The sequence below is a fragment of the Pyrgilauda ruficollis genome, unplaced genomic scaffold (genome assembly GCF_017590135.1).
Source record: "Pyrgilauda ruficollis isolate IOZ18807 unplaced genomic scaffold, ASM1759013v1 scaffold16, whole genome shotgun sequence".
NCBI classification, from domain to species: Eukaryota; Metazoa; Chordata; class Aves; order Passeriformes; family Passeridae; genus Pyrgilauda; species Pyrgilauda ruficollis.
Genome location: NW_024514764.1, coordinates 14,293,345 through 14,420,319, shown reverse-complemented (window position 1 = coordinate 14,420,319; position 126,975 = coordinate 14,293,345). Strand labels below are relative to the sequence as shown.

At 54.5% G+C, this 126,975-nt stretch overlaps 2 protein-coding genes across 4 annotated transcripts; both read right to left on the bottom strand.

Moving 5' to 3' along the window:
- Window positions 1-31,003: 31,003 nt before the first annotated feature.
- Window positions 31,004-61,976, bottom strand: NTN3 (netrin 3). 3 transcript variants are annotated; one of them, XM_041462824.1, is made up of 8 exons: window positions 61,899-61,976; window positions 61,379-61,490; window positions 51,643-52,638; window positions 44,892-45,080; window positions 39,073-39,222; window positions 38,075-38,128; window positions 31,675-31,749; window positions 31,004-31,432 (listed from the first exon to the last, which is right to left on the bottom strand). In XM_041462824.1, exons 3-8 carry the CDS (start codon window positions 52,607-52,609, stop codon window positions 31,104-31,106), a joined length of 1,764 nt encoding a protein of 587 aa, XP_041318758.1. In that variant the 5' UTR covers window positions 52,610-52,638; window positions 61,379-61,490; window positions 61,899-61,976; the 3' UTR covers window positions 31,004-31,103. The 3 variants fall into 3 exon arrangements, with proteins under 3 accessions (XP_041318758.1, XP_041318757.1, XP_041318756.1); XM_041462823.1 differs by lacking the exon at window positions 61,899-61,976 and having other exon boundaries at window positions 61,379-61,680; XM_041462822.1 differs by lacking the exons at window positions 61,379-61,490; window positions 61,899-61,976 and having other exon boundaries at window positions 51,643-52,747.
- A 19,602-nt stretch (window positions 61,977-81,578) lies between these two features.
- On the bottom strand, window positions 81,579-84,355 carry LOC121350905 (noggin-2-like). The gene has a single exon (XM_041462679.1). It carries the CDS (start codon window positions 83,364-83,366, stop codon window positions 82,734-82,736), a length of 633 nt encoding a protein of 210 aa, XP_041318613.1. The 5' UTR covers window positions 83,367-84,355; the 3' UTR covers window positions 81,579-82,733.
- Between the last annotated feature and the right edge of the window lie 42,620 nt (window positions 84,356-126,975).

The following is a 126,975-nucleotide window of genomic DNA, read 5'->3' as shown; positions in this document are numbered from 1 at the left end:
AGGGGAAAGTTGGGGGGGGGGGGTGGAAGGGGTCTGCCTGAGAGCGCCCGGCTGGGGCTCCAACATGGAGCTGGGCTGGGGAGGCAGTGGGGTGATGGGCTTTGCTGCCTGGGGGCTTGGAAGGACAAGGATCGGGCCCCCTGCCTGTCCCTTGCCTGTGGGGAGACAACCTTGCAGTGCCCACCCCAGCACGTCCAGCGTGGGCTCCATGCATAGGAGGGAAAGGTCTACCTTCCTGTATCACCCACTGGGGATGAAAAGCAGCCCTGGTGGTGGTGGAGCACCCAAAATTTGGGAGAGGCAGAAGGAAGAAGGAGATACTTGTCCAGGCCAGGGCAGATCCACTTTTGGTGGGGATGGGTTTGCTGGCCCCCTGACCTGTTCCCATGCCTGGACAGCCCCAGCAACACTGGCCTTTAGATCCAGAATGAGTGGCTTTTTGGGGACCTTGGACGACAGCATCCCCACTGGGCTTCCAGCACCCCAAACCCACACATGCCACTTGGTCCTGGGGTAAAGGTAGAACCAGAGCAGCAACAGAGAATGGAGGGGCGGGAGCACCAGGACATGGCCAGCAGTTGTGGCTCAGCATTCCAGGAGACCTGCCAGCACCCTGGTGTTTCATCAACCAAGTGCTGAGGTCCTGATGCCATGCACTCCTGGGAAAGCCAGGAGATGTCCATGCCATGCACGGGACAGCTCCAGAGTTTGTGGAACCCACTGAGCTGCTTGCTGTGCTGCTGGGGCTTGGCAGGAGGATGTGTGGATGGGCAGAATCCCCAGTGTCCATCCTGCCCCCAGGGCTCTGCATGCTGGGATGAGCATCACCTGTGACAGTGGGGAGCTGCAGAAACTCCCTCGACAGCTCTGTTGTGTCCCTCTATTGGGAGAAAGCATCTGCCTACCCCTTCCTCACCTCTGGGATCCTCTGCCTGAAGGCCAGGCAAGGAAAAAGGGAGTTTCTACCCAAGGGCTGATAAGAAGCACACTTCAAGTGAGCTGTCACCTGCCAGACCATCTGCCCCTTGGGAACTGGCTGGTAGGAGAGACCAGGGCCATGCTGGCAACAACAGGTGCTGGTGGGGACGGGCGACATCACCAGCTGCAGCTTGGGGGTGGGCAGAGCCTCCATCCAAAGCCTCGGGGGCTCTCTGTGTCTGGGAACTGCAAGTGTGGCTTCCTTAGCTCACAAGAGAACACGGAGGGGGCGTCTCAGCCAGAGCTTAGGGCTGTCACTGTGGATGTGGGTGCTCTCTGCCGGGCACTGCCCAGCGCCACCGCCTGCCAGGGCTGCCTGTCCCTCTGCCCCTCTGCCCCTCTGCCCCTCTGCCCCTCTGCCCCTCTGTCCCGCTGGCCGGCACGGCAGCTGCAGCCCATGGGGGACGGTGCTGGCAGGCTCCGACAGCGGGAGGGCTCCTGCATTACAATCCGGTACAATCTGTCCCCCTTCCTGCTGCCCAGCAGTGTAGGAGACGGTTACTGTTTAATCCCATTTGACAGCTCTTTCATCATCTGCCTGCCTCCCTCCAGCTTCCCGTGGCTCCTCCAAGGCTCCTTTGTGGCCGTAATCAAAGCCTGGTGAGTGATGGCTGCTCAAGGCAGGGAGGGAAGGGACAGTAGAGCGAGGGTGGCTCACCCACGGGGGGAGGGAGCATGGCCTGGCCGCAGCTCCGGGGAGGGGCACGGTGGGATCACAAGGTGTGGGGGCCTTTGCTGTCAGGTCCTGCAGGTGCAGCTGTGGGTGGTGGCACTGGGAGCTGGGCTGGATGGAGAATCCCCAGTGCTGGGAACTGGACCAGATGGAACATTCCTAGTGCTGGGAACTGGTCTGGATGGAGCATCTCCAGTGCTGGAAGCCAGAGTGGGCTGAGCATCCACAGTGATCAGAGCTGGGCTGAACTGAGCATCCCCAGTGCTGGGAGCTGGTCTGGATGGACCATCCCCAGCTCTGGGAGCCAGATGGGACAGAACATCCCCAGTGCTGGGAGCCATGCTGGTTGGATCATTCCCAGCCCACAGTCAGGCTGGGAGGTCCTGGTCAGGGCAGCAGGGCTGGTGTCCGAGCAGGCAGGGCCAGGCAGTGGGTCAGTCTCCCTGAGGGGCAGAGAGGCAGGTCTCCTCCCACAGCCGTCTCCCACACAGCCTGCAAGCACCCTGTGGCACTGGGGACATGCTGGCTCACAACTCCCGTGTGCCTTTCACGCCTGGCATGTGACAGTGGCCCTGGAGGAGCATGACAGCTCTCTCCCCATGACAGGGAAGACACTGTGGGAGAGATTTTGGTGGAAGTCACTTGGGCAGCACAGGCTTCCAGCACAGCATTGCTGGCACGTGGCTCACATGGGGGTGAGCCTTGCTGTGCCATGGCAGCTTCTGCCATCCCCATCGGTAGAGAGCTGAGGACCTGGCTGCTCCCAAGCAGGCTGGCAGCAGTCAGGGCAGGTTGGGACAGGTGAAAGGGCCTCTAAGGGGTCGCTGCTCTCGACATTTCTGTGAAATAGGGGAAATCTGGCCCCAGATCTGGTCTGGAGTCTGTGTGGGTGGCAGGCCCCCTCTGGAGGTTTTTGGCTAGAGAAGAGGAGCCTGCAATCTGCAGGGTCACCCACAGCTTCCTCTTGCTCAGCTCTTTCTGGACTGAGACTCAGTTTCTGTGCCTTGGCTTCCCCCAGTGCTGACCAGTGCCACGCCAGTGCCACAGTGATGGAGCCACATGAGTACTCAGGGACTGGGGGCAGATACCCTCCTGCTTCCATTCGTGCTTCTGGCAGGGATTCAGTACTCACCAGTGCTGCCAGGGAATCCTCCCCATCACCAACAGCCTGGCCCAACCTCACTGTGATTTTTTTTTTTTTGTGGTTTTCAATAACATTAAACTTTTGGCTGAATTGCAAAGCATCTGAAGAGCAGGGTCTCTCTCTACAAGGACTTGGTAGTGCTCTGCACGGCAGGGTTTCCCTGCTCAGCAACAATGAAGTAGAGAAGCAGGAGAGGAGCCCCCAAAAACCACATCACTGTGGCCCAAGGCAACTGCCCCTGAGCCCCCTTGGCTGAGGAGCACCCTGATTCCCTGAGGAGAGAGCCTGCCCAACCTTGGGTTATCACCTGCATTGCAGCTGGGTGACAGCTTTCCCAAGAACACATGTTCCCTCATAAACCCTGGCTCTGCTTATCTCAAAGGGCACATCCGACAATTAGCTTATCTGCTGTGAAAGTGAGGAACGGCTTTGGATATCTGCCTGGCTTCCGCAGGCCTGGGAAAAACACAGGGGAAAGAGCCCCTGGAAGAGTGAGGCACATCCTCGGTGTCCTGTAAATAAAGTGACTGCACTCCGAGTGTGCTGCAGACGGACTCCATGTGCTCAGGGTGGGGAGTGGAGATGCCCCTGACTCTTAAGGATGTTCAGTGCTTCCTGCTGAAAAACCGTGCCTGCAGCTGCTGCCAGCTTTGCCAAACCATCCCAGGGTGGGTGGCAATTTTGTGCAGGGTGGATTGCAGCCTCCAGTTAAATTTTTGGGGGAAATTTCAGCTGGAGACCATGGCTCTTTCCAAGAATGGGGAAAAGGGAAAAAATAAAGGATTTGTTCTCATTTAAAAATTCTGTCTTTGAAGCAATTTGGCAAGTAGAGAGGGAAGAGAGGCTGAGCTTCATCTTGTGTTCCTGGAATATGCTCAAATTTGACCACGCTAGAACACTTTATTTGGGAAAAAATGTGGTTAGCATGAGCTCGGTGCAAACTCCTTCTACAGGAGCAGCTCCCGTCACAGGGCATAGGTTTGCCACCACCCAGCTCCTGGGCAAGTGGGTGCCAAAGCCAAGGGCCCCCTGTGTCCCCACCAGTGTCATGGGGGTCAGAGGAATGGCAGAGGGAGCTGCAGCCCAGTGAGCTCCATCTACTGCAGGCCACGCAGGGCCATGCTCTGCCTGATTGTTTTCAGTGATTTACACCATTTTTCTCCTGTCCTGTAGCAATCCTGTGTGAGGCAGAGAAGAGCAGGCATGTTTAGCCAGCCCTGTGCAGTGTGATCACGCTGTCCCCTGTGCAATGTTCTGCAGACCCAAGGATGTTTCTCCTCCCTGCCTGGCCCAGGACATGTCATCCCTCACTTGGAGAGCATATTAAGAATTGGTTGAATTAATTTGCTGCAGATGATTGTTTGAAGAGCAAATAACCAAAAAAGCTGGTTGAAAGCCCAATTTTCCTCCCTCCTGGAGACTTTCTGGAAGACTTTCTGGAGCTCCTTTCTCCTGGAGGCTTTCTGGATGGTGGCTGGTGCCCCATGCTATGCCCTGAGGAAGGCCTGGGCTGCCTTTGGGGGGGAACTTCAGTTGGCTTCCCTCCCACCCTGCTCCTCCTGCTCTCCCCAAAATTGCACCAAGAAACAAGTATATTGTTTGCAAGCTAAAAACTAGAAATGATTTATATGTTTATAAGCCCAGTTCTGGCTCCATTTATTTTGGCAAAGGAATTGTTTGCATCTTTGCAGAATTCCTTCACCAAAACCACTCATTAGATATGAATTTCAAAACAGCCAGAGGGAGCGGGTGACTCAGGGGAATTAGCAAATGGCTTCTCAAAGACTTTTACGTCAGGGACAGCAGCTTGATTCCAGATCTCAGTGCCAGTGGCCCAGAAGACATTGTCATCTCATGTTGGGTCAGTGACTGTGAGTCAACCAGTGCATTTGAGGACCTTGGTCTTTGGCTCCGAGCTGGCAGGTGTCTTCACCATGAGAAACTTCAGCCAAGGGAGAAGCCAGAAAAGACAGGAGGAGAAGGATTCCATCAATGAACTTTCACTGGACATGACAACATCAGCTACAGGAGCTGACAGAGGAATGATGTTCTAGCATAGCTCTTTCATTCCAGTGTGAAGATCTCGGAGTTTCTGGAAAGGGTGTTTGAGGAGGGTCAGCCTTGAGGTGTGAAGATGGGGCAAGTGTGACCACTTGTGCCTCTGCTGCAGGTTTAAAGACCACCTTGTTTTTCACCTGGAAGTTGTTAAGAAAGTTGTGCACGGACGTGATTCCAGTTATCACTTTCCTCCTTCAGACAAAAATTCACAAAGCAACCAGTGGGTGTGATGATGTCCCATCACCTTGTCCTGGCAGAGCTGCTTGACTTGGGCTGGCACTGGGGATGGGAGCAGCTTCTCAGGCTGGTTTAGCAGAGGAGATGTGTGCAGGGAGGACGTTGCTCTGTGATGGCACTGTGGGGGCTATGGACCGTTTTGGTGCCCTCAGAAACATCTGTTTGGGGCAAGGGTACAGGCATGACTTTTGTGGTAGAAGGTCTGTGAGGAGTGAGAGCGGCTGAGGTCCCCCTGGTCAGAGGGGAGTCTTCCACCCTGGGCCAGGAAGCCTGGGCTACCAGAGGTGTCCTGTCCTCTGAACCTCCATGGGTACCTGGCACTGGTGTCCCCAACCTCCGTGTCACCTGCTTTCTCTGGAGGCACAGCTGGAGCTCTGGCAGGCGGCATGCCCTGCAGCAGCTGGTCCGTATCCATGTGCATCAGGCAGTTCGTGGTGCCACCCCCCACTCTGCCCCAACCTGCCCTGCGCCCCCACCCTGCTGCGCTAACTCGCTCCCGAGCCAACCTTGCTCCTTGTCTCACAAGCAGAGATCAAAATAAACTCAAGTGAAGGGTCCTTTAACTTTCTCTACTCGAGTGAAAATAAATGTGCTTTCCCCACCACCCAGCCCTGTAAATTCCCTGCACTGTGAAATATCTTCCAGATATAGTAAAGAGACGGCTTTCGACTGTTTTTTTTAAACATCTTTAACTGCTGTATATATTTCCAGGGAGACGTAATAAGCGCTACAGCTAATTTATCTGCGTGTACTGTAAATATTTTCAGGAGATAGCAGAAAGGATTTCAAACACATGGCTGGGAGTATTGGCACACAGCATAGGCTGGGTGGGAAGGACACCTTTAACTATTTGCGTGCCATGTCCTTTCCCTGTGCTCCTCTCTGTGCCCCCAGCGCAGCATCTCCTTGCCAGCCCAGGGCTGTCATTCCAGCTGATGTCCAGCCAGATGTTTGGTTTGAACAGGATGTTGAGGCTTGTTCTTCCATTTGACGTTGTAGTCCTTGCTCTGGGGGCACTGGGAGCTCATCTGGGAGTCGCTGGAAGTTTCCCTCCTGACCTACTGCCCACAGCCATGCCTCAATCCCTATACCCCTGCCCATGTGCGACCTGCTGCTACAAGCACAGGACAGGATTTGGGAAGAAAAAATCCTGCTTGGGCATCTGAGTGTCTTGCAGCCTCAACAACCTTTGGATTTCAGCAGAGGTTGCAAACCCATGGTGGGGGAAAACCAGAGTGCCCAGTTACTTCCAAGCGCTGGGACTGGGAAAGGAGGCTGAACACGGCAGGGACAGAGGTGCTGGCCTCTGTGCTTTTGTCCCCTTGGCCCTTGGGAGATGTGAGTTCTGCAGAAGAAGGAGGCTTGGTCCACCAAGAGCCCATTCTCAGGGTTCTTAGGTGTGATGGGAGAGACCCAGGTGATGGAGAGCTGGGGGAGCAGAGGGTGGCAGGGTGCAGGCACGTGTGGCTCTTGGGGGAGCAGCTGCCAGCAGATGCAGAGGTTCCTGTCCATCCCCCACCCAGCCTGGCCACAGGGGATGCAGCAGCAGGCATCTGCTGGAACACAGCCCACCAAGCACCCACAGCCCAACTCCTGGCATGGTGACTCCTGGCTACACATCCCACTCATGACCACATCCATAGTGCTGGGATCCTCTGGGGACCATGACCCTGTTTTGGGAGAGCTCTTGAAGGGATGGGTGAGATGGGGGTCCAACAGCCATCTTCACTCTTCCTGTGCCCTGATACTCCCCAGCAACTTCTGTGGGAGACAATAACTTTTCCAGAGGAAGGTCTGGAGAAGGAAGTCCTGGGGTGCTGGCCTGGGGGAGCAGAGGTCTTTCATCACACAGCCAATGTTTGGTGTCAGCAGGGAACCATGCTAAAAGCACATTCAATTCAAAGGCTGTTATTAAGCAAAGCCAGCTCTGGAGCACGAACAGCCTGTCCTGAAGCTGTGGGTCACCGCAGCCAGGCCAGTCACCCTGCTGAGGGGTCTGCTTGCCAGAAGCTGGGAAGGCTGTGCACCCTCTCCATCACAGCCCTCCCCTCTGCTGCAAGCTCACCACGAGCTCCTGCCTCTTGGCTGGTGGGGATGTTTTGGCCAAGGCAGCATTTTCCCTGGGATTCTCCTGCAAGAAGTCTACTCCTTCACCCTGGCAGCGTGCCCTGTCCTGACCATACCGTGGTTAGGAGTCCTGGGAGTATTTGGGGCTCCCAGCCCATCAGCTGGGTGCCTCTGGCTCACTGCAGGCTTGGGGTGTCTGTTGGCAGTGGGAGCAGGAAGGAAGCACTGTCTTTTAGGAAAAAAGATGGGATTTCCCCAACAGTTTGCACAAACCCTTAAGATTTTGGGACTTCTCTCCATCATCTGAGCACTGCGATCCAGGCATTTGGTGGGTACGGGTCTAATCCAGATTAATTCCAGACAGGCTGCAGTCCCTTTGGCTGGTTCCAAAGCATCGCCTAAATTGTGGATAGAGCAGTTCCTCCCACCAGCTGAGGCTGGACAACAGGCTAAGACTGTCAGGGCAGGAGAACTGCCACAGCCACTGGGAGGAGAGCCCAGGCAAGATGAGTCTTCCTGGCAGCAGGCATGGATGCATTGGATGCATCATCCAGGCAATCTGCTCCCTGGGCTCCTGTCCCCGTGGTGTAATTTAATGCAGAATAAGGACAAGTCATACCTATTGGCTTAGAGCCCAACTGAAAAGCCACAAGAAGGAGATAAAAGCCTTTAAATGCTAAGCCTGTCCAAAGAGACAATAAAAGGCAAATGTCTTCCCAGCTTTATGTCCATGTCTTTTTACTTGATTTATGGACTTTTTGCTATAATCCTTCATGCTTTCTGACTCTTCAAGTTGTTCAGCTCTTGTAAAAGGCCTGTGGAAGCAAACTGCATCAGCCAGGGGACTCCATATCCATCCCTTAGCCTGGGCTGATCCTGTTGTGGGGTCCAGTTTAGGATCTGCAATGGTCTTTGCCTGATGTCCCACAGGGTAGAGAAGCCCAGGGTGAGCTCTGATGCCATAGCACAAGGCACAGAGGGGGTTTTGTGGCCACAAAGAGGAAAAGGCAAGCAAAGAGAAAGGACCCAAATGTTTCCATTCAGCCTCTGGGTGAGCAGTAAGATGTTTGGGAGCTGGATCTGCAAAGAGGATCCAGATGCGGGGAACCGCAGCTGCTCCCTGCGAGTGGAGCCTGAATGCTTTTGGGAATGTGGGGTGGAAGGCTGGCAGGGGGCAGCCCCGGGGCTGGGCGGCTGCGGGAGCGGGGAGCGGGAGGAAGCCATCCCCACACACCCAGCGTGTGTGGATCTGGAGCTAATCAGCCTGACACAGGATGCTTGGGTGTCTGCTGGGGCCGGGCTATGAAAGCAATTGCTCTCATTAAACGTTTCCCTCCTCTGTGGCATTCGGAAGTGAAGCTGTGAGCCCAAATGTCCTCAGCTGACTCTCCTGGTCCTTCTGCCCCCTCTGAGGGGAGGAATTGACTGAGATGTGGGGACTGGTGCAGCTGAGCAAGAGCACATGTGCTTTCACATCACACACTGCAGGTGCCCTCAGGCCAAGTCGCACGGCTCAGGGCACCAACTGCGGCTCTGGGCAGCTGAGCAGCTCTAAAACTGGGTACTCTCAGGTGCAATGATCCCTCTGAAGCTGTGGAGACATCCCTTCCCTTTGTTCTTTCCAGAGCAGCTCCTGTTGCAAGAGGAGCAGCTGTAGGGCTGTATGGTGGTGAGGGAAAAGGGATGGAATGGCACTGGGAATGGTGGGAAGCAGCTCTGGGCTGGGGACAGTTGTGGAGCACAGTTCTACTCAGCACCTGCTCCTCTGCTGCAGGTAGAAATTGTCCCAGATGGCTGGGAAAGTGCTGAGTACCGGGTAGAGGAGCAGCTGATTGTGGTTCTCCTGGGGCACCTCGGGGCACCCCTGACACCTCCCAGTAGCTGGTGGCCCTGCTGTCCCCCACCCTTGCTCCTGGTGAGCACAGCAACCCTGAGAGCGGCATGAGATTGCTGTTTGGGCACAGCCTGGCTTTGCTGTGCAGCACCCTGGGAAGGCCAGGCGTGTCCTGTAATTTCCCCTGCCCACAGCCCAGACCACAACCAGCGATGCTCAGTGATGCCCTCCTCACTCCACCAGACACATTTCATTTTCACTTCTGTGCAGGCAGCAGCAATTCTGTTTGGCGTCCATTCCCAAAATCTCCAGGTACCAGGTGGGAGTTCCGGTGCTCCAGATGGTGACTTTGTGTCTCTGCCCTGCACTCCCGCTCCAGGCCAGGCTGCCCCAGCACCCCCGACTCACACAGCCTTCCATCACCTCTCACACTTAGTGAGAATTTGCAACAAACCTGGTGAGGGGGAAGATTTGGGAGATCCTGGGGAGAGGGAGATGTGGGGAAACTGAATTTGGCCTGTTCTTAAAGGTCTCAAAAAAAAAAAAAAAAATCTTGCCTGTAAAAAAATTAGTAATTTTAAACCGCAGGCAAATGCTTCACATTCCTGAGCAATGCTGCCCTCTGTTTACTGCCCTTATTGTTCTCAATGAGCTGGAACCGTGGAAATGAATATTCGCTCTGACCCCATCCTTCGCCCTGAGAAAGGAAGCAAGAAAGGAGGAAAAAGAAGCAAAACTGCCGAAGGAAAACAGAGTCATTCTCCCCATGATTGAGTGAAAAAATAACATGGGAGCGTGGAAACAGGGCTGCCAGGGCGCAGCAATTGATTTACAGCGGGATCTGAATGCCGTCCCCGCCGGGAGGCCGCCGGGCTGCCCGGCCCCTCGGCGGGCACAGCGGAGGTGTGGGCCGCGGGACAGGGCCGGCACTCGGCGGTGGCTGCCAAAGGACGGCCGGGTCCGAACGCAGCCCGGGGCTCCCTCCGCGTGGGTTATCTCCGGCCGGGGCGTGCTGCAGACACACGGGCACATGCCGGGGTGAAGGCCACGGCTCCGCAGTACAGCGGGCAGCGCCCGGGGGCCGGCGGCGCTGGCAGGAGGCCTCGGCTCGCCCTGGGGCCGCTGGGGACACGCAGTGAGGGGACACGCGCGGGGGGACGTGCTGAGGGACACGCCGCGGGCTGCGAGAGGCGTTCACGGGGCTGCAGGGAGAATGCGCCTTAGGAGTGACTGCACTGGTTGTGGGAGGATCTGCTTCACCTGCCTGAGGACTCCAGGCTGCCGGAGGCCAGGGAGCAGAGACCCTGCCCAGAAGAGGACTCCGAGCCCCATTCCTTGGGTTTCTCTCCCCTAGTCACCCACCAGGCTGGGAAGAGCAGAGATGCCGGCCCAGTTTCGGGCTCTGTGCCAAACATCCCTATGCCCACAGCAACCAGTTCCTGAGATGGGGAGGAGACAGTTACTCTGAGTCCGAGGTCCCCCCAGCACCCGTCATCAGCAGATGTCTCCAGAGGCAGCAGTGGATGCTGGGCTGCCCAGAGTGGGGGACCCACCTGCCCCCACCACGGGTGAAGGCAGTGGCAGCTGGTAGGGGGATGTCCCCGTCCCTCCTGTGCTGCCTCAGTTAATCATCACGTTGGGTAATTGCACGAGTGGCCGAGAGGGCAGCCCGCGAGGATCTGACTGCAGGTGTGGGGCCGTGGACGGGCACAGAAAGCTTTTAACTGGAATAGGGTTACAGTCAGGCAGCCCAGCAATGCCAGGGATGCGAGGAATCCTCCACCTGCTTCAAAAGGACGCTTTCTTTATCGTCTAATTAAAAAAAGGGCAGTGGTGGGGGGACCGGAGTGCACCTGTGCTGGCAAACACCCGGCCAAGAAAGGGGGGAGTGAGGGCCTGAGCAGGGAGAGGGAGCAAGGAGGGCGTGAAGGGACTGCACTGGAGGGCAGTGGCAGAAGGACAAGGACTGGGATGGGTCAGCACCTCCGGGACTCCATGGAACCTCTGCTGCCAGTCAGTTGTGCCAGGTAGCCCCTGCTTGGTTCCACTGCAGCAGTGCAGGGCACACAGCCTTTCCAGCTGCAGTCAGGTTGCCTTCATCCCCATGCAATGCCATCCCTCTGTCTGACAGGTCTAGAAAGCACCCCACAGCTGATTTATTGGCAAGGTTTAATATTAATCTGTAGGGATTAATGCTAGCTGGGTAAGATGGTGTGAGCTCTATGCCCTGACACAGCTTCTGGGCAGTGCCCTGGACACGTTTCACACTGCTCAGCTCTTCCTTTCCTTTTCCTCAGCTGGTGTTATTGGAGCTATGTCAGGGAAGCTTATGTGGAGATCAGGAAAAGGTTCTTCCCCCAGAGGGTGCTGGGCACTGCCCAGGTTCCCCAGGGAATGGGCACAGCTCTGAGGCTGCCAGAGCTCCAGGAGTGTTTGGACAGTGCTCTCAGGGATGCCCAGGGTGGGATTGTTGGGTTTGTTCTGTGCAGGGCCAGGAGTTGGACTGGATGGTCCTGATGGAGCTCTTCCCACTCAGGAGATCCTGTGATTATTAGATGAGAAGAGTGTTTTAAAACTGATGTTTCAGTCAAAATGCCTCCTGCAGTGAATCAGCCTAGGCAGCATCAAGGCAAAATTTCCAGTAGGAAGGAGCAAATTATTCTTAGGTTTAATGGCAGTGAACCCTGGCTTTAGGATTTGTATCTCAAAAGCTCCTGCTCTGTCTGGCTCTCTGTGGCTCCTGCTGTGTCCACTGAAAACAGGGCTGGGGGTGTTAGCGTTCAGGAACACATAATCACAGAATGACTATGTGCAGGTGCTTCTATTGAAGAGCTCTGAGTGTCAGGGGTACACACCCAAATCTGACTCTGCCATGGGTTCGGGATGAACATGTTTTTATATTCTATCGTTATATAACTTACATATTAATTATTAAACTTACATTGTTCTATTGTACACATTGATTTCATCCAAGCATAGGTTTCTCGTGATCCCCCCCAAACCCTTGAACATAGTTTCTCATGATTCTTCTTACAATTAAACAATAATTATATCTAAACAATCATCACATCTAACAATTATATCATTTATCATATGCTGATTACAGAGGTGCAATTTCACATGATCTGGCAAACACAAAGCCTAATGTTTCCCAGGGCCTACTTTTAACATTTTCCCAGGGCCTACTAAGATTAGCTTTCTTTGTAACTCCCCGAATTTTTTATGATTTTAAAATCTTTTACTATCAGGGGTGCAGAATCTCCCACCCTTACTAGAGAGTGTGTGGGGATGGAGCAACCCTGAACTCTCCATCCTTCCACTGACTCCAGCTGAAATTGGCTGGTGACAGTTGCAGAGCTGGACACAGAGACATACCTGCACATACCATGAGTGCAGGGACTTTGAGTGCTTTGGAAACCAAGCCAAAAAAGTAAGGAAAAAATGAAAAAGAAAAGGATGAAGCAGAGTGGAATCAAGCCGTTCATGTGCTGTGGGAGCAGTTTGGACTAAGAGCCCAGCACTGGTTTAATGAGATCATTTCACACCTCTAATTAAATAGGTGCAAGTCTCTGCAAGGAGAAGGCTTTGGGCCCTGGGACATCCCAGGGGTTTGCAGGATGGAGAAGTCAGGGATGGGGGAGAGAGGCTGTTTGCCCTGGATGCATTTGCTGGCTTTGGCTCTGGGGAATGGAGTCATCAGTGAGTGCATGCAAGTAACCCCAGAGGGGTTGCTTGTGTGTAGAGAGCTGTCACATCCCGCTTGCACGCCAGCATGCCAGAGGGATGGACACCCCCAGATGCTCAGGGGTATGCTGGCAGCACCTTGCTGAGGCCAGGCTGGGGGAGGTTTCCCCAGCTGTGATGTGCAGGCAGGACCCTCGAGATGCACTGTGAGGAGCTGTAATCCAGCTGTGTGGGGGAGCTGGCTCTTCTTACAGCCTGTGCCTCCCTGGCCCCCCCTACCTGGGACATGGGTTTCCCAGGTCTCCCTAAAGGTTCTGCTTCCCCACCTCACAAGTGGGAATTGGGTGCCATCCCGCTGACACCTGCAGCAGTGATGGATATTTCCTGTGGTCACAGCAGCCAGCACAGAGCCCAGGACGGGCACAGGGATCTCACCCCTAGGAATGATGTCCTGCACCAGGGCACAGCCCCAGCCTGTGCCCACCCCTTGCAGGGCTGGATCTGGATGAGGACACAGCTGGATGTTGAGGCAGCAGCATGCTGGGGGGTGCCTGGGTTTGGGAAGGCTCCTGGAGCCTCCAGCAGCCCTCCCTTTGTCTCCAGAGCAGAGGGGCTTTGCTGTAGCTCCTGAGCCTGCAGCTGCTGCAGGTGAGCACATCCACTGCTTCGCTCTGGCCCTGCTCATGGCACAGGGGGAAGGCAGAGCCCTCTAGGGACAGGGGTGGGAGGAGAAGAACGGGAAAAGGACAGCTAAGCCTTGAGCTTCACACGCTGATTCTACAGCTTTTGGCTTCACCTCACCTTCCCTCCCTGCCTGGCAGCTGGGATCTGCATGGATCAATGCCAGAAGAAAACAAACGCCCTTCCAGCCTGTCATGGGGGGCAGTGAGGCAGGAGGGTGGGGAGCAGAGCTCAGGGGTTGTGCTGGAGAGGAGCAGCCCTGAAGTCCCCACCGTGGTGCAGGAGAGGAGCAGGTCTCTGGGTCATGAAGGGAGATAAAGTTCCCCCTTTCCACTCACTGCACCCTAATGATGTGCACACTGGGCCCCTCTTCCTCCATCCCCCTTTTGCAGGAGCAGGAGTAGCAGGAAGTGATGTTCTGCCTTGGCAGCAGCATTGTGGTGGCATTGCAAGGTGGCATTGCGCAGTCCCATCCATGCTGTGGTCTCACGGGAGCTGTGGCACAGCCGGGGTGCAGCCCTGCCACAGAGCTGTACTGTGCCGTGCCGTTCCACCCCAGGACGTAGTGAAGGGACAAGCAGCCTCATCATCCCCCACAGCACTCCCCGAGGGGGATGACCAGGCTGTGTAAGGCAGCCTGGGTTGGTGCCGCCTCCAGACACTCCCCGTGCTCTTCAGATGTCCAAGGCAGAGCTTGCAAGGACTGTCCTCATGGTGTGATGGATGTGTGCCAGTAAGAGCTGCAGGCAGCTGGACATCTGCCTTCATCGCCTCCCGCCAGGCAAGGTCTGGGATGTGCTTCCAGCCTGGAATTTATTTTAGTACCCAAGTCTCTTTCTGAGGCAGTGCATCTCCTGGATTTTCAGTACATCCCCCTGGCCAGGGGCCTGGCATGTTCCTGACCCCTGCCCCTTGTCCCCACAGAGGGAAGAGAGCCAGTTCCCTGAACCCTGCCAGTCCTCCCCTGGGACAACACACTGCTGCTGCCCTGTGCCAGGAGTGACAGTGCCTCCACAGCCCCCACCTCACTTGGGCAAACACATGGAAATCTGTCCCCAAAGCCGATGTGCCAGCTCCATCCTGGAAACACCTGCTCAGATCCTGTGAGCGTGGCACATGTGCGAGCTGGCCCCTTCGGGCCCCTCGCGACCTGGCTGGCAGCTCCTGGCAGGCAGAGCCTGTGGCAAAGCTGACACTGCCCTTCCTAAAGCTGTCCCTTTCTGTCCCTCTGTCTCCAGTGATAAAGGAAAGTTCTGGGGAGAGGCTATGGAGCCTAGCAGCTGCTGCAGCAGTCTGAAGCTGAGTTCAAAATTTGACTGATTTTCCACTGTGTGTGATGGTTCCTCAGCAGTTCATATGTCCCTGCTCTGCAGCGAGGCCCTGTGGCTCAGCACGATGGAGTCTGGGGTGAAAACAACAGATTTGATTAAAACATCCCTCCTCTGAAACCTCAGCACTGCTAACAGCCTGGCATAGCCCCTCATGGTGTCACCAGCTGCTCTGCACAGCTCCTGCCCAGCTCCCATGTGATGAGTTGTGCGCTTCCCTCTGGTTATTGCTTTGGCATGCTGCACCCACCCTTGCTCCAACGATCTCAGTATCGGCCACCATGGGCTTCCTCCACACCATCCTGCTGCTGCTGCTGCCTGCATCCTGCCTGCATCCTGCCTGGACCCTGCCTGTGGGCTGGCACAATGTTCTTCCTCTCAGGCCCCTCTGATGACACTGTGCTGGCACAGCATGGGGAGGTGCTCCCGGCTGGACATGCAGCTCCGTGATGTCCTCTGCTTGTCCAGAAGAGCTGTGAGAAGCTTGAGCCCAGAGGAGAACCCAGGGGTAGGGGGAGCAGGAGAAGGGAGGAGGGGGACTTTTCCCTCCTAATTTCAATAAACTAAATGAAAAGGGTGGAAAATTGGTATTTCATGCAAAACTTGGTGAGGGTTAAACCACTTCCAGATGCTGTCTAAGAAGGTTTTGCTCCAGCCTGATCTGTTGCAGATAAAGCCATAGACACTCCTGCCAGATATTTATTACAGAGCAGTGGAGGTTCCAAGCAGTGGCGTGATCCAGGTTGCATTTTGTGCCATGCTGTCCCTTAAAGGGAGCAGAGACCACTCAGACATGTCTCTCCCAAGGACAGCACTGAGCAGCCCTTGGTGCGGACAAGCTGGGGCAGGTGGCAGGTGGTGACAGTCCCGTGGGGGACTGGGAAGTGGCAGATACTAACATGAGGGACCCCTTGTCCCTAGACACCACTCTGGCTTTACCCCTTGCACCATCCCTTTTCAGCAGGACCATCCCTGGCTTTTCCCTCTGCTCCCAGTCTGACCTGCTCCAACCCCTGTGGGCTCTGCTCACCTCGGTGGTACCCAGTGGGCAGGTTGAGGGCAATCAGAGGTGACAGAGGGCTTTCCTTCCCATAACATGGGAGAGCAGGAGCTCCCTTGGTCATGGCCCTGAGTGAGGTTCAGGGCTGGCTCAGCAAAACCCTGCAGCTCCCAGCAACCCCACAGACACCTTGTGCCCACCCCAGCAACCCCAGGATGGATCTTGCCACTGCCTGTGACTGATGCACGGGGTAATTTTAAAGTTGGAGAAATTGAGGCACAGCCAGGCCAAGCATAGAAGATGAGCTGACTGCACTTCTGGGGCTGCTGCTCTGCTCCACGCCTGCCCATGCAGAAGAAATGAGGGTCCCACGGCCGAAGTGCAGCTTTGGCAGGGCCGGCAGTGGGTCCGGCAGCAGGTCCAGCAGTGGGTGCAGCACACCTGCCCAGAGCGGGAGCATAGCCGGCATTCCTGCCCCCGGAGCCCCTTCCTGCCCCCCCGCCGCCGCTGCGCCCCCGCTGCCTTTCGGCCTCCGCTTGTTTTCTTAGCAGGCGGGTCCCGCGCTTTCCGAGCCCAACAATTTCCTGCCCGGGCGAACGCATTCCTCTATTCCCTCATCACAGGTCCCTCCTGCCATCTCCCCACCTTGCTGCTGGATGCTGCCGCTCTCCACTGCTCGCACCACATTACCGCTCTCCCCTCCCACCCTCCTGCCTCAGTTTCCTCATCTGGAACCCCCCACGCTCCTTCTGGGAAGCAGAGCAAAGCCTGGGGACGCAGGATGCTGAAGTTGGCATCCTTCCGCAGTTTTGGAGTGCTAAAAGAGGTGGTTTGCCCCCTTTTGCCATGTCGGGGGGCTGGACAAGCACCAGCGGGAAGGTGGTGATTTGGAATGCAATCTGAGGGGACCCATTCCAGCCCCAGCCTCACCATCAGCTCCAAAGCACTGCTGGCAGTGCTGAGGGCAGTGGGAATGTCCCCAGGCTCATTGCTGACAGCTGATCCTTGAGTCCTCCCTGTCCCCCAGGAGCAGGATGTGCAGAGCAAGGCGATGCCAGGCACTCTGCTGTCACCGGGGGAACATCACACAGATGCGCTTCTCAACTCTGCAAGATGGGAAAACCAAAAAGACAGCAGAGCAGTGGTGGGACAGTGACCTGGGATAAACAGTGACTGCCAGGGACATCCAGGTTGACACTGGGGCGATGGGGACATCACCTCAGAGCGCAGAGTCCATGACTGATGGAGCTGCTGAGGGCAATAGGGGAGTGAAGCACTGGGCAGAACTGGGCAGAACCCAGCAGGTCCACTTTGGAGACTAACTCCACATCACCTGGGGGACCACTGAGTATAAGGTGGTGGTCTGAGCCAGAGGGACCCTGTTGCTGGGGTTTGTACTGCTGGCAGAGGGTCCAGGAGGTGGGTGGGCAGGGGCAGTAAGCGCAGATGTGCCCTTGCCAGCTGCCCCCAGCGCGCTGCCAGCACTCCAACGTACCCGTGGCCCGAAAAGAAAGAAAAAACCCCGTCCCACCCATCAGGAAACCTCAAATCAGGGCCAATGTTTTTGTAAGGTTTTTTTCTTCTCTCTCCTTTAACACATCTGCCAATATAATCTGACCTTTTCCATATAAATAAAGCACGCGCGCTTGGGCTTTGATCCCGTGCTCTAAATTTTCTATTTACTTAATTGGCCCATCCAAGGGCTGAGCGACTCGCGGGCCGGCAGCTGCCGCCGCCGCCGCATTCCTGGGGGCTTATCGCCACCCGCTCACCTGGTTGTCATTACCACGGTCCCGGCCCACGCCCCCGCTGCGGCCACCTGAGCCGGGCTGCCCGGGCACTGCGCTGCCCTGCCCTGCCAGCCGGTACCCAGCCCTGCTGCCGTGGGCTGGGGCGCGGGAGTGGGGACACCCCGTGGGGGTTTCACGGGGGATCTTGCTTGTTTGGTTCTCTGTCACCCCACTCCACATCGCCTTCACCTCTGGAGGGCAGCTTGCTCCAAGGGAGAGGGAACCCCATGTAACACGGGGCTGGATCCCCTAATCCCATCCCTGTGGGGGGATAGAGGGTCAGAGGCTTTCCCAGGAAGTCTGGGGGAGGGTGGTCCTCCAGAAAGGGGACCAGGGCTTGATTTACTCCCCAGAGTGGCTTCTGTTTCCCTACAGATCATATCCTGGTTACCCTTCCATGGATTAAGTACCGTAAATGTCCCCACACACAGCAGGAAGAAGCACAAAGCTTTGCTCTCACAGGGGGCTGAAGGCTCTGGGCACCTGGAGAAGGTGACCCCTGAGCAGTGACCATCTGTTTTCCCCCAGACTTTCCCTGCTGGTGCACCAGGCCATGGCAAGGACCAAGCCCTTCTGCTGCAGGCCTGTACTGACCAGCTGGGAGAGCTGACACCTCCTCAGCAGATCCCCACTGTCCTGACCATGTGTAGCCCAGCCCAGGACCTGCAGGGCTGGGACCAGCAGAGATGGGAGGACTGTGTGTCTCACTGCAATGCTGCCTGTGCAGGGTAGTGGGGGCTATGGGCCGTGGGGAAAGGACAGGTCCCAAAAGTGGACTGTGACTGTGCTCTCAACCTTTCAGCTATTACTTTTTGGTCTAGGAAAAATAACAAGTTCAGGGAAGGCTGTAGGCAGACCCAGACATGTGCCTTGGTCTGCTGGCTAAGGTGGTGCCTGTCCCTGCCCTGAAGAGCAGAAGATGATCCTTCTGCCCATGGTTACTCAGTTTCTTCAAGCATTAAGAAGGGCCTGAGTGAGCTTTGGTACTCTCCAGCTAGCAGGAAGTTGGGGAGAGCAGCACCCAAAACGACCCCTCTCCAAGCAGGAGTTTTTGCCTGCCCATGGGCACTGCAGATGTGACTTGGAGCCTCTTGTGGGAAGACCCCAACAATCACTGTTCAATGCCTGCTGAGGTGACACATGGAGGCAGAGTTTGGTGATGGGAGGGTTGGATCATCTGTCCTTAACTTCTCCATTCTCCTTTTCTCACTCTCACTGGAAAGGGAGGCAGGTCTCTTCTTAACCTGGTTCAGCTCAGTAGGAAGACATTGGTGGTTGTCCTGCATCAAGTGTAATCTCTGATGTGTGGGAGGCCTTCTATGAGCCCTGGAGAGCTCCTGATGGTACCTGGACAGTGCTGAGGCATGAGGATAGATTCCAGCTCCCAAAACCTCCATACAGCTGTCATAAACCCTGGGTTCCTGATACCCACCATAATGAGCAGAAAGCCAACTACAAGACCCTAGACAGCATCAGGGCTGGACTGACAGCAGAATCATAAAATAGTTTAAGTTAAAGGGATCCTAAAGATCATGTAGTTCCACCCCTGTGATGGGCAAGGGACACTTTTCACTAAATCAGATTGCTCAGAGCCTTGTCCAGCCCAGGCTGAATACTTCCAGGGATGGGGCAGCCACAGCTTCTCTTTCCTTATTAATTCTTATGACCATATGAATGAGGGAGGAGGATGGTCCTGTGGTTCTGGCCATCGTGACTGCCCTGGACCAGCAGAGCCCTGGGTTGTAGGATGCTGAAGAGCAGCAGGTTAGATGAAGCCGTGGGTTGGCCGTGAAGTAACAGCACTGGGAGCTGAGACCAGAGGCTGGGTCAGGCACAGCTGGATGGACCTCAGCCTCTGCAGGACACCCAGCATGGAGAAGGAACTGGCCTGGCATGGCAGGTGCCACCCAGCACTGCTCTTGTCCTGAGGTGCCAGTCCTCCTTCTGAGCAGCCAGTGGGGATTTTCCTCTGACCAAATCCCCATTCTGATTTTTCACATTGTGGCTCATAATTTATACACCAGTGGTGGGCAGAAGGAATATTTAACTCCCAAGTACCTCTGTGTGGGGCTGCTGGATGTGCCAGCTCAAGTGATGGATGGGCACCACAGGGTGGGAGCGATGGACCACATCCATGGTGCTGCAGAGGGGCACCCCCAGGAGCTGAGTGCTCAGACAGCTGTGCCAGCTCCAGCCAGGAGGGGTGACAGCTCCAGCTGTGTTGTGGGACATGGGGCATGTCCGGCTCAGGATGGATGTCACCCCCTCGGCTACACCGGCTCTTGTTAACCCGCACTCCCTGCTCCCCCAGGCAGCCCTGAAGCTGGTATAAATCCCCACACTCATTTGCACTGATGCTGGTGAGTCAGAATGACTGGTGTGTCTGGGACCTCCGTTCTCCAGGGAAGCAGCTCCACGGACCCCAGCGTGCTGGTGCCCTCCCCACCTCGCTGGCAGCTGTCTGCTCAGCTGTGCTCACCAAAGGATTGAAAGTCTTTCTTTGCTTCTCCAGCAAAGCTTTGCTGCCAGAGATCCCAGATGGCTTTGTCTGCTGAAGCCCTGTTCCCAGCTCCTTGGAACCTCTTGAAGGTGCCTCCTCCACTGCCTGGCTCTGCTTCACCCAGTGCAAGCAGCATGCCTGTAAGCTCACCAAGCCTCTCCACAGTCCTCTGCTTGGTGAACCAGTGGTTTTCAAAGTGACAAGCTTGGTCCATTGGTGCCTCACAGTGACACCCATCAAGGTCCCCGACAAACTATCCCTTCCTCTTGGTGCCATCCCAGCGGGATGATGTGGGCAGCACAAGCAAAGCAGGACAAAGAAGAGGGGAAGGAAGCTAAGGAAGAGGGTGTTGGGTGGGATTTCAATATCTGACATGTTGACGTTTCCCAAGTAGAAGCCAGTCATTCAACATCTGGCCAAGAATATTGCGTCTTGCTTAAGAGCAACTCCAGATGTTCCCAAGACCTTTTTCTCATTATTTTATTTATTTCATTCTTTTCTTCTCTCCGCTCCCTCCTAGGCACTCTTGACTCACTAAATCAAGGGAGACAGGCTTTTAACTCTCTGGAAAGAAATAAACGACTCAATGGTGATATGAAACAAATTTTCTGGAACTATGTGAGCAGATGTGTGTTGGGGGAAGGGAAAGGGGGGAACAAGGTAAGGGAGATCAAGAGAAAGAGAGGGGTATGTCTACATGGGCATCTCTTCATCATGAGGTGCCCCAGCTGGATGCACAGCATGATGGTCAGAGGGACGTGCAGTCTTCACTACACATGTAGGACTGGCAAGGACAGGATTTGTGACTGGAGGAATAAAGGGAAATGGACCAGTTCCTGCTTCAATGAGTTGACTGGTTATCCCATCTCCAGTGTAATTTGGTCCAGCTCTTACCACCTGGAAGTGACTCAGAGCTGAGGAGGTCAAAAGAAGGATGGGTCTGGTATGTTCATGATGCTCATCTGTAGAGGTGATTTATCATCTCTGACAGGAGTGGGAGAATGAGCAGCCAAGCGGCAAGAAACTTGGGAAAAGAGAAAGTTTGGTGGGAGGAGGGGAGAGGTCAAAGGCGAGAGAGATTAATGAGAGAAAGATGAAGGAGGGCAATGAGAATGTGAAAGGATGACCCAGATATATGGAAACGTGGTTTCTCGATCAAGCTCCCTGGCTCTTGCTAATGTGCTAGTCAGGCCTGTCGCGTCAGTGCCCGTGTGCCACAGAGGCAAAGGCTTCATGGGCCTCTGATGGACTAGAGCTGCCACCTCTGCAATCTCTTCAGACAGAATTGCTAGCGCTGTGCTTATCTCCCATTATCCATACTATCCCCTCCTGAGCCATCACCTCCAGCTTCATTTTGTCAGAGCTGCTTTGTCTGCTCCCAGCCTCTTACAATCCTACCCATCCTGCGGTAGAAGGGTGGTTTGTAGACTCTTTAGGTAAAGCCATGGGACTGAAACCATTTGCTTTCTCCTCTTCCTGCCAAGAAAAGCTCATATTGTTCCCTTCTTGTTCCCTTTTGAGTTGAAGAGCCAAAATACTGGATGACCACTGCCATCAGCCTAGAGAAGGACCTGATCACAACCTGTGTATGGCCACAACAGGCCTGAAGGAGCTCACCTCAGAGAAATGTGCCATTAAGAGGCAGTGAGGGTGGTAGAATGCAGCTCTACATCATTTAACCCACTTGAGAGACCTGCCACTGGCTCCAGAGCACCCAAGGAGCCAAACACCTCTGCCAGCTCTCAGCACAAAGTCCTTTGCAGGACACATCCCATTATTAGCAGAAAGCCAAAAATTCAGCGAGTGAGGTTGATGCTTTGGCCTGGTGAGATCCAAGCTCCCCAGCCTGGGAAGTTCCAGGTGCCTCCCTTGTGGCAATGATGGAAAGCCTGCCAGCTTTCATGCTCAACATCCTCTGAGATATCTGGGTCTCCAAGAGGTCTGGGGGCTGGGGGTGCACACACACAACCTTGCTGAGCAGTTTCTGCTGTGCTGTACACACTTGAAACTCACGAGAAACCCTCAGAGACCTTCTGTCTGGCAGTAAGAGTCCTTCAGAACATGATAGAGGAGATCTTGAGAAACCACAAGTACTGTCCCGCTAATGGCTGCTCACATGCTTCTGCAGAGCAGTTCAGCTCATTCATGAGCAGGAATTCTGTCTGCAGCTTTGGAGCAGGAAAAGATCCCATGGGATGACAGCTCAGGGGCTGCTGAGGAGCAGTAGCCTGGTTTCCACACCAGCATGTAAGCATACACCAGTCCCGTGTTTGATCCATGCCCAGCTCCATGGGTGTCAAGAGATGGTTAGGAAATCCCCAATCCAACTGGTTTTACCCTCTGAAAAAGCCAGTTTGCTTGAGCTGAGCCAGATGACTGTCACTCTCCTCAGCATCTGGCCCAGTTTCCTGAAGCTGAATCCCTGCATTTGGAAAGCCCTGGGGAGGCTCCAGGTGGGCTCATGTGGTCCCAGTCCTGTCTGGGCTGCAGGTGGCCTGCAGTTCCTTCGGGCTCCAGCCTGAGCCATGGCTATGAGAGCATCCAGGCTTCCTGCCCTGGAGAAGGGTCTTGGCTCCTGGTTCCTCGCTCTGCAGAGCAAGGCCAAGAGACCGTTCTGGCTCTCAGGAGGACCCGCACTTCAAAATTTTCCAAACAAATCACTTGGATTATTTCTGACATTTTTTGGAGGGGTTTTCCTCCCGCCGGAAAGGAAGGACTTGATTTATTAATTTTTCATAAGTTTTTCATCCAAACTTTCTGAATGCTCAAATGGGGGTGGAGAGAGGGACGAGTTTGGGCAGACCAGATGCACCAGCCCTGCCTGAAGCTGGCAGGCACAGGGGACTCTGTGCTGAGGCTCCTGGCTCCTCCTCGCTGTCCTCAGCTTGCAGATGAGTTCCCTAGGACCGCTTTGAGTGCCCACAGCCACCCCAGTGCCCTGCAGCACCCTGGCATGCTTGGGCTGGTGGTCAGGCCACCAGTGGCACTAGCTAGGATGGAGACACCAGCTCATCTATGAGTAAAATTCAAATGTTTATGCTTTGGTGTCTTTTAGCTTTCCCTTTTTTGACTTTCCCTTTGACTGGAGGAACTGAGGGGGATTTCCAGGCCATAAGGTACCCTGTCCCTCGGACAGGGCCCATAACCATGTCCCTGCCCTAACCACAGGACACCATATTCCTATGCCAAGGTGCAGACTCCAGTCTGTGTTAGTGGGTCTCTTCCAGCTGGGTCAGCATCAAGGAGCAGCAGGCAGAGTGAGGTGTCTGCAGCCCCTTAGCAATCCCCACCTCCCCAAAATTCCCAACATCGCCAAGTACCATGGGGGTCAGAGAAGGGAGAGAGCAGGACCTTGCTGGGAGGAGCCTTGCTGTGCCCATCTGCCCCCCTGTCCTGGGCTGGGTGGCAGAGGGGTACTTGCACTGGTGATGGGGGCAGCTTGGGTGGTCCCTATCATCCTCCCATCATCCCATCATCCTCCCATCATCCTCCCACTGCCTGCTTGTGGGGTAGTTCCCACCTCTTGCCCTGATACTGCCATCACTGGTGGGAGGTGGAGGCACCTGAAAGGCTTCACCACAGCTTTTTTTGGGGACCTGATGGTGACACCTCTTTCACTGGCTGCTCTCTCCTGTATCAGCTCCTGCCTGTGCCCCTGCCAGCAGCCCCTGGAGCTCCAGGAGCTCTTTCCAGCAGTGGAGAGCAGTGTTTGAGGCTGACCACCCTCTCCTGCTCCAGGGAATCATAGAATGGTTTGAGTTGGAAGAGATCTTAAAGGATGTCTCTTTCCAACCCCTGCCATGGACAGGGATACTTTCCACAGGACCATGATGGTCGGAGACTGATCCAGTCTGGCCTTGGACACTGGCTATGGGTAGCAGGTTTTCATCCCCACCCCACACCATGGAGTCTCTGAAGTCCTCACTCCCACCATCAAAACCATGCAGTGGGAAGAGGTGGTGACAGTGTGCTTCCCAGGAATAGGAGCCATCTGGGCTGGGGGACAAGGGAAACAAAGCCCTGAGACACCTGCATCCCTAGGAATCACACTCTTTACAGGGAACAGGGTGGATCTCTCCTTTCCAGAGAGGCTCTGAAATTCAGATGGAAAAAAATATATTTTCCAACCATTATATTTTGTGAAAAGAACTGTTCATCCACTTAAAATATAGGTGACAAGTACAAAAGGTATTTGTCATTCTATAGCAGGCCAAATCTTCAGGAGATCCAAGATATATGGTACGCACCCATGGCCCAGCTTCAATCTGCTCTTACACTGTAAATTCCAATTACATCATGCTGCCTTGTTTAAATACCGTGAAACCTGGCTCATGCCCTAAGTATGTTTTATATATTGCCACATCCATTTGAAATAGATGGGCAATGTGTTTTACAGCACATGTGCAAATATCTCCATATTTTTCCATCTGGGGGTTTATGGGGTCTTTCAGAAAATTAATAATGGGGCTCGGAGGAAATGTTCGACTTGGAGGCAGTAGCGGAGATTTATGGCCATCCCACTGGATGCCAGGGAAAAGTCTGAAAGCACCCGGAGCAGACGAAGGCCCCACAATTTCACCAGGCGTTCCCTGAGAGCTAATTTTGCATAACAGTCAGGACCAGGAATTTCCCCCTACAGCCAGCAGGTTGACAGGAAGGGATTGCTCAGGAAGTGAGGAGCAAGGGATAGGGATGGGGATGGAAGTGGAGGCGGGGATCAGCATCCTGGGGGCTGCTGCTAGTAGCTCAGATTTACGCAGGGCATGGGAATGACTGAGCCTTGCTGCTGTGGGGGCAGCACTGGCTGGCCACTCCAAGGACCCACTTTGGCCACCCTGCCTCACTCCCAGCTCCAGGGAGTGAGTGCCATCTGGTTTTTCTGGAAAAGGGACAGTCTGTATGTGTGTGCTGGCCAAAGCCAACTCATTTCTGGCTCAAGAGGCCAGCTAGAGCCTGTTGTGGTCTGCTGGGTTTCCTGATGGATGAGCTGCCCCAGCTGCCCCAGCACAGGGAGCACCCAGGGCTCCCAGGACAGTGACCTGAGTAGCGCCAGCCCTGTCCCGGGGCCACAGGGATCACAGCATGGGTGGCCAGCAGGGCTGGGAAGGGACACTCAAGAGTCACCACATACCAAAAGCCGCAAATGGCCCTGAGGTCAGGTTAGTGACCCATAGCACAGTCCTGGAGCTTTAAACATTGGCGATTACTTGCTCCCACTGTCATCTGTCTGGCAGGACACAGGCAGGGGACAGGAGGGGACAGACAGGATGCAGCACCTGGCTTCAACCACTGCTGCTGCAGAAGTCTCTGTGGGGATGTCAGTGCCAGGGAGAGACGCAACCCAGGCACCTTTAGACTCCTTGAATGTGCTGAGCTGGGTTTGCTCTGCCCGTCTTCATCTCCTCACTCCCTGTGCTGTGAACAGGACCATGATCTCCACTGTGGCCAACCCAGGGGTCAGCTGGTGACTGTGTGTGTCTGAGCTAGCTGCTGCCCGCTCTCAGACGGGGAATCCTCCAGGATCAGCCATCTTCTGGGACTGCCACCTCTCTCTGCTCCTTCACAGCTGATGGTTTCCCATTGTGTGGGGGTGTGGGAGGGAAGCAGTGTGTGGTGTTTATTTTGACAGCGGAGAGGTTGATTCTCCAAGATTTTGGGGTAGAGGATCTTGTCCAAGATGAAAACATTGTCTGTTTGTCGAGTCTCACAGTGGCAGTGTAAATAGAGGATCAGCTTTGATGGATGCTGAGGGTCTGATCCTGTCCCATGCAGAGAAATCACTGATTTCTGCAGAAGGACGCAGAGCCCAAGGCACGGGGGTACCAGCATGGCTCTGATGGCAGCCGCACCCCTGGGTGGATGCTCCCTTTGTGCCATGACTCCTGTGCCACTGGTAACAACACCACAGCGATGCCTCCGGGCCAGCTGGGGGCACGTGCAGGGCCGGGGCTGCGGCAGGGTGCTGCTGGGGACCCCTCTTCCCTCCTGCCTCATCCTCTCCGTTGCCACTGAGGTGGGAAAAGCCCAGCAGGAGGGAGCTGATGGGTTTCTCCAGATGGTGCCCCGCTGACCCCAGCTGTTCCCCGTCTTCAGCTCTTCCTTAGAAAAACACGGCTCGGGCCAGCCCATCGATTAATGATTTCCTCATGTTCCCCCTGCACAGCCGAGGGGGGAAGACGTCTCCCTGCTCCTCAGGCCCTGCTGAACTGAGCCCCCTGCCTCCCTATGCCCCCAGACCCCACACAGGTGCTGCATATCCTGTGCACACAGGGAGCATGTGTTTAACCAGTGAATTGTGCCCTTGTAAAGATGAACAAGGAGATAGGTTGGATGAAGGACTATATGAACAAATGAATGAATGACAGGTAATTAATGCTGATGTAATAAGTGCCCCTAAGGCTGGTAGAAATACACTAGGCATATTGAAGAACAGCACATTTCTCACAGCTTTGCAAGGACAAGAGGAGCTTGGAGCAGCTAAATTCCCCAAACTCTTGTTTGACATAGTCATGAGTGGGAAAAGTGTGCCCTGCTCTGGTCCTACAGCCTCTCTGGAAGGAGCCTGAGTGAGTGAAAGAGCCCTGGTTGAGATTGGGAGGACAGGAGGAGGGCTGGGAATTGCAGAGGCTGTGCTTTGCTTAGGAAGCAAAATTTAGGATGTTAACGAGACTTGTGAGGGTTGTAAAGTGCCAAGTAAAACACCATGCTTGGGTAAGGGGTGATGGACAGAGTGCTGCAGTACCAAGGGCATGGGACAGAGGATGTGGCACTGGTTGGATGGACAAGATGTGGTTGGTTGGACAGGTCACCACACGTGAGGAGTAGCAGCAGGCTGTAGTTGCCTCATACCATGTCCACAGGTGGCAAAGTACATCTTGTCCATATTATTAACCATAGAAGCCTGAAGAGCATGGGCTGGCAGAGCCACCATCACTGCTCTCTGACAGCTGAAGCCACTACTAAGATCCACTTGGATCTGCATGGTAGCATGGACAGAAGTTGTTCTGTGTACCAGAGAGCATCAGGAGAACAAGGACAGCAAGACCAGGTCAGACTGTGACAGGGGTCACTCTAAGTAGGTCTTGCCTCTTCTTAGAGGCTCAGCTCCTCAGCAGGAAGAATATTCCCACACCCCAGCAGTGAGCTGTGCCCTGTTGACCAAGCAAAATGCTCTTTGCTTGATCCTATTTCACCTAAGGAACGTGTTTTCCTGTCTGATGCAGTCAATTTTTTTTATGTGGACTTTGGTTACCAAGAGCAAAATGATGTAAAATACTCTACACATGTGGACATTTGTCTGTCCACTCAGGCTGGGGTTCAGCTGTTCAAACTCCTGTGCTCTCTCATGAGTGGAGCTGGCTGGACAACACAGAAAAAGAGCATTGGGTTTTCTGTAGTATTCTCACATTTTGTGTCTTTCCTTGGCCAAATTCCGGGTTTTCATGGAAGATGTCCACTGGTGTTTTGAAATGAGAAAAATTTCAACCAGCTGCAAAATTCAGTCCCAAAGCAGGGGGGGAATTGCAAACTCACCTCTCTTTCCGCTGCCTTTCTGTCTCAAATGCTTTGCCCCAGCTGAATACTGGGAAAAGACCTGTTAAATAAAAAAAAAATCACAGATGGAAATGTGCGTTTTGGCCCTTCCCACATGGGCCAGCATCCGCCGCCTGCAGCAGCCGGTCCCAGCACGGGGCTTCTCGGCACAGTCAGCTCGGCCAGCTGCTGCATGGGGCGGGGGATCCGTGCTCGAGGAACTGGGAGTGCACCAGAGTGCACCAAAGGCTTTTCAGATGCTTTGCTGAATTAATACTTTTTCCCTTGAAGAGTTATTTTGGAAAACATATGGCTTTGTAGTGCTAAGCAGAGCTTGCACTGTCTCTCTCTCTTGCCCTTGCAAAGCCCATAGCTGTTGGCTGCAGCCACCAGGACTGTGTGACATATCCTGCCCCCTGCCCTGTGTCACCCACAGCCTCTGGCTGCTTCCAGTGGTGTAAAGCACTCCCCACCACCAAAGAGGTGGACAGGGCTGGGTGGGTGCTGGTGGGTGTGGAACTGCCCCTGGATTTGCAGCCCTCTGCCAAATGATGCCTTTGCTGGTGTGTGCTCCAAGCCCTGCCCGATCTATAGGGCAGGATGAACAGCACCTCTGAGCAAATCCACAGTGCCTCCTTCACTGCCCTTTGTGTCCTGGCACCAGCTCAGGGTGATCCAGCTACAGTGTCCCAGGTGCAGCCAAACCCATGTGCAGTCCTCAGTTCCCAGCTGATCGTGCCAAGCAGAGGGAGAGGAATAAGAAAGGTGAATTCTTGCTTTGGACATGGAGGTGACATAAGCAAGAGAAGTCAGGAAAAGTCCTTCAGGGATCAGATTCAGTGAAGAGTGTCTTCCTCAGTCTAGACTCAGTGCAGAGTGGCTTCCTCCAGTCCTTCAACCAGGATTTTAGGACATTCCCCAGCCAAAGGGAAAGAGGGAGAGAGGGAGAGAGGGAGAGAGGGAGAGAGGGAGAGATCTCCTCTCCTCAGCACAGACCATGGGGTGGTGGTTCTGCTCTGGCATCTCTGATCTGCCCCAGCAGGACACTGAGATGCCATCTGGGAGCCATCCTTCCTCAACAGTCCCAGATGGCAGAGGTGAAAGAAGAGGAAAGAGCTGCTGAGAGGACAAATGAAAAACTCCAATCACCAAAATCCTCAAAGAGTTTTAGGTGCCCCACTTCAGTGGAGGAGAAATCAGGTCCCAAAGGAAACCCTGGAGTTCCCTGCCTGAGAAGGCTGTGCCCAGTGTTTTTGGGGAACACAAACACATTGTGCCTCTCCTTGCTTCGAGAAACCACATGCTGCGGAAGCCCTGTCCTGAGAAGTATCCATGCCCATGGAACAGTGGTGCTGCCCTGCTCTTTCTGGGCTGTGGCTGCTGAGAAGAGGGGTCAGAGAACCCCCACACCCCATGGAGTGGTGTTGAGGGATGATCCTGATGAAAGTCCTGCCCCTACACACTCAAAGGGTGTTCCACCACTGATCTCTGTGTGAGGACTCCTGCATTTGTCCAGAGAAGCTGTGGCTGTCCCATCCCTGGCAGTGTCCAAGACCAGGTTGGATGTGGCTTGGAACAACCTGGTCTAGTGGAAGGGGTCCCTGCCCATGGCAGGGCTTGGAAGAAGGTGACCTTTCAGGTCCTTTCCAACCCAAACCATTCTGTGCATGGGGTTGGAGTGAGCCTGAGCCAAGGGCAAGTCTGGTGAAAGCAGTCATGGGAGGAAGAGGAGAACTGCGTGGCCCAACTACATCAAGAGCCATCTCAAGTCAGAGGCCAATAGTCTGTGACAATCCAACAAGAGGAGCCAGACATGGGAGGGTCCCCTCAGCTCAGACAGAGCAGGGAAGAGGGTCTGTGTTGGGAGGGGGATAATATCAGCTCATCCAAACCCAAGTGGTCCCACCTACCCATTACGCCTCAGCTTCTAGCCTCCCCACACCTCTGCCCATGCCATTTGTAGGCACACATAGGACCTGAACAATGGCACTGCAGGCCCTCCACAGCTCTGAAATGTCACTTCCAGCATCTTCAGCAGCTTCACCAATGCACCTGCATGTCCACACAGACATCCCGAAGGCCTAGATCCTCACTCCCCAAATTCCCTTGTCCTGAAACCCAACAGTGCTCCACTAGTCTCTTCAGCTGGAAGCTCCAGCACCACCCTGGGTTGCTGAAGCCCAGAAGCACCACCCTGGAATGGGGAGTCCACACAAGCTGCCGTGGGCTAGAAAGGGTAAAGTTTCATGGAAGACCATTAGGCTACAACCCCTCACTGAAGCCATTCCATAAGCAAGGCAAGGTTTGTGTGGAAAGGAATATCTATTGTCAGAGCACCTATTATTTCTATTTGTATTTATTAAGCCAAGACCGCTACAATCTCAACATGGGAAGATACTGGTGTCTGTTTAACCAGAGACTAATACATAGTGAAGAAGATATAAAAGCCTAGAGGTGGATCAATGAAAACTCTTCTCTCTTCCTGTCACCTCTGCCTTGTGCATCTCCCTTGGACAACCTTGGCCACAGCAATTCTTCCCAGGAGAGCACATAGTTTGGTCAGTTATGAAGATGCACACCAAGGCAGATGGTCACTTGGTGTCATCTCAACAGAAACAGGTGGAATTATGTCAGTTGGTACCAGAGAATACAGGCACACAGACCTGGCTGGATGGATGATTATATACACAATGGCTCCGGCCAGCCTGGCCAGTCCAGCTCAGGTTCAGATGGAGCAGGTGGACATGGGAGGGGAAAATGGTGTGTCCAGGTCCTTCTCACTGAGCTGTCTGGACTAGGCACCAGGACAGTGGCAACCAGGGGTTGCCAGGTCTGTCCCTTTCTCCCCGGTGGACACAGTCCTGCCTGGTAGTGGCCACCAGCACACTGCCAGGGCATGGCTTCTCCCTATGGCACTGCAATACTGCACAGGTCCTGCCCCAGCCAGCAGCACTGGTCCATGTGAGCCCAAGGTCTCCGGGGAATCAGGCCTTGTAAAAGTTCATTTGTCCTTCCTGGTGGAGGTCCTGGGGCTGGACACTCTGCAGCACTGGACAGTTTCCACTCAGCCTGCCCACACTTCGGAATGAGGGACAGAAGACTCTGACCTCCTGTTCCTCCTGGTCATGGAGAAAGGCAGAGAGAGGTCTGGCAGCAGCACATTTTCAGAGTGAGGAAGAATCATACCCTGGATGCTGGAGAAGGGAGAGCTGTCAGCTGAGATGTCAGCACTGGGCAAAAGACAACTGTGTTAAAGGGAATATAAAAGCCTTGAAAATGAGCTCCAGAATGCCCGGAGCAGGACACCAATCCCCTTCAAGCTCCTTCAGGTGACAGGCACCCACAGGACCTTGCTCCACTTTGCTCCTCATTAAAGGTTTGTCATTACTGCATAATTTTTAATACACACTTAGAGAAAAGGACTGACACGCACACCCACCCGTGCACACGCACACAACAGGAAACCATTGCCAAAATATACACTATAGACAAAGAGTCCATTCACACTATGTATATGTACAGAGTCTGTGGGCGCAGTCTGGCAGCACCCAGCTGGGCTGGGGCTGGGCATGGGGGACAGGGTGGGTGCAAACCCCTCAGGGCTTCACACACTTGCCCTTCTTCTCCCTCCGCTGCAGTTTCCGAAGGCGGCGTGTCCACGCATCCCGCCACTGGATGACCAGGCTGTTCTTGTCGGCCATCAGTCCGGGCCGGTCAGTGGAGTTTTCGCTGATCCCCATGACCAAGTACTTCTTGCTGATCTGGATCTTGGGGCACTTGCAGGACAGGTCTTTCAGGTGGATCCACAAAAAGTTGTCACCGCGCTTGACCCGCTCATCACGGCACTTGTAGACAGAGAGGATGTTGATGGTGAACTTTGCCCAGTTGGCCACTGTCTCCATCTCAAGGATGTTTACCTGGACCACTGAGGGTAAAAAGGGAGAGGCACAGTCATGGGGGATGCTTTGCTTTGCTCCCCAAAGGAGCCCTTTCCAGCAGCCCCACCTGCCTCATCCATTGCAACTTTGGGAGGGCTGATATGTGGACCTCTCTCTGTATAGAGTGTCTCCCAACCCCTGGATGCTTTCATCTGCCCCACCCACAGCCAGCCCTCATCTGCCTCTGGGCCAAAGCCCAGGGTAGCTCAGGGAGGTTGGAAGTCCTTACCATAGTCCTTCTTGCAGTATTTCTTCATGTTAATCTTGTAGTTGCCCTTGGCTGGTTTGCAGTAGGAGTCACAGTCTGCGGCAGAAGAACATGGGTTGAGCACTGAGGGGCTTGAAGAAAGTGGGGACTCATCCCACCACAGGGGAAGAGGGAGTGGGGTGGAGGGGACAGCAGCAAGACCCAGCCTGGCAGAAGGTGGTGGGTACTTGACTCCTCCTGAGCCAGGGCCTGAGCACTGCTGGGGACAGGGTTCTGTTGAGTCCAGCTGCTCCCCTGGCACCTCACAGGGGCTGGGGGCTCAAAGACCAGCACAAATGGCTGATACCACATCAGCTGGGAAAAGTAACCAAGTGGCTTTGGGTGCATTGAGCAGACTCTGTCACTTGTGCTGATGGTGTCCTGCAGGATAAGTCAGTACAGGGGTATTGGAGGAAGCCTGGGGACTCCTTCCAGACACAGAAAGGGATAGATGGGAGGAATGCAGGTGAGGTGCTAGTGGCCTCCATGGAGGGCTGGCAGGGGCTATGGCCAAGGAGAGTCAACAGAACAGCTGTGACCCTGAAGTCCTGGGGGATGTGGGAAAAGAGGATTTGGCACCAGTCCCAAAATCAGCCGCACAGGGGCCACATCCAAAGGCAGGTGTGACACCAGACCAAGGGTGTCACAATCCTCAGAGTGATTCAGCTCTCAGGGGCCAGAGTGGTGGGAAGCACCCTCAGGGGGCAGCCCCTCCAGGGACCTGTGCCTCCTAAGTTCCCACAAGTGAGGAAGGGGACTCAGGTTGTGGGAAGGAGACAGGTGAGGGAAGTAGCTCTGCTCTACCACATCACTCCTGTTGCCCAGGCATCCCCTGCTCAGGCTGCTCCAGAGGGGCTGGGGAGGCCACCAGGCTGTCCTCCACCACCCTGCTGTCCCCCAAGGCTCCTGTCCTCCAGGCAGCTTTTTTCTGTGCATTTCTAAAGCCCCCAGATTTGCATCTCAAGCAGAGGGAGGGCAGGGAATGCCTCTTTCCTTCTCCCCAAAGCCTTTGATCCCAACAATTGCCCGAAGCAGCCCTGCTCTCCTTCTTTCTTTACCCTGCCATCTTCCTTTGAACATCTCAATTTGTCTCTTTCCAAATGGCATGTTTTTTTCTGAGCCCATCTTTCTTCTTTTCTCTGCCTTTTGCAGGTTCTCCCTCTGGTTTGGCCCCGCATCCCAGGACAGAGCCAGCAGCCTCTAAAGTTTTCTTTGTTTGCGGGTTGCCACAGTGATCACTGGGGATGGAGACAAAGCTCTGGGGGAAGATGGGGAATAACAGAACCCTGTGCCAAGGGGAGGAGGAGAAATGAGGAAAGAAAGAAGCCCAAGAGCACAAACTCACCCTGGGCTCTGCTGTTCTCCTCTCTGCCCAGCTCCTTTTTATCTGGGACTTCATGCCACCTGTTCCAAATTTGTCAGTGATAGAAGCTGTGCAGCGTGAAGCTAATTCTTGGCAGAGGGGGATGAGCTCTGATTCGCAGTTCAGCCCTCCCATGCTGCCACACCGCCCCTGTGCCTGGGCTGGCAGAGCCGCCTTGGCCCCGCTGCCTGCCCTGGAACAGCCGAGGTGGCTACAGAGGGGGCCCAGGGCCTCTCCGTATGGGGGGTGGCTGCTGGGTGTGCTGGAGTGCTTGGCCTGGCACTGAAGGTGCCCTCACCCACTGCATCCCTGGGATGTGCTACAGCCTCGGCCTCGCCTGCTGTGCTCTCTGGGAGCTCTCTGTGCTCTCTGTGCCCCATGCCAGGGCCCACAGCAGCCCTGCAGACAGGCCGCAGGCCCAGCCCCACGCACCGCTCCGCCCGCTCCTGCTCCATGCAAGGGGCTCTAGGGAGAGCCTCCCACTTTATTTTGGGGAGCGCCCGTCAGGACAGGAGCCCCTTTCCTCCCCAGGCAAAGGGGCACAGAAACCATCCTGCCCCTGGCAGCAGTTGCCACAGGCCTGCCCATGGACACGGGCACGGTGGGGAGGAGGGTGGCATGGCCTGGGGGCTCACTGCAGCGTGGCCGGGGCTGGGTGATGAGTGCTGGGCCGGTGGAGTGTGGGGTGATGTGTGGTGGGAAGAGGCTGTGGGGAGCCTCAGCCAACCTGCCACCCCCTTCCCTTGGCAATGGGGATGAAAGAAAAGCAGAATGAAATCCTGTAGCTGCCCTGGGCTCCTGCTCATGATTAACCACATAACACTGTGATTCAAAGGAGCCAGAAAATGGTGTTGGGAATTAACAATTTAGGATTAGTTTAGGGATTTTTTTAAACCAGCTTTGTGCTGTGGAGGAACATTCCTCAAATGTAAAATCAATTCCTGCTCCACTTACCTAAGAAATTTGGGAATAAAAAAAAAAGTCAAAATAAGTGGAAACATTTCCATTCCTTGGCCCTGAGCACATGGCCACCCCCATCACTGGGTGTGGGGCAGACATGGGTGCTGTGGTTGGAAAGTGGCAAGGGATGTCAGGGCAGAAGGATTCTGCCTGCACCTCCCCAGACTGCCTCTCCCTGAGCATCCTGTCCTGTTCCTGCAGGGTTTTGCCATGGGAGGGCTCTAACACTGCTGCATCCCTGGGAGATGCCACAGGTGCAGAGCGGGAGGAGGCAGCTGAGAACCAGAGCCACTGGCCTGGTGTGGGCATTCCCCATCCCTGTGGGGAGTGCGTGTGAGGGAGGTGGCAGGTTTGCACATCTGGTTTACTTCTCCTCTCCTTGAAAAAAAGGAATATTTTGTTTTAAGAGAGATGTAACTTAATCAGGTGCTATGACTGCAAATCTTTTACTGCTTACTTTGAATTCCCTTAAATCCCTGTTTTGCGCTCCACGAGTTTTGTTAATTCTGCTAATGGGGAACGTGGATTTTATTTTTTTTTCCACTAAGTGGAAAATATTTTAAGATAATAATAATAAAAATTATGAGAAGTGGACCCAGGACGTTTCATCACCAAGCCAGTCAGTTGCTCAGGCACAGACATCAAAGCTGGACCTCAAAGGCTTTGGAAGATTGGAAAGGCAGGAAAAAGCTGGGAAAAGTGATGCAGAAGATGGCAATGTCAGTGAAAAGCCTGGACACACCCAGACTGAACCCAGCATGGAGGAGGATGGGGAGAGGGCGGGAAGCCCAGCACCTGAGCATGGCAGCCCTGAACAATGTCCCCCTGTTCCTGCAGCCAGCACCTGCTGCCAGAGGCAGGGTGGGAGGTAGGGAAATGGGGGGAGAAGGGGCTTGGAGGCTGCCTGAGGTGCTGAGGGCCCTTTGGGGAGTGCCCTGCTCAGGGACAGCTGGGGGCTCCTGGGGGCAGAGGGATGTAGGTGGAGGGGCATCAGGGAGCAGGCAGGGTGTGGGTAGAACTGGCAGCCCTGCTTGCAGGACAAGTACACCAGGTGCAGGTAACCCTGGCAGTGCAGCCAGGGCAGCACCAGTCCCCACCTCTGATCCCCCCAGTGAAGGGAGCAGCAGGACCCCCACTGGGTCCCCTGATCCTCCAGTGGCACTGGCTCTGGGCAGAGGCGGCTACATTGCATTAAGAATTTTTGAGCTAGAAGCCAGAAATCTTAAACCAACAAACCCACAGATAAACTGGAGGCAGTTTGAGGCACACCCGCTCCGCTAAAACAGAGCAAACAACCCAGCTCTCTGCCAGTGCTGTTTATTTTTGTGCAGCTGAACAGCTCAGACATCATTGTGAGACTGTTCCTATTTATAAAGCACTGGAGGGGAGTCACCTTGATTAAGTGCTCCACACTGTACTCTCTGCTGGCAATAAAACCGGCCAAATCTCTCATTCCATCCCCCCATTTTTTTCCTTTTCCCAAAGGCTGATGTTCTCAGCTCTCTCCACAGTTGGCAGGGTGGGCAGGGCAGGCAGGAGCAGAGGTGGTGGTGCTTTGTCCTGTCCCACACAGCTTCCCCCAGCAGTGGTACCATCACTTCAGCTCAGCATCTTCCCATCGGGCAGGATGTGGACTCCAGGTCTCATCACTCCCCCTCTGCCACAGTGAGGAGTGAAACCTCTGCCAGATCCAGGCAGGGCTGCTCCTCACTGTCCTGAAAACACCCTCTCTTTTCCAGAGCTTCTGGGGCAGGGCTGTGAGGGCTCAGCAGTGCCCATAGGTGCTGGGTGGGGTGCCAGGCTGTGCAGAGCTCCCAGGCTCTGCACTACTCCTTGGGATCCACGTGTGCTAAGCCAGCACTGCCCTGTAAGGAGCTACAGGTTCCTCCTTGTGCATCTCCCCCCTCCACCGCCATCCACACACTTTACTCCTGCCAGAGGAACACAGAATCATTAAGGTTGGAAAAGGCCTCCAAGACCATGAAGTCCAACCTTGAACCAAATACCACCATGCCCACTAAACCACATTGCAAATGGACACATCTACTTGCTCTTTGAACACTTTCAGGGATGGTGACTCCACCACTGCCCTGGGCAGCCTGGTTCACTGCCTGACAACCCTTGCAGGGAAGATGTCCAACCTGAATCCCCCCGGCACAACTTGAGGCTGTTTCCTCTTGTTCTATGACTTGTTCCCTGGGAGCAGAGCCTGACCTCCCCCTGGCTGCCCCCTCCTGTCAGAGAGTTGTAGAGACAGAAGAGGTCCCCCCGAGCCTCCTTTCTCCAACCTGTGCCCCTCCATCTCCTTCAGCTATTCCTCATCAGACTTGTGCTCCAGACTCTTCTCAAGCTCCTTTCCCTCCTCTAGACATGCTCCAGCCCCTCAGTGTCTGCCTTGTTGTGAGGGGCCAAAAATTCCATCTCTTCAACACAGCTCATCCCTGGCTCTCTGCTGCAGCCAGCAAGATCACGCACAGGGCTGCAGCAGCCATCCTGGAAAATGTTCCCAGAGGGCTGGAGAGCACATCCCAGGCACACACCAGCCTGGGAAGAGGCTGTTGGCATTTTCCACTGCCAAGGCAAGGTGGTCATGGTAAGGAGAGCTGGGGAGATGGATACAAACAGAGCACTGCCTCTCCAAGAAAGGAGTAGGCTTCCTTGGGATAGGTGTACCCCAAACAGGGCATAGGGAAGTTGCTCATTAAATATGGGTGTGGGGAGCTGGAGGGGCCGCTGCTGTCTTCACAGGAGCATGTGCCATGGGATGGAGAGGAGGATTGTTTGGGACGTCTATTCCAATACAGTGGAATGCAGGGGAAGACCAGGCTCTTGGGGACAGCAGGAGGAGGGGTGGCCCAAGGAGGGAAGGGGCTGCTTCTTTCCCAGCTTTTCCCCCTCCACCTGGCTTGAAATCCCTCCAGGTGATAGACCTGGTATGACTGGGAACAGCCACACTGCAGTGCTGAAGGGACTGCACAAGGAAGAGGAGGGGAGGGAGGAGAGCCTTGCTACAGCCCTCTCTACCCTGCTGGGTGCATCCTGCAGCACTGGAGGGCTCAGCATGGTGGCACTGGATCCAGGGGCTGGCACAGCACTGCCTGGTGCCACTGGGACCTGCCATGACAAAGTGGGAGCTCAGGGCACTTGGGTGGGACCTTGGTCCCTGGACAGGCTGGAAGAAGGACCCTAATCCATCAGCACAGGGAGCATCCATATACCCAGCAGTGCCCAGCCCTAGCCAAGCCTCTGCAGGAGAAGTGAACCTGCAGCTTGTACTGAGATGCCAACCTTCCCACTCCAGACTGGGGAACCAGGGCAGCTCTTGAGGAGCTCTGAGGACCACGGCAGCAATGCCTCCCTACGCTGTGCAAGGCCTGCAGTCTGTCAATGGATCTGTCACCTCCTCTGGGTGACCACAGCAGTGACACTGTCCAATTAACCATGATCCCATCACCCTGTGCAGCCAGGACAAGCAGCTCATACCCAGACCCTTCTCTGCTCCAGACCTGGATGATGTGAGCACCGTGTCACCCACGTCCCAGGGGAGACCTGGCAGCCTTTGCCCCAGCACAGGGGCCCTGGAGCCTGCCTGAGACCAACGAGATCCCCCATGCCCCAGCACCTCCCAGAGAGCTGGGGTCTTGCAGAGGCCAAGGACACTCAGGAGAAACTTCTTGCACTGGCGCTGATAAAAGGAGGTTAAGCAAAGCCAGCCCCCATGCACCCACTGGTGCCATATGCCACAATCCCTGCCTTAACCTGCCAAGGGATGGCAAGGCCCCAGTGGGCTGCATCCTGCTCTTCTCCTTGGAGGTGATGGAGGAAGCCTTGCCTGAAAAAGTCCATCAATCTTAGTCAGCTCCTCTCCAGAAATACACAAGATTTTAAATCTCAGTCACATCTTTCACCAAAATTTTTTACCATTAATTTTTTGCCAAATGGTTTGGTAGAACTCAGCCCTCCCCTGTGCTGTGCCAGGCAGAGGGAAGGTGGGATCTGCACCCCGGTCTCTCAGTAGGGCTGAGGCCATGGACGTGGCCAGGGACATGCAGCACTTACCTGCAGGTGCCTCTGTGCTGGTGACTAGGGAGGTGGGGTTGATGGCAGGAATCTCTGGAAAAGAAATGAAGAGGTATCTTAAGGTTGAGATCCCCAGCCCTGGGGGTGACAACTGGGCAAAAGCCCTCTGAAAATGGGCCACAAGGAGATTTTGTTGGTCACAAATGAGAGATGATGGGAGGAATTTGAGCTGACCATTGCAGACCATTGAATAGACCTGGAGATGCACAAACTGAGCTCAGTAAATTGGGTCAGGCTGAAATTCTGCAATCCCCAAGGGCCTGAAGCAGCTGTGGGGGGATGTGTGCTCCAGGGATGGATGCTTCCCGGGTGCTCAGCTCATCTGAACTGAGTTTGGACATCAGATGGGTGTTTGGCTGATCTCAGCACACTTCAGGCTGCCCAGCACAGGGATAAAAGTGGGAAAAGATAACACTTTCTCAGGACTCTTGGCAGAAAAACCTGGGCGAATTTCTTTCCTAAACTCAAATCTGGGGAGGAACAGAGAGAGAGGAGACAGCTACACCAGTCACCTACACTGCCACTGCTCCAGCAGCCCAGCAAAAGCTGCAGGGTGGGAAGTTGTTCCTCTGCCACTTGGGTCAAATTCAAACCCACTGTGACAATAAACACAGTTTCATGCTGACCACAGGCTCTGGCCTTGCCCCAGAAGAGACCGTACTCAGGGCTCAGCTGGGTGAGAGGGCACGTGCTGTACCAAGGATGGGACCCAGAAGAGCTGTTTCAGCCACCTGGAAGCACTGACCCAAGGGGTCATCCAGAGCTTCCTGTGCTGGGGCAGGTGAAGCCCAGGTCACCCCAGAAAGTGATCAGAGAGTCCTACTTGACCACTTCCTGGAGAACATCCATAAGGACAGACAGCCTCTTGTCTGAGCCTCCCACCCACCACAAATCATCCAAGGTGAGTGGGGGACCAGGGGGCATCCCCTAGTGCCTGTGGGGATCCCTGAGTGCAGGGCAAGGCGTGGGGCACTCACTGATGCAGGGGGCCACTGGCGAGCGGCTCTGCTGGTAGCCCTTGGCACAGCGGTTGCAGGTGAGGCCGGTGACGCCGTCCTTGCACGGGCACTGCCCCGTGGTCTGGTTGCAGGTCTTGCCGGCCGCACCGACTGGGTGGCAGTCGCATGCTGGGTGGGAGAGAGAGAAATGGTTATGTGAGAGGGGAGGCACAACACAAACCCCAAACTAGACCCAAGGTGCAGTCCCAGAGCGGTGGGGGACCCTTCCAGAGCACCACTGGAAATCAGCTTCTGGGGCTGGCACAGCACAGACCCAGCTGGACCCATAGGTCTGGACCAACCGTGGCCCCACATGTGCTGTGAGGAGCACGGGCAGGAGGGTGAGTGAATAAAGCGGTTGGCCAGGGCAGGCCTTAATGACAGGGATGCTCAGGAGGAACACCTGGAGCTTCTGCAATTCCCACAGGTGCCTGCAGCCACCAGCTGTCATTTAAAATCTTCCCCCACCTCAACTCCAGGGAGATGTTCCTGTTGCAGCAGTAAAAACCATTTTCTCCGCTCCCTCTCCTACCTCTGAGCTTTTCAGTCCATGGAGCTAAACCAACACTGGGTTTTTACACAAACCACAAACCTTGTCTTGGTTTTAGAATGCAGCAGGTTTTCTCAATGTTTCCCAAGCTCATAAGCCTCGATGCCCCTCCTGACTCCTGGAGACCCTGCGCAAAGGATGATGCCACACCTTTCTACCACAGTCTCTCTAGGGACAAACCACACCTGAGGTGGGTGAAAGTTGTCTTTGTTCTCAGAAGAATGCTCCACCACATCACACTGGATGATGGACCCACTGAGGGTTGTCTACATGGAGGGATGTGGGAAGGAGATGCTTGCTCAGAGGAGGACCTTCCCATCTGCTTGCCTGGAGCTGTGCTGGCAATGAGCTGGAGGAGGTTATCTTGGCCTCCATCAGTGTAAGAGTCGAACGTGATTTCAAAGCAAAACAAAAACATCTCCCCCACCCGCCCCCACAGCCCCCTGATGTTACCGTTTCCCTAATTTTCACCAGATGGGACTGGTGGGAGCACCATGGCACTTGAGCCCCCCTCCTGCACAGCCAGAAACCAGAGTGAGCAGCCTCTAATGGGGACCAGATGCTCCATCCTTATCAGATCTTGGCTGGGACTAGAAGCGGACATCTTTCTGACAGGGATATTTTGGGGGCTCAGCTGTGATAACAAATGGCAGCGAGCAAGGGAGTCTTGGCATGACACGGGGCTGTTGGAAACACAGGGCCTTTCTTGGGCCCCAGTGGTCTGTTCCTGGTGTAAAGTTTATGGACAGACATAAATCTCAGCCCAATCAGGATCCAGTTCATCTAAGCTGATCTCTCTGCATGTGGTGGAAGGCGGATTTCAGTGACTCCGGATGTTTTACCCAGATTGGTAAGTGCTCATCTTAAGTGCACAACCAATCAGTGTTATCGGGGTATCAGCTTGGTCTCTTCCAGACCAATCTCTGCCCACTTGCCCTACCATAGTGGGATTTCCCACAGTCCCACAAAAATACACTGTTCCCTCCCGTTCCCATGGGATGAGCATCCCAGGCAAGAGTGCTTCCCCGGATGGGTCCTGCATTGCAGCACGGTCCATCCAGGCACTGCGGCTTTAGCGTCTCCGTCCTTCCTCATCCCAAAATAACCTGTGGAGGGGGCTGGCTCAGGGAGCCTCTCCCAGCCCCAGAGAAGGCAGGCCTGAGGGCACGGTGCAGCTCTGCACTGCTGCCCACACACCGAGCCCTGCTGCTCCCAGCCTCTGGCTGCCAGGATCTGGCCCATGGAGCTTGAATGGTGGATTAAGTCACTAGCTTGGAGCTTAACTCATCAAGCTGTGCTTGCCAGAAAGCATGTCTTGCACCTCATTTTGAGGGTATTTTTGCATATTGAGGCTTAGCTGCTACTGCTTCACCAGTTTTCATTGGAGAAAGACTCACGGTTTACAGCTTTGTTTAAATTACTAGGATTAATGCACAGCCATCCTTTATTTGACTTTTCAATTAGCACCATTGAATTAATCCTGAAGGTTGCTCTGCCTTTTCCATCCTCCCAGCTTTTCCATCCCACAGGGTCCAGCAGTGATGCTGGCAGTGGAGGGAAGCACTCCTTGCTCACTGGCCAGCAGCTGAGGGCTCTGCTCAGTTCGACACAACCTGTATCTGGTATTTCTGTGCCTGTTTCAAGGATGCTACATCCCAGCAGAGGCAAACCATGGTTGAAGAATTATTTAGTAACACATGCTGGGGTTTCTTTAAATAAGATGTAGTAGTTCCTGGCCTCTGGGTTAGTAATTTGCCTCCTGAATATTAACTGAGCCATCTGCAGCCTGGTCTAGTGGAAGGTGTCCCTGCCCATGGCAGAGGATTGGAACCAGATGATCTACAAGGTCCCTTCCAACCCAAACCAGTCTGTGATTCTATGAGCATCTGCCTTCATTGTGATGCTCAGCCTCTACCCTGGGCCAGCGCTGTGGTAGGTGCAAAAGCCTTTGCTCAAATCCACAGCACACTGTTCCCATCCACCTGCTCCATGCCTGCTCTAAACATCCACTGAGAGGATCCTTGCTTTGCCTTTTTCCTGAGTGTAGATACCTGAGCTGCAGGTATGCGACACATCTTTGGAAAAAACAAGTCCAAATTGTCTTGTCACACCTCTGTGTATTTGTATGCCTCTCTGGGAGCACCAGCTCTCCATTGCCAGCACCTGGGACCTTGCTCCTCCTCAAAGGAGCTCCCAATCCCAGCAGATCCACCTCTATATAAGGGAGGGGTGGAAATACTTTCTGCTTTACTGAAGGAGGAGCAGCCAAAGAAGCAGAAGCATCAGGGATTTTATTATTAACTCTGATCTCCAAGGGAGAACCAGGAACTGGCTCCCCAGACCCAGGGTACCACCTTTGCTGCCAGATCCTCCTCAACATATGCACCATGGCAGGGGTCGGCCCTGTGCACATGTTCATCTGGCTCGGCTGAGCTTTGCAGCACTTCCAAACCACAGGCAAACCCTGCCAGCCCTCCGGAAGCAGCATCCCCCACCCAACCTGGCAGAGCCCTGCCCGTGGCTTGGCACAGGGACAGAGGTTTGTCTGCAAGGGGGCACCTGTCCCACTCCTCTGCTCCTCTGCAGCCCAGGCACTGCTGGCTGCCATTTCTCCTGTGCTGTAGCATCTGCACTCAACATATCCCATCAAATCCTAGGCATCCTCGGATTCTTTGCCCACCCTGTCCCCTCCAGAGGAGCCACCTTGGATCAGAGATACTTTCCATCACTGTAATGCTGCACAATTACTGCCCTGTGAGGGTGGTGGAGCAAGACTCACACTGACAAATGGTGGGCATATGCAGGTGAGAGCAGCCAGGCCCCCTCTGCCTCCCCCATTCCCTGCAAGGAGAAGGACTTGAGCCATAGCCAGGTAGGAAACATTGCAACCTGCAGCTGCCCTGCTCCCACAAACCGTGCTATATTCAGTAATCCTCCCTGGTCCCAGCCAAATCCAGCTTGATTTTTTAGGTTTTGGCATTTTTCTATTACTGCTCTTTGGTAAGTACTCTCTTTCCCATCTGGAGCAGAAATGGAGCCCCTCAATGCCCAGGGAAGTGGTGCTGGGGGCCCTGGAGAGGTGAATGCCTGCATGGCGTTCTCTTTGCTTGGTATTGTAACAGTTTTGGAGCAAAAGTAGAAGGAGCTGGTCAGAGAATTACAGAATATCCCAAGCTAGAATGAACCAAATATGATCATTGAATCCAACTCCTGGCCTTGCACAGACACCCCAACAATCCCACCCTGGGCATCCCTGGTAGTGCTGTCCAAAGGTCCTGGGGAGCCTGGGCAGTGCCCAGCACCCTCTGGGGGAAGAACCTTTCCTGATATCCAACCTGACCCTCCCTAATCCAAAGAAAAGCAGAAACCATTCCTTGGAAAGGGCTGGGAGGTGAGGTGCTGCCTGCAGGAGAGGAAGGCTGAGGTGAAGGCAGCACAGCCACCCCGGTGCCCCTCAAGTATTGGGGGAGAGCTGGGGCTGCCTGCCAGCCCTCAACACGTGACAGAATCCTTATGGAAAAGAGAATTTTGCTGCAGCTGCCCCAGTTTGGTGGTGCTACAGCAGGAGCTGTGGCTGCTGCCATCCATCCCTGGCCTCAGCAGAGCCAGGACCCCTCCTGGGAATGGGACACAATCTGGGATACTGTGCATAGACCATCAGGATGCATGCCTTGTCCTGCCTCCTCTTCCTCTCTACCAGTGTCTCCCCTGTGCCACCCTGAGGATGCTGGTCCCTGGCACAGCTTGGGACCTGGCTGACACCTGACACAATCTTCATCAGTGGTGTGGTGCCAGGGGCTGCCATAGCTGTGGCATGGCTTGGCCAAGGCCACGGGATAGAAACAGCTTGTGGTCCCTGGGAACACGAGCTGTGAGGGGGACATGTCAAGTCAGCTGCTTGGGTTGTTGAAAATGATTAGCTCAGTTTGCTAATGAGCTGGCTGCAGGTAGGGCTCCTCCTGCCAGTGCCCTCTCTGCCCTGCTCCCTGTGACACTGCACAAACATGGGAAGTTTCTCCCTTCACTCCATCCTCTCAAGCATTCCTGGCAGTAGCAAGGATGAGAAGAGGCACTGGCACAGACCAGGCAATGGAGGGATTTCCTTTATTATATCCCAGCCTGAATGAGCCAGACCTCCAACAGCACTAATGCACCTGACAGAGGAACCCCAAAAGTCAAATCCTTCAATTTGGGTCCATGCCCACAATGTTAGTGGTCCAAAACCAGCTCCAGTAATTCCTGAAGGCCCTACATAAACACACGAGCATTGTGTTCTTGCAGCAGTGAAGGGGCCCAGTGCCCACATGGCTGCAGAATGCATTGGAGAGAGATCTGAGAGGGACACTGTGCTCCCTTCCAGGAGGGACTCACAACCAAAGAGAGAAAAACAGGGATCAGGGATGAATTCTCAGCCTCTGAACAGCCATGGCTGACTTCCTGCCCATCTGATGTTCCATTCTGGATCTCAACAGTCCTTGGGGACAGGCAGGGTGTTTTCTTATCTCAAATTCTTTGGTGAAACTATTGTTTTGAAAAGGCTTCATAGACAGGCTGAGTAGGGAGAGGGAAGAGGAACCAGACAGGCTTGGCCAGGAGTTAAGAGGAGGGAGAGGAGAGGTACAGGTCCCATGACGTTTGGCACAGGCTAGGGACCTTGAGAGGTCAAGCTGCAGTTTGATGGCTTGGAGCCAGTGTGGCTCCTGGCCAGCTCAAAGCCAGTTACCAGGAGCCACGGTGTTCAGCATCTCCCCAAAAACAGACCCCAAGAGCCATCCCACAGCTGAAAAATACAATGTGGGGTCCAGCCCCACAGCCCACCTGGGAGATGTGACTTTCACCATCATCCCCAGCCCTCCAGAGCAGGGTACCCATGCTCCAAACATGTCCCAGACAACATCCATTTCAGAGGCAGGTTTCCAGCACATTTAGCCATGTCTACTGCAGCACCTCCCCAGCATCTCTCCAAACACTGACCAGTGGAGATAGTAACAGCAAACACACCAGAACCCTCCCAGGCAATCTGCTTTCTCCCTTCCTGTAATCCTCCTCCACCCTGAGTTGATGCTGGACTGAAAGTGCTATCCCTGCCCGGTGCCCTTGGGGTAGTAGAGGAGATCACAGTGGTGGCGGCTGGAGCTGACCTGCAGCTGCCAAGGATAGCAGAAGAAGATCCCAAGGATGGGAAGGGAGAGAAAGGAGACCGAGAGAGATTCTGTCACCCGTCTGCCCCCACGGAGCCCCAGCTTACCCTTGCAGGCTTTGCGGTCGGTGATGGCCTTGCTGAGGTCGCGGTAGAAGCCCTCCTTGCAGTAGTGGCAGTGCCTGCCCGCCGTGTTATGCCGGCAGTTGAGGCACACGCCGCCGCTCTTGCGCCCCGACAGCTTGAACAGCTCCATGTTGAAGCGGCAGCGCCGCGCGTGCAGGTTGCAGTTGCAGGCTGTGAGGGAAGGGGAGAGCATGAGGGCTGAAGGCGAAATTCAGGACCCTCTGGGTGGGCTGGAGCTGCCCTGGTGTCCCCCACTGCAGTGGGAGGTTGTGCTGGGACTGGGATGGACACAGCACAGTGCAGGTTGTCCCAGCGTGCCATCCAGATGTGCAGCACCCACCACCCTGTGGGGCCGGTGCCACGAGGTCCGGGCAGAGGAGGAACGTCACGTGTAGGAACTGGCACCACTCGGCTGAAGGCAAGCAAGTGTGGTATGGTGGGCTGCAGCTAGGGGGTTTGGCAGTGCCAGCTGGGCACTTGCAGCCCCATGGTCCTCTCTGCCCCTTCCCTGGCAGCTGGCTCTAGTCACATAGCCCACCTGGCCTTCCAGCAGGACCACCCACCTCCTGCCAGGCTGTGTGACAGCCCTCCCCTGCAACCGAGCCCTCAACTCTTTATATTTATGGCTCTATCTTGTGTGCACGAGCCACACACACAGAGAAACCCACACAGCAGCCCCTGTGTGCTCACATCCCTGTGTGTGCACGCACAAACATGCACGAGCACACGTGCTCACAAACATACCCATGAACATATGTGCACACAGATATGCACCAAAATACCCTCAGAGCTGTACACGTGCCCACGGGCAGGCACGCACAGATGTGCACAGAAACATCTGCACACCCTTACATGTGCACACAGAAATTAGCCCCGGGAAGCACACAGCCCTCCTGGCCGATTCCATGTGTGTGAGATAAAAAGGCAAAGCACTGCCTATTCCAACTTAACACTCTAGCAAAAAGATAATGGGAACAGCATTTCCTTTGGCAAAACGTGGCGCCCTGCTCCCCCAGCCCTGGCCCCCTCCCCGTGCTGGTAAATTGAGGTTGGGTGAGAGCTTTTCCAGGCGTACTGTGAAATTCATTAACGTGTTGGCCCAGCTTTAACTGCCTGGGCCTGGCCTGTGTGAAGTTGCCTCCCCGCAGCCGGCGGAGCTTCACCCGCACAGATCAAACACCGCCTTGCCTGCCCCGGCGCTCTCGCCATGGGCACGCTGCAGGGAGAAAGAGCAAACCCCAGCCATAAAATAGAGTTTTTTGGAGGCTTGAGTTGAGCAGAAGGTTAGTGCCAGCACACTCAAACCTCGGCTGCCCCCAGAGCTCCCCTGAGTTATGAGATTAGTGAGAAATCACATGGCAGGCATCAAAATAACACCCAGTGTGGCTGTAGTGCTTGTTCCTTTGGAGCTATTTTCTTTTTCCCTGGTGACAGTGAAAAATAGGGATTTTTAAGGCAAATTCTGGGTTGTGGTGTGTGGAGGGAAAGCAGCAAATACTGCCCAAGGCCCCAGGTAGCACAGGATGCTGTTGAACTGGGGATGTTGACATTCAAATAGGTTTTGCCAGGGCTGGAAGAGACAGTGAATTATCCTGACAGCCAGGGTGCTCTTGCAGTCTCCAGATAATGTGACAGGGACAAGACAAGATGGTGTTTGCTACAGAACTGTGGCAAAGGAGCAATTTTTGGGAGGAGAGGGGCCTTGTTTTCCCCTTGCAGCACTGAAAGGCAAGTTATGTGTCCCTCTTGGAATGCCCCCAGCACCTTCTAGGGAAGGAGAAAGGCTGGCAGCCCAGAGGGGAGGCGATGGGCAGTGGAGGAGAACTGTTGGGTAAATGATTCGCTGCCCTCGGCGCAGGTCCCTCTCTGCCTCCAGTTTAATTGGTGACAGAGTAACTGGCGGGGCCTTCTCCTGGCATCACTGACCCTGGCACGTCCTGATCTACCCCAGGGCCACCTCTCCCTCGGAACATGCTGCAGACCCTCTGATCATCCCAGGAGCTGGGTTTGGGGTAGAAACCTGCCCTGGTAGACCAGCATTATCCCCTCTCCTTCAGGCAGTGGTGCTGCCTGCTCTGGGCCAGTGTTAGTAGCTGCCAAGCCAGGATTCCAGAGCCAACTGGGGAACCTGGCTGGGCTTGGCCACCCCGGGTTGGGTGGCTGTCTCCACTCAGGAACAGGTCACACCAGCACGTATGGCAATCCCCTCACCCCTGGCGCAGCCATCCGGAGCTAATCGGGGCAGACAGGTCCCCCTCTTACCCAGCTAAATACTCTCACTGTTCCTCAGTACTGAGGCAGTTGTAAGCTCTGTCTGTCTCCCGTTAATCACTAATTAAAGGCTTGAATGTTCCCTGCTGTTTGGGGTATTAATAAGAATTTAATTGCACAGTTTGGGGCTAATTACCTGGTAGCTTGCTTCCGCCCTTGTACAGTATGCCCAATTAAACAATCATATGATCAATTAAACAATCACAAGATCTAATAATTTGCAATAATAGACTAATTAAACGTTGACACCTTGCAATGGAGCAATCTTTTGTCTCCCTTTTAATGGTGTTTGAACCCCTTCCCAGGCCCTGGCCACCCCAAAAGCTCTCCTCCTCCTCCTCCTCCAGGCTGCTGCAGACGTAGGAGCCTGGAATGACAGCACAAGGGGCTTTGGTACACAGACCCTGGCACGGGACAGGCAGCGCCATGCACCGAGGCACACGTGGGGCAGGCAGCGGAGCCCGCAGGGCAGGAGCAAGGCTCACCGCCCCTACAAGTTCCCTGGGAATAATTAGGGAAGGCAGCCGGATCAGCGAAACCCTAGACCGGCTGCTGCTGCCAACCCGCAGCAGATTTGAGCTACGCCCCTGCTTTGGCTGGAGGAGAGCCTGGCTGGGACGCAGGGCAGGACGAGGCTGCTCCTCTCGGTTCCACGGCAGCCGAGACCTGAACAGCCCCTTTCCTCTCATCCACACTGGCCCTCCATCCTGAAGAAGGTGTTGCGGGAGAAGGACTCACTCTGCTCCTGCCAAGAAGCAGCAGGAGAGGCCCCCAAGGAGCTGTGAGGGACAAGGCTGAGGCACTCCAGCCCCATCCCAGGAGGAGCAGGACTCAGGATGGTCAGACAAGTGTAAATCTCCTCTGCCGGGGTGGCTGCCTTCCCCTGCACTCCAGATCCGCTGCGACTCGGGGCGGGGGCTGGGGGGGACACTGTGCCTGGTGCTGCTGGGAACTCACTGGTTTCCAGCACGTCTGCTGGGGAGCAGGTGCCGAGAACCCTGTCAGGGGAACTCCCAGTGGAAGGGAAAATGCACAGGAAGTCTCGTCTTGGAACCCCTGACCCCCATGTACAGAATCCCAAACCTCCCTGTACAAGGTTCAAACCCCCCCTGTACAGTGCTCCAAAATTTTTCCCTTCACCCTGTGATTGCTACTACTATGCTACTTAAACTTTTGTGACCTGTAATCCTTCATATAAGGTTGGTAATTTGCTCCATGAGTTTAGATCAAATTTCCAGGTGTCTTTGGCTTCCTGCCAGGGTCTCCGAGCCCCTGCCAGGGCTTTGAGACATCCAGAGAGATGTCCTGGGTTCGACAAGGAAGGGGCACAGGGCACAAGGGAATTACATGTGATCCTCCAAATCCCACCACCGCTCCGGGGATTGGTGTTTTCAGGCACCGACATCCCGGGTGGAACACCACATCCCCCCCGAGCAGCCTGCGAGGTTTTCCCAGGAGAGCGCCGCCCCTTCCCCGCCGAGGCCCCGGATCAAAGCAAGCCCCGGGCATTATCCTGGTGCTCCGGGTGTGCTCCTGCCGCGGCGGCCACAAAGGGAACAAGGGCTCCCGCATCACCAGCGAGTGCATCAATTACTTCCAGTGACTGCCTCGTGCTAATCCGCTTCTCCTCCTTCCCCGGGCCGGGTGTCGGGGGGCCGGGCTGCCCCCAGCAGCTCGTGGGTGCAGGCTGAAACCGGCAGCGGTGGTGGGGAGGCGGAGGTGCAGAGATAAAGATGGGGGGTCCCCAAGATTCTGGCAATCCTGCTCCTGCCAGCCCCTCTGCTGGGATTATCCTTCACACAGCCTGTCCCAGGCTAAAAGCTGGGGGGATGCATTGGTGGGGACACGTCCCTCTTCCCTGCCCTGGCCACACAGAGCACCCCGGTACTGGCAGGGCAAGCTCCCTGTGGGACATGCAGCCCCTGTGGGGTGTCAGGAGAGCCCCCTGTGCCTGCGGGCCGATGATCTCCAACCACCAGGCACGAGGCTGTGCACTGTGGGGCACAAAGCTGGCACGGTGCCCTCTTGCCAAGCCAGCAGCTTGGCAAATCCACTGTCACTGTCCTGGCTGTGACAACCCCAAATGTCCCTGCTTGCCAAACTGATGCTGACCCCCTCAACACTGCAGCGCAGTGATGTCCCCACAAACACTACAGTCACCCTACGGCAGCCGTGCTGAGGCTGTGCCCTGTGCCAGTGCACAGAGCTCAGGTAGTACTTGCCTGTTTCACCTGTTCATTTCCCAGAGACACAAATGCCAGTGAAACAACAAATGTTTGTCCTCACCTCCAGCTGAATGGATGCATGTCCCAGCATCATGCCATGCTGTAGGACACCAGTTTATCCCTGTCTGGAGCAGACTCCCATGCACTGGACTGAGAAAAACCCCCATGCAGAGTGCTGGGGAGCACAGAGCCAAGAGCTGACACATCCCAACATGACCTGAAGCTGTACCAGGCCCATGGATCCATTCTTAGCCCCTCTCAGGGCGCTGCGATCCCCCACCCTGCCCCTGTCACTGAGCTGCCAAGCCCCAGCATCCACCCACTCTCCTCCTCTTCCTCCCCGCTCCCCAGCCACGTCTGACATCCACCACCACTCCCCGGCATCAGCGCTGTCTGACCACAGGACAGAGTCCGAAAGCCGGCAGCCCCCAGGCTGAGCAAAGGGAACTTCCCGGGCAGCCTCTCCTTTTAATTGGTGCTAATTGCTGCGTCTGTTCGTGCTGGCTGGGGAGATGTCATTGTTGAAAGGCACAGAGGGGAAGGCTCGGGAAGCTAATCCAGCTTTCAGCCGCTAAGCCCTTCGAAGGCGGGTGATGGAGAAGCTCTTTCAGGTCCCTTCAGAGAGGGCACAAAGCCCGAGAGAGGGAAGGGAGAAAGAAGGGGAGCGAATCAACAGGAAAAAACTACTTTCACACGCAGCTCGAGGAAGGGTCTTTGTGTGCGGGGCTTTTGGGGGGGGGGGGGGGGGGGGGGGGGGGGGGCCGCGGGGGGAAAATGAAAATGAGGGGCTGCCGGGGGGGGGGGGGGGGGGGGGGGGGGGTTGAAGGGATGGCGCTGCGGCCCCGCCTCCTCTTCCCTCTCTCGTTTATCTTTTCAGCTTCATCAGCCAAAAGGGTGATGCAGCTGGGGGCTGGATGCTCAGAGCAAGGGACCGTCATCCCACCCCTGAACGAGGTGGACAGAAAACCTGCAGATGCTACTCAAAAATGAGTCCTCTCTGGTTTAACCCCTTTTGTGCTAGCAGAGCCACCTCCACTGCTATTGTGCTGCTATACTGGAGAATGTGGCAGTGAGGCAGGTGCAGAGTGGGGGGCACAAGGGGGCAGCCAGTGGCGTGAGGTCCTCCTTGTGTCCTGGGTGTTTCCATGGGCTCACACACCTGCTGAAGGCCTCCCCTGCCTGACCTGCAGCAGCCCTTACAGGGTGCAAAGTTGACGGGTTTTTCTGAGCTCCAAAACTCACCTTTCTGAAACAAGTGGAAAAACTCAAGGGCTGACACATTCCCACAGGGCATGAGGTGGCTTAAAGCATCAGCTCCAGCACTTGCTTTGAATCCACTGCCTTTTTAGCCATTCTTAGAAGAAATCTGCTGTAACATGTATATATTGAAGCGGACAGCTGGGTTCTCAACAAGACATTGATCACAAATACTAACAAGTCCTTCTGACCTCTGGCACATCCACTGAGCCTTTCAGAGGCTGATTAATGGTACAGCTCTCCCTTGTCTCCATCTTTCCGCCACCCCCTGAGACCTGGGCTCCTGTCCAGGAGGAGCAAAAGGCTGTTCCTCCCTCTCCCAGACGTTCACAGGGCTCTGGCATCCCCCAGCTCCATCCCAAAGCAGGACAAAAAGTAAAAGTCTCCACCAAAATCCCATAAAGATTAATGAGCAGAAAACCCAACTAATACCAGTTTGATGCTTTGGAAATGTTTCATTCTGTGACAATATTTTTAACTTATGGAAAGCTTTGCAAGGACAGACAAGCTAAAACCACCACACAGACTGAACATGAAGGATGAAATTTCAAACTGGAAACTTCAACCTCTGCCAGGTTTTTCTGCCTGCTCCCTGTCCCGAAGCACATCTCACAGGGAACTGCTGCGATTGCCCCTCCAGCCCATGGACAGCTAGTTTGCTGCCCAAGGGAAAAAATCCCAGAGGGGCATCCCACACTGAGGTCGGCTGACTGGCTGGAAGACACCAGTGATTTTTGAGAGGGTTTTGGAGCTTTGGCTCATGGTGGAATCACTGCATCTCTTACAGGACAACTGCAGCAGAGACAAGGTAGATAGCTGAGCCTTTCCCAATCCTCCAGCACAGGTGATACTCCCCAGCACCTCTGGACAACCACACTCCATTGTTTTGGCTCTTTGGCTCAGCACCCATCACTTCCTACCCTGATGACCTGTTTTAGCATTTCAGCCCCAGAGAGCAAAAACATTTAAAAATGCCTTACCCAGACACTCATTGGCCTCACGGGCACTAGCCCGCTGCCAGGGCCGGTCGTAGTGGAAGGGCTTGCAGCGGTCGCACTCGGGTCCCTCTGTGTTGTGCTTGCAGTCGCACACCAGTTTCTGCTCCTTATCCTTAATGCAGCGTGCCGCGTGCCCATTGCACTTGCAGCGCCCGCCGACCTGCAGCTCCCCCACCGCATAGTAGTAGGGGGTGGAGCCCGTGGCCCCCTCCTCCTCGCCAGCGTCCCGGCTGCCCAGGTCACGGATCAGATGCGGGCGGCTGAAGATCACGCGGATGTCGGTGGCCGTCACCCAGTCCTGGAGCACGGGGCTGCTGTCGAAGTCCTGGGCCGAGGGTCGCCCGTCGAGGGTGCTGAAGGCGATGAGCCCCCCGGTGAGCGGGTAGAGGTCAGTGAGGCCATCGGTGCACAGGGCCTCCTGCTCGTTCTGCTTGGTGACTGTGGCTTTGCTGGGCTTGCCGTAGATCTTACGGCACTGGGAGGAGTAGTACTGGTAGGGCACCCAGGTCTTGCCGTAGTCCATGGACTTGAGGATGGCGGTGGACTCGGGCCGGGGTGAGCAGAACTGGAGGCTGACGTAGACCACCTCAAACTTCTTGCCAAGGGAGAGGGTGAGGGTGACGTTCTGGGGTGAGTGGTGGAGGGTTTCCGAGCGCCAACAGGTCATGTTGGAGGCGGTGTTGAGGTCAGTCAGGTAGGCGGGTGGATGGGCTCGGCGGGGGTCCGAGGCATTGCAGTGCCGTGTTGGGGGCTTCCCGCACGTGCTGGAAGCTTGAACCTCCTTCCCAAAGGCAGCGTTGACAAATTCAGGGATGCAGCGTCGAGGAGCACCGCTCTCATCATAGCAAGGGTCTGGGGGGGTCTGCTGGGCCACGAAGGGGTTCACTGTCTGGGACAGGCCCAGCATGGCGGTGGTAAGGAGCAGGCGCAGGAGCTGCAGGACCTCCATCCTTCTGGGGAGAGGGAAGTGGCTCCTCCCTGCAGGAAGAAGAACAAGAGTGAGCGGTACCAGCAGTGTCATGGCCACAGCACCACCCATATTGGGAGGGCTGGTAAGGGATGGAAAACTCCCCCATGTCTGGTCCATCACCTGTACCCATCTTCCCACCCTGTATCCACTAATGCAGTATCCTGGAAGCAGGGCAGGGAGGCAATTACTTCGTGTTGTCTCATCCACACCAATCCCTCACTGCTCATCAGCGGGACTGAAATACCATGGAAATAGGAAAAGGGCCTGAGCTTTGAGTGCAAGGGGTTGAAATTGGGGTACAGCCCTTCCCTGGCCTCTTACAAACTTCCTGTGGTGACAGGAATGTTCCTGTCTGCCAGCAGCCCTGGCTGTCACACAGTTCAGAGACACTGTTACTGCATGGCTGACAAGGGCTGGTGGTGGGGAAGAGTTAGGGGAGATCTTTCAGATGCAACAGGAGCTACAAACCCCAAGTTATCCACCTGTGGCACAAAATAGCTCCTGACGGAGCAGGAGAAACAGACAGCAGCAAAAACACCTTGAAGGCACAGTGTGCAAGAGGCAGGGGCTCGTTGGCTTTCTTTGCTGGCCATGGGCACAGTGGCTTCTCCAAGCCAGGGGCTGGATCCCCTCCATATTCCTCTGCCACACTGCCCAGCAGCAAAGGAAGTTATTCTGGCCTCACCCCCAAGAAATCCAGGTCTGGGTCTGGTATGTTTGTTGACTGGGGGAAAGGCCAGGACCAAATCCAGGACCTGGCTGGGCCCTCTCTCAGCAGCTGCTGCACAGGGCTAGGAAGCTTAGTGGCTCCCAGGGGATGTGGCCCATCTTCTGAGTTATTGGCTTGAAGAGTGGAAAAGCTGTGGAGGTCACATTCCCTCCTGCTGGTTCTGAATGCATGAAGGACTTCCACACAATGCAGATTGGCCATGTCCCATTCTTGCCATAGCAGACCCCTGAGCCTCCCGGATGGGTGGGTGCCATCAGCCCTACCATCCCATGGGTTGTGCTGAGCCAAAGCCAAGTTGTCCAGCCTCGACCAGCCCAATGCCATGACCAGGCAGGAGAAGGGGTCCCCTGATTGTCCCCTCTCCCACTAGTAAATCTTTACAGGATGACTTGTGCTTCTGTCTGAGGAACAAAGCTCTGCATGACCTAGCCCAGTATCCCCAGCTCCAGCCTCCACCTACAGCCCCAGTGCCACTCCTGCCTGTCCAGCTGCCCACTCTGGCCAAAGGAGGCTCCAAGGAACAGCCCATTTCAATGACCCAGAACCTTTTCTTTGGTTTGTTATCCCATTTTGCAAAGAAAAAGGAGCCATGACTGTGGAAGAAAACAGCCTCTCCAGGCTGCCAAACCACTAATGAGGGGAAGCTCCTCCCTGCCCAACCACGGTCAGCCCAGCAGCCACAGCCTGTGCCTACCAAGGGAGCAATGGAGACAGGGGTCTCAGCCCATCCTAGGATATCTCTCCCAAGGCAAAACCTGCCCCTGCCACTTCCGTGCTGTTTCCTCATTGCTTAATCCTCTGCTGATGGAAAAAGAGATGTTAAAAATTGGCAGCTCCCTTGGTGGTCCCTGCATCACCCCAGCAGCACAGTTCCAGCTTTACCACAATGCTGCAGAGCCTTTTGGGGACATGTCAGCCCATGGTTTGGTGACTTGGCTGCCAGCAAGACAAAGGATACTGTCCCTGGAGTGCCCAGAGCATTGAGAACCCAGTACTTGAGGAGTGTGGCTGCAAGATTAGAGACTGCAGGGATGTAGCAGTCACCACAGCAGAGGAGGTGCCATGCCATGAGCACCAGGCAGTGAAGAACATTCCCCCTTGTAGACTGCAGGCAGCCTAAAGGGCCCTGTTGGGACTCCTGGCCCCACTGCAGGCAGCCGCCTCCTGGGCAGGAGATGAAGCTATGGCTGCTGCCAGATCCCTGCATCTGCTTGTTGAGCAGAGGGTGCAGCTGGTGAGACCCCCAACACAATCCTGACAGGACGACCCCCAACCCCTGCCTGGTGCTGAGCGGCGCACTGTGGGCACAAGAGCCTGCCAGCCCATTGGTAGAGCTCTGCTCCTGTATTCTCGCCCAGCAAGGTGCTGATGGACCCCCCTCAATGCCCGGCAAGACCCGGCCATGCACGTACTTGCAGAAACCAGCACAGCACCTTTGGCCCTGCCAGCCCTCTGCCCCTCCAGCTACACATCCCACAGAGGGCACACAGTCAGGTGCTGCAGCCATCGCCTCCCATTCCACCACCCGCAGGGCAGCACTAGCAGGGACACAACCCTGTGCACCAGGAGGAGAGAGGAGAAACCCCCAGGGGTCCACAGCAACTGCATCCATCCACTCCAGGGAGAATCAGGTTATATGGAACAAGGCATCTACTAAACCCTGCCAACAAAGAGTCTCCTCCACCTCCTCTCTGCTATGCGGCAGCAAGATGACAGGAGTAGGGACGTGCTCAAGCAAAGGCCTTTTAATTTCCTCTCTGGTAGGACACAAAGGTGTGGGGAAACCCTTGCCCAGGGGAAAGCGACAGCAGCAGCATCTCTGGTAGCCAGGGGAGAGGCCACAGAAGACCTGGAGCAGCAGGTCTAGGACCCAGGACTAGGTTACTACTGGTTTTAGGCACGCATGGGGTCATAAGCATTGCTTGCTCATTCTCCCTGCCCCAGTGGGGAGCTTTGTCCCTCCTGCCAGTCTAACCAAAGCACAAGTCCCTGAGGTTCAGTGTTAAAGTTTTGGTGGCTCTGCTGTGGGGAGCAGCCACAGGGGAGCCAACAGTCGCTCAGCAGCACATCAGCACTGCGGAGGCAGGGCAGGAGTGGAAATCATTATCATCCGCAGGACCACACACAGGCACTCCGTGCTCAGCTCACCCCATTATCCCACTGAAAGAGAGCTGGGACCAGTAGTCTCTGTGGGCCTCACCTCCGTATTGGAGAGGAGGGCAAGATGCAATCTGCTCCCTTTCATGCATATTCAGCGTGACCCTGGGACTGCCGGCAAGCTGCCAGAGAGGCCTGGGAGTGGGTATTTCTCTCCTTGGTCCCCATCTGCCCCCCCCTTCCACTTCCCATTTTTGCTGCCCCGGGCTCAGATCAAATGGAGACACTGCTGACTAAGCAGAAAGAACTGGGATGACCCCTGGGTGCCGAATCCAGCCCAGCATGTTCCTGGATCCGGCATGAAGAGGGGCATGAGCAATGGAGCCCCTTTCCCAGGGACAGCATCCCGAAAGTGTCCCCAGCAAGGGTCTCTGGTGGCTGCCAGCTCCCTGCCACCAGCAGCAGCCGTGGCCCGGGGAAATGCGGCAGCGGGGCTCACCCTTCCCGAGGAAGCGGCCACCCTCCAGCTCCTCCCCAGAAACGGCTGCATTTTTGAGGTGGGCGATTTCCTCACTCCTCCACCCCGGGAATGCTAACAGCCGTGCGGCTTGGAAGGAAGTCATGCTGCCAGAGTTCTTCAGAAGTGCTTTAAAAAAAAAAATTAGCTTCCACATCCAACACCTCCACACCCCTTCTCTCTACAACCACACACTTCCCAGAGCAACCAGCAGTGTTTCCCTGTCTTGTGGGAGACTTGTCAGGGCGATGCTCCAGCCCACCGTGGGCTTCTTTTCCATCATCTTTGCAGGAGGCAGTGCCACCGAGGGTGATGCTGGGTGCAGATGCATGCCTTGAGCTCCAGGTCTCCTGATACTGAGCTATGGGGTAGGTGCTTGGTTCCCAAAATAGAATGGATGAGGCAAGTGCAGCAGGTGAGGCAGGGCAAGGAGAGCAAACTTCCCACAACGTGGATGCTGGTCCCTACAGCAGGCCCAGGATCACCACCTGGCAGACTGGGGCCACAGCAACTTTGCTGAAGTAATTACAGGATTAGGTGGAACAACACAAGGCAGGGAGGGAAACAGGTTATTAACCAGATTTGATCCCAGGACCTTTGCAGCACAGGAGCAGCCTTCTCTAATTAAAGTGGAGGGGAAGGCATGAGTGGTGCTCTGCTGTCAGAAACATGTGGGCTTAGAGGGCAGGTGATGGCTAAAGCTGAGCAGCCAGCACTGCCCTGGAAGGGGATGGGAGAACCCCAAGGAATGACAGGGGAATGGAACTGCACTCCTGCCAGGGACCTGTGCTGCTCTCCCAGGCTGATGACCCCACACTGATGCTGCTGCCATGCTGCAGCCCACTGCGTTTCTCCTCCAGGCCAGGACAGCATAGTGTGTGGGGGAATTGCATCACTTGAGGAAAATACATGGCCTCACTTGGAACTGGTTGAGATGGGAATGACTGGTCCCCATGAGGTGCTGCAGCGGCCTGTGCACAGAGATAAGGTCCTGGGTGCCAGCAGGGATAGAGCCACCCACCCCCATGAGGCACAAACATGTGCTGCAAAAGCCATGGATCAGGAGGCAGAGATTCCTGGGCAAGGACCAAAAGACCTGAGTACTTCAGGGAGTCCAACAACTAAGACTCTTAGGTAAGACTGATTCAGGAGGACTGCTGGTTCCTGAACTGTGTCATCCCCAGTAAAGCCCACCAGCACCTCAGATGTCCTCTGTGAAGGAAGCCACTGGGAGGATGGGACAGGACCCAAAGCAGAACATAAATGATGTGCTCAAAGAAGCTGTAACCAGGCACAAATGACCAGAGCATGTCCCTTAACCAGGGTGTATCTGCTGCTACAACCTGCACATTTCTACCTTGTTACAGACCCTTTGTAATGAGGGCATCTGCACCCCCTTGCCACATGTGCTGTAGGAGCCACCCCGTGCAGCTCTGCCCCAGCCCATGAACAAGATCCATCCTGGGGCACTACCAGGGTCCCGGATACCCAGGTCCCTCTTCCACCATGCCGATGCCAGCTCAGGGAAGCTTAATTCCTCCAGCCAACAAACAGAATAAGGCCCAAACTTTGCTCTGGCTGTGGATAAATCATTCCATGTGTTACTGGGATATAAAAACACAACTGAGAAGTATTTAAAGTGAAAGGAAAAAAGGAAAAACTCCATGGAGCCAAGGTACTGGTCCGGCTCACTTTTCCAGGGGGAGGGAGTGTGCGCTGGGAGAAGCTGGAGGGATGCAGTGTGGCTGGGAGTGCTAATCGCCTTCCCAGCTGCTAATGGAGCAACTGGTGCCCACTTGGGACTTGGCTAATGGCACAAAGGAGATGCCTCACTTTCCTTTACAAGCTCCCTCATCTCTCCTGATATTTAAGTATCAGAAGCTTCTGAGTGCTTATGGCCCCACATCTGCAGGGCTGCCTACTCCACACAGCCCCTCGGGCTCAGCCTCCTGCACGCACAGCTCAGGGGGGCAATTACACAGCAGCATCTTCCTGCAGCAGGCACTGCAGGTGATGGATATTGCAATGCACTCTTGGCAGGTCGGAGCCAGAATTACACAAGCCATACGATACCCCAGCGGTGCCAGGAGACACGTACAAATTACACTGCACACAGGAAAGGATGGGCCAGATTCTGACCTCAGTGCTTTGGCATCAGCCCGAAGTAACTCCATTCACATCGGGCCAAACCAAGACGTAAGCAACTCCATTCAAATTTACACTGGCATACCTGTGGTCAGGATCTGGCCTGGCTTGAATTAGTTGCAGCCTGATTTGTTACAAAAGGCAGCAACAGAGCCCAGATTTCCAAGGTTATCGAAAACAATCAAAAAAAAAAAAAAGAAATCCACCATAAAACAAACAGTTCCCAGGCTACTCAGTTATGTGCATGGAGCTGTCATATGCAGGATGCTCGGACACATCCCTGCTCACCAGTTTCAGTAACTCATAAACTATGCTGACCACAGGAAGGAGGGACCAACACCCAGCATGGGTGTCCTGCTGGGTCTCCCATGCCTACTCTGCTCACCATTGGCTGTAGGTAGAGGAGACTTCAGCATAGTATCACCCATATGATGTGGACCTGAATCCATTTTGCTGCAAAGCTCTTGCATCCCCCAGCTAGTGCAAGCTGGAGGTCTCCTCCTAATGTTCCCAATGCAACAGCAGCTCAAGGAGACATTTGGAGCCCTTGACCTTGCAGGACAAGCAAGCACTGCCTGGATGCATCTGGACAACTCAGGGTATTCTACGGGTTTTTTTTCTACCCCATTTATTAACCTCTACTACATCTTGACCAGTTAGTTTTTTTTTACCCAACTCTAACCCCACTCCAATCTCCCAAACCCCTTTGCACATTCCTACCACAGTGCTTGGCTCTACTGAGTGGTCTCAGCAGCATCCCTCAAGGTGCAGAGGGTTTTCCTCCCACTACTCCCAGTGGATGCAAGGGACTCAGAGTTCCAGTCCAGAAGTCCTCATTGCCTCCACTCCTTTCCACTCTATATGAGAATAAAGTGATCTGGTTTCCATAACATCCCTCACTGCATTTTCACAACATGCCGGGCACAGATGTTGAAAATAGTCTGGATGAATATTTAAAATGGTATTCAGAAATGACAGCATTTGGCCAGTTTTGAAAGATCTCTCATATCGGGCAGAGGATGGCTCACAACAACAGGCTGGAAACACACTGCACTTTGACATCTCCTTTTTTTTTTTTACCCCCTCTCTGGCTATTGGTACAATATTTCATGCCCCTGGTGTCCCACAGTCTGTTATTGCTTGAGTGTCAGCCAAGCCTGCAGCATTAGGAAGAAGCTGTCGTGTACGTTTTTAAACATCATGGGGCAAAGCGGAATATGGAAAATCTGTCGCGTTTCCACACCGAGTGCAAGTGTCCTGCGCAGGCTCAGGGAGGGGCTCGAAGGGGCACAAAATAATGGCTTCCTTATGGGGCAGGGCCTGACTAACCAGAATGGGGGAACAGGAGGCAGAGGTGCTGCCTCAACACCCTCGACATGCTGGGCTGCTTCCCTGCTGAAGACGTCTCAGCACATCCCCCAAGGTGCGCACTGATGCTCACCTCCTTCTTCAGGGCTGGGGAAACCTCCTCTCAGAGTCACACCTCTGCCAGCAGCCAGCCAAGGTGGGACCTCCATTCCAGTCCAACCCAGACTGAACACACCATTGTTCTGGTGCTCAGAGAGCGGTGGAAATGCTCCTCAGCCTGGATGCCTAGCAGCTTGCATTTCTGGTGAGCATCTTGAGCTCGCTCAGCTGCATCCCTAGGCCAGGCTTCTCTCTTCCACAGCCTACAGTCACACATCAGCTCCTGCCCAGCCTGGCATTACATCTTCCCTCTTCTCTGCAGGGACCTACCTTCCTTCCACACACAGGTAGAAGAGGAAGGGGTGTTGGGACCCTTTCAGCCCACCCTGCTCTTGGACTGCTGGATCTCCTGTCCCCTCATCAGCCCACTCCGAACAGGTGTCAGAGCAGCACAGCAGCTCCCTCTGTTTTGTGAATGGGATATTGCAGAAAAAGAGAAAAAAAGTTGCCCTCCATCCATCCAAACACAGTGGAGGATGTTTCCAGCACACAGCCGAAAACCACATTCCTCTCTACTGGTTACAGAGAGCTCTAGCCTCTCCTGGCTCTGAGAGACAGGCAACAGCAAATTTGGCCAGGGAAGATGGATCTGTGGCATTTTCAGCCATGCAGGGTGTGCACATCCATGTCTGCACTCACTATTGCCTCAGCCTGGCTACTGGTCCAACACAAATGGCACGGATGGAGGTGGGGATCCTCAGCCTGGCTTACATCCCATATGTTCATGGGATGAGCTCCCTGAGAGAGGAGTGCTGCCTAGATGAGCATCAATCCAGCAGGACCCAGTGCTTCCAGAGCAGCTCGTGCTCCTGCCCACGGGGCCTTCCTCACCCACCCTGCTTGGTGACATAGCAGACTGCCAAGCACCATGTCCCCATCACACCAGTTAGTCCTCATCCAAGAAAGGTATTTCCACCCACCCACTCTCCAGTGGGCTAGGGAAGTTGCAGGATGGCGTTTTGAGGAAATGAGGTTTCAGCAGCTCCAAGAGAAGAAAGCAAAAGCAAACCCACCAAATGCAGCCCAGCTTCCCTTCCTGTGAAGCTGCTCACTCGCACGTTCACTGGCCAGAACTCTCACCCCAGATGTGGCTCAAGGGCCAGGTGCTCGGGGTGCCGAGGGTCTCACCCAGTCTGGCTCCAGAACTGCAACGGAGCAGAGCACATCCCACGGGAGCCGTTTCCAAAGGGAGCCGACTGACCCCACAGGGGAGTCTCTCAGGGCAGCCGTGCTGCGAAGGGACCAGCGATGGACCCCAGCCTGTGATGGTGACAAGAGCGATGCCGCCCGCCCAGATGGCTTTGTGCCGGCGGAGCCCTCACGGAGAAGGGCCTGCGGTGGGAGCGGCGGGCAGGGGACCACGTGCATGCCTCGTGCCCGGTCAGCCGGGGCTGGCACCGCAGGCTCGGCCTGGCAGGGCTCCCGCCGCTGCCCGCACCGCAGCCGCACGGAGCGGGGCCGGGGCTCCGCCGGGCTGCGACACTGCGGGGCTCCCTGCAGCGCCGAGAACCCCCGAGCCGGCTCTGCGGGCGGCGGCAGCGAGCCGGGCCGAGCCGAGCCGGGCCAGAGTGCGGAGCGGCGGCCGGAGCTGCCCGGGGACGACAGCGGGGCTCAGCGGCGGGCGGGCGGCCCCGCTGCGGGGAAGTCCCGTTCTCGGCGGTGAAAGGATGGAAAGGGAAATAAAGGGAGGGTGAGTGCGGGGGGAGAAGGAGGAATAAAAGGCAACGAGGGAGGGAGCGGTGGGGAGGAGAGCGGGAGCCCGGAGCGCCGGGAAGTTGGGAGCGCAGCTTACCGCGGCCGGGCAGGTAGCGGAGCCGGTCTGGGCGACAGGTCCGGGAGCGGCGGCGAGAGGAGCCGGGGCCGCGGCGGGGCGGACGGCGGGCAGGGGTAGCTCCTTCCCGGTGCTGGCCGCAGCACGAAGAAAGCAAAAAAAGTGAAGAAAAGGGTGTGTGTGGGGGGAAAGCAATGATAACAAATTTCCAGGGAATCGTGCGTGAGGGACGAAATAAAGCGAAATAGTGGAAAGCGGGAGCGCTGCTCCCGGCGGTGCGGGCGGGTCCCAGCGCCGTGCCCACAGCCGGCCGCGCTCCCGCCCGCTCCACCGTACCGCCCGCGGCTGCTTCGGCTGCGGGAGGGAGGGGGGAGGCGGCAAGGGAGGGCGAAAAAGGAGAGGAAAGGGAAAACAAAAAACACCCCTTAAAAAAAAAAAAAAAAGAAAAGCAAGAATTGGAGAAACTGAGCCCCGACCACCGCCTGGACGTGGAATAAAAAGACTCCAATAAATCCCGGGTTGAAAAGAAGGGAAAAGTCACCTCCCCGAGGAAATCAGAAGCAGATTTCGAGCCATTTAATCACATGCAGGGAGGTGTGTGCGTGTGCGCCGCCCGCCGCCGCTGCCAGCCCTGCCTCCGCCCTCCGCCCCGCCGGCAGCCCAGCGGGCAGGGCTGGAGCCGGGCGGGAAGCGGGGCCGCCCCACCGGCGGGCAGCTCTCCCCGCGGGGTCCCGGGTGCCGCCGGTCAGCGCCGCGGGGGTCCCGGTGGCCGCGGTCCCACCTGCTTCCTGGCCAGTCCCGCTGCACCCCGGGAGTTCGCTCAGCCCACAGCGGGTCCATCCCCGCGGAATGCGGGTGGCTGCCGGCCGTAGCCCACCACGCCGAGGGCTCAGCGGTGCCGCAGCCAAGGCAGCCGATTATTCTCCCTCTGCTTCCCAAAGCAAATGAGGCATTTACCAGGCGGAAGCAGCTCCTCTTATGGAGAAAGCTGGAGTCTCCGCTCCATCCCGTGGTGCAGGGGCTTTTTACGCGCTGCTGCACCAGAGTCGCCCTTGGTCTCTGATTTTTGGGTAAGGAAGGAGAGAAGCGGGGCATTTACGTACCCAGCACAGCTGCCTCCAGGCTGCCCCCGGGGGCTGCTCCGCTATCCCCAGACCACCTGCGAGCGGGCCACGAAAAGGTGAAACTAATTTAACCAGTTTGTGCGAGGCGGTGGAGGAGAGCAGGAAACTCGGACCTGGATTCTCTCTCTCACTGGGGCCGTGTTCACAGCCCTGTGGCCCCCACATCTGCCAGTTTGGCCTGGGGAACATCCTCTTGCAATTGCCCTTGCAATGGATGTGAGGACTGAAGCACCGGAGGTGGGAAGAAGGGCAAGGTGCCAGCACAGTGCCCATCCGTTATGTTCAAAGCCCGCACCCACCATCACCCTGCTCCCGGGGGACCCCTGGTTACCCACATCCTGTTGCTCTGGGGCAGCAGGTTGCAGGAGCAGCTCTCCCAGCCGGCTGGCAGATGCTCATTGAAGGAGCAGACCCCAGCTGGCTGCGAGCCCCAGGGGAATTGCTGTTTGCTGCTCTCTGCCTTGTTGCACTAAAGACGTTTCCCCTCCTATTCCAGCAGCAGGGACGTGGATAAGCAAGAGTGAAGTCACCAGGATGGAGGAGACCTTGGCCATGAGCAGGGAAACATCCAGGCTCTAAGTCCAGTGCTATGGGTGTCTTGTAGCCCTTGTCTCTCTCACATTTGGAGAGCTGGGCAGTCAAGCCAGAGGCCATGAAAGCAGCTCCAATGCAGCTGCTAGATGGGACACTAGTGCAGGGCCAATGTTTGCTTTGTGTGTGATCACATTAGACTGCGGGACTGAGCAAGGCCCAGCGTTGCCAGGACAGTGTGGCACCATGGAGAGGCTGGGATGGTGAAGGCAATAGGGCAAAATGGGGCATGGCTAGAAGATCATGAAGTGACATGAAGCAGGAATTGTCCAAGGGATGGACCTGAAGGCATTTTCCTCACCTGGAAACAGAAGGACAACCATGAACAGGAGCTGTGATACTGACCCAGCCTGACCTGGCCACTCCAGGGTGGTGCTGAGCTGGGGGCCTGCATCACCACAACCTCAGTGCTGCTGTTTGCACACCCATTGGACCCCCACCCTCCTGTGACTCAAACATGGTGTTGGAAGTGCTGGCCACCATATGGAAAAGTTTTGGGGCTGCTCTCCACAGGCATTACATCAGTGAAAGCCCAGTTGAGATGGGCAGAAGCTGTTTCCTGAATCCCTGTTTCCCCTATTCCCTCTTCATAGGATGGAGAGCCTGAGAGAAAGGTGTAAATCTGGGTTTGGCAAATGGGAGTGCTACAGACATCAGCAGGGATGGAACACTCACTGAGGTAGGAATCAGACTGAGACTCTGTTGGTGTTCCTCAGCATGCTGACATTACCCAGTGTTCGCTGCCTTCCTGGGCAGATCTGGACTGGCAGGACGAGAGGGCAAACACGCTGTTTGTCACCCTGCAGTCTGCAGGAAGCTCTGCCCATTGCAAGCTCCCGTTCTGCATCCATTCCTGCTCCTTGTGCCTCATGAAAGCACAGCATCTGGTGCCAGCCAGCCCTCCCAGTCAACAAAGGATTGCTGAAAGGACACACACATCCACAAACTGTTGGAGCAAAAGCACCAGCACCAAGTCAGCTGGGGCAGATACAGAATTGTCGAATGGGTTGGAGGGACCTTAAAAGATCATCCAGTCCAATTGCACAGCAGGGATATCTTTCACTAGACCAAATTGCTCATTCAAACCTATCCTTGAGCACTTTCAGGTATAGGGCAGACATAGCTTCTCTGGGCACCCTGTGCCAGGCCCTCATGACCCTCCCAGGGAAGAATTTCTTCCCAGTATCCCATCCATCCCTGCCCTCTGCCAGTGGGAAGCCATTCCCTATGTCCTATCACTGCAGAGGCCCTCTCCAGCTCTGTTGGAGCCACTTTAGGAATTGGAAGGGGCTCTAAAGTCCCCCTGGAGCCATCTGGCCCCCAGGCTGATGCCCTCTTTTACCCTCTGTACCTCGCCCCCCCACCATCCCCACTTCCCCTGCAGCACACGCTCAAAGCCGGTCCAGCCCTGCAGAGGACTCCCCTGGCCATTGCCTTGTGCTCACAGAGCGGCTCGGACACAGCACCGGACAGCGGAGAGTGGACAGCGGGCAGCGGAGAGCGGGGAGCAGAGAGCGGGCAGCGGGGAGCGGAGAGCGGGCAGCAGAGAGCGGGCAGCAGAGAAGCGGAGAGCAGAGCGCGGGCAGCCGAGTGCGGGCAGCGGGCACTCGAGCCCCCCTTGCCCCGCGGTCGGTGCGCGGCGCTCTTGCGCCCCCTGCCGGTCCCGCCGCAGCGAGGAGCCGCGGCCGCGCAGGGCAGCGGGGTGCCCCGGTGCGCGGTGACGCCGGGGCCCGGAACCCCCTGGCTGGCTCACTTGCTGATGAGCCCAGCTGTAATCCAGTCCACAGCCCCGCCCCATCACGGCGTGTTGGAACGGCTCCTTGAGGTGAAGGCTCATGTTTCCAGACAAGCAGGGAAGAGACCCTACATACTGCCTTGCCACGTCCTTCTTCAACCTCTTCACTGGAGAAGGAAGAGGTTTACTGCCAGAAGGGAGGACTCTTTCTTTTGACTGGTCCCAGAGGCCCTTCTCCCAGTGCACTAAGAGAGGAGGATCCTGTTTCAGCCACTGGGTCATCCTCAGGATGACTCCATAATTCTCATGTTTCTCTTCTTTCTGTGCTATTTACTCTTCCAAGGGCACCTTATCTGCCTCCCTTTTGGGACTATCAGTCTCCCGACAGACACATCTGCCTTCCCACCCTGTGCTCAGAATCTGTTCCCACACGTGGTTTCTTCTGGAGGGCAGATCACAGCAGCTGCTGCCAGGAACTGATATGTGACCTTGCAGGGAGGTACAGGCGCTCTCCTCGTGGGGTGTGATTTGCCCAAGGCATCCTGCCATGCTCTGTCACACCAGTGGCTTGGGACCCACCTGAGCCTTAGCAGCTCCTTGGAGTCTGTTCCCTCCACCCTGACTCTCCTGCTCGCCACCAGCCTTCCCGCAGGCCCAGTGCATCCATGATGCATTTGGGTCCTTCCTCTTGCTCTGCACAGCTGGGGAACACAGATGTCCTGGGCTGCCTGCCCAGCCTGGGGTCCACGTGCTGGCAGCACCCAGGGTTTGAGCACTGTGGGAATATGGTGGCAGCCCAAATAGGCACTCCCTGGGGACCTGTAGCCCTGCTCTGGGCCGCAACAGCTCTTCTCTGCCACCCAGAAAGGCCAGTAGGGGCAGTTCACCCTGGTGGAGACAAGGTTTGTTGAAAGGTTTGCAGTGAGTGTGGCTTGGGGAAATGGAATCCAGTGTGACATCACCAACAAACCCAGCATATAATTCTATATAACCCATATAACCACTGCAGTGTCATTACATGGACTATGCCCTACCCTGCCCCTGTTCACCCCAGCATAAACATTGCACAGGCCTGGCACAGTGCTGGAGCTTCAGCGTACAGCCCCAGGCTAAGGTGGGGCAGCGCAAGGGACCACAGTCTGCTAGCAAGGCTGGAGAGATGCTGAACCTGCAGCAGTGTGTGCTGAGGCTATGTTCTGGTGACATTGCCATTCCCGGTCTTGGACTGGAAAGATGCTGCACAGGTTGGGGACAATGTGCAACACAACCCTCAAACACACTCCATGCCCCAGGAGGTGGCAGTTCTGCCAGCACTCCAGGTCCTGCTCTTCTAGCACATCTTCAGCTCAGTGTTATCCCCTGTGACAACTTTTAGCCCATGGCAAAGGGATTTGCATGGTGCTGCTTACAGTGAAAACTTTCCTGGACAGTGCTGAATGTGATGAGTATGTCCCAGGTCACCCTATTCAGCAAGCAGCTGGGGTCAGGAATTCATTTTGTACCTCTTTCTCTCTCATCAGCTTCCTGAGCTGCAAGACTAAGCCAGGCCCTTTTACTGAACATGCTTTGGTTCATCTTTATCTAATTCCATCCCCTCATCACTGCCATGGCTGTGTGTGCAGACCACTCAAGAATGTTACCCCCACACCTTATGCTTCTGTCTGCGCCACCCTGCTCTGCAGCGACTGCTATGGCACCGATACGTTCCTTCCCCACGGCAGGCAAAGGGACACACGTGTCCCCAAGGGCGCGATCGCAGCAACCCGGGGGGAGCGGCGGGTGCGCCCCGGCCCGGCTCGGCCCGGCGGCCGCGAGATGGAGCCGTTCCCCCGCGGCTGCGGCCGCCGACCTCGGTCTGTGCCGGGGAGAGGCTCCGGCAGCCGCGAGCGAGTGGATGGGAACGCCGGATACGCCGGTCCCACGGGGCACTGACAGCTGAGTGTGTGTTTCCATTGGCGGGGGGATGCTGCGCCTGTCCTTTTGCCATCAGGGGAAAGATGCTGTGCTTGTCACAAGAGGGAGGACGCTGAGCGGCTTGCACGCCTTGTGCCGCGGCAGGAGCCTCGGCATGCTCTCGGGGCGACGGGGGCCTCTAAGGATGCACAGCGGCCCGCCAGCGGCATCTCTGCTGAGCGGGATTATGTGGCTGCAGAGTGAGGGTTTCTCCTGGGAAACAGCTCTCCTGAATTTTAAGAGCTGTTTTCCAGGGGCCCAAATGCTGTTCACGGGCCTGAAGTCAGAAGCAAAACTTAGCTTTAGTACAAGGGGCTCTTTTAATAAACCTCATCAGCTACCTCAGCATCTTCATGTGCTGGGGACCCCGCTTCATCTGCTCTCGTTTCCCTGCTCCAAGCCTTGTGCAGGGATCAGAAGGAGTCGGGCGGTGCTCCCTCGAACCGGAGGAATGTGAGCCCTGCCGGCTGGCAGATAACACCTTGTCTGCAGCGTTGGAGCAGCAGGCAGCCACCGCAGAGCGATGTGGCAATCGGAGCACAGTGTGTGCCTGGTGCTTCAGGGGTGTTCCCAGCGAGACACCAAGCGAGGAGGTCCACAAACCTGCCTGGCAGATGGAGACGGTCCTGTGTGAGCCGGGAGCAGCTTGCTTGCTAGCTGGCTCTGGCACGGCTGGGGTTGAGGTTTGGCTTGTGTCTTGTTTGCTCCAAACCAATTCAGTGTTTGGGTAGATTTGGATTGGGATTTCAGAGAGCCTCAGCAGCCTGGGCCATGCCTCTGCTGCTTAGTTTGGCACAGCACAGGGGCCCTTGGTTGCCCAAGGGTTGGGGGCCCCAGCCTGCTGTGGGGACCGTGAGCTGCAGCACAGAGATGCCAGCCCAGGTCTCCAAGGCAGCAGGGCCTGTTGCTGCTCAAACTTGCCTTGAGCAGCTCCTATGGTTCCAGAGCCTGCTCAGTTGCAAGCAGCAGCAGCCACTGTGATATAAACAAATCCCTGTTTTCTGAAGTGGTTGTGGGATTGAAGTGCCTGCTTCCTTGTCCTCCTTGGGAGTGCTGGTACATGAGCAGGCCTCTAGGGATGAAGGCATTTCACAGCCCCACTTGCCAGAGTTCCAGAAGTGTTTGGACAACGCTCTCAGCCACATGGGGGGGGGGGGAATGTTGGGGTGTCCTGTGCAAGGCCAGGAGCTGGGCTTGATGTTTGGGGGCCACTTCCAGCCCAGGAGATTCTGTGATTCTGTGAATTCCTGTGAGGCAGCAGAAGTGTGAGCATATGGTCAAATGCATGCAGCCACACTTCTCCAGTCCTCCAGACTGTCTGGGGAGGTCATCCCTCTATTGCCTCTGCTGATGATCTGGGGCTGAGCTCCCAGCGAGGCAGGAGCCCAGGGGCTCCCTTGGTGTAACCATGTCAGAGTGAGCAGGTGGCACGGGCCTTGCTGAATCAACTAAAGACTTTTGTCTGAAGCTGTCCTGAAAATGAGTCTTTCTGAAAGATGGTGGTGGGTGTAAGTGGCTGGCAGCCAGATGGTTGGGGGAAGAAGGAATATTGAGAGGAAGGGCTGGGACAAAGGGCTGAGAAAGAGTGACAAGGATGAACAGTGAGAGAATGAAGGCAGGAGAGGAGAGGTGAGAGGGAGGGAAGGGAAAGAAGCTCATAGGAAAACATGGTGTGAAGAGGGAGAGAAGAAAGATGGTTTAGGGGGTTGGGGGGAAGAGAAACACACAGAGAGTTTTGTAACAACTTAAATTCATTCCAGACAATGTCCAAGGAGCCCTGGCAGCACGGGTTGAAACTAACCCTCCCTTTGATTTTATGAGTTCATTATACGTTGTTTGGGACTGTGATTCATGCATCTTGGCTGCTTCACATTTTCCCTTGTGTCACAAATGAAGAGGGGACCATGAGACGGATTCTTTGGATGGAAAGTATTCCCTCATTTGTTAGGTAGATGTCTCTGTGCCATGCAGAGATCCCAGGAGAGTGGTCTCCTGGGCTGCCCCAGCTCCCTGCACAGCACACAAAACCTCTGTGCCTCCCTCTTAAAGGGAAAGTACTGGGTATGGCTGGGCAGAAGGATGCCCAGTGGTGGCCACGTGTGTTCTGTGCCTGCCCTTTGCTGCAAAGCCCAGATGGGCCAGAGGAAGGGCAACTGGGAGAGCTCAGACCTGTGTGGGGAGCATATCCAGCCACCAAGGATGGTCCTGTGACCAGTGTCCCAGAGCCCATCTCTGTAGATGGTGAGGGAAGGTGACCCCAGGGCCACAATCCCAGCTTGGGGACCATGCTGAGATCATACTGCAGCACTGCTCTGGGTGCTCCTCACCTTCATCCCCACCCCAAGAGCATCACTGCACTTACAGGTTGTCACTGCTCAAAGGTGTGAAACACTGGATGAACTACAGGAAAAACCATTCAGGAACAAGTTGGTGGCTTCCAGATCATTTTGGTTGGGAATATTTACAACCCTAATAATAGGCCCTGGTCAGAAAAGTAATAAAACCTGCCCAAGACACCATCAAAGTTTGCATTAGAGCTTACTGAAAACCCCCAATGACTTGGCTGGGTATTGTTACTATTTTTAGCTTTCTGTATCATTTCAGGCTTTCCAGTGAAAGAAAGAAAAAAGTCTCACAGATTTTTAAAACACATTGGTAGAGAAAATACAGGCCTCCAAAACTGAACACCAAAGGCTCTTTCGCTGGCATTTTCTGGTTTTGATTTAAAATTACTCTACCAAATGAGACAAAGTTCTGCAAACTGTTATATTTTGACCAAGAAGGCATTTTTCGGTGTGGTTGGTCCTAGCCTGACCCCTACAAATGATAGTGCTTCTACACTGGCAAGCTGTGACCAGCCTGCAGAGCTTCCCATGCTGCCGTACCTTACACTGACCAGTGGGAAAGTGCCTCAAAGATCTGCACTTACTGGGACATGGAAACCTCTGCAGAGGCCTGAAGTAGCTCAAAAGGAGAGCTGAGGCTTCCTTACAAGCTTACTCTAGTGCCAGATGAGCTTCATGTGGACTCCCAGGTAAAAGAACCATGCAGAAACCCATCTTGAGATGTGCTGTGGTGAAGAAGACAAGAAGCACTGAAGTGGGGTGTCTGAAAGCTCGGAGTCTGGCAAGGGGGGGACCAACAGTCCAGCCTTGCAAGTCCCAGTCTGCCCTGCTCCAAGTGAGTTCCAGAGACCAGGTAGCCCACACTCCCTCCTTCCTTCAGGCCTGGGCTCAAGTGCTGCTGTTCCTGCAGGAAGCCTCTTCTGAGGATACAGCCTACTCATTCTGCTGGGATTGCAGGCCAGCATCTTTCCTCAGAAAAAGCTTCACTTCAGGAAAATGAGGAGGGTTTTTGTTTTTTTTTTTTTGTTTTTTTTGTTTTTTTTTTTTTTTTTTTTTTATTGTTGTTGTTTTTAAAGAGAATTCTTAGGAAAAACACTCACTGAGAGGGATCAGTTCATGTTCGAAGTTATCCTGAGGCAAAAGGCAGAGGGTGTGGGCTGTGATACACACCCACATCTGTACAATGAGGAGGACAACAGCGCAAAGCAAAAACAATTGCATGAAAAGCTTTCCAACAACAAAGTTTGCAAACCCGCAGAGCCCAGGCTATTTCTTGTGGTCGATGGGTAAGAGTTCCCAGATAATAGGGCCTGACAATGGAACAATGGGGGCCGAAAGACTCGGTTCATGATTAGGAGTTATATAACAGTGGCTGGCATTTATTAATAACACTCGTGTTGAGCTTCATTTTCTTAGTTAGCACTTTTCAGGTTCAGAGCACTTTACAACCCCTGGCTGCTCCATATTGGATGCTCACCATGAGGTGACCTGGAGCAGTAGGAACAACCTTCATGCCTGCTTCTCTTGCAGACCTTAAAGGGGAGAAAGGAAAATGCCAAGCAATGAGCTTTCACTGGCTATTTGGGACCTTTCCTGTACCCCACAGTCATGGCGTGTTGTAAGATCACAAAGGAACATCATTTGGGAAAACTGAGTTTTCTGAGATGTGTTACTGAACCTTAATGTTTACAAAGTTCTCATTTTCATGGAGAACAACAAAATCTGGGACTTTCACCAGGACTCAGGAATAAGTTTGGGTGTGCTCCCAAATGGGAACCAGCCCCGGAGGAACAGTCCCACAGCCAGCCCGCAGTGATGGCATCTGCCTTCCGGCACAGTTCTGGGAGCAGGAGTGAGACATCCCACACAGACAGCCCTAATGGCTGCCTACCCTGTCCCGGGACATGCTGGTTGGAGCAGTAGGCACCACTGCTCCTGGAGGATGCACTGGGGCTGGGTTGGGCCAGGACAGTGGCTCTCTGTGCTGGCTCTCATGAGACCCTGACGCAGAGCAGTAGTCCTCCCGCCGGCACAGGGGATGAGCGGTCCAGTCTGAACAGGTTGTCTCCTTCTGCTCTGGCTATTTATTGCTGCTCTGACTGTTGCTCATGGTATGTGCTGACCGCTCAGCCTGCTCGTGAAAAACAAGAGAATTCCCGTCCAAGCTCTGGTGCCAAGCAGGCAGCGATGCTTTTCTTCTGAGCAGGCCTGAGAACCTCTCCTCAGCCCTGGGAGGCAGATGTCTCAAAAGTGGCTCAGACCTGGGAAAGTTGTGGTCCAGGATCAGGCTTTGGCCTCTAACACCCAAACAGCTCATCAGACAGTCCCCAGTCTGCTCCAGAGGCAGAACCAGCACAGGCAGGAGAAAAACCTGCCTGTGTTCATGGAGGCAAAAGCAAAGGGCCTCATGGCCCCACAGCTTTACTCCTAACCAGGGGGCATGGGAGAGCTGCAGATTCCCACAGGAGAACACTACAAGGAGAAGGAGGCAGGGTTTGCACCTACAAGGGATAGGACCTTGTGCCCTTTTCCACTGTTTCTAGAAGTACATGTGCTCCAGTGCTCAGCCATCCTGAGGTATGGAAATTCACACTTCCAGCAGTTCCTCTTACAGGAAAGGCCAGGAGATGCTAAGGAAAGCCAAGGGCAAAGAGCCACGCCAGGGACGGGCCTATGACAAGCCCCAGGAGTCCTGGGCAGGTGCCTGCACCAGACTGGAGGCACAGGGCTGTGATGCTGAACTGATTCCCAGAGCCCACTGAGCAGTAGCAAAGCTGATGCACCCTGAAGGAGGAAATACCTTTTTTTTTGTAAGATTGAAATCATTCACATCTGTCCAGATGTGCCCACCTGCACAGGAGAGATCTTGAGATAACAGATATCTGCTTTTTTTTTCACCTGGTCTTTCAGAGATGCTGGCAGCATCAGGAGCAATTTTAGCACTTGTAAACCATCCTCCCACATGGGAAAAAACTTCCCACACCATCAGCTAATGCTGTCTGGTGGACAGCAGATTGCACTCCAAATGCCAGAAGCATTGATGGTTCAGGTTCTCTGCTCACTAGCAACCATCTGCCAGTCAATGGCTGATCAGCTCTTCCTCCTCAGAAGTGTTTGGGGGCTCACCCTGCAGACTGGTCCCTGCACATCTTCCCTGCCTGCATGCCAAATGGTGTGTAGGGCAGGGACAGCACGATGCCAGTGGCTCAGCATCCTCTGCGGTGCAGCCAAGTACAGGCAGGGCTGCTAGCAGGGGGTCACTGGTGACACAGAGGTGGGGCTGGGTTGCCCTCAGGTCTTTGGCTGCAGAATGTATTGCTGGTGGTGTCAGGGGAAACCAGGGTGTTTCCTGGGGTTCATGTCTCCTCATGGGTCTGCCTTAGGCTTGGGAAAGTCAGTTCTGCAGCTTCTTCCTGCTCCTCCTGTTTGCCTTCCTGCACAGCTGGGGTGAATGACAACCAGGCTGGATCAGGGGGACCTCACACAGCATGGCCATAGTCATGCTATGTGACATGGGTACTACGAGGGGAATAGCGCCCCTCAAGCCCCTAGCCCAGGACATCTGGCCCTGATGAGCCCTGGTGGACTGCCCAGGGCAGCCCAGCATATGGGATCCAGCTGCATGTGCCTGACTCCAGGTGAGGTGGGATGAGGTGAGACTGGCTGGATGAGACGAGCAGCCAGGCGAGATGATGAGAGTCATTTCAGACCTTTTAAATCAAGACTTGGATGTGCCCTTTGCTGCTGAAATTGAAATCAGGACCCTCCTAGCTTCAAAGATGGTAAGCATAAAAGGTCAGATTTCTTTACAGTATGTCCCAGGTGAGAGCTACAGCCAGAACTGTCTAAAAAGCACAGAGTTCCAGGCAGGAAAATCCTTTCATTATGTGCCCTGAAGTGCTGAACAGAAAAGGCTTAAATACAAATTAGTTTTTTTGCAGGGAGAAATACATACTGACCCGGGCAAGCTGATGAGGATTAAAACATTCTCCTCACACTTACTGGGAAAGGATAACATTCACCATCTGGCCTGAAAGGAACTTCTGGTTCTTTTTTGGCACCCTAATCTGAATGCACAGAGTTTATGGGTTCAAGCTGGGTCAAAAGGCTCTGGTGCTGTCTGGGGGAAACCTGTAAAATCCCCATCATGACTTTTTCCCTATTTAATTTAATAGGGAACAACAATTTAATTTGTTGGGAAATTGCACAGGCAGAAAAATAATACAGTTTCAAGGTAAGTTTGGTCTAAAAAAGTTTCCTGCCAATGCCAAATGCAGTTCCTGAGGCTGTTTCCTTCTGGCACTTGTCTCTGCTCCCATTTTCATGCATTCCCACCTCCAGACGAGGTGCATTTAACAGTATGGCACTGGCTTAATGACAGACGGTGCCAAAGCTGGTATCTCTGGATCCTTGTGGCAGCTACTCAATGGCTCATCTTTGTGTGCTTCTCCATCTGCTCTGCCTTGTTTGAGATTTTACCCTGTTGGAGGTTGGGATTTTTTTGGACTTGTCCTTCTGATCATGGCCTGCACCTCGGAGATTAAATTGAAGAGCTTTTAAGAGAGATGAAGGAACTCCATGTTCTCTGAATCCTTGCCCTGGGCATTTCCTGGCCGTGCTCCAACAGCTCTCAGGGCACGGCAGAGCCATCCTCCCCCCTCAGAGCTCAGTGTCACAGAGGAGGAAAGGAAGAAGCAGGGCAGCCATGATTGGAACTGTAAGTCCACAGGATTCGTTAGCAGGAATTAGTGCTTTATTTACCAGTGCACTCCTCTATGCCCAGCATTAAGTCCTCACATCCCATGTTTTAGCAGGCTTGCCCAGAACATGCGAACAAGAGCTCTTATTCTCCTGTGTAGGCATCCAGAGTCGCCTCCTGTCCGTGCTGCACAGGAGGGAGGTTTGCAAATGGTCTTTTTAGGCAGATGTGCCACATAGTCCTTGACAGCAGTTTTTAATGAAAAATGACATAAAAATATAAAATTTTTATGAAGAACAGGGGGAAAAAACCTGACTGAATTTTCACAATTCCCTTCCCGATTCCTGTCCCACTACAGTTGGTTGAATGTTTCTAAATTCAGCTATGCTTCAAAAAATTCTGACCAAAAAACATAAGGATGTTTTTAGAAAAACATTTCTCAGTTTTTCCCTTCTGGTTTGGCCATGTGTTTGACTCACTGAGAGGAGACTCCAGTTGGTTTTTCTGACTAGAACCACACTTTAAAGAGAACAGCCATTCCCTTAATTGCGGCTGATAAATCTCGTGGGCACAGATGAAGATAAATCACATTTTGAACCCAGAGTACAAATTCTCAGGGTTTAAACATTTGTGTGGTATTTGTTAAGCAATTTGAAGTCTTATTGAAGTAACTAAGCTGGACAACAGGGTTGGACCTGGCCCAGGACAACAACTGTGCCCAGACACTAGGCCTATATGGAATAGGGATAGAGGGGTCTGGATGAATCCCACTTCACTCGGAGCACTCATGGAGGACATATCCTTTCTTCTATGCAGGATATCTTTGGTTGTGCTTCTTCCACTGCTCCTTTGGGAGGATAGAGGGATGCTCTGTCAGCCCCTGTGGGCAGCCTTTATATTCCAGGCATGCTAAAACTCCTCACGAAGACAAATTTGCTTCAGCCCAGAGGAGAGTCATGGAGAACTTTGGACTTCTTGTGTCCGCCGCTGCTGCAGCCTCCAGAGGAAAAAGAGGCTCCTGCCACCCTGGGGTGGCCTGAACGGGACCCCAGAGTCAGCAGTGGCTGCTGTGAAACTGGAATTCCTGGAAAGCTGTGTCCAGCACGTACCATCCCCGGGTGCACAAACCCCCGGCACTGCTCCACAGCACGGCGCAGCTCCCTAGGAGGGGCGGAACCCTGCGGGCACACCGCACTGCGCCCGCCGCAGGGCACTCGGCGGAGGCTCTTCCGTGTCCCACGGCCGGGTGCTTGAGGTGGTGCATTCCCCTGCCTCCTATGGAGGCACCTCGAGGTGCTCCGAGCCGTGCGGCCGTACCGGGCCCGAGGTGCTCCGAGCCGCGCGGCGGTACCGGGCCCGAGGTGCTCCGAGCCGTGCGGCCGTACCGGGCCCGAGGTGCTCCGAGCCGTGCGGCCGTACCGGGCCCGAGGTGCTCCGAGCCGTGCGGCAGTACCGGGAATGCACTGGACCCAGCGGGTCCCGCCTGCCCCGCACGGCCGCCAGGTGGCGCCACCCTCCCGGGTCAGCGCACCGTGCGGCCGTACCGGGCCCGAGGTGCTCCGAGCCGCGCGGCGGTACCGGGCCCGAGGTGCTCCGAGCCGTGCGGCAGTACCGGGAATGCACTGGACCCAGCGGGTCCCGCCTGCCCCGCACGGCCGCCAGGTGGCGCCACCCTCCCGGGTCAGCGCAGGGCCGGGGCAGCGCTCACGGCAGGGCCGGGGCCGGGGCCGGGCCGGGGCCGGGGCAGCGCGGACAGCATCCCCGTGGGGCTCCGTGAGGACACTGCCATGCCCCGTCTGGCCAATGGTCCCTTCACCAGCCTCCGCTGGGACCCCCAGAGCAGTGTCCAGAGCAGGCAAAGCCCGCGTGTTCCCGCTGGGAAGCCACGTCCCAGCCCGCTCCAGCAGCCTGGGCAGAGGGCACCTCCCGGTGCAGTTCAGCCCAGGGCCCTGTTGGCTACCACAACGTCACAAACACCATCACCATGTCCTTCATTAGTGTCCTTCTTTATCCAGCTTCATGGCCACGCATTGACCCGCACGCTGCCTTTGCTGGCTCAAAGAGGTGTCCAAGACGATTGCTGGCTGCAGCTCCCGGGTGGGAAGGGGGGAGACAAATGTAGGCTCTTTCCTAAAATATGGTCAAAGATCAGAACACCAAGTGCAGCCCAGTGCTTAATCTCAGCTCCAGGATGAAATACAGTCTCTGTCTCAATAAAGCAGATAAACTGAGCCAAGGCTGGAGGCCCAGTCCTTTGTTAGTACCATCTCCTGGAGAGAAAGTGTCTTTTGGCAGCAAATGTGATGGAAACAGACTGGACAATGCTTGAGGACACAGCCAGCCTCAGAGGGGATCTGATGGCTCTTGCAGAACCCTCCAAGAAGCTTATGGACTCAAGTACCTGTACATGATCTAGCATCCATGACAAGGAACTTTTTTCTCTGGCACAGCTGTTCTGTTTCCCACCCCAGACTCAGAGCTGGCTCTCCAAAGGCTGTCCTGCCACAGCATCCAGGGATGCAGCCTTTACCTCCCTTCTCAGCCTTCGAACCTCTGCTCCACTCTGCCTCCTGCTACCTCCCCAAAGGCTGCCTCCAAAGCCCCCAATGCTGAAACAGAGGAGCTACAAGGAGCACTGGACATGCTGCTCCTCAGTGGGTGGAATCAGCATCCTGGAAACTCCAGGGTTCCTGCTGTGGACACCCAGCAGCTCTGGCAGCACTGGCTCCAAAGCCTCAGCTTCTCTTAGTGGCATGCAAGACTCCCCCTCGGGAAAGGCCGAGATCTTACCTACAATGGGGGAGTCAGTGAGCCTGGCTGGGGACCTTGCTCTCATTCTCCAGCACGAGGAGATCACTGGTTTCCATGGACCATATTCCCAGGTGACAGAGCACAAGACATGGCTGACCTAGTCAGGTTGTCTATGAGCAACCATGTCCCATATCTAGATACCCTTCACTCCCAGCTTCCAGATACAAGAAGGAACCTTTCCAATCACATGCTCTGTCACATTCCTGGGACCATGGGCTTTTCTGAGGACTCCTTTCCCTTTTTAGGACATCAGTGTGATGCTGGAGAGCAGGGTCTCCTACCATATCCCAGCAGTGGTCCATGGGCCCTTGGTGGTCTGTGTCCCACTCCAGGGTGCCCAGTAGGAGGTCACGGTTCTTTGGGCAGGTCATTGAAACTGTTTGGAAGGAATGGTGCAGCCTACAAAAAGATGGGCAGAATCAGTTCACTGAAATTCACTGATGGGCTTGGACATGGCTGCAAGAGCCACATCCCACACATCTGTTTCAGGGTTTGGGTCAGACTCATCCAGATGAAAAAAGTAAAATATGTAGACTGTTTTGCTGTTTGCATTTATGTTCTGGGTTTTTGGGTTTTTTGGTTTTTTTTGTTGTTGTTTTGTTTGTTTGTTGGTTTTTTGTTTGTTTGTTTGTTTTTGGGTTTGGGTGGGTTTTTTTTTGGGTTTTTTTTTTTTTTTTTTTTTTTGTTTGTTTGTTTTTTTTGTGAATGGATTCATTCACCATCCTCCTGAAAGGGCAATTTTATCCAATGGTGGGTTCGCAAGTGCTGCCTTCCAGCTCCTCGTGATTTGCTCTTCGTGGCTCTGCCTCTCTGATTGGGCTCCCAGTGCCACATGACGCTGTCCCTTCTCCTTGACCGGGTGTGGGACGCTTTTAGGCAGAATACCAAACAGCTAACACCGAAGAGCAGCCATGTCCCTGGGATGCTCCTGCTGTTAATGTTTGGTTTTAATCACTGAGGTGGAGGGGAGGCTCGTGCACGGCTTTTGCAGATGAGCCAGCAGCCCTTCTGACACCTCTGGAGTGTCAGTGAGTAAAGCCTTACACTCTGTCATGGAGAGGGGTCAGGGTCCTGCTCTGCCGAGCAGCAACTGAGCAAGTGGTTGAATTTGCTGTACATGGACACAGCAAAGGAGAACTGCACAGGAGCAGAAAGGAATCCTGAGTCTTGCACAGAGAGAGCAGAACGCCCACACTTGTACCCAGTAGCCGTGAGGAGATGGTGAGATGAGCCCAACTCTGCCCAACCTGCAGGGCACACATGTGGTCAGCACAGGATCACTGAGGTTGGAAAAGACCTCTGAGATCACTGAGCACAGTGCACCCTGGCACTATTAACCTCAGCAGTGTGGCTTGATTTTCATTGAGGTGATGAACGAGGAGCTGGGGGTGCCTGAGGAAGTGAGTGCCAGAAGCTCAGCTGGAGCTCCTGACCAGCAGCACTCAGCAGGATGAGCTCACCAGGGACCTGCTGCTAGACCAAGCAGGGTGTGCAGAGAGACTGGCTTTCCCTGATAGCTCCTGGTGGCCATGACAGGCTGCGAAGGTGATTGACAACAAAGTCTTGGCCTGGAGGAGGAGATGAACACAATTTTGCATATTAAGAAAAGGTTTAGCATGGGCTTTAAAGGTTGAGGAAGGCAATTACTGCCTCCAGTCCATTCGTCTGCCTTTCTAGGAATGATGAGTGATGGGCCTAGGTCATCACCTGGGCCTGAGTCAGATATCTCAAGAGCTGGCACTCTGTGAGCTCTGTGAGCTCTGGCCCCATGAATCTGAGTTACCCTGGCAGAGCCAGCGTGCTGACAGAAACTGCATTCCTGCACACTGGCCTTAGTTGAGCTAAACGGGGAGAAGCAGGGCAGAAAATCGGGATGAAATAACTTTGCCAATGAGACAAAGAGTTAACCTGCTGCTGGTGTCAAAACCAAACGAGGATGTGAAAGAGGAACGGAAAGGTGACTTGATCCCATCGAGTCAAATGTCAGGAGCCATCCTGAACTCATTCTCTCTCCCAAGAGAATCAGGATAATCTAAATCTGGGGTTCATGAAAACTAAAGCAATTCACCAAGTGGCAGAAGGGCCTTGACATGCAGAAGGAAGAGATGGAGACCTCTGCAAACCTGAGAGAGGGGCTCTTTCCTTCAGTCAGGCTTTGTAGGGCTACAAGGAAGAGATCCAGCTGTGATCCAGCCAAGGGAGCTGCCCCTGAACAGCACATGGTGTTGTAGCAGGTGAGCTCTGGCCAGTGCTGGCTGTGGAGAAGAAAGGTGCCTTTGCTTTCCCGCAGTGCTGGGGCACATGTGCCTGCAGGGCACGGAACATCCATTGGGTCCTGTGGAACTTCCTTCATCACGTGTGCTCTGCCCTGCCCAAAGGAAGAAGTGGTTAAAGGGCTGATCCTCCAGATAACCACCTTCTGCTTAAGCGTGGAGACTCAGTGTGGAGAAGGGACACTGCAAAGCATGGGACTCACTGCAGCTCCACAGGGCATGGGCATGGTTCCCCTGCCAGCACCAGGTAAGTGGAGGAACAGCTGGGTGCCCAGGAATGGAGGTGCACAGCCCTATCAGTGAGTGCCTGTGGCCATGCATCGCTTTTGACAGTGTAATGACAGGAGGGACCTGAGTTAGAGGATGGCACCCACCCTCAGTGCTCCAGCCCTTTTCCCAGGCCATGACCCCAGAACGCACTGGGAAAGCCTGTGTCTTCAGAAGCTGGCACCCACCACATCTCGGTGTTCTGCCGGTTCTGCCTGTTCTGCCCCTTTCCCCCTGCAGCTCATTCCTTAATCACAAGCAGCTTGGGGAGACAATGCAATAACCACACCAAAGAATCAGGCTTGTTCCCCTTTGTCTTACTCCCCTTTGAGGCTCGGCAGTTGAGGCGAGCCATCACGCCCACGGCCCGGCCGTCACACGTCCGACTCACTGTCTCCCAAGGCAGCCCAGCTCCTTGGCACAAGGGCACTGCACCACCAGCACCAGGTGACCATGGTCCAGCGCTGTGGAAGGCTGGCAAAGCAGAGCTGGGTGGGCTGGCACACAGCTGCCCTCTGCTCCCCAGTTCTGGCCCTCACCAAGCACCTTGGCTCTCAGCTCTCATGCTTTCACCTCCAGACAAGTCATCATCTCAAGCGGGACTACTGGTTCTCCCCAGAGATGGAGGCAGACCCCTCCTCCCTCCAGCACATGGCATGGAGGCTTTTAGGCTGGTTTTCACTGAGTTCACACAAATCTCGCCTTCCCCTTTCCCAGCCCCCCTTCCCCACGCAACTGAACTCAGCCATTGAGCCCAGCGAATGGTTTATTTCCCAGGTTAGCACAAAGCAGGGGTCTCTGTGTGCCCCTGGAACCAGCAGAACAAAACGCACAAAGACGTTAGAGGGCCATTTGTAACCAAATCCCAACACACCAGATACTGTTGGGATTATGTCAGAAATATTTTCCCAGAATGCCTTCCCCCCATGCTCCCTCCTACAGATGTTCGGCCCCCACACCACAGATGTTGTTCCTCTTGCAAAATGAGCTTTCCCCTTTCTCTCTGAAATGCCCCTGATGTTTTGCACATTGTCTTTGCCAAAGTCTCGTTTTCACCCTGCTCTCTGCATCTCCCCCTTCCCCGATCCGTCACTGACAAATGTGTGGAAAGGCCAACCTGCCTCCTCAAACAGGGATGAGGGGATGGCTGCAGGGCGCTGCAGGGCTCTGGGCTATGAGATGTTGCTGTCCATCTTGCCTTGTCCCCATCAGGCCCATCTCAACTCTCTCCCTGTTTCAGCTTCAATCTATGATCTCCAGGCTCTGCAAGCCTGCTTCACGGGACTTGTTGGACCTCAGTTCCCTCTGATGATGATGGAGGGATACAAGCCAGACCCCTTGGAGGGTCCTGGTGCCTTCCCATAGGCTTGGTGTAATTCTGCTCTCCTGTGCCGCATGCTAAGCTGCAGGGGGGGAGGGTCTCCTTGCTGCTCCACAGCTGCCTTGGGGGAGAACATCTCCTCACTGGCCAGGGCCTTTGGCAGCAGGGATTTGTTCCTCAGGGATACCGGGCACGTTTCAGGCACGTTTCAGACAGGTTTCCTTCACCAGTGGGAACGGCCAGACCTTCCCCTCCAGCACCAGCAGCCCAAGCAGAACACACAGGAGAATGGCCTGGCAGCCCGTCAGGGCTGTGCTCCAAGCCCTGTGACCGACCGACAGACAGACAGATCTCCGTCGGCAGCGGGCTCACACTGCCAGTGCCCTCGCTCTCCTGTGCCGGGTCCTCCACAGCCCGGCTGTCGGAGCCCCCCGGGTGGAGCCGTCCCGTTTCTGCCTTGCCCTGGCTCCGTGAGCTCCGGTGGGGGTGCGGGGATCGGCCTGGCACCAGCGCACGAGCTGCGGGCACTGCAGGCCACCGCAGGCTCTGCCGAGCCCCGCACACACCCAGCGACGCTGCGGGCAGGGATGCCGGGCCCGGGGCTCCGTCACGGCAGCAGGTCGGGGCGCAGAGCTCCTCTCCATCTTCCCCTCCTCTGCTAGTAGCGGCAGCCGAGAAAAAACATTTGTTCCGACACACGCGGGGCTGCCAAGTTGTGTCAGGCGCTTTGATGGCCGGGGCAGTAACCTCGACCGCTTCCTCTGCCAGCGGGAGAGCCGAATCCAAGAGCCGCAGAGCGCGGAATCTCCCAAGGACTTCAGGTGACACCTCCAGTCCGGGACATCTCAGCTCTTTTGTGCGTTACGAGACATTTCTCTCCCGTCGGTGTTTTTCTCTCTCCCCAACAGGTTATAGTTATACACGCAAAGAAATCCCAGAGCGGAATCCCGGAGAGACAGAAACCAGAGGAGCTGTCCCGACTTTTGGGGCATCTCGTGATTTACACCAGCGTGGCCCAGGCAAAGCCCTTTACTCAGCACCTGCTCTGAGTAAGAATCCAAATTTCTGCTGGTCTCCCAGAGAGCTGGAGTGCAGCATGGGGTTTTTCTTCAAAGATAGAGTTTATTGCTAAAAATGTTTGATCAGTGATAGCTCATATTTACATTGATATGTTTTTAAAGGAATATTCAAGTAAACATTTCCAATAGTTTCTGGCATAATCTCTAGCTTTTTTTTTTTTTTCCTATACACAAACGTTAAAAATAAATAAACTGTACACAGAAAATTTCCTTTTAACATTTCTACACGACTATATGTATTCCCACACAAAAAAGCAATTCCACTCTTTCATAGATTTGTACTTTTCTTTAAAATTTCCTTCTTAATTAATTGTTATACACTTTAAAAAAAAACACTAGAGAGCTTGGCAAATTAGTTCAAACATCAGTGACAAGGTCTGAAGAAGATAAAAAAAAATACAGCACAGAGAAACAACCATTTGGGGATGCTGCGGTTCGTGTTTTTCTTTTTTTGCACCCTCCGCCCCTTTTCTCTTTGTGATAAAAACATTATTACAAGAAATTTCTGCCCTTCCCTTGGGCAGGGAAATGCTTGGGTTCTGTGGGGATGGGTTTAAAATGTGGTCCTATGTCTTTAAAATAATAATAACAATAATAATTATAATAATAATAAAAAAACAGCTGCGATTTCCCCTCCTTTTCCTTTAAAATCTCTCTATTTACACGGCTGGTAGGTTTTTTTTTTTTCCTTTTTTTAAGGGTTTTTTTTTTTTTGTTTTTTTTTTTTTTTTTTAATTTTCCTTTTGTTAGAAGGCTATATACGTATAAAAATAGACATCTGATTGTAGTGCTTTACTGTGCCTTTGGCCTGCCCTGCAGTTCCTGGGTTTACTTTCCCCCCTTTTGAATAAAATAATATTAAAAGAAGTCCAAGTGAAAAAAAAATTAACAACAAAAAATCAAACAACAACAACAACAAAAACGAACAAGCTCCCCCTCCCCCCAAATTAACAAAGAAATCCAAAAAAACAAAACCAAAAAACCTCCAAAGCGGTTCACCTTCTCCCACTTCGCTCTGGGGGGTGGGGAAAAAAACCCCACCTCCCAAAAAAACTATGCCAAAAAAACCCCACAAAACCCCACCCCCCCAAAAAAAACCCACCCGAAAAACCTCCCCCCACCCCCCCCGCTAAAGTGATCCGGAGGAGGAGGGCGGCAGTGCAAGGGGCCGGGGAGGCTTAGCAGGAGCACTTGCACTCGGAGATGAGCGGGTACTGCACGGGGATCCAGGTGCAGTACTTCTGACTGGACCAGCCCTGGCAATGCCAGCGCAGGAAGGTCTTGGTGACCGACTTGACGGGCTTGCAGAACATGCCCTCGGGCAGCGAGCAGGACTTCTCGGCCAGGCAGTTGCCCTCCTTGATGTAGCGCGGCCAGAAGCGCACCCCCAGGTCCTTCCAGGCGTAGAAGACGGGGCAGTGGGTGTGCGCCCACAGCCACTGCAGCACCTTCCGCCGCGCCTTCTTGCCCAGCCGCAGGCGCGGGCCCCGGGGCGGCCCCAGCTCCAGCCGCCGCAGTTCGGCCGGCAGCGCCGCCCGCCCCCGCCCCGCCGCCGCCGCGGCGCCCGAGGCGTTGGCCGGCCCCGGCACGGCCACGGCCATGAAGCCGGGGTCGAAATGGCTGCCCAGCTTCTTCCTCAGCGTCCTCTCGTCCAGGTCCTGCTCCTTGGGGTCGTACTCGGGGTCCGGGTGCTCCACGATGTCCTTGACGGGCAGGTTGTCGCTGGGCGAGGGTCGCAGGCGCAGGAAGGGCTGCCCGCCCGCCGGCAACCCCAGGCAGAGGCAGAGCAGCAGCGCCCGGATCGCCGTCATGCTCCGGGCGGGCCCCGGCGCTGCTCCCGGCGGCCTCGGCTCCTAGCGCTGCCCGGCGGCGCCCGGCGGCTCCCGGGGGCTCATAAATAGGCAGAGACACCAGTGTCCGACGGGGCCCGTTACTTTAAATAGCCCGGCCGGGGTTGTGTGACAGCCGCATCTGAGGCTCGCCCCGCGGCCGCGGCCGCTGGCTCCCGGGGCTCCCCGCCGGGCCGGCTCCAGCCGCGGTCGGCAGCGCCGGGGGGTCCGAGCCTCCCCCGCGGGGGAGGGCAGGGCACGGCGGCGGCCGAGCCTTCCTCCTCCTCCTCCTCTGCCGCCGCCGCCGCTCTCGCTCTCTCGCTCCCCCCCAAAATTCACAGCGGACTCGTCTCCATCGCCATGGTGACAGCTGGGCCGAGCCCCACGACAGCTCGTCTAGACGGTGTGACAGGGTTTGGCGTGAGACCGGAGCCCGAGAATAAAACCCTCCTTTATAGCCGGGCGCGCCGGGCGAGGGGGCGGGAGGAGGGTCACGGCGCCGGGGCGCTCGGGCGGCCCCTGCGCGGGCACGGCCGGGGCACGGCCGGGGCACGGGGCTCAGGCGGCGGCGGGCGGCGGCGGCAGCGCCCGCGGCCCGGCCGGGTTCCTCCTCATGGCGAGCGGTGGGGGCGGCCCGCGGGCCCCCGGGGCATCCTCGGCGTGGTGGGGCTGGAGGGCAGGAGGGTGTCCCCGGCACCGGCGAGGCGGCGCGTCCCGATTCCCTGACGGTTCCTCGGCGGGGACGGGCAGGGGCGTGCTCGGCCGTAGCTCAGCAGCCCCGGCGACCCATACTGCTGCCGCTGCTGCTGCCGCTGCTCTGGGGACCCGGTCGTCCCCACCGCGCTCAGCGCATCCAGTCGCGGCGCCGTTCCGTGCCCAGTGCTGCCTGCTCGGCTCGGTGCGGTGCGGTGCAGCCCGGCGCGGCTCGGCGCGGCTCGGTGTCGCCCGGTGTCACGGCCTCCCGCCCGCCGCGCTCTGCCGCGCCGCCGCTGCCGCCCAAGTTAAATACGCGCCCGGCGCGGGGCCGCCCCGCCCCCCTGTCACTTTCGCCGCGCGCTGAATGACAGCCGGGTCCTGCCGCCCCCCCCGGAGCCGCCCACCTCCCTCCCGAGCCGCGTCCCACCTGCGGTCCCGGCCCCGGGCCGGCCGGGAGCTGTCACCCCAGCAGCGGGCACGGCACGGGGCTGGAGGCGATGCCCCGGAGCTGTCACCCCAGCAGCGGGCACTGCACCAGCCCGGGCACCGCAGGGACCCCGGGTAGCGGGACCCTCACTCTGCCTCTGCCTTCCACAGCTGCTTTGCTGCCCCACGTCTGCTTCTCTGCAAGAGCCCAGCCGCCATCAAACCACCTTCCAGCTTTATGCAGAGCTTTAGTAGAATAGAGTGCCATGTCCTTAGAGGCCTTCTGGGGCAACACACCAGGGTGGGAGCGCTCCGGCATCAGCATCTCAGCTGGAGAGATGCTCCTGCAAGGGAGTGTGCAGCCTTTCAGGAGCATTACTCTCACTCAAGAAAGCATCCCTGCATCCCTCAGTCCAACATGGCGTGATAACCAGCCAGGTTAAAGCACTGGCTCTTCCTTCACCTCCTTCTCAGCTGTGTGGGGCTACATCTTTTTTTTGGAGAAGAGCTGGACCCACAGCCTTTGAGGCACAGAGACTGTCAGCCTGGTGTGTGTCAACAGTGCGAAACCCCAAACCCTCCTCACCTCCTTTACCTCCACATTGCTGAGCACTGAGCTCACACTTGAACCATATCCAGAAATTGGACACACAGCTGGTTCCTCCAGGCTGACAGTGTGTAAGAGCATTCCTGCCCATGCCAGTCACTCTCTCCCAAAGCCATGAGATAACCAGTTACCCACTGGAGCCAAGGAGGGGTGCAGAGGGACTGAGGTGCATCATGGGGCCAGTTTCTCACCACAGAGTGCTTCTGACCTAGCAAAGTGAGGGGCTGCAGCAATAGGTCATCCCAGAACACCCCTCTGGCACACGCTTGGTGTTGTACAGAGCTGGCTCCACTTACTAGACTAAGTAACAGAGCATCTCCCCTGGCTTCTATCTCTTCATCATCCCAGAAATGCCAAATGTTGCATTCAGACAGGAAACATAAACAAATCCCCCTAAAACAGAGAGGCTGAACATCCAGCCCTGAGTCTGAATAGAGTCAGAGCATCTGCTGGACATTGGGGAGACAGACTGCTGTGCCAGTGTGGGAGCTGATCTCAGTGCACCCCAGTAATTTACTGTGTGCAGGAGTTTAAATGTATCTGGCCTTTCTTCCCTCACTCTGTGTTTCTGCTTTCATGATCCCAGCTTGGTTTGCTGAACTTGGAGCTTTTCTTCACTCATTTGGCTCACACGTACTCTGCAATTAGACCCATGAAACTGTATCATTTCCCAGCTTTTTCAGCATTAACTCTCAACAATTTGCAAAAGAGATGGGTATTGCTATCCCCTGAAGATGAATATTATCCGTGAAATGTTCTCATTATCTATTTTCTGACCCCGATGCACATGCAGTGCTGGAAGTGAAGAAAACCTGAATGTGCAAGACGTGCTCTGCCATCTCTCGCTGCTGGGTGGGAAAATGCAGCTCTCTCAGCAGTGTCAGAACTAAAGCAAACACAGAAATGAGAAGCAGCTCAGGGCAGAGACACCCAAGAGTCAGGAAGGGGGCAATTACTCAGCAAGATGTACTGCTGTTGGCATTGCTGCCTGAGTAAATCCTGGTGGGGTGATTAACATCTGACTGTAATTGTAATAATAAAATCCAACATGTATAGAGCATTTTTCATCCTGAAGGACCCCAAAGCACTCAAGTAACTTAACTCCTTCAGCTGTCCCCTGGACTTTATGAACATGCTTCTTAATCATCCAGCCCCAGGCAAAGATGTCTTTGCTCTGGCCACCCTCACCTTGCTTCAACAGGTCCCCCATTGGAGGGGAGAGCCTCTCCAGGGTGGGCTAGAGAAGATTTCCCCTTCTGTAAGCAAGATTCCTGGAAAATGGTGCTTGGCATGTTCCAGAGGCGGAAAGCATCAATATCTCCAGGGGGCTTCGAAGACTGCAGTGGGCTAACTACTCTGCTCCTGTGCTAGCCACTGTGAAGCATTTCATTGGTATTCTTCTGAGTTTCCCAAGGGGGAAAGGGGAAATGAAGACAAGCTCCTAGGAAGGAGATTTAAGGCTTCATTCTGTCTGCCAGGTCCACCAGGAGAGCCAAAGGCTCCTTCTTCCCTTCCCTTCCCTTCCCTTCCCTTCCCTTCCCTTCCCTTCCCTTCCCTTCCCTTCCCTTCCCTGGCTCACAGCCCAGCTCCCAGTCTAGCCCTTAATTAAAGGATTTCAAGTTGGAAAGGGTACATATCCCATATCAAAATAATTCTGTATAAGAAGAAATATGAGATGTTAAAGGCACTTTCTGAAAGGCTAAAGTGGTTATCAGCTGCTTATTTTTGCTTCTTTTCCTTATCTGGCATCCCTTTGCCAGTTATGGAAGACCTGGAAGATTTTGTAACAAAGTAAAAGGGTGGTTTTAGTTCATGTTTGATACTGTTTTCACTGGAAGGCAGTCAGCAGGTAAACTCCAAGTACCAGCAAAGCATCAGTGATGCTCTCTTACCAACAAAGTTTTTCATCTGACAAAGTGTTTTATCTTTTAGCTTGTGTCAGGCAAAACTAATTGAACTCGAAGCCAGATGTAAAGATACTGAGCAAAACTCTGTTACAAAGTCGTTCCTATTCCTTCAGCTGTAGGCACAGAAGCTTCATATCCACCTGAAACCTTGGAAAAGTCTCCTGCCAGGTGTGGCACAGGAAGCCCACACTTGGGAAGGTGAGACTGAGAGGAGAGAATTGAAGAGAGGGAGGGGAGAAGAGAAAAAGAGAAGAAGAAAAGAGAAGAGGAAAATAGAAGAGGAGAACACAACTCCCAGCCAAGTGTATTTTGTCTCTTTTGGTTGTATTTTTCATGCTGCTTTCTGTGTGTTTAAGTTTTCCAGGATCTCTTTATGCTTGAGAAATAATGGTGATGGGCTGGCATGGCAAATATGAGGAAAGGCTTGGGTCTGACAAGACAAAAGCTCTAATTTTCACTTAAAGAACCAAAAAAAACCCCAGTGGTGCATCAGGTTTTCATTAGAGATATGTTTATTTTCCAGTAGAAATACATTATCCTGCTCTAGTCAGTGAGTCTAAAGGAGCAGTTCTCAAAGTCTGCCACGGCAAGTGGCTGGCAGGGCTCCATGGGCAGCCTCGGCAGCAGCTCAGGGGCTGGCTGGCTCCTGCTGTCTGCTGCAAGCAGGACACATTCAGGGCCTGAGAGCAGCTGGCTGGCCCAAATCCTGGTGAAGGTGACAGGGACAGGAAAGGCCACACAGCCACCAGGGCCGGCAGTCACTTGGCACCTCTGTGCAATGTGTCTTTAACTGGCCAAATTCTCCTGGGGAAAATATGTCACCGTAAGGGTCAGATGAATGGGACATGGACACACAGACACAAGAGTGTCCCTCATGTTCATCTCAGAGCTACTGAAGTTTAATTTATGTAAATAGCTCAATAATCCTGGTTTGAATAAGGTTACTCACCAGTTCATGTGTTTCTCTTCAGGAGAATGGGATAGGATGAGATAGGGATGGCAAGAAGGTGGCCCCAGTCACCTTCTGCTAAAATCTATGTAGATCTTGGACCTGGCCTGTTCACCCCCATTGTCTGCTCCTGAACCTTGGGCCACCAGCCCCAGCAACCCCTCCCCGGCTGCCCAGTGCTGCCCTTCCTCAGTGGGACCAGGAAGGAGCATCTGGCAAAAGTGTCCTCTGAAAGTCAAGCCAACAGTGTCCCAGTGGAACCCTCCAGCTGTGCCTGGGAGGTCAACACTCACCCTGCGCTGAGCTCCAAAAAGTTGATGGGGAAAAAAATCACCCCTGAAGCTGCAAGGAGGAGATTACTTGGAGGAGATTACTTGGAGCTTAGGGGATTAACCCTAATGCTAACCCTCAGAAATAAATTTTCTCTATCTCTGGTAGGGTGGTTTTTCTATTCTGAGCTTCTTGGCATCCTTCTTTTGCCCTTATCATGACACATTTTTCTGTTTTTCAAGGTCCTTTTCCCTCTTGGCATCATGATATTGTGCCCCATTCCTCTCTGTCTCACCCCTTTCCAGTGGTCACTATCCCTGGAAATGTTCAAAGGACATGGATATGGCACCTGGGGACATGGTTTAGTGGTGACCCTAGCAGTGCTGGGGTAATGGTTGGTCTTGATTATCTTAGGGGGGTTTTCCAACATAATGGAATCTATTATTCTATCACTTGTGTTCAAACTTATTTCTTGCCATACAGCAGGCCCAGTATCTCCCTGTTTTCTGTGGAGCTGTACCTTCCATTTCCCTTCAACTGCCTTGAGCTGGTCCTTCAGCATTCACACTGTGATTCCTGCTCTCTGCACTGGCTGTAGCACCTGCATCTACCATACCTGACACCACTCACTTCAGTGCCACATTTCCCTGTTGTCCCTGAGACTTCTAAAATTACTCTACCAGTTCCAGTTAACAGTTTGCCCAATTTCTGGCACATTTTTAGTAGTGCCTGATGTTATAAATGCTTTTAAGAAACCTACCCTATCACCATTGCATGGGAAGAAGTCCCAGTGGTGTTTTCCTCCCTCCTCTCTTAGAGCTTGGAATTGGTTACATCCAATTTACTACAGCCTGGACAACTAGGAGAGGTGATGCCCAAGGTGGTGGAGAAGGCTGCTCTGAGCTAAAGGTTGGGTTGCTCTCAATTCATTCCTAGTGATTACAGTGCTCATCAGCTGCTGGGCCATATTGACCAGGCTGGAGCCTGCACACAGCAGGCAGGCAAGAAGCAGGAAGCTGTTTCCCTGCAGCCATCAGCAGGTTTGCTGCCATTCGCACTGGGAATGTTCACACACATCAATCGTTGTGGTCCAGCGTATGTGGGAAGGAGATCTCACCCTCCAACAAGGGAATCTGCAGAAGCAAAGTCTCTGGTGCAGCAGTTTGATCTTCCTACCCTCCCTCAGCCCAAAGCATCCATCACATATCCTGGGGGCTTGGAAAAAGTTGGGATCTCAGGATGGATCCCTCTAAAACTCCACAGGGTGAGCTCTCCTCTCCCAGGGGACCTGGAGGAACACTGTGCACTGCAGAGATCTGGAATGATCCCTGGACATCAGCCAACCTTAAAAAACAACACCATGGAGCTCTGAGGTTTCTACCCCCTTGGCATACATCTGTCACCACATGTGTTGACACAGAGCAATGCTGCCACGTCACGTTGTACGTGGCAGTTGCTGTCAACACCAGTTCAGGGCAGAGAGAACTCCTCAGGGCAGCTATTTTTTGAAAATGTCCTGAATAAAGGGCTGGACCAAGCCTTGGGGACACAGCCTGCCACTAAAGGTGGCCATGCTGGGGAGCACTCTGGCTTGAGGACTCCTGAGACACGGCCCAGGGAGAAAGTGTGTAAACCAAAGACAAATGACAAGCCCCAGTCCAGCCTGGTGACACCAGGCTTTGAAAATTTGTGACCCTTTCGTTTCTGCTTGGACAAGCCTTTTGCCACTCTGGAACACAGGAAGACCTGGTGGCCAGTGTTGGGAACTCTTGCCAGGCAGATGAACAGAATCACAGAATCATTAAGGTTGAAAAAAACCTCTAAGATCATTGAGTTCAACCATTAACCTGGCACTTTCAGGTCAACTGACAAGCCATAGCCCTGCACAGCACATCCAGCCATTGCCCAACTCAAGTGGGAATCTACAAGGACTCTCCTCCAATGGCAGCTGGACCAAAGATCCAGCTACAGCCCATCCCCAGCCCACTTCCCATCCAAACAGCCATCCCCCAGCACTTTCTGCTGCCTCTTCTCACCTGTTCTCAGTGCTGGCTGAAGCTCTCCCTCCTGCAGGACTCTGGCAGGTTGGTCCCTTGCCCAAACCACTGCTCCAGGCTCCCTTCTGGGTGCAGGCCATGTCCCTTCACAGGGATCTCATCCCAGCCAGCTTGAGGCCAAAGGAGCACCATCAATGATGCTCCCAAGGACACCAGGCTGTGGCTGTGACCAGCGAGGGCAGGGCTGTCACTGATGTGTATTGGAGGGACCTCAAGGTGCTCCAGCTCAGCTGACAGCAAGGACAGGACACACCGAGAACATCCAGAGGTACAGTCACCTGCACTCCACCCTACTGCCCTTCCACCACTCTGCTTCCTGGACACCTCGTGCTGAGGTTTCATGGCACCTGGGTGACCTGCCATGCTTCATCTGCCTCTGCAACTGCAGCTGCCTCTGCTCCCCAGTCTGGTACCTCGAGCACAGCCCATCTTCCCCTGGCAAAAGGGCTTTGTCTTGGCAGTTGCACTGAAGGCAAATGTGCATGGGTGAATTTTTTACATCTTTTTTTCTCCCGCTTCAAGTTTTTTTTTTTACCTTTAAGGAATTTTTTATCTCTTTTGATTTTTTTATTCAAATATTGCCCTGGTGGGTAGCCTCAAGAGGCAGAGAGGTGCTCCTGTGACCATGCTGGGGTGCTGCCTGTGGACTGCCTTGCCAGCTGACACAGGGGGTGATTTGTGTCCCTTGCTCCAGGACACTGTGGGGTCTCACAGCACCTTGCTCCCAGCTCACACACATGGACAACCTTTGCTGGGTCTTTCCTACAGTGCTACTCCAACCTACTCGCTAGCTTTGGGAAGCTACATCCTGGAGATTCTCCCAAGGAGAGGTGTCTCCTCCTTCCAGCACTGCTCTCCTCCATCATCAAAGCATCAGAGAGGGAAGGGCTAGGAGGGTCTGACAGCTTAAATCACCAGGAGTCAGGGAATCTCAGTGACTTTGTGGAGCTGTGCCCAGTGCCCACTAACCAAAGTCTGTGGAGGCCAGAGCAATCTGAGGAGAGTGTGTTCAGGGTCAGTACTGCAAATCCTGGTGCCTCTCCTGTGCAAGGGACAAAGGTCAGTTCTGGGGTACCTGAGTTTGCTTCCTTCTGTTTCATGTAGCTCCAGCAGGGACATTTCTCACTGCAGTGACATGGGTCCCTGCCCAGGAGAAGCTAATGGAAAGCAGCAGGAGGCATGAGCTGACACAGGATGGAAAACAGGATCCTGTGTCAGCATGTGGCCTCATGCTGTCCCTGAGGAGGTCAATTTTCATAGAATCACAGAATCTTCCCACAGAATGGGAAGAGACCCACAGGGATCACTGAGTCCAACTCCTGGCCTGCACAAACACCCCAACAATCCCACCCTGGACATCCTTGGCAGAGCTGTCCAAACACTCCTGGAGCTCTGGCAGCCTCGGGGCTGTGCCCATTCCCTGGGGAGCCTGGGCACCCTCTGGGGGAAGAACCTTTCCCTAATATCCAGTCACGTCTCCCTCTGGTCCATTCCTTCTTCTCCACAATGCCGGCAGAGCCGACTCCATGCTAGAAGCCGGAGGGAAAATTCCTTTTATGTTTAAATTCTAGGGAAGTTGGCTGTGCCCCTGAGAGTGATTAGCACTGAGGCACCTCGTCCCTCACCAAAGCCCATCCCAAAGCCAGGAGGGGCAGAGCAGGGCTGCTGGTGTTCAGGAGATTCTCCTCATGGAAGAGATTTATTTTCACTCTTTTCACAGTCTAAGGAAGGAAACTGGTACCAGCTCGGAGCACCCTCTGCAGCCCAGTGCTAGGGGTCACACCAGCTCTGAGTAGCCTCCTACCTTTTGTTTTCTCCCACAGCCTTGTTCCTAGACAAGGAACAGGAATCTTGCCTGTTGCGGATGGTTCATCTGGAATTTTTTCCTTCAGTCTGAAAATTCAGTTTATTTCAGCTACAGGAGACAAGGTTATACATTTGACAAAGATCATTCTAACTCAAGACACAGAGCAGCATCCCAGTTTTCCTGTGTGCAGGCTGGAAGTCCTGCTACCTGCCTCAAAATCTGTGGGACCAACAGCTTTCCATCTTTCTTTGGGCTTTGGTCAAATCCATGGGGGAGTTTATATTGCACCCATGCAGCCTCCTCTCAGCTGTGTTCTGCCACTCTATTTGTTTTCTCTTGATTCAGCTCCAGCTTTACTTGTTGTCATGGATTAACCAGCACACTTGTCTGTGAGATGCTGTGGAGATGTAGGGAGATAAACACGGAGTCAGGTGACTCAGGGACCTGGCAGGAAGGGAGCTGGCACAGCCAGGGGGTGGCTGCCAAATCCTCCCTAAATTTCTGTTTGAGAAATTCTGCCTGTGAATAACAATTCAATGTAATAACGTCATCTCTGCCTGGTTCTAGCTGTCCCTCGGAGCCCGAGGAGTGCGGCGCCCGGAGGAGAGCAGCTGTTGTGGAGCATCCCCGAGCATGGCCAGAGCAGGCAGCAAGGGCTTGCAGCACCAGCAGCCAAGCCCACTGCTCACCAAGTGCTCCTCATCCCGACTTCTCCAGACAAGGTGGCTTGGATGGGAGCTCCCGCTGCGCATTCAGGACCTTCTGACATGACAGTGGTCAGGGCTTGGGCTGTGCCTTGGGTGCTGCTGCCTGAGCTGGGCTTTGTCGGCCTCCTCTGGGACAGCCGGCACGGCTCTCAAGGCCAGAACCTGAGAAGGCATTTGCATTTTAGCCCTGATTTTCCCAGTTAATCGGGACCCTTCAGTCTAGTCACTTGCTTATTTTTTTAAAGCAATGAAAGAGATTTCCCAAATCCAGGCAGCTCTAAGATTACACACAGGCAGAGACACCATCAGTCTCTGTCAGTCATTCGCTCTGGCCGGAAAGTTGGCGGCAAAGAAGTTCAATTGCAGGAGCAGTGGAGCTGAGCCTGGGCCCAGCCCTTGGTGGGTGCCTGGAGCTGCTGCTCTGCCCTGTGACATCTCAATCCCCCTCAGCCCATGCAAATGGTTGCAAAAGATGATGATTTCCATGCAGAAGCTCGTGAGTCCTTGACATGGTCTTTGTCCTGATGGACATTTCAGAGGGCATCAGCAAAGAAGGAGCAGAGGGAGGGGATAACATGAGAAGGAACAACATCGAGCTGGGGAAAGCTGTGAAATGCCTGCTTCAATGTGAGAATGGGCTCTTCAGTGCCTTCCCACTCAGGAGAGAAATCCCTTCTGTTCATACCACCCTGAATGGGCCCTCTGTGGGCTGTGGGGTCTCCCAGGAGAAACAGTGAGCATTTCACAAAACACTGCATCATCTCCCTCAGAGCCCTCTGAGGCAGGGGTCTCACCTGGGGCAGACACTGTCAGGCAGAGAGGACAGTGCCTGCCTGTGGGGTGGCCAGAGGAGGGAAGTCCCAGCACTGACTGGTTCCTGGTGAGCTCCTTGGCAGGCAGGGGTTCCTCTGCACCCCCAGTTTCAGCAAGCAGTGGGAGTGACTCTTGTGCAGCCCCTGCACATGGACCCAGCCACTGCGGGATGCTATGGGGGCCAGGACAGGGGAGAGGGGACAAAAGCACTGGTTGCAAGAGGCTGGAAGTGAATGAGGGAGGGACAACTGCACCTGAAGCTTTGAAAATGGGCTTTCCCTTGGCATCTGCATGGAGTCCCCAGCTCTGCTTCCCCAGTTGGTCAGGAACAGAGGAAACTCTTTCCTTAATTTGATCTAAATCCAGTATGAGTCTTGATTGCCTGAACCTGTATTTAACAACAACAACAACAACAACAACAACAACAACAAAAGTGATATAATATTCCTGTAAAAAATTTGATTCAGCTCTGTCTAGACTTTCCTGCTCCAGCATCTGGCCCTCTGCAGGGAATATGATTTGAATAGTGGAGCTGAGGAAGGGGTATGAAAGGTGACCCCTTGCAGCATGTGGCATCCAAGGGCTTGGAAGGCAGGGTGATGCAGACAGAGAGGATGTGAGTTCCTTGCTGGGGAAGAGTGAGGAAGGCAGCACTTACTGCAGGAGCACATCCTGCCCTTCCCTTCATGCTGATACACAGCCCAGACGTGAAGCTGCTCCAGGTCACAGCAGGGGGTTGGCAGTTTTATTCCAGTGAGGAGTCATTTATTGACGTTCCGCACCAAAAGACATTCCTTGTTATTCAAGCCAACTTCCATTAACCAAGTCATACTTACAGTCCTTCTTCTCAGTGCTTTCAGACATCCACAGTCCTCATCCCATCCTCTCCTGGTCACCACCGGGGCTCCTGCTGTGTTCTTGCACTCTTGACTCCTGCACCAAGCCAGAAGCAATAGTAGTGCAAGCAGGAGACAACATAAACCTGACGCTTGTTCCAATGCCAGGAGCACTGACTGGACCTGGCTGGGGAGTGCTGGAGCTGGCTGGAGCCAGGCTTTGTGGGTGTGTTGAATTGGATAATCTACTAAAATCAAGTATCTTATTCTGTAGCTCATCACCTTGTCTGTCTCGTTTTGTAACTCTCCAGCTTAGCTGGAAAGGTTTGGACCTTGCTTATTCAAGCAGCACTGTCTGATGTTGGCATGTCCCTTTGGCTCACGAGAGAGCACAGTGAGACACACCACAGTGATGTCAGAGAGGGGCGCTAACATCTGTGGTAATCACAGAATCACTTCCAACCCAGACCGGCTTGGGTTGGAAGGAACCTTAAAACTCCTCTTGTCCCATCCCCTGTCATGAACATGGACACCTTCCACTATCCCAGGTTGCTCCAAGCCTGCATCCAGCCTGATGAACATTTCCAGGGATGGGGCAGCTGATTCTCAGCTATCAACAGTCGATCTCATATGAACACATGCACTGTCTGGCCGTCTCAAAGCAACCACCTGGACCAGACTGTCAGCAATGGCAGAACAAACCCTGAGGGTACACATTTCTACCCTCTTCCAGGCAGCCCTGCTCCAGGGAAATATGGCAGCTGGTTCTCCAGGTTTTGCTGCTCCAGCTGTGCTCAGCTCCAGCCCAGTCACAGCCCACCTGCCTATCTTCTTCCAGTGATCCTGCTTTGCCTCAAGGCCTTGCTCCTGTGTCACACACCCACTGAGTCCTTGCCCCAAGCTTCTCATCTCCAGCTGGTAACACAAGCTGCCCCAGGAACCTCAGTGCCCACAAACCTCTTGATTTCACACTCCTAGGCCCCATACAGGTCTCCCAGATCCACTCCCCGCTATAGCAGGCTGGCAAGGAGTGTCACCCAGCCCAGACCCTCCAAGACCCTCCATTCACATTCGGCACAAGCATCCCGTTTGCTTTCAACTGGAGGGAAGCTTCGTGCCACTCCCAAGGGATTGGCATGAAGCTGTGCCAGGGCAGATTTAGGTTGGTTATCAGGAAAGGTTCTTCCCCCAGAGGTGCTGGGCACTGCCCAGGCTCCCCAGGGAATGGGCACGGCCCCGAGGCTGCCAGAGCTCCAGGAGTGTGAGGACATTGATCTCAGGAGTGCCCAGGGTGGGATTGTTGGGGGTCTGTGCAGGACCAGGAGTTGGACTCAGTGATCCCTGTGGGTCCCTTTGGACTCTGGAGATTCTGTGATTCTGTAACTCCCCATGTGTTCCACTGAGGGCAGCCTGGGCTGCCTGCCTCCAAAGACTCCTCCAGCTAAAAGGGTGCCAGTCACAGGACTCACAGCATTTTGCTGACTCATTTCCAGCGGAATCAGGAAGCTGGGCTTACAGGGAGAAGTTATGAATGAAAGGAGCTGGCGCTGGGTTCCACGCAGACCCAAGGGCATTACTACCCTACGTGACGTGTAATTAAATTGTGGAGCTCATGGCCACAGGATGCCATGTGGGCTAAAAATACACACAGCTTTGAAATGAGATTAGACAAATTCACCGAGGGCAGGCTTGTAGTGGCTGTTACACGCATACCACTCCTGGCTCAGGAAATCACTAAGGCATCAGTTGCTGGAAAATGAAAGGGTATCACAAGGACAGATCTCCTGCTCTATCTGCCTGCAATTTGTCACCGTCGCTGGCTGCGACTGAGCTACCTTGGCCGACCCAGCCCAGACTGCTGCTCTCCCTATGCAAAGGATGGCAGTAGTCATTTTGGGGGTCCTGGCACTCTGCCTGGTCTCATCTGTGCGTTCTCCTCCATTGTCTCAGAGCTGCCTCACCCAAACCTCTGAAACCAGAGCTCAAATCCCTCCTGTTGCACACAACCACCCAGAGCTGCTGCTGCTGCTGCTGCAAGAGGAACAGTTCCTGGCCCTCTGTGCCCTAATAAATTCATAAGCCCATGAGCCCTTTGGGCTTGTCCTGTCTTTATACTCTGGGGAACTCTTGGGATGGATAAGCACCAAGTCAAATCCCTGCCTGCCCCACTGAAACTGGAACTGCTGGGTGTGTGCTCTTCCCAAATCCCAGAAACAAAATCTCTGTCTCTGCAGTTGTTTTACCAGCAACCTTAGGGTGCTGCTGGTGCAGAACCAATCCTCGTGCTTTATCAAGGCCTAGCTGAGACCATATTCCATTCTGGAAGGCTCCCAGGGCAGGTGATCCAGCTGTGCTGTGGGCTGACAGCAGGGTTCTGTTCCCAGCAGCTGGAAGCCACCTCACATCACACCATGTGCCCCTGCTCACGCCACTTCCCCTCTCCATCCCCACTGGGCTCAGTCTTTGCACACCCCAGGGATTTCTCCAGGCTCTCTCACCTCTCTTCCTCTGTCCTCTTTCCTACAATGCCAAGGTCTTTCAGGTCCTCTGGCCTGCAGTTGGTCAGTTTCAGGAATCTTGCTCTGCTGTCAGTTCTTTTGGCTGGAGTCTCCACTCTTGATGCCTTCTTCTCTGTGTCCCTACAGCATCCCTTGGCCTGGATGAACAGACACACTGGAGTGTGTCCAGGGAAGGGAGCTGAGGAAGGGGCTGGAGCACCAGGAGGGGCTGAGGGAGCTGGGAAAGGGGCTCAGCCTGGAGAAAAGGAGGCTCAGGGGGGACCTTGTGGGTCTGCACAGCTCTTGACAGGAGGGGACAGCCGGGGCGGGGGGTCGAGCTCTGCTCCCAGGAAACAAGGGATAGGAGAAGAAGAAATGGCTTTAAGTTATGCCAGGGTATATTTAGATTGAATTATAGGAAAAATTTCCTCACTGGTGGTGGGCTCACCATTCCCAGAAGTGTTAAAAAAAATTATGTGGGTATGGGACTTAGGGACAGGGCCAGGGGTGGCCTTGGCAGTGGCGTGGTTAAGGGTTGGACTCAGTGGTCTTAGAGGGCTTTTCCAGGCTTAGTGATTCTGCAATTCTATGAAGGAGTCCACAATTGAGGCCCATCATTGACAAAGCCTATCATGCCTTGTCAATGTATCCATCCTTCCATGATCCAGATCTGCTCTGGTGCCTTGGTCTCTTTTGCTTGTCTGGTTGTACCCTGCAGCCTGAGCCCTGGGATTGTGCCTGTGGTCTGGTTTAGGATGCTGGGCAGGGAGCATGAAATGCTGGGCTGGCCGTGGTGCCATGCATGTGGACAGGCTGGTGCAGGATTGGGCACAGTGTGCAGCCTCCTCTCCCAGGAATTTCCTTCACCCTCCCTGGCGCAGGCATGAAGTGCTGGATTCTCTATGGAAACCAAAGGAATACAATTCTGATAAAGACTTTGACTCTGGGATTTGTTGTTGGTTTTTGATAGATCATCAGGAAAAAAAAAAAAAAGATAAAAAATTAGTAAGACACTCTCTTGAGGAATTAGGACCAAAGCTTGGAGCAGCTGAGGAAGATACCACGGGGAAAATACTTTTTCTTTATAAAACAGGAGAGGGGCCATGATCATGCCAAATCTGAATTTTTGTGGGTTATTTTGTAGGCATGAAATGTTGTCAACTGAAAGAGAGGGTGGTTAGAGAGGGGTGGTTTGAGAGTATTTGTGAAACATCCAGTACCAAAGAAACTGAGAAAAGACACAAGTGACTGGATGGCCTCATGTGCTCACAGGCTTGTGCTCCAGTGCTGCCTCGACGACTCTGCCTGAAAATAGTCAGCCTGAACACTGGGAGGACACAGCAGCTGAGTGAAGGTGTTTGAAGCAGGAAGGGAGCAGTGGTGTAAACCCAGGAGCAGCACTGGCAACTTGCAGTGAATCTGGGACTGGTCCCTGCTCCACAAACCTGGCTTTTACACGCCAGGCAGGTGGCCAAGCCCTAGGGACCGAGCTGAACACAGCTCAGCACATCGGCTGGCACCTCCCCTGCCCATCCCCTGCCCAGAGGCAGTACAGCAGCCCAGACCCTGGGAAACCTTTAGCTGGAGGGAAGCAGCAGCACAGCATCTGGAGCAGCCCGACACAGAGCAATGGCAGAGGATGCACAGCCATTCCTGGGTTCCCTGCTCTTCTCTTTGCAGCAAGGCTCACCCACGTTGTTTTGAGGTGGGAGAGGTAAGTCTGCAGCGCACAAGGGACAAGAGAGCAGTGCCAAAGCCGTGGTAAGAAAGCAGCTGCTGGGATGGGAGCAGGGCCATGCAGATACACCCAGGGCTCAGGGACATCTCTGACTCTGGATGTTGCCGGGACAGGTGAGGATTACAAGGGCCTTGGTTGCAGTCAGACCAGATGGAGATCAGGAAAAGTGACTAACACTTTTTGCGCTTTTGCTTTTTCCCTTTCATTCTTTAGTTTCTCACTTTTTATTTTTCCCTTTTCAAAGGAGTAACTTTTAAATCACTTCTTAAACACCTAAATTTTCTGTCTGCTCACCTCCTCTACAAACGTTTCTGCCACTCTGCTCACTCCTCTTCTGCCTCATCTCCATCCTGCCTTTCCCCATTCCATGCTTCCCCCTCGTCCCCCCTCCTACCTCTCCATCCCTCTTCCCTCACCCAGGCCCGGCCCTGCCCCCTTCCCAGGCCCGGAGGTACAAATGATTAGATTTTCAGCCCAATTAAGGCAGGCTGTCTCCTGGCTGGGGCAGAAAAGGTTGGCTCTGGAAGGTGGGAAACAAGCTTTGACAGGTGCTGGCGTCCCCAGCGCCCTCCGATGGCTCTGCCCGCTGGGCCCCTTTGTGCTGCTCCAGGAGCGGGCCCAGCGCTCAGCTGGGGGCCGGGGGTCTCCGCCGCCCCTCCTCTTCCCCAGCCCCGCAAAAAGAATAGCTAATTAAGAGGTCTAAACGCAGGCAAAGCTAATTCCCTATTCAGAGCTCCGAGGGGCAGCGGGGAGGGAGGGGAAGGCGGCAGGCGGTGAGCTGGGGAGCGTGGCAGCATCTTCTGTAAGAGCGAGGAGCCGGAGCAGGGTTAACCCTCTCCTCTCTGCCCTCTGGGGCCATCAGCCGGGCCAGACCCATGGTCCCACGTCCCCCATGTCCCCTGCAGCAGGGATGCCCAGCCAGGAGTGCTGCTGCTGCTGCCTTGACCAGGGTTTGGCTCCATCCCAGACAGGCTCTGTGAGGTCTGCCACAGCTTTTCCACTCGTTTCCCTTCCTTACCACACACAGGCAGCATCAAAGGCCTCACTGGTGCCCAGCAGCACCGTGTCCCCCTCTGCTTCCCTGCACAGCTGCTCTGTCCCTGTCCCAGAGCTGTGTCTGTGAGCCCCCTGCTACCTGTCACAGTCCAAGCCTTGAGCCACAAGCCACCCCCCAAGGCCGCTGGGGACAGGCCTGAAGAGCTCAGCCACCTGCGTGTCACTGCATCCTGGGATGCAGGGTTAGCCCTGTGGGATCCTGCAATGGCCTGGGGAGGCTACTCCTCACCTGCCCAGCACAGGGGGCTCAGCCAGGCATGCTGCCCTCCCCTGCTTCTCACAGCCATGCCTGAACCTGGCACGAGAGGTTCTCTTACCTGGAGGCGAAGGGTTGAAGATTTCCTGGAAGAGGAGACAGGAAGAGGAAGACAGGCCAGCCCAAAGGGATGTTTCTGGGATTTAATTTGCTTTGGATAAATGGAGCCATGTCTACCCAGGTGACATAAAGGTGCCTGAGGTGAAATGCAGCACTCCTGAGAACCTGTGCAGGGAATTCCATGAGTGTTCCTGCCAGCAGGATGCACAAACCATCCTGTCTCTCCAAAGCCAACTTCCCACCCAGCCCCAAGGCTGGACTGCTGAGCCATGACCCAGGCACAGCACTAGGCAAAGCTGGACACTGCTCTTGGGTCCCCATGCGAAGGCATGGGGCATGGAGAGGAGCAGGATTTCTCCTAATGTTTAAAAAACTCTTCCAGAAGTCTGTCCCTTTGGGGTTCTTGTGGGAGCTGAGCTTCCTGGAGACTCAGGTCCTCATTGCACTAAGAGTGTTCCCAAGGTGAGAGAGGAAATAGTGTAGTGCTATTCCTGCCTGCAGTGCCAGCCTCCTTCCCTCCCTCCCTCTGGAGGATTCACATACCCTGGGTATGAACATGTCTGGGCTCACATTTGAGTGAGGACATCCCCATTCCTCAGCCACCTGACCTCCCGCTCCAGAGGCAGGACGCTCACCGGCTGTGGACCAGCACAACCTTGCTCTGTTCAGGACAGAGCAATTCATGCCAAGACGCTGGTTAGGTATTCCCAAACTCCACTCCCTTTTCCCATCTGTGCCATGCATGGCACACTCAGAAGCCCCTGGCTCTCCCTGGGCATGGTGCAGGACCGAGTGCTGCCCACCGAGCTGCTGCTTCCCAGGTACTGCCTGGAGCCAGGACTGGGGACAGGCTCCTCCGTGCCACCACTGCTGCAGGACACTGATGCCACCGCTTTGGATTGAGTCCTGTGGGAGATGGCAAGTGATGAATGGGCAGCCCCAGTCCATCCCAGAGGTTTTCTGTGGAGGGATGGGGGTATCCAACAAAAATGAGCCTCCCAGAAAGAAATCACTGCCGTGTTGGGAGGGATGAATGATACCAGACAGCAATCCAAAAGCTTTTTGCTGCCAGAGAGCTGGGAACATTCAGGCCAAACTGTGGTTAGGAGGAGAGTGGAATCTCCACATCTTCTCAGCCCTGCTTGAAAGCAGCCATGCTCCATCTCCCTGGCTGTGGGTGTCCAGAGGAGCTGGAAGCAGCCACAGGCTTGTGCAGAAGGCACGAAGATTTGTTTCTAATGCTCTTCACTATCCCAAGACATGGTGGGAACAGGACTCTGCTCTGAGCAGCAGGCAGGGCTCCAGCAGCTGTTTCCATCACAAGCCTCTTCATGCTTCCCAGCACCTTGAGGCTGCTGCAGACTTTGCTTTTGCCGAGCTTTACTCTGCTCTAGGAAGGGTTTTCCCCATGAGTTTCCAGTAAATTCCTGGGGTATTCTATTAAAAAAAGCTCAGCGCGGTCTTGCCCTGTCTTCAAGTGAAGCATGGATTGCAATTTCACTTCTCCTTTCTGAAAGAAGGAAGTGTCCAAGGCCTGGTTGGAAAGGGCTTGGAGCAACCTGGGACAGTGAAGGTGTCCTGCCCATGGCAGAGGGCTGGAAAGACATGGTCTCTAAGGTCCCTTCCAGCACAAACCATTCCAGGACTCTGCGATGACTCTCTCATTCCATGGCCTGGGCAGGGTGGAGCCGTCAGCTCTCACAGCACTGTCCATCTCAGTTTTCTGTGCCATGGGTTGGATTCACTGGCACCACCCAAGACAATGCCCACACTGGGCCCCACACACTCACTGATGGCAAATCTCCTTCAGCCAAAGGGTTGAGACAGAGAAAGGGTTGGGGGGGGGGCGCGGAACGGGGGACAACACAGGTCTCCTCCTCTCAATTTTTCATTAAAACTGAATTATTCTTTAGAAGAAGATCGAGGGAAAGCGTCAAGAAAAATCTGGAGAATTTCCATGAGGTTTTACAATGTCATGTCTTTCAAAGGGATTCCATGGAAAATATTAGCCAAGTGCCTCCGTACTGTGGAGAGTTGGGGGAGATGGTCCTGGGTGATGTTAGGTCTTGAAATCTTTGGGTGACTTGACCTAAAGCAGGGAGAGGAATTTAGAGAAGAAGCAGAAATGCCAACCAACATCTTCAGCCCAAATTTCCCCAGTCCAACCAGGGTGTCCAGGTGGCCAAGGCGAGCTGGGTAGTCCCATTCCTGGCCAAAGGTGCATCTGCCAAAGGGGATTGTGCAAGCTGGGGCAGTGGGAGGGGATGCTCAGGGCCCCTCAGGAGAACCAGCCCTCTTCCTGCTCAGGCTCTGTGGTGTGGCCATTTCCTTGGTCTGGGCCCCAATTAAAAGAGCCAAATGGAAATTGCCGGAGAGAAAGAGTGAAAGAAACAACATTTCCTGCCTGAGGAGATTAACTCTCCAAATTACATGCGAACAGAGGGGGAGGTGAGAGGGGAAAAGGAAACCCAGTTTCCACCCCAATAAAAGCCAGTTCATTTAATAAAGGAGGAGCAAGGAGGGGGAAGGTGGCTGAAAGAAAATGAGGCTGGGGGGTGTGGAATTAGCCTTGTCAAACAAGGGGCTTTGCTGTCCCAGAACTACTTCTTTATTGTTCCAATTTTTCATGCTTACTTAGCTCTCAATGCTGCACAAGACAACAGCTCATTATTGGGGGGGGACAGGACGGGACGGACATGGCTGTGGCGGTACTGAGAAATGGAAGGAAAATAAAATTTTTTAAAAAGGAGCCTTTTCCCTGGGGCTTCAGCCTCTCCCCCCTGTGTGGAGATGCAGACATTGTGGCTGGGAGGAGTAGGGCATTGCCAAGATGGCAAAAATGGTTTTCCACAACCTTTGGCACCAGCACTGGGACAGAAACAGCTGACCCTGAAATGCCATCTTATGGCCCGGTGAGGGGCAAGGAGGGGTGACTGAGGGTGACACAGGGGGCTCCTCCATCTTCTTAATACTCCTGAAGCCTGTCCCAGTGGCTACTGAGGGAAGAGGGCCTGAAACAGGGCCAGGGCAGGCAGGACTGTGGGGACAAAGCCCCCTCTGCCCTGTGGCCAGGCTGCTGAGCCCTGGCCGATCAGCCAGCCAAAGCACATCTGTGGCATCACTGTCTACTAAACAACATCTGCTCTGACTCTGGAAAGCGACTTCCAGCCTCCTCCCCAGGCTCCTTGTTTGTTTTCTCCCCAGGATTTTCCTGATCAGATTGGCTTGGCTTACAAAGCCAAACTCACACCAGAAAGGCTATCAGGATGTTTGTGGGTAGGGAGGTTATGCTCCATATTAGTGATGCTGCCTTATAAAGCCCTGTTTGCACAGGCTCATAACTCTCCGAAAAATGCTCCCTTTTAGGATCAGAGGCAGGGACAGCTCTAGGAGGCAGGCAGCACTGTGCAGCTGATGTTTCCCACCAAGTCACCCCCCACTCCCCATGAGACCAGCACTGGGGACAGGGCGAGCTGGAGGGGACACAGGAGCGAGCACAGATCAGGGACAAGAGCAGTTGTTGCCAGGCTGGACGGTTTTCTGTGGTCCTTGGTAGAAGCCCAGTAAACAAGGGTGCAGACTGACCTTCCAGGTAACAACCACTTGGAGATGCCAGCCCCCAGAGGTGACAGTCACAGGGGATCAGTTAGGGACACTCCTGGCCCACGAGGAGCACTGATAGCTCCAGTCAGGACTTGCTTGGCACCTGCAGTGGACAGAGGGATTACATTTTATTTTCAAATGTTTTTTGATATTTGTTATCCACAGCTTAATCCATCATGGGATACCCAAGTACTCCTATGCTGAAGCTGTTTACGAGCACCAAGACCCAGCTGTGCTGTTGCTCCCAGTAAAATTTGTGGAAGGCTTCCCCAGATGAATACATTGGACTTGGAGATGACTTGTACCCACATTCACATGCTACAGGTTGAGTTACCATTTCTAATGGAAGATGGTAAACCCTTCCAAAGCAGAAGCCTCTGCAAGTGGATGTTCTCCAAGAGTGGAGCCAAAACATTCACCCATTCTCCCAATCTGATCAAGTTTTCCAGTTACGAGATGCAGCTCCCATTTGGGAAGCTGGAAGGCCAGTGGGGTCTGTTCTGGAGGGAGGATAAGTGATGGTTCCTCAGGACACCCTTAAGCTTCAGGGCATTTCCCCTTCACCAGGCACAGTCTGCTCAGGTGCACAGCGCCACCAGCCAGAGAGAAGTCACAGAGGGGGCACACTGCTTTTGGTGCCCAGGGAGCCCTTGTAGCCCAAGAAGCTCCTGATGCACTGGACCCAAATTCACTCTGGGTATGGCAGAGAGTGCACCCAAGCTGTGGCCATCCCTGTGTCCCTTTGCTCTGTGACAAGGGCTAGCGCTGGCTGCCTGGTCCAGAGCGAGCCCTGCTCTCACAGCACTGTGATATAAATGCTGGAAACTTCTCAACTATTCAGAAACGGCTCCTTTTCTCCAAAAAATTTGAGGCATGCCTCACTTAAGAGAGCTGCATTCCATCCCTCCCACCATGGGAGTGGCCACATGGGGCAGCTTGGACTCAAGCCTGGGGAAAGCCCACCTGAGGGGGAGGCTGCGGCCCGTGGATTATAGCCCTGCTGTCACTGCTCTTCTGGAAGTGTCCCAGGTCTTTTCATGCTTGGGAACACATCCCAGCAGCCTCCCAAACCTCTGCAGCTGCAAAACCTTTTTTGAGACAGGAGATGGAGGATAAACTGGACAACAAATGCCACAGTGCCATGTGCTGGAGTACCCTGGTGGCCTTTTGCATTGATCCCTGATGCAAACATCCCTGATGTCTGGCTTGTGGCAGCAGCTGTGGGCAGGTTGACAGTCCATGGGATGGACAAAAAGCAGTTAATGTTGGAGCTGGAGTTTGAACTGGCAGAGATTAGTTTGGCCTCTCTCACCTGCCTGCAGCAAGGCACAGCAGCAGTGATGGGGGCAAGCTGGGCCCCTCTCAGCCCTCGCTGCCACTGCAGGGCAAGGCCTTTCGTGGGCAGCTGTGCTGCCCCTGCCTGCCCTGCCTGCAGCCTGCACAGCCTGCAGGATGTCCCAGCTCCCGGAGGGCACCGCTGCGCTGATGCTCAGCTGCTCCCAGCAGCAGGTGCTCAGTGGGACCAGAGCCCAACCCCTCCTCAGGTGCTTATCGAGGCAGGATGGACAGACAGACAGCAGGAACCTAAAGCCAGGCTGACACCTTGCATCACTCTCAAAACCTTGCAGGATGGTAATCCCAGCCTCTTCATGAAAAACTGCTTCCCTGAGAATTTTCCCATCCCTGCTCAAGTGTGAGCTCCAGAGATGCACATCCACCTGGGGCACAGTTTGTGTTGGTGCCCATTTTCCTTGGAGACTGGCACCTTCTCTTCTCCCCCCGTCTCTTCTCTGCACTCTCCTCCCTCATCTCAGCCTTCAAACAGTAAGGAACAAATTCCAGGGATTTTGCCTGGGGGCCCACGGAGCGGGGATGCGAGCTGGTCTCCATCTGACTGTGACTGAGTCTCTCCCCCTCACTGGAAATTGAAAGCAGAAGTCGTGGAGCGGTGACAAAAATCTGCATTACGTTATGGCAACTGGATTTTTTTTTTTTTAAGATTTTATAATACATAGTTTTGAAACTCTGCCAGTGATCATCATCAAAGCGAGAGGAGTGCCTTGGAAAGAACAATGGTGGCGGAGGGTGGGGAGCAGGGTGCCTGGGTATTGATGTGTAATCCTCTTTAAAGCTGGTTCTAGAGACAGCATGGAAAAGTTTTTTTGTATTTTCCTGAAGTGCAGATACAATTTAGTCTCATAAGGGCAGGCAGTAATGGCAGAGCTCTAGATTAGGGTGCTGGACTGCATTAGGGCTGCAGAGCAGTCAAGCCCCCACACTGCTGCCGGCCCCAGGAGGGCAGAGAGTGGGCAGGGAGGGCGGGAAACACAGAAAGGTCCAAAACAGAAGCTCAGGGGAGGGGAGGGGAGGAGAGGAGAGGAGAGGAGAGGAGAGGAGAGGAGAGGAGAGGAGAGGAGAGGAGAGGAGAGGACTACTGCTGGAAGGGCCAGGGCTCTGGATCCTCCTGGGAATCATAACACAGAGACATCATCACTTCTAGGGCAGCAGCTTGTGTTCTGCCAGCAGAGTCTCCTGGGCTGTGCCAGTGCCCCTGGCCACCCATCTACCCCTCCATCAAAGCCCAGCCAAGCTGGGGGAAGACTCCCACAGCCCCCAGTGCCTTGACATCAGCTCCTTGACCTGTGTGCCACCTTCTCTGCTCAAGCAGTCATTCCACTGCCCTCATTTCCCTCGCTACAAGGTCTCCTTCTTCAAGCCAAGCAAATCAAGGGACTTTTCCCAATCCCTGCCTGCTGAACTCCTCCTGCTGCATAGAATGAGGGGAATGACACAGCACAGCACATATCCCAGTGCCAGCAAATGCTGAGAAACGCCACTGGCTCAGAGAGACAGTGTGCAGGGGTGCCCAGGTGCTCCCCAGAGCCTGAGTCTCACTTATGTTCTTCTGGCTTGAAAAAAAAAAGAAAGGCAAATCCACAGAAATCATTCACGGTAATTTTCTCACAGAAGCCCTATCAGAAGCAGCTATCACACAGTACAAACTCATGAGGATAAAGCTCATTATTTTAGCATCTTTGGAACATCAGATCACCAGCCATGCCAATCGCCCAGGTGTGGGACCTCGTGGGAGATTGCTGACCAGGTGGGAAGAGCCCACAGTGCCATTGGACCATTTTGCATCACCTGCTGCTGCTCTGGAGTCCAGCGACCTACAAAGCCCTGGCCTCGCTCATGCTGACCCAGACACACTCATCCGGGCTGCTAGGCCTGGCTCATGCTTGGCCTATTGCAGGCTGGATCTTCAGAGCTCTTCCTTGCTGCTGCCATGGTAAATCAGGCTGGAAGTTCTCCTCTGTGCCTTTACCAGCAGGGTCCAGCCCTAAGACATCTCACTCAGGCTCCCATGTTCCTATCACTGAAGCAGGAGTTCCCACACGTTCATGGCTTTGTGGAAGGCCAGAAAAAAAATCTTCCTTCCTCCAAGCGACTCACAGAAAGTCCCTGTCTGCAGTGAGCCTATGCCAGGCTTGGTGCTCCAGCTCACAGCGGGAGCTCAGCTGTGTCCCACAGACGCAGATCTGGGAGCAGACCTCATCCCGTGCATGCCAGGATGGAGCAGAGCTGGGGAACGCAGGCAGAGGGCTGCAGCAGGCCCAGGGCAATGGTTCAAAGCCTCTGAGACTCTCAGGCCAGGCCTTCAGAAGATGACAAATCACCTGGGCTCGCTGCTGCTCTGTGTCCAGAGAATGAGAGTGAGGCCGCCTGTGAGAAACAGTGCTCACCCAGCCCACTCTTGCCAGGATGTGAGGTGTTCATCTAAGCACACTCTGGCTATAAATCATAGAGTCATGGCACTATTAAGGCTGGAAAAGCCCTCTGGGATTGTTGAGTCCAACCATTCCCCCAGCACTGCCAAGGCCACCACAGACCCATGTCCCCAAGTGCCACATCCACACAGCTTTTAAATCCCTTCAGGGATGGGGACTCAGCCAGTGTCCTGGTCAGCTGTGCCAGTGCCTGACCATCCCTTCTGTGAAGGAATTTCCTCGATATCCAATCTAAACCTTCCCTGGCACAGCTTGAGGCTGTTTCCTCTTGTCCTGTCTCTGTTCCCTGGGAGCAGAGCATGACTTCCCTCCAGCTGTCCCCTCCTGTCAGGGAGTTGTTCAGAGCCAGAAGATCCCACTTGAGCCTTCTTTTCTCCAGGCTGAGCCCCTTTCCCAGCTCCCTCAGCTGTTCCTTATCAGACTTGTGCTCCAGCCCCTTCCCCAGCTCTGTTCCCTTCTCTGGACAATGCACACTAAGCCCAGATCACCTTCTCCACACTCCACTCTCTAGTGCCACGTCCAGGTGCCCTCTGCCTTTTCCTTGCCAGATCACCTAACAGCAATTGCTCAATTCCCTCACACCATAGAGAATTGCACTGCCCATCAGAAACTGTAAATCTTTAAAGTCCAGCTCCAATCGTCAGAAGTGCCCGATGGCAGCAGCTCGGTGCTTCCCGACTGAGGAGATAGCCTGCCAGCTAACAACGGGCTGATAATTAAGTCCAGTCCTTCCCAATATCAGCTTCCCCTACCAGTTAATTCCAACAGCAAATAATGCTGATTGACTTTGCCTTGGTCTGTAAATGCAGGAGTGCTCTGTTCCAAGAGCTCCCTGCTGTCCTCTAACAAGGGGTCCCACTGCAGCCTGGGGTCTGCCTGGGTGGGGAGTAGGTGCAAAATGCCTCAGTGAGGTGCAAGCTGGGGTTGGGCCACCCCCTCACAAGGTGGTGAGGGGGGGAGCAGCCCCAGCTCACCATGTGGGTGCAAAGTGTGAGTGTTTTGGGGTGGTCCAGGAAGGCACACCCAGGCTGGAAGATCAGAGAGCCCCCAGCTTGTGTCCTGCTCTCCGTGGGGCAGCCAGGGTTAATTGAGGCAGCAAGCACCGATGGGAGAGACTGGCCAGGGGAGCAATTCAGCTCCTGCCACCCTGCCCTGCTCCCTCAGCACTGCGCACCACCGAGCTGTGGAGGCAGGAGAGGCAAGAGAGGGGCGTTTTGGGGCTCATTGCCAGGCCAGTGTGTCCCAGGCAGAGTGGAGTGCCAGGGCTGGATTGCCAAGGACAGATCCACAAAAAAACCCATAGAATCACAGAATATCCTGATTTGGAATGGACCCACCCTGTGCCTGAGAGCATTGTCCTTACACTCCTGGAGCTCTGGCAGCCTCGGGGCTGTGCCCATTCCCTGGGGAGCCTGGGCAGTGCCCAGCACCCTCTGGGGGAAGAACCTTTCCTGATATCCAACCTAACCCTGCCCTGGCACAGCTCCAGCTGTTCCCTGGGTCCTGTCACAGAGCAGAGATTGGAGCTGCCCCCGTGCTGCCCTTCAGGAGGGAGCTCTGTTTGCCCCATCTCAGAGATGAGCAGCTGGGGACCTCACTTCAGCTCTCTAGGCCTCCCATCCCTGGGGCATGCAAGAGAATCTTTCCTTCCTCAAGCTCCCTGTGTGCCAGTCCTGGCCATCCTCTGCAGAGATGAGGGCTGATCTGAGCCCTGTCCCTGAGTAATTTATCCTCCCAATGTTCTTCCTCCTGCCAGGCAGGGATGCCCGGTGCCTCCCAGAGGTGGTGAATGGCACATGCCAAGCATTCCCAGCACTGTGCAAGGTGCAGATGTCCTGCCTGGCCGAGACCTGTCGCTGCTCAGGGGGGACATCCCACCGCTGCTTCCACCACCACGTGTCAGACACTCCAAGGCACTGAGACACTCTGGCCATGGAGCTGCATGGCCAGGGAGCACAGAGCATGCGGGCACTTGGCCAGACTTTGCCTGTCCTTTTCCTGGACCTTCTCCTTGCATGGCTGTGCAGGCAAACTGCTTCAGCAAGGGGCTAAAAACCCACTCTGGTCTGAGTCACTGCAGAATGGGTACATTTTCTGGAGCTCTCCTTGGGATGCTTGCCCACATGGCAAGACTTGATAGACTCCTGTTGGGATGATGTGGAAGTATTTCTGGCTTCTACTCCTGGGGTGAGCCTGAGTGGCCCTGTCATGCCTGCTTTGAGCAGCTGCTTGCCCTTGGCGTGAGTTTCTGAGAGAGACCATGGGGTGGAAGTATGGAGAGGTGTCCTCAGCTTGGCCCTGGTGCCCACAGGAGATGGCCTTGGTCATTATCATTAAGCCATCATAATGTTGAGAACTTGGTCTGTTCATGTCTTAGTATCAAGGGTAGTTTTGACCCAAAGACAGCCAAAGCCTGACCACATCTTCCTGCCCCAAGCAAAAATGCTGTGGCAAGTCAGGTGGGGAAAATGGGGAAAGGTACCAGCAGTAGTAGCAGGTCTTTAAGGACGGTCCCAGATAACCACAGCAAGAACAGGAATCCCTTTGCATTTGTGATTTCAAACCACGGTCCTTTTCAGCTTTTCATCCATCTCTTCATGTGCGTCCATCTTAACAACAGAACCCTGGGCTCTTGCCCACACCTTGCTTTGGGTGGATGGGGACAGCATCCTGAGACACTGTGTGTGCTCTGTCCCCATGGTGCACAGCACAGCCCCACAGCCAGCAGGGTGGGTACGAGGGGGGCATTTGGCTCTGCCCTCTTAGTGGGGGCCCTTCACCACCCAGCATCTTCTGGAGGCAGACAGCAGCAGCCACTTGTCTCTGGCTCCAACCTTGGTGACAGTTGTTCTCCTGGAGATACCTTCCACATTTGTATCAGACAGGCTGGGGACAAGAGTGCCTCCCACTATGGGCAGAGATGTGCTGTGCAAAGGCCCAGGGTCAAACACGGAGGAAGTCCTGGCTGCCTTGAAAGGCTGTCCCTCTCCTTGGGGCTGTGGAGCACAGAAGAGGAGTGCTGTGACACTGTAGGATGTTTCTTGCCACCAGCTGCCTGTGGCTAGCTGCTCCTGGGCAGGAGTCTGCAGGGGCACCAGGAAGCCCACTTTCATCCCCTCCTCAGTCTCTTTGCCCAAAATTAGCACTGGTTGGTATCACTGGGTGCTCTGTTCTCAGGGTGGTGGTCCCCGCCACAACACCTTCCAGGCGGAATGCAGGCACTGCACGGGGTGTTGATGTCTCCTCGGGGAGATGTTCAGCTGATGTTCAGCTGGGGGATGATGGGCCCATCCTGGCCAGCTTCTCCCTGTGAGCTGTCCATGGGGAACAGCTGAGGAAAGGAGCAGACATTAAAAAGCCACTTTGCCTGTGCCTTGCAGGTGCCTTGCTGGGCCATGGCTGTCACCAAGGTGTGGGGAGGCATCGTGTCCATGTGATGTCCTCCTGCCTGTGGGGCAGGGAGTGCTTGCTGCCATCCAGCCTCGGGATCCAGCCTTCTCTCTCCCAGCCTGGGAAGGTGCGAGTGTGCTATGTGTGGGATCCAAACAGGATGGCCACCTCCTCCCTTCCACCCTGGGATAACTCGGCAGCTCTCACGTCTCTGTCCCTGTGTGCCTGGGACGGCTCCCAGCCCCAGCTGCCTCCCGCCCGCCTTCTCCGCAGGTGCTGCGATGGAGGGTGCCGAAGAGCGGCCGAGCACACCCCCACACCCCTCTCCGAAAGGATCGGGCTCTCTTTAATGAAAAGCAACAGATGGGTATAGCTGGCAAGTGCGGCTTCCAGGGCGGGGGCGTTTAATGATGTCTTTAAACATTGTGAGCGTGTCTGTCTCTCACTCGTGTCCCTTCTGCTGTGCAGTGGGGACGCCTCTCCCCAGGCCGGTGCCTTGGGAAGAACCCTCTCGCCAGCGGGGCAGGTCAGGGAGATGAAAGCATGCCTGCGAGCCCCAGCTCCCGCCTCCTAGGCGACGGACATCGCCTCCCAGCCCGGGGACAATGGCGGGGTCTGGTCCTCCCGCGTCGTCTCTAGGTGATGTCACATCGATCAGAGCAGCCGTACCGAGGGGTGGGGAACAAGCACGCACACACACAAAGGAGGCTGCTTTGAAGTCCCGCGAAGGAGCGTGCCTGCGCCTCCGTCTGCCCGACCCTCCCAGCGCTCGGGCCACGGCCGCGTGTGAACGGGGCGGGCGCGGCGTGGACGGCGGGGATGCCCGAGGTGGCGGGGCTGGACCCCCGAGCCCTGAGCATCCGCTGTGCTCCCGGCGTGCAGAGGGCTGGAGGCTTTGGTTCTGTACGCTCACCGCAGCCCGGTGCACAGCTGAGCTCTCCAGCTTCTTCTTTGCCCGGGGCTGTGGAAGGCAAGCCGGCCTTTCCGTGGCCCGAGGGATGTTCAGGGACCTTCAGCATAACTTTGGGAGTTGCTCTGTGCTACCAGCAGTGACAGGGATTCACTTGACCACCTAGAAACAGGGCTCCAGTTTTAGGCAGTAATTCACCACCGTTGAGTTTTGTGCATTTCTTTCCTGATGAACCAGGAAATAAATGTTATCACTTCTAACATACCAGTTTTCTCCACAACTGGTAGGCTGAGAAATTATCCAGTGAAAATGGAAAGGGTTGCTGCATCACAGAATCGCATAATCACAGACTGACAGAATGGGTCATGTTGGAAGGGCCCACAGTGGCTCATCTGGTCTCACCTCCCTGCTCAAGCAGGGTCATCCCAGAGCACATGACACAGGATTGTGTCCAGATGGTTCTGGAATATCTCCAGTGAGGGAGAGTCCACTCCCTCTCTGGGCAGCCTCTTCAGTGCTTGCTCAGTGCACAGGAAAGTTCTTCCTCGTGTTCAGGTGAAACTTCCTGTGCATCAGTTTCTGCCTTTGCCTCTTGTGCCATTGCTGGGCCCTGGGGCAGAGCCTGATCCCTGCTCGGAGCCCTCCCTGCAGACAGGGACACACAGGGATGAGGACCCCTCTCAGCCACCTCTTCTTGAGCCTGAACAGGTCCAGCTCCTCCAGCCTTTCCTTGTAAGAGCATCAAATGGCCCAGGAGCTGGGGATTTGGTGGGAAAGCATCACTATGGCTGCTGCCTGTGCTGACTACTGCCATACCCAAGCCTGGTGTGTGATCAGCCTTCAGCAACTTGTGAAAAATATGGGAATATTAAAATGTTATGGACTATACATATCAGTGACTGCCTTTGCCACCAGATTTTCTCCCTGGCTGTGCAGAGCAGCAGTTCCCACCCACAAAAGGAACATCACCCATCACCCTGTACTGCATCTGCCTTGCCCTTGCTTCAAACCAACATTGCTGCACTGGTGGCTGCACAGGATCCTTCCAGCTGGCTCCTGCAAGAGGAAAAACACATGAAATCCCCATGGGGCAGCTTGGGCCAGATCTCTTGGTGCCCCAAAGCACAGAAAGCTGGGCAGAAGAGCAGTGAGGAGCTGCTCATGCCTGTAAGAGGAGCACACGGAGCAGGAGCAGTGACTGCAGGCTGGATAAGCTCTCGTGCATCGAGCTGGGTCCCCAGTGCAGTCCAGTGCTGGTGGATGGACAGCATTTCCTATTGACTTCAGAGCTCATTTCAGAGGCTGCACTTTCTCCTCAGAGAATAACTCACTGATTGGTATAATTTTCACTCATTTTACACACCCACTAAATGCCACGTCAGTGCCAACTGCCCTGGTTTCCAACCTCCACCCAGAGCACAACTTCTGGCCTTGGTCACATCACAGCTGAATGAAGAAAAAGAAACTGTTGGCTCCAATTTTTAAAAAGTGAGTAATTGTTTTCAGCATCTTCTTTTTAATTAAAAAATTAGGGATCAACCCAAAAACACACAAGAAGAATTCAATTTTTAGAGAGAGGAGCACACTTGTCATCTGGAAAAATGAGACAGAAGGCAGCTAAAAATAGCATTCCCCTGAACTTTGAAAATCTGTGCCCACTTGTGCTGGTTTTCTTCCGCTCCAGTCACATGTGAAGCCATCAAAACTTTTTCCTCCACTCCTCTGTTTGGGCACCAGTGTAATCACAGAGCCCAGGAGTAGCGTGCGCTGGCAGCTGCTGGGGCTGGCAGCCGAGCCCTGCTGACAAGCAGCCTCTCTGCAAACCCTGGCTGCACAGTTTGTTTGCAATGTTAAACACCCATGAAAGTGGTGGCAGTATTTAAAAATAAGGATGTTTCTTCATCTGCTGAAGAAAGTCCTGGTCTGGCCTGTGTTGTTGCAGAGGTGCTTGTGGACCCTCAGAAGCCGGGCGATGCTGCAGCAGCTGCTGCCGTGGGGAGGATGATCGTGCCAGGACCCGCTCCTGGCTGTGCCAAGCCAGCACCAGACTCGTGCCAGGACCCGCTCCTGGCTGTGCCAAGCCAGCACCAGATTCTGCCAGGACCTGCTCCTGGCTGTGCCAAGCCAGCAGCAGATTCTGCCAGGACCCGCTCCTGGCTGTGCCAAGCCAGCACCAGACTCATGCCAGGACCCGCTCCTGGCTGTGCCAAGCCAGCACCAGACTCATGCCAGGACCCGCTCCTGGCTGTGCCAAGCCAGCACCAGACTCGTGCCAGGACCCGCTCCTGGCTGTGCCAAGCCAGCAGCAGATTCTGCCAGGACCTGCTCCTGGCTGTGCCAAGCCAGCAGCAGATTCTGCCAGGACCTGCTCCTGGCTGTGCCAAGCCAGCACCAGACTCTGCCAGGACCCGCTCCTGGCTGTGCCAAGCCAGCACCAGACTCTGCCAGGACCCGCTCCTGGCTGTGCCAAGCCAGCACCAGATTCTGTCAGGATCCGCTCCTGGCTGTGCCAAGCCAGCAGCAGACCCACGGTGACCTAGAAACATCCCTGCTCTTCCAAACCGCTCCGGACAAAGCACATCCCTCGGCGGCAGCTGGGCTGAGCATACCTTGGGAGCACAGGGTGCGGGTGCCCCCAGCCTGCCCACGCTGCCCCCCTTGCTGATGGAGACAGGACGGTGCAGCACTCAGGGGGGCAGCTCTTTCTCTCTGCACTCACTGCGTTGGCAGATGTGCCCACGTGGCACAGCACACTTTTCATTGGTAGCATTTTCCAGAGCATCTCCACCTTTAAAAGGACCCCCTTTGAAGCCCATCCTGGAATTCTTTGTAGCCAACAAAACGGAGAGTCCTATCTTTTGTGTGTTGGGTCTGCTGCCTCACATCTGGAGGAGACAAGACACCAAATACAGAACCAAACCAACCAAAGGAAAACACCAACACCACTATGCACACCTGGGCCTGAGAGGAGAGGAGGGAAGAGAAAAGACGTGAAAGAATAATCAAAAATTTAAGCAAAAGTTCTAGGACATCTGAAAAGGAAGGAGGTAAAAGCCTCAAGTACTCTTACATCTTTTTCCTGTCAGAGTTTCTTTGCTCCTGGTAGAGCTCCTCTGAGGTAACAGCACAGAGCATAATTGCCCATGTACACTGGCAAACACTAATCCCAGGAAACCCCTGGGCTTTCGTTTTCCACCCAGTGGGTACATTTCTTTGGCATCTTGGATGTCAAACATTCTTGAGACAACACGGTGAAAACACACTTAGCTCACAATCGGGGGATGTTTTAGGGCTGCAGTAAACACCAGTGCTACTCCCTTTCGAGGACTTCTCCTCCCCTCTCTGTAACCCAGACTGCACCGCAAAGCAGCAGATGCTGGTGCTGCTGCAATTTATTTTAATTCCAACCCCAACCCCTCCATCTTCTTCTTCCTTCGTTTTTTTTTTTTTTGTTTTTTTTTGCGTGTGTCTGGGTAAATTTAGTTCCCATAAAAGTGAAGGACTGTCAACACCAGCTTTGCAGCCAACCATACTGTCAGCAGCTGTTGTGCGGGCTGTGCACACAAAGCCCCTGAGTGCACCTCAGGCTGTCCCCCCAGCCCCTCCAGCCCTGCAGCAGCTCCAGCTCGTGACCCCTCAGCTCTGTCCCATGGTCTGGAGCCCCTTCTCAGCTCAGATCACACAGCCCCTGCCTCACCCCATCCCAAGCCTGGTTCATCCCTCCTGATCCTCACTCATCCCCACAGGCAGGCTGCTCCTCCCAGGCTCCCTGTCCTCTTCCATTTCCCACAACCTTCCAAGGGGACAGCCAGCCAGAGATGCCATCCCTTTGGCCAAGGCCGTGCTCCAAGGGCAGCTGGGGAGGGACAGGACGTGGGGCTGCTGAGGGAGCTCTCCTTGCACAGGGATCTCACCAAGGGAGCTGAGCATGGCCCAGATGGGAAGGCCGTGTGGGAGGGTCCTGCAGCACTCTCCATTCCCACCCCTCTGCCTGGACCATCCCCTGTGCATCCCTTGGCTCTCTCCGGGCACCAGAGGAAGCTCAGGGGGGGTTTCCTCCACCTGGATCTCTGCCATCATGGGGCTCCTGTATGCAGCCTCTTGCAGGCAGGGGCTGAGGAGCTCTGCAGGCAGCAGCCCTTTGACAACTGCTCTTCCACCAGCAAAATTAAAGTATTTTCCCGGAGTTTCCTGTGAAATGGTGTCTAGAGACCTTTGGGAGGAACATGTCCCCTGCACATGGGCCAGCTCAGGTGGTCACCACCTGATAGAGCACAGAGCAGCAGCTCTTGGGCTTGGGGGTCACAGAATTTCTGCTCCTCAAGCAGTACCACCCTCAGGGTCCCATGGAAGCAAATTGCTTGTTATTTGGATGCTGAGGGGCCCCATCCCCACTGTGGGCAATCCAAGGGGGACCTAAGGGCTGAGATCCTCTCTCCACTTCCCCACAGCTCCAGGATGATGAGGGGATCTGTTCTTCTCCCCTGAATCATGAGATGGCTCTTCAAAGCCGGAGGGAACACTTTGTTTTCACACTGCTCTTCAAATTGAGAAGTCTGGAATTGACGTTGGCTGTGTTGTGTGCATTTATGGACCTTTGCTGGCTCCTCCCTGCTCCTCCCTGTTCAGGAGACCCCTCATCGCAGCACTGCTGGCACTGCTCACACATCTTGTGGATCCCTCTGGCCCCGGGGCAGCATTTCCTCTGACTGCCCCTTGGCCTTGCTCACCCATGGCACCGCAGCATCTCATGCCTCCCGTGCAGCTCCTGGCCCTGCCTGGGTGCCCTGGTCTTGGCTGGAGTTGTACCACAACACCAGGACTGCAGGCCCTGCGGAGAGCCTGCACAGGCCTGGACACTGGGCTTCCTCCATGCATGGGAACCAACTTGTCCAAGGCAAGGGATCCTTGTTGGGGGCTCTTCTACAGGTGGCAGACAATGTTCAGCAGAGAGTTGAAATTTCTTGGGGTATGGCCAGAGGGACTCTGAGACCCCAGTGAGCAACACGAACCTTGCTTGTGCACTTGTGTCAGCAAGCACTGAGCACAGAGCATCCAAGCCTGCTCTGCACCCCACATTCCTTCTCAAGCTCCTAAACACATCTCACAGGAGGCCCCAAAGTCTGTCTCAGGGTCTGCTGTGTGGGTGAGGCCATGAGAGGAGCCCCCAGGCTGGAGCTTGTTCTTGGCACGGCAGGAGCTTTGTCCTTCCAGTGCACTGTTGTCCCATGAGGACATGGTCTGCTGGCCTCCAGTCCCTCCGAGCTGCTCATGTCCCAGCCAAGGACTCATCCTGCTCCTGATCCGCCGGGAGTCCAACTGCTCAGACAGCTGGGCTGAGCTCCATCACCCTCTCCTGCTCTGCTGCATGGCTGGAGCCTTCTCCATGCAGCATCTCCAGCCACCCACACAGCCTCCTGAAGGCTCCCCGTGACTTTGGCTGTGACACCAGCCCCCTCCATCCCTCTTCTCAGGGAGCAAGGGGTGATTCAGGAGCCGGGGACAGCCTGGGGGCATGGCCAGGTGCCATGCTTGCCAGGGACCAGCACAACGTTACCTTGCTTGGAGGAGACGGCTGGGAAGAGGTTAACACTTTGGTACTGGATTGATTTCTCCTAGAAGGAAGGAAGTGTCCTCACACAGAAAAAATGCAGAAATAACAGTGTTGGGGTGGGTGGGGTTTTTTTTGTTTTGTTTTTGTTTTTGTTTTTTTAAATAACTATTCTTTTTTTCCAGCCATCTGTGTCATTTGCAGCTGATGGGAGGGGGGACAATGCTGGATGCGGGTAATCATTTGGGTTTGGGACCAGTACTGCATTTAGTGTACAAAACAAGGGAGGACATCTGCCCCCAGTGGAGTATTATGCACAGATCCAGGATTTTAGCATTGTGCTCACGTCCAGCGCTATCCTTACAGATGCACAAAGCAGAGATGGTCATGCACAACCCTGAGTTCCCTCCTCCTTGCTGTCTCCCTTGTCTGCACCTGCCGTGTCTCCCATTGCCCATGGTCCTGCTATTCCCAAATCTCTGAGAGCTTTCCAGCCTCCTCCAGCCTTCTCCCATCCCTTTTCCTGCCCATGGATACTTTGGGGAAGCTGCAGGCAGGAGCCAAAGACTAGTTCTTCACACCTCTCCAAAGCTACCCATGGAGATCACCTTCCTGGGTCGAATTAGGGTCTCCAAGCCTGATTCAGGGACAGCCCTCAAAGGCTGGACTCACTCCTCATCCGGAAAAATGTGATCACAGACAGTGTCCTGCCAAGGGCTGGATATGTGTGGTGTTTCAGCTCACCTCTTTGGTGAGCCTGGCCCCTGGCTGTGCTCCCTGGAGCAGCAAAAGGGTATTTTTGTCACAGCCCTGTGTCAAACATGCCAAACATGGGTATTCTGCTGGTGTTTCCACAGGGACAACTCGAGCTGGAGCAGAGCAGCAGAGCCACTGGCTTGGGAATGGCTGCTGGGAGCATCCCTGAGGAGCTTGTGGAGGGCAGGAGGCTGCTCCTGCAAAGAGCCAGCCCTGCCAGGAAGATGGAAATGTTGCACTGAGCCTTTGGCTAGGATGTCCTTGGGCACAGTCCTGTCACTTGGACATGGGCCCTCATTAGCCCTGTCACATGCCTGGGGGTGTCTGACTGTGGCCACTGTGGCTTTGTCAAGAGCTTTTCAACTAAACCTTTAGCCTGACTCCAGCTCTCACCTTCAGCTTGTCCCTCCCCTGCCTTTCCAGGTTATTTCCTATGGAGCAATCACCCACGCAGTATTTCCAATCCTGCCAAAAGAGGTCATTTGAATTGTTAGTGAATATTCTAATGAAGAGAGATGCTGCTCTGTTGGCTTGAGAGAGACAGGACGTGTTTGTGTGCAATGTGTGCAACGTGTGAGTGCTTCAATAAAAAGGGACCTGGGGAATTTGGCTCTGTTGGAGAGGTCCCAGGTTCCCTGCTCCTGCCTTTGACTTCGGAGGTGGAGAGGAGAGGGGCAGGTGAAAGATGAACCAGAGGAGAGAAAAGAGGGAATTGGAGCAGCAGAGCAGCCCATGTTAATTTTATTATCTATATATAAATGTGAAGGTTTTCCTGTGCCAGCTGGAGGTTTCCACATGCCAGCTGGAGGTTTGCATGCCAGGTTTGTGGCCAGGAGGAGAGGCAGTGATGACAGGACAGAGAGGGCTACCAGTGGTCAGGAGAACCTGCTCTGAGAGCAGGGAAGTGAGCACGTGCCCCACTGCTCTGTACGAGCTGCTCAGGCAATTAATCTCCCTTGCCTTGGGACCCTGGAGCAGAGAAGCAGCAGACTGGTGGCTGTGTCCTGTGATTTACAATACATCTGATAGTTCTAGCCCATTAATAAAGCATGCAGTTGGCCATGAAAGGCACATCTGCCTATTTTAAAGACTATAATAATGGATAAAGCTCTGACACATGGATTTCTGTAAGAAAGCTAGCACTGTAAATAGCATTCCAAAATTATGTATTCGATCAAATTCAATGGGACAGTTATTGTATGCTAATTAAATACTACTGAACTATTTGATGTTTGGATGGTGAATAGAGACACAGTTTCAGAAAAGCACAGTCCCTCAGAACACCCACAGACTCCCAAGACTTTACTGTCGTTCCCAGCCTGCAGTCATTCTGATAACAGGCTGCAGGCAGGGCAGGAATTCACAGTTCAAGGGACCTGTCTATAAGGAGCTCTGGCAACATGGGGACATGGTTCAGTGGTGGACTTGGCAGTGCTGGGTTGAGGGTTGGACTTGATTATCTTAGAGGGCTTTTCCCATCTTAGCACTTCTATGATTCTCTGAGCACGGATGTAATCCACTGTCCAGGTGGGTAATGATGGTGAACAAAGATTACCCATCCTGTCACCTGCAATCAGAGCAGGCCAGAGCCAAACCTGCTCCACTGCTGCTCTTTGTCCCTGGATAGAAGGGCTCCACACGCTCCTCACTGATGACTCTTCCCCCTTCCTGATAAGATTTCCTAACCACTCTGCTGTCTGAGACTTCCTTCACTTTAATTCACCTGGGTCTGTTGGTCTGTCTTGTGCCCCCCATGAAGTGCAGACCCATTTCACTGTGGGTTGCAAACCAGCAAAGGCACGCCCGGTGTTTGCAACGGAAAGAGAAGCTGGATGAAAGAAACAGATCTTGTGCCAGCTCTAAACTGACCTGCTCCAGGCTTGAGGTGTTCCCTGGCAGGGGTGGAGAAGCTGTGGGGATTTCCAGGACTGATGCCATGCTCCCTGATCCCACGGGAGACCCTTGTCCAAAATCCTGAGCTGTAGCACATCACCTCTCACCCACCTCCTGCCAGTGGAGTTTCCTCCCCTTCCTCCTCCCCATCCCTTTCCAGAAACAGCCAGACCAGAAGCTGATGAAGCAGAGACAGGCAGACAGAGAGACTTACAAACCTTCACTGATGCCTCACATTACAGCCCAATACATGAGATCTGAAGAGGATCTCGTTCCACTCAGTCCCTTGGTCTGGAAGCTTTTGCATGACCCAGGACTACCAAGCTCTCTGCACCAGAGCTGGGTATTGATAAAGCCTGTGGACACTTTCAAGTCTGCTAAAAAACTGTTCCAAGGTGACAGATCTTAAGCAACACACAGAGCTGAGCACTGCTCTGCTCTCCACGCCCTTCGCCGCTGCAGGGAAAAAGCAGCCACTATCAGCGATAGCTGGATCCAATTTATTAGGCGCTTCGAGGAGACATTCATCAGGCAGGGAGATAAATAATCTTCAGATGGAACAATTAAATTTAATTGCCTGAAGATTATTTGTCTCCTTCCCTGATGATTGTCTCTGCTGAGCGCCTTATAAATTGGATCCAGCTATCAGCAATATTAAAGGCGCTTCCCCTCAGGACTGGCCCAGCTGCCCAGACCAAAACATTGGGCTCAGAATGAACTTTCACTGTTACAGACTGTCACTATTATCGAAACTGAGGCTGCCTCAAGACTCATGGGTGCTTTTCCTTGCAGTTAGACAGCGCTGTGCTCAAGGTGTCTGGGTTTTCTGGTCCCTGGTGGTGCATCCTGAACTCAGCAGAACTGCTCCAACTCTAGTGGCTCTGTGGCAGCAATGTCTTGCCTGGCAAAGGCTTGAGGAGGGATGTGGTGAGACCCAAGGTGGATCATGCAAGGCTTCAGCGTGCTGGATTTTGTTGTGGCTGCAGAAATGAGGAACTGAAGTTGTGGGGTCCATAGCACGCTGTGGAGCAGCAATGGCATTTTGTGCTGGCCATGCTTGTGCTGGCCATGAGAGAAATGGTAACAGAGCCACATCTCAGCCTGAAGAGACCTTCAGGATGTGTGGGCTCACTAATGCCTGCCCAGCCAGCCTGCCAGCTTGAGGGCCAGCACACCCCAGGAGCACAGCTTTTCCATGCAGAGACAGAGCCAGCGTAGCCACCTTATTCTTGTTACTCCAGGCCAGGACCAAAGCTGGAACCTCTTCAACAACCCAGGAGCCATCAACTCCCTCCTCTGTATATGTCTGAAGTCTGGAAAATATCTTAAATATGGGAGAGGAAAGGGAGGGGTTTGATCCTCAGCTGGTGTAAATCAACGGAGCTCCATTGACGTTGTTGGACGATTACTGAGACTTATGTCCTCTGACCCCAAAAATTTCTAGGGAGGGAGGTAATGACTGCAGAGCATTCCAGTGTTGCAAGAGATCTTCCTTCAGCCTGGCTTCAGAGGCTCCAGAGCTGGGAAACACAGGGCTAAGTGTCTGGGTGAAAGAAAGGGTGAAGGAAAGCCCCAAGGTACCCAGCTGAGTAGTACCAGCCAGAAGGCAAGCTGGAATCCAGAGAGACTGGACTGTAGGGACCATGCACCATGGGGACATCTCATCCTCCTACGCCTTTCTGAGTGTGGACGGCTCTGGATATGAGCTATGAACACCATTGTGTTCTCAGCCCATTCTGGGCAGTGGTGGAGTCTAACGCTTCTGGTCCAGCCCCACTGGTGCCCACCCTGCACCCAGGGTACCCTAGAGCAGTCAGTGGCTCACCCCACATCGTCCACCCCACCTGCCTTGGGAAAGATTTTGGCTGTTGGCAATTGCCAAGAGCCACGGTAACACACTCTCCACTCCAACCCTGCCAGTCCCTTGACAGATGAGCTGTGTCCAGGCATCCCCAAGTGAGAGGCAGCATTTGGAGGTGCAGGCTGGGCGCCACTGCTGTGTTCCTTCCTGCAAGCAGCACCGAAAAGACCCTGGAATCAACATGTTTACTGACAGACTCCTGCGCTGTTGGCCTGCTTTTCTAAGGAAATGAAGCTTGTGCAATCACATTGTCTGGGGGTGTCTGTTCCTAATAACTTCTCAGTCCATCAGCCAACTCCAATCCAATTTGTCGGATGGGGAGAGGTCTCAAAATACTGCATGCTGCCCAGTCTCCCTGCAGTGTGCTGGGTGGCAAAATGGGGGGTGGGAAATTTGGACCAGGTGAGGAATAGGAGCACCTTCGACACAAAGTCATGGAGGAGAGCAGCAGGGTCACAGTCAGTGGCCAGCAGGCAGCCCGAGCCCTGTTGGGAAGAGGACCTCTCCAGCTGTGGCCAGAGCTGGACATGCACCCTCAGCTGAGAGAAAATGCATGTTGGGAAGGATGGATGGAGCTCCGGCTCCTCTGTGCTTGTCCAGGCAGAGAGGATGCAGTCTGCCATGGCTGCCAGAACACCTGGGGCTGAGCGCTGAGCAGCCTCCAGGGCCTCAAAGAGCTGGGGCTGAGGGTCCTCAAGTGGAAGGCAAGGGCTCCCAGTGGGCAGAAGTCTCCCTTCCACCGGGAGTGGACATTTCCAGGAGCGGGCCTCTGGCCAAGCAGAGCAGGACCTGCGGCTGCCGGGCATCGCGCTGTCTTGCTGCAGTCTGGACAGGATCTGGACAGCAGTGACTTGTTTCTCCTTTGGATGCTGGTTAATTTGCTGAAGGCATTCAATGGCCCACATGGTCTCTCCAGTTCAGCCCTGCCAGTAACATGAGCTTAGCAGAGCTGGAGAGGACTATTTTTTTAAGCGCCTATACAAACATGATTTGTTTTGTAATAACTCTTCTTCTATTCTGTTTTGAAGGGGATGATGGCTCTGGGATCTGAGGAGCTCCGAGACAGCTCAGAGCAGCTCAAATTCCTCCCCACGTGCTTTCAATTAACATCTTCATTAAACACCCGTTCAAAGCCACTTCCAGACAGAGCATGACAGCGCAACAGAGCCTGGCTTCGTGAAGTCACCCAGAATCGATGACAAATCAAAAAGGACTTGGTTTGTCCTGTACCAGCCACACGTGCAAATGGGTGACAGCTGCACAGCTCCTCATCACCATCCAGACCCAAAACCAGCACCCAAGCCATGGGGGGGACCTGCTGCCTGTGCACTTGCTGGGAGACGAATTGGCTGCAGTGGCAAATCACCTCCCCTGGCCCGGCAGCCTGCTCGCAGGCCAAACCCCTGATCCCACCAGTGCCAAGGGTGGCTCTCCAGTTGACTTTGATGAGCCCTGCCTTCAGTTAACCCAGCAAAGCAGGAAGGTTGGGAAAGCCATCTGGAAGGAAACATCACTACAAAATTGTCCAGACTGACGTTCCTTAGAGACTCTGCATTGTATCTTCTCCCTCTAATTTACTTAAACTGTGGGCATCCAGGAATCCCAGTCCCCGGCAGTGTACAAACAGCCTGTCTGCATCATCATGAAGAGCCTTGTGTCCTCAGGGGTGACCAGAAGGGACCACAGCCTTCTGCTAGCAGAATTCCATCTCTGCTTGCATGGCAGTAATGGCACCAGCTGGCTCTGAGCCAGCCAATCCCACATCCCAGACTTGGTACAAATATTTGTATTCAGCCTGGGGCAAAAAGGTATGTTTCCATTTTCAGTCAAACCAATGAAACCTGGGATTGAAATCCCTGTGAGAGCTTGGTGCACCAGCATTCCATGCTGAGTGCTCAGCCTAGACTGCTGACCCCACCACAGGCTCTTCCCCTTTGTTAGACATCAAGAAATCTGAACCCCCTGGTGAAACCTGGCAGTACTGGGTTCATGCAGGCCCATCAACCTCTCTCTTCCCAAGCTCCTTCCTGGTCAGGGTGTACTGGGTGCCACCACCTCACCGTGGTTCCTCACTTGGTGCTTGCAACAGCCACGGTAGCAGGACCAGGCAGTTCCTGGGAGAGGATAAATTTGGAATGGCCAGGGGCTGTCTGCCAGCCTGGGAGTGGAATCTACAGTCATGTTTTACAGGGAAAACAGTGGGACCTTGGAATATTCTCCCTCTTTTGGTTCTGTGCCCAAACACATATGGTGTTTGGGGCTGTTCTACTAAATGTCTCCCAAGGGACCTATTCTTTCAAGATACCATAAGATCATGGAACCCCAGATTGGTTGGAGCTGGAAGGAACCTTAAAGCTCATTCTGTTCCACCTCCTGCCACAGGCAGGGACACCTTCCACTATCCCAGGCTGCTCCAAGCCTTGTCCAACCCAGCCTTGGGCACTTCCAGGGATGGGGCAGCCACAGCTTCTCTGGGCACCCTGTGCCAGGGCCTCACCACAGATCCAGATACATGGATCTATAATCAGTAGTTCATTTCCCACATCCTTTAAGATAAATTTAGCAGACTTTGGAACCTGGTGATGGTGACATTGCAGGGCAAACCTTTACGAGAGTGACAGTCTAGCATGGACTTCATCTCTGCTGTGCTCTTGTAGAGAAACCTCCATCCGTGACCTGCTGAGCTTTGCGTCACTGGATGACACCAGGCCAGGTTTGTTCTTAATACAGATCATTTACTGAGCGTGCTGCTCATAGAGGAGCAGGAACACCAGTGCTGGGACTGGCAGTAAGGAATATCAGAGCACATGGGGCCATAACACCTCCCCGTACTCTGTCCCACCACATCACTTGCCTGTGAACTACAGCACACGCTCTAATCCTTTCCAGGACACTTCACCTTTCTCTGCCTCCTTCTCATGCAGTGTGGCCAGGTGCTCAGTGGGATAGATTTCCATGATCTGGCACCCAGTGCATTTGTTTTCCAATGCTGAGGCATTTTTGGAAACCAGCTGTGTTAAGGGAAACCACCGTGAGTCACGTTAACTGATACCAGCATGGTGACAGGTCCTGTTCAACTGCAGGGAGGAGCCGTGACATTGGTTTGCAGAGGGCTCTGATGTGGCTTGGCTGTGGCTGGCTCCACACAGGACTTTGGTGGAGAGAGGGATGTGGCTGGGTCCAAAGTGACATGCACAGCTATTCCTGACACAGCAAACAGCACCTTGATGGAGCAGCTGCTGTGATCCTCAGCAGGCCGGGCAGCCAGGTCCAACCTGAGATGTCCTGGGGGCTGAGACAAATGGAAGGTGGGGAAACTGGTGAATGAGAGGCTGGACATAAAGTCAGCTGTTTCCTGGGCTGCATCTTCAGCTCTACAGAGCTGCCTCAAGATCTAGTGTCCTTGTCATAAGGACATGGAACTGCTGGAACAACTTCAGAGGAGGCCACAGAGATGCTGTTAAGGCTGGACCCCCTCTGCTCCGGAGCCAGAGTGGGAGAGCTAGGGGGGATTCACATAGAGAAGGCTCTGGGAGACCTCAGAGCCCCTTCCAGGGCTTAAAGTGTGTCCAGGAGAGCTGGAGAGAGACTGGGGACAAGGGATGGATGGACAGGACAAGGACAGACAAGGATAGATGGGATATTGGGAAGGAATTGTTCCCTATGAGGGTGGGCAGGCCCTGGCACAGGGTGCCCAGAGAAGCTGCGGCTGCCCCTGGATCCCTGGAAATGTCCAAGGCCAGGCTGGACATTGGGGTTTCAAGCAGTTGGGGATAGTGGGAGGTGTCCCTGGACACAGCAGGGTGTGGAAGGAGGTGATCTTGCAGGTTCCTTCCAACCCAAACCATTCTGTGAGTCTGTGAAGTCGAGGACTGCAGTCCATCCACTTAAAAACTACCAAAGAAAGAAGAGCAGAATCATATTTTGTTGCTACATTCATGTGCAGATCAAATCAAACTACTTCAGGAAAGCTCATTTGCATCTCCAAATGTTCTTTGAAGCCCAAGACAGCAAAGTATGCACTCAGTTTTGAGCATGTGGTTTATGATCTATGGCATTAAGCTGGGGTTTAATGGGAATACTAATATAAAAACATTGTCTTAACACATTATCTGTTGGATTTTTCTTTTTTCTTCCCATCAAAAAATGCAATTTTATACATAGTATAAATGTTCATAAAGGATTTTTGGTTTCAACAGAAGATATCTTCCAAAATTCTTGAGTTAGAATAAACTTGTAGATAGTCACCGGTCTGTTTCTGTGTTTTGGTTTTTCAATGAAAGTGAGTTTGGTTAAGAAACCACTCTGGTTTGCTTTTCCTTTTTAAGTGGAAATAAAATAAAATAATGCACTACTGCTTCCTCATGAATTTGTATCTTTGTATTCTCAGTTCCTGTTTTCACATTTTAGAAGAGGACTCCCCTGTGTCACAGGAATTTTCTTGGAATGGAAAGAGCTGTTTCCTGCCTGGTCGGTACATGGGTTTGGAGAACCTCAAGCCAAAAAATCCTAGACACACCAAAGTCATCCAGAGCTTTCCGATGGTGCTAGTGTTACCCGGACTCTCCTCTCCTCCAGACCAAGTGTCTTTGTGGTTGGGAAATTGCAGTCTTGCTCTAAGATCCGTGCTGTCCAGCCCGGTTCCACATGGGAAGTGGTTTTGCCCACAGTGCACAGAGCAGACCAGTGTGGTTTTCCAGGGAAGACTGGGATCCTGAGCAAAGGCTCCTGGACACGAGCCTCAGGCCAAAGGGGTTTTGCTCAGCAGAGCTGCATCTTCTGTGGGCATCTGGGCAGGGGATGGAAAGTGTGGGCACCCTGCAGCCCCTTGATTCACCAGCATGGATCCCATCACACCACCTTGCAATTATACAGCAACACTATTCATAAGCTCCACGGGTAAACAGCCCCTGACACTGCACAGAGTGGTATGGAGTTCCTACAGATGACAGAGAACTAATTAACTTTGTAATTGCATGTGCTGGGACAGCCCTGGAACTTCCACGCTCTTTTGGATGGCTGGGATGAGTCTTGCTCTTGTTCTCACCTCCTGTTTGAGGGGAGAAAGGCTTTCACTGAGAGGAGAAAGGCTTTCACTGCCTTCAGTGGGGCAGGCTCAGAGCATCTCATCTCTGTGGCCATTGCAGCAGCTCCTC

Excerpts from the sequence above, each read along its gene's own strand:
- NTN3 (XM_041462822.1), bottom strand. The coding sequence starts at position 52,747 with ATGGACCAGACATGGGGGAGTTTTCCATCCCTTACCAGCCCTCCCAAT. Across the intron at positions 39,223-44,891 it reads CGACCGCAAAGCCTGCAAGG|CATGCGACTGCCACCCAGTC; the intron begins GTAAGCTGGGGC and ends TCTCCCACCCAG. Across the intron at positions 31,433-31,674 it reads ATACTGCAAGAAGGACTATG|TGGTCCAGGTAAACATCCTT; the intron begins GTAAGGACTTCC and ends TTTTACCCTCAG.
- LOC121350905 (XM_041462679.1), bottom strand. The coding sequence starts at position 83,366 with ATGACGGCGATCCGGGCGCTGCTGCTCTGCCTCTGCCTGGGGTTGCCG.